Source organism: Rhamphochromis sp. 'chilingali' (genome assembly GCF_963969265.1).
Source record: "Rhamphochromis sp. 'chilingali' genome assembly, chromosome: 16".
Taxonomy (NCBI): domain Eukaryota; kingdom Metazoa; phylum Chordata; class Actinopteri; order Cichliformes; family Cichlidae; genus Rhamphochromis; species Rhamphochromis sp. 'chilingali'.
In genome coordinates this window covers 8,401,070-8,542,212 of record NC_137943.1, presented here as the reverse complement: position 1 = coordinate 8,542,212, position 141,143 = coordinate 8,401,070, and the positions used below count along the sequence as shown (strand labels likewise).

At 41.0% G+C, this 141,143-nt stretch overlaps 9 protein-coding genes and 1 pseudogene across 13 annotated transcripts; 2 read left to right on the top strand and 8 right to left on the bottom strand.

Moving 5' to 3' along the window:
- Positions 1-4,761: 4,761 nt before the first annotated feature.
- rpl37a (ribosomal protein L37a) lies at positions 4,762-7,193 on the bottom strand. Its single transcript, XM_080906607.1, has 4 exons — positions 7,037-7,193; positions 6,274-6,402; positions 6,014-6,096; positions 4,762-4,927 (listed from the first exon to the last, which is right to left on the bottom strand). Exons 1-4 carry the CDS (start codon positions 7,037-7,039, stop codon positions 4,864-4,866), a joined length of 279 nt encoding a protein of 92 aa, XP_080762733.1. The 5' UTR covers positions 7,040-7,193; the 3' UTR covers positions 4,762-4,863.
- A 116-nt stretch (positions 7,194-7,309) lies between these two features.
- cfap410 (cilia and flagella associated protein 410) lies at positions 7,310-10,531 on the top strand. 2 transcript variants are annotated; one of them, XM_080906606.1, is made up of 7 exons: positions 7,310-7,542; positions 7,675-7,693; positions 7,804-7,832; positions 7,942-8,171; positions 8,354-8,504; positions 8,604-8,700; positions 10,086-10,531. In XM_080906606.1, the coding sequence occupies exons 1-7, from the start codon at positions 7,466-7,468 to the stop codon at positions 10,248-10,250; spliced, it is 768 nt and encodes a 255-aa protein (XP_080762732.1). In that variant the 5' UTR covers positions 7,310-7,465; the 3' UTR covers positions 10,251-10,531. The 2 variants fall into 2 exon arrangements, with proteins under 2 accessions (XP_080762732.1, XP_080762731.1); XM_080906605.1 differs by having other exon boundaries at positions 7,786-7,832.
- Positions 10,521-16,388, bottom strand: orc2 (origin recognition complex, subunit 2). The gene is made up of 16 exons (XM_080906603.1): positions 16,241-16,388; positions 15,917-15,988; positions 15,666-15,824; positions 15,010-15,096; positions 14,798-14,887; positions 14,675-14,706; positions 14,522-14,579; positions 14,119-14,429; positions 13,919-14,028; positions 13,704-13,836; positions 13,518-13,614; positions 13,297-13,443; positions 13,048-13,219; positions 11,071-11,132; positions 10,878-10,996; positions 10,521-10,789 (listed from the first exon to the last, which is right to left on the bottom strand). Exons 2-16 carry the CDS (start codon positions 15,984-15,986, stop codon positions 10,706-10,708), a joined length of 1,731 nt encoding a protein of 576 aa, XP_080762729.1. The 5' UTR covers positions 15,987-15,988; positions 16,241-16,388; the 3' UTR covers positions 10,521-10,705.
- Positions 16,389-16,641: 253 nt separating this feature from the next.
- On the bottom strand, positions 16,642-20,591 carry LOC308412339 (D-serine dehydratase). Its single transcript, XM_080906604.1, has 10 exons — positions 20,519-20,591; positions 19,813-19,968; positions 19,585-19,714; positions 19,104-19,254; positions 18,818-18,998; positions 18,289-18,407; positions 17,681-17,807; positions 17,470-17,532; positions 17,267-17,372; positions 16,642-17,175 (listed from the first exon to the last, which is right to left on the bottom strand). Exons 2-10 carry the CDS (start codon positions 19,956-19,958, stop codon positions 17,086-17,088), a joined length of 1,113 nt encoding a protein of 370 aa, XP_080762730.1. The 5' UTR covers positions 19,959-19,968; positions 20,519-20,591; the 3' UTR covers positions 16,642-17,085.
- A 4,641-nt stretch (positions 20,592-25,232) lies between these two features.
- Positions 25,233-38,357, bottom strand: col6a2 (collagen, type VI, alpha 2). 3 transcript variants are annotated; one of them, XM_080862055.1, is made up of 32 exons: positions 38,141-38,354; positions 36,314-36,401; positions 36,078-36,178; positions 35,836-35,979; positions 34,805-35,167; positions 34,704-34,724; positions 34,544-34,609; positions 34,345-34,443; positions 34,224-34,250; positions 34,080-34,106; positions 33,942-33,986; positions 33,786-33,839; positions 33,644-33,706; positions 33,491-33,553; positions 33,335-33,388; positions 33,216-33,251; positions 33,060-33,122; positions 32,339-32,401; positions 32,160-32,222; positions 32,004-32,066; positions 31,868-31,918; positions 31,685-31,783; positions 31,544-31,606; positions 31,428-31,463; positions 31,294-31,339; positions 31,048-31,200; positions 30,864-30,958; positions 29,252-29,433; positions 28,978-29,156; positions 28,842-28,880; positions 26,624-26,955; positions 25,233-26,101 (listed from the first exon to the last, which is right to left on the bottom strand). In XM_080862055.1, exons 2-32 carry the CDS (start codon positions 36,387-36,389, stop codon positions 25,832-25,834), a joined length of 3,036 nt encoding a protein of 1,011 aa, XP_080718181.1. In that variant the 5' UTR covers positions 36,390-36,401; positions 38,141-38,354; the 3' UTR covers positions 25,233-25,831. The 3 variants fall into 3 exon arrangements, with proteins under 3 accessions (XP_080718181.1, XP_080718182.1, XP_080718183.1); XM_080862056.1 differs by lacking the exon at positions 38,141-38,354 and adding an exon at positions 36,975-37,028; XM_080862057.1 differs by lacking the exons at positions 25,233-26,101; positions 26,624-26,955 and adding an exon at positions 27,678-28,396 and having other exon boundaries at positions 38,141-38,357.
- Positions 38,358-48,067: 9,710 nt separating this feature from the next.
- On the bottom strand, positions 48,068-70,675 carry col6a1 (collagen, type VI, alpha 1). Its single transcript, XM_080862058.1, has 35 exons — positions 70,401-70,675; positions 69,691-69,820; positions 69,078-69,278; positions 68,825-68,984; positions 67,555-67,668; positions 67,398-67,418; positions 66,604-66,624; positions 66,472-66,516; positions 66,313-66,366; positions 66,166-66,210; positions 65,832-65,858; positions 65,706-65,732; positions 65,537-65,581; positions 65,394-65,447; positions 64,828-64,890; positions 64,684-64,746; positions 64,542-64,595; positions 64,415-64,450; positions 64,270-64,332; positions 63,926-63,988; positions 62,805-62,867; positions 61,810-61,872; positions 61,658-61,708; positions 61,535-61,570; positions 61,261-61,323; positions 58,169-58,234; positions 57,195-57,230; positions 56,801-56,837; positions 53,571-53,579; positions 53,344-53,477; positions 52,872-52,969; positions 51,902-52,088; positions 51,639-51,810; positions 51,355-51,384; positions 48,068-50,028 (listed from the first exon to the last, which is right to left on the bottom strand). Exons 1-35 carry the CDS (start codon positions 70,486-70,488, stop codon positions 49,424-49,426), a joined length of 3,024 nt encoding a protein of 1,007 aa, XP_080718184.1. The 5' UTR covers positions 70,489-70,675; the 3' UTR covers positions 48,068-49,423.
- Positions 70,676-72,550: 1,875 nt separating this feature from the next.
- LOC308383682 (uncharacterized protein) lies at positions 72,551-78,217 on the bottom strand. Its single transcript, XM_080861747.1, has 7 exons — positions 78,032-78,217; positions 77,035-77,237; positions 76,840-76,932; positions 76,553-76,648; positions 76,316-76,426; positions 76,108-76,237; positions 72,551-76,022 (listed from the first exon to the last, which is right to left on the bottom strand). The coding sequence occupies exons 1-7, from the start codon at positions 78,054-78,056 to the stop codon at positions 74,149-74,151; spliced, it is 2,532 nt and encodes an 843-aa protein (XP_080717873.1). The 5' UTR covers positions 78,057-78,217; the 3' UTR covers positions 72,551-74,148.
- Positions 78,218-80,459: 2,242 nt separating this feature from the next.
- LOC308383304 (uncharacterized protein) lies at positions 80,460-87,813 on the bottom strand. Its single transcript, XM_080861178.1, has 7 exons — positions 87,677-87,813; positions 84,771-84,982; positions 83,343-83,426; positions 83,164-83,256; positions 82,974-83,084; positions 82,733-82,865; positions 80,460-82,244 (listed from the first exon to the last, which is right to left on the bottom strand). Exons 1-7 carry the CDS (start codon positions 87,678-87,680, stop codon positions 80,866-80,868), a joined length of 2,016 nt encoding a protein of 671 aa, XP_080717304.1. The 5' UTR covers positions 87,681-87,813; the 3' UTR covers positions 80,460-80,865.
- A 3,812-nt stretch (positions 87,814-91,625) lies between these two features.
- On the bottom strand, positions 91,626-139,982 carry LOC308412680 (sodium channel protein type 2 subunit alpha-like). The gene is made up of 27 exons (XM_080907201.1): positions 139,652-139,982; positions 125,310-125,607; positions 123,694-123,811; positions 122,556-122,646; positions 120,285-120,413; positions 119,604-119,695; positions 119,230-119,472; positions 119,048-119,111; positions 112,247-112,388; positions 111,224-111,421; positions 110,942-111,130; positions 110,488-110,859; positions 110,244-110,391; positions 109,474-109,712; positions 108,570-108,743; positions 107,806-108,162; positions 104,476-104,886; positions 101,556-101,673; positions 101,288-101,442; positions 100,889-101,062; positions 99,103-99,225; positions 97,401-97,673; positions 97,072-97,125; positions 96,850-96,991; positions 96,505-96,605; positions 96,056-96,326; positions 91,626-95,038 (listed from the first exon to the last, which is right to left on the bottom strand). The coding sequence occupies exons 2-27, from the start codon at positions 125,565-125,567 to the stop codon at positions 93,810-93,812; spliced, it is 5,865 nt and encodes a 1,954-aa protein (XP_080763327.1). The 5' UTR covers positions 125,568-125,607; positions 139,652-139,982; the 3' UTR covers positions 91,626-93,809.
- On the top strand, positions 132,166-138,252 carry LOC308383616 (sterile alpha motif domain-containing protein 3-like; annotated as a pseudogene). Its single transcript has 10 exons — positions 132,166-132,321; positions 133,260-133,455; positions 133,625-133,783; positions 133,942-134,029; positions 134,225-134,380; positions 134,846-134,904; positions 136,336-136,482; positions 136,747-136,918; positions 137,043-137,122; positions 137,227-138,252. The product of its transcript is annotated as a sterile alpha motif domain-containing protein 3-like (transcript).
- Positions 139,983-141,143: the final 1,161 nt, after the last annotated feature.

Here is a 141,143-nt window from a genome sequence, read left to right as displayed (position 1 = left end):
CCATTTATAATAATGGGGATCACATTCTTTGGTTTCTCACGTGCAATTTACACAATTCACCAAGAACAGATGCAGGAAACCTTTGATACCACATGCTGTAACCTTCTATAATACAACATATCTGCCAGGCAGAGAATCCCTTTCCACATATTATCATTATTAGTACTAATGTCATTTCATATTCCTGTCAACTGCTGTAACAAAAGAAGTGCTAAATATGATATTAAGTATTTCCCATCTGTTTAATATATAATTAGACATCTTTTTAAGACTCTTTTATGAGATAATGAGTTCAAAACAGACGCGAAGAGGTTAAATAAAACAAATAAAAAATACAAGTGATATTGTTCTGTTTTACAGTTTTATTAAATTTTGTTCAAAGACTTACTGACAAGAGCATTGGAAAGAAAAACAATATGTACATTTCAGCAGCTGGAATGTTACAAATCTTTACCTCTGGACACTTGTAGTGCTATTAATTACATACAATTATGTGCAGATTCTCAATAATCAGTCACACACTACAAATACAGACTTTCTAACCAGGCCAGCACGGTGTGCTTAACAGTGTTTGTGGCTCAGAGTCCACAATGCTTTTTGGCGTGGGGATTTTGTGCTCTCGCCCGTCCCATGAGTGAATCAGAGTTTGCTTTTTGGGTCGACCAGTTCATTCAGAGCATCCAGGTTCTCCCCCTCTGGAGCTTCAGGCCATGCACTGTGGTCTGGAGACAAACACGAGAATTTAGCTCCTCGTACTAAATCTACTGTGAAGACTACAGTGCAGTTGTGTTAGAGAGCTATGTCTGTGAAGGTTCTCAGTCATCCAGGTCATCGTAGTCAAAGGAGCTTGCAAAGAAAAGCGTCTGGACTTCTTTAAGTTACTTGAAGACGTTTCACCTCTCATCCGAGAAGCTTCTTCAGTTCTAAGGTCAAATGGTGGAGAGTCCCAGATATAAACCTAGTGGGAGTAACCCCCCACAGAGGGACAAAAGGACCCCCTGATGATCCTCTAATCGCCTGAGCCAAGGTGTGAAAATGGGTGTGGGTCCCAATCAGCCAGAATTTCGGGTGTGTTCATTGTCAACATTGTCATCCCCTATGTAGCCGGTGTATCAGAGAAACTCAGGAGAGTTTTCTCCAAGCATGACATCCCAGTGCATTTCAGACCCAGCAACACGCTCAGACAAAAACTGGTTCACCCGAAAGACAAAACTCCAAAACACAAACTTAACAATGTGGTGTATGCTGTACAGTGCAGCGAGGAATACCCAGACCTCTACATTGGAGAGACCAAACAGCCACTTCACAAGCGCATGGCACAACATAGAAGAGCCACCTCCACAGGACAAGACTCAGCAGTCCATCTGCATCTTAAGGATAAAGGACACTCTTTCGAGGATGCCAGTGTTCACATAGAGGACAGAGAGGACAGATGGTTTGAAAGAGGAGTGAAAGAAGCCATCTATGTCCACTGTGAGTGACCATCTTTGAACAGAGGCGGGGGTTTACGACACCAACTCTCTGCCATCTATAATCCAGTTTTGAGATCCCTTCCCAGACGCCTTAACACCCACTCACATCCTGGGCCATCTGACCTCAGGAATTCGCATGATAAGGTGGGGCCAGGTTTCACAATGAACACACCCGAAACTCTGGCTGATTGGGACCCACGCCCAGTTTCCCACCTTGGCTCAGGCGATTAGAGGATCATCAGGGGGTCCTGTGTGGCTGTCGGGGAGGAGGAGACACACCACGCAGCAGGCAAATTAATTAATTTTTTTTTAAACTGTGTGACTTTGCAGATTTGTGTGTGAATAATGAGGGAAACTGTTCTTACGCCGCGTCTGGGAAGCCGTTCCACCTGTTGGCGATGATGCTGACGATGGCGCCTCCGTGCTCCTTCATCCATGCTTTGTAGACTGGAGGGGAGAACAATGACAGTCACGCTGAGAGACCAAACCACAAACACCAAAGCCTGTGTTGTTTCTGGGCCCCGCTGAGGAAAACCGAGGGAGCGTAGCACCAACAGCGCCCTCTTCTGGATCTCTTCCGGTAGCTTTTTGCTTTATCTCTGTAACCTTTGAAAATACTGCAGACCAAATACCACTTTCCTTCACTTCCATTGCGGAAGCTGCCCCATCCACATCCCACCTCACTACTGTGCATTGTTATTATCCTTTTTTTATTTTTTTGCTCTCTTCTACAGTGTGTATTTTGTCTCTGTCCCCCTCCCCTCACCTCCACAATCAGTCTCAGCAGATGGCTGCGCCTCCCTGAGCCTGGTTCTGCCAGAGGTTGCTTCCTGTTAAAAGGGAGTTCTTCCTTCCCACTGTTGTCACGTGCTTGCTCAGAGGGGGTCATCGGATTGCTGAGGATTTCTCTGTTATTCTCTCTGAAGTCCAGGGTCTTCATCCGACCCTGGACTTCAACAAGGGCCCCAGTCTATGAACTAGCCCCACAGCCCACAACATGTTGAAGTCTTCACCAAATTTGACAGTGGGTAGCAGGTGTTTTTCTTGGAATGTGGCGTTTCCTCTGCCATGTAAAGTGCTTTTTGTTATGACCAAAACACTCTATTATTTCATCAGTCCAAAGCTCTTTCTTCCTAAATGAATCTATCTTTTATTTTGACAGCAAATGCGCACCTCAGGACCATTTATGTACAGCCCTGGTTATAATTTCCTGTGCATTTCAAACCTTGTTCTTTCTGATTTATTTATTTTTAAATATTTAAAGTAACATGGCTGCTATGAGGCCAGCTAGGATCCCTGTGGACCTTGACCTACAAATGATCCAGGACGGATGGGATGAAGAGCCCATCAGCACTGACTCAGAATCTGACATCTAAGATATAGAGGACCCAGACTATTGCCCCCCCCCCACTGAACAAGGCCAGTCAGATACAGAGGAGTCCTCTGATGAGTCTTCTGAGGAGGAAATGGATATTGAGTCTAACAGAATGAGCCCCTCTTACTGCTCTAGCCACAATATTCTGAATTAGTCGGCCAGGGCTTGCACCTGGGTTTAGTACTTTCTCCCCAGTAAATGCATGGAAGATGTTCATGTCTGATAATTTAATAGAAGAGGTGCTGACATGCACAAACATAGAGGCACAAAGAGTAGCCACAGACAGGGGAAAAGAGTGGAAAGATGTAATCAAACATCCTGGCGTTCATTTGATTGACCATTCTTGCAGGAAGTGAGAAGAACTGGGATGTACCAGTCGGTGTGTTTTTTGGGAGTCCTCTGCATAACCCATTTACAAGGCCACTATGTCAATTCAAAGATTTAAAGATATTTGCCCTCTCTTGCACATTGATGACAAGAGGACCAGAGCCTACCGACTGAAAACAAACCACATGGCAGCTTTCTGCTACATATGGGGCGTGTTCCTGGTTAACTGCAGGCAGAATTTCATCCTCAGTGATTGTGTTACAGTGGATGAACAACTTGTGCCTTTCAGAGGGAAGACCCAGCTTCTGCAGTATATGCAGAGCAAGCATACAAAAGTGATACAAAAACTGCAATTTCTTAAAATTAATGAAAAAATAAATAAAAATGTCACAAACATGTTTTATGAGGAATACCTGGAATATGAAAATATTACAACTCTTCGTTTTAAAGATTTTGAAGAATAACAACCGAGTTTATAGCAAAATGCATTGTTTCTATTTGGGGTCATTTTTGACCCCACTCGTGGAAGAGTGTAGGTATTGGTAGGTTGTGCATCCAAAGGTTAAATACCTTTTCTTATGATTGGACACATCTGTATTTAAAGTTCAAGACTTAACAAGCTAATTTTGTTGTGTACCCAATTCTTTGCACAGCAGGTTTTTACATTAAATTTCATACAAGTAAATACTGCTTCACTAAAAATCTTTTTCTGGAAAACACAGCAGTACTCAGATATTCCTAGAAAATAAAAGACATACCACTGTCATCTTTTTTGGTGAAAACAGAGTGAATTATTATGATGCTGAGAGGGGTTACCAAATGTTTTCGTGTGAGTGTAAATGCTATTTAATTCATTTAAATAAATGTTTCTGAGCTCCATGGAACAGGTTGGATCAGTGTTAGATTTTAGTTTTTTCCCCTTCCAGCCCAAAAAGGTTAGATTATTTTGGTTTATATTTACTGTTCATCATCTTATCAACAAATTTGTGTATATTTTCAACCTAACCATTTGATTCATTAAAACTATTTTTTCCATTTTTCTCACCAAAATGGTCCTAATGCATGTCCCACAGCGATGGAGCAGTCAGCAATGTTGACTTGTTGCAATAAAGCTTAAACCAGTTTGGCTGGGCTCTTTCTGCGTGGAGTTCACAGGTTGCATGTTTTCTCTCACAGCACCAAGACATACAAGGTTAACTGATATCATTCTAAAGCAATTGTACAAGGATGGATAAATTGACATCCTGCCTAGTAATCAAAGGTGTACGGGTGTAACACATGTATTTGCAGCTGTTACAGATAGATTAGTTATAATTTCACATCAATGTTTCCTTTAACTTTGCAGAGATATTCCCACGTGATGCTTCACTGAAACCAAAATGTTACCCATAGATCTCAAAGACCCCCTGTGGTTTCTCATTTTACCCCCCACCCAAAAAGACCTGCTGTTTCAGAGGGTTTAGAGATAACCTGAACTCCACCGAAGTATCCTCAATGAAGGGCTACTGAAGAGTCTTCTTGCAGGTTACAACCCTCGCACTTTCTATTTTACAGCTGCACAGTAAACAAACGTACAAAGACACAAACTCCGCTCCAGACTGTTTTATTTTTGGATGTTGAGGACATGTCCAGCTCGGTTAAATGATAGAAAACAAAGTCCCAAATCCACCAGCTATCATGGTCGCTGGTTTACTGGTCCTTCAACTCCTTCAGCCTCCTGATAGCGGACTTGACTGTGACAGCAGATGTTGTGCTGCAAGAGAAGTTGGGGGGGTGCAAAGACAATTATTAGCTTCTACAAACACAACATTCTCAATGTTTTTGAAGGACGGACACGTTGCTCTGTAGTGAGAACCACTTTGGTTTTTGTGAACTCGCCAAGACCAAGAACATTCACTTTTCTTTGAAGCCTTTTAGCATCAGAGAAACAAGCATTTCCACTTAAGTTATTGGTTTGTTACTTATTAGACTGAATGCAGTGTTGCTGTAATTCATTTTTATTTTTTAAACTTGCTGCTATCTATCCAGCCTCTGCCTTTCCTACCTGCTGGTTTCTCTCCAGGTTACTACTGTGCCAGTTCTTGATATTAGTAAGCTCCTTCTCTAGAGAAAACCTTGGCCAACAGCCTGATGCACTCAAGCACAAAATTCTTGGACTCAAGTTGTTAACAAGTCTTCCTCCTGCTATCTGGAATCTAAGGAAACCATGTGGAGAACTGGTTCATGTGCCACAGTCGAGCAAAACACCTACCATCACCAGCAGCAGGCCAAGATACGTAGAGCTGGAGTATCAGAAGCTCACCGGAGAGGGAGCTGGTTATATAGCTACATCACATTTGTCATGCACCATATAAATGCAAACTGCATGTAAAAAAGTGTGTGCACAGCACAAAGCTGGACACATACCCTTTAAATGATCACTCAGGCTGAGTAGATTGAATTTCAAAGTTTAATTAGGTCTCTAAGATGACTGGATACTTTTTTCAAAGTAATGTAGTGAGTGATATGAATGTTCACTGAGTCAACTCTGGCTTATTTATTTTAGATGGACACAATTATTTACACCTGATGACCATTAAAGGCTTTAACACATCACACAGGTGTTCTGAGTGTGGAGGGGCACAATCAATGCAGGTGGAGGGTGAGCAGAAAACAAACAAAGAATCCTGCTTTCGCCGTGGGCACACTGTCACCCAAGTTAGAAAAACTTAATGATGAGAAGAAAAAAAAAAAAAAAGACAAACAGCTGAGGGAATTTTTGAACCCCTTTTCTAATCATAACTTCAGCGTCTGCAGCAGTCGAATGACAGAATTAGACCAAAGAGGGAAAGTAACCTACTTGTAAGTCCAGGCACCTCCAGCCACTGTCTTTCTACAGGACCCACAGTGCCAGATTCCAACAGCCCTCCTCTTCATCTTGGTCTGTAAATACAAATTTGCATAGTGAGAACACAAAAGTGGAAACTCAACTTATCTGGACACATCCTTGAGCACTACAATTATGTAATGTAAGCAGCGTAGTCTGCAGAAAGTATTTCTAACACTGACCAGGTCTTTGCTACTGTACATTATGTGGGTGGTCTCCACTGTTGTCCTTACCTTTCCGCAGAAAGAGCAGGTGTACTTAGCATGCTGGGAGATTTCAATTTTCTTCACCATCTTCCTCAGCGACGCGCCATAACGCGTGCCATATTTACCAACGATCCCCACCTTCTTGGTGCGCTTGGCCTGTGGATAACATGAACACACAGTGAGAAAATACAGTAACCATGGGATTTTGTGGTTTAAAACTACAAGCAAATGGCTTCAGCATTCTGCCGTTACTACTACAGGAAGAAGTGTCGGGAGAAGCGCCCAGGGTGGCCCCAGAAAGCGAAAAAAAAAAAACTACTTCTGACTATAATCCTGCAAAATCTGAGCAACAAGGGTGAAGAAGCTGCTGTGACCATTAGCCAGCCAACATAAGCTTCCTTTCAGCAGGTTAGCCAAAATGCTAACTAAAGTCAACTGAGCAGTTCTCGTTTAACTGTATCAAACGACCACTTTTTGGTGGGGCATTACACATTTCAGTTCGGACTTATTTAATTGTGGACGCTCAAAAGACCGGGACTTAAGGAGCTAGTGTCACTAGCCTGCCCGGTACTTGGAGCTCACACAGTTTAGCAATGGTGGCCGCCATTTCTGTCTCAATGGAGAATGAAAACATCGTTTTTACTGCTGATCCAATCCCAAAACGGACATAAATGAAGGCTAGGTATGGCAAAAAAGGTCAACACGAAACCTCCTAATAAGCGATTATATCATTTATAGCAGTGAAACTGTAAGATTGACAAGGATTAGGGTCGGAACAAGCTCTGCTCACCATCGTTTCAGTGGGAGACGTAGGTCCAAAGAGGGATTGCTTAACGCGCAGGCGCGATTTACTCAGTCCGTTCACGCTGCATTCTGGGACTTTGAGTTTTCGTAAAACGCAGACATTGTACAAAAACGTAAAAGTTCGCTTACGATAATATATATAAATATATTTTTTAGCTCTGGTATTATAGCTAAATTAGAATTTTTGATAAAACAGCGTAATCTACGGAAAACTATAAATAAAAGATATTAACCCGTTACCATGGACGCTTAAGCTGATATGCGCATGCGTATTAATGTGGCGTACGACAACATCCCTGCGGCTGCGAGTTGAAGTCTTTGGTCAATTAGCTTGTCACGATGTGGCTTTTGTTGTTTGTGAATATTTAGCCCATTGAAAATATTATTAATTTAAAAGGAAGTTAAATGTTTTGCTATGAAGCTAACACGGAAACTGGTTCTTGCTAAGGCGAAGGCCTCCGACTTGGAGAGCGTGAAAAAACTGAACTGCTGGTAAGTGCATCCATTTTGGCATACCAGTAATTTTGTTGCCCTTTTAATTACATAGTGATCATTGACGTGAACAGGTACCATTTGTGTTGTCTCCTATCTGTGGTAACGTTAGGTTACATCTTATTTTTGCAGGGGATGCAACTTGACTGATGTGAGTAGCAAACTTGGATGTCATGTTTACTCTGACAATTAATTTAGTGTTCATACTTAATGAAAGTTGCATGGATTCATGTGTCTTCTAAGATTTCTATCTTCGCTCAGATGCCAAACATTGAAGTGCTGACACTGAGGTAGGTCCCTTTGCCACACACATAAAATCATTTCACAGTCACAAATGCACAGACTCATTTGGGACGACCCAGTAACACCAGGCTATGATTCTCTTTCATCTGTCTGCAGTGTCAACAGCATCTTGTCTCTCTCTCCTCTGGCTGGCTGTCTGTCTCTGAGTGAACTCTACCTGAGAAGGAACATGATCCCCTCGCTCTCTGAGCTCTCTCACCTGAGACCGTTAACTCGTCTCAGAGTGCTCTGGCTAGCTGAGAACCCCTGCTGTGGAACCGATGCCACCCAGTATCGCCTCACAGTGCTTCGCTGCCTCCCTCGTCTCCAGAAACTCGATAACCAAGGTGACTGTGTGATGTTTTGGGGCCACACTACCGTCTGCTTACCTCGACTGTTTAAGCACTTTATTAGCAGCCACTCATCTTCCTCATGAAAAAGTTGAGGTTGAAAATCAGTGTCAGATCTAGGAAGTTGAATTGAAGTCTGACTCTTACTGTAGCTATTCTTCAATGTTTCCTGTGTACAGTAGTGACAGATGATGAAATTTCACTGGCTCTCATGGAAGGTGAAGAGGTCACAACACCCCCAGGTAGTATCCAGAACCAGCATACAACCAACGGACTTCAGGATGCAGAGACAGAGAACGACCCTCTAAACTACAACATGGAGGAGACAAAGTAGGTCTTGTGGCCTGAAACAACTTATAGTTTGCAGAAAATGCGAAAACTGAAGTAAAATTAACAGAAGAAAATATTTCTGTTAACTTTTGTTTCTAGCAAAATCAGAGAAGAGCTGGGAATGAAGCCACTTTCCAGAGACAAGTTCTCTTCCCTTTCCTCTCCATCAACCAGAGAAAGCAAAACAATCAAAAAGGTAGCTCCTCTCATCACCGTGTCCCTTAAAATTTTTGTGGGCCTGGACTCTACTAAAGTAGCTTTGTATGACTCACAGTTCAAACAAACGCTCCTCTGTCTTGGGCTGTAGCTTGGTGCCGCCTTTCAGTTCACAGAATGTCTGAAACGAGCTGCCTTGCCAGCTTTCTTTTGATTGGCCACCCCTCATGATCAAACGTTCAAGCATAGAAAGTATATAAAAGATGTGTGTAACCGCCTCAGTTGTTTTCGGGACTCTGTATTTTGGAGCCTCCACTTTAGCTCTATGGCGATCTAGACTTTTCCACCATTTGGTTGGCATTATCAGCTGATGCTAGCAGCAGCATTTATAAGCTGTACATGTGTATCTCACAAAAACACATAACAAAAAATGAGCATTCAGTAACAGACTAAGGAAACTGTGCAATTTACTGTGCTAGCTATATCTTCACAGCAGACCATATCATTTTTTCAGACAGTTTATTCAATTATGGCAACAACTGACCAATACAATAGAAATGTACAGTTTAGTGTCCCAAACTAGCAAAGTTGAAGTCTAACCAACCGAGTCCACGCCACTAACTTAAGGCCAAATGCAAATGGGTGAGTTACTGTTGGGTACTAGATTAGTCAATACTGCCATAACAGTACTACTGTGCCTTTTTTTTTTTTTTTTTTGGCCTTTGGAGCATATTACCCTCCTAAGACCTGAACTCTTCCACGGCATGCATTTTTAACTTCTCTTTGATATTTGGGCATATTGGGACACGATGAATATAAAAACAAAAAATTACCAGATTTTTATTTTTTGTTTCTAAGTGAAATGAGAGCCACATATGAGGATATTTAAAAATATACGTTTAAAATTGATAGAACAGTAGCAGTATAATGTCCTCGTAAGTGGATATCAGGCCCTTGTAGAGCAAAATTGAGTAGTTTGGTCTAAATAACCCAAAATGTGACGCCAGGTCCGAGGAGGTTAATGGTATTATCTAAGAAATAATGACCTGGTGCATAGTTGCATAGCACTAATTAGCAGTTATGTGTTTCTTTGTGGTGCACTCATACTGTTTATGGATCCAGTTTGCTAACCAAGCTTGGTAGCATTAGATGATAACTTGGCACTCCATCCTGTTAGTGGAATACTATCACTTAGAGTAGTATGAAGATGAGCTTTAAGGTTATAGGACTGCATGCCCTATGCAGATGATTACTTGAAACTGACCTTGCCTAATATTAGCATCCAGCACTGCAGGTGTGTATATAGGACAGATGATGTGGAAAAGCATAATAGAGCCAATAGATCTATTTATATTGTGAAATTCATTCAAACCTGGAATGTTTGGTTTGTAATCTGCCAGCTAACAATAAAACTTGTGTTTTCAGTCGCACGCTCTTGATGCCGTTTTGCTGCTGCTGAAAGATTTGGATGAAGAGGAGCTTCATGTTGTACACACCGCCACACAGAACAGACTTCAGATGTACACACTGGACTCAGAAAGGCTTACAAAGACACAGCAAACACAGAAAACTGCTGAAATCCAACATTGATACGTTTCACAGCATGCGCTCAGGGCTAACCCCATCCTTCCACATTTAACACTAAGCTCAGGTTCATAAAAGGTGCCCACTTTGTCCCATTAACATCTGCTTGCAATATGCATGGCATGACACTACTTCAGTTCCAGCTTTCACATGTGGACTCATCAGTTCCCCTGCTGTCTTTTTATAGCTGCATGCCTTATTGCTTTGTAAGAACAAAAGATTGTATGTTTTGCTAAATGTAAATCTATTTCTGTAAAGAAAATAAACAGCAATGCATTAACTTTAAATGTTTTTATTTACATAGATGTTGGCTGTATACGTGAATGTCAGAGGTGCAAAAAATACATTTAATCTATAATTTAAACTGTTCAGAACCCTGGGGCTCACATCTTATTCCAATGTAACTGTGCTGCTGCACATCTGCGGGAAGAGATGATTCATAAGTCTGAAGTCTCGTCCACTCAGTCACCCTCTTCGTTCTCCAGGAAATCCATCAGTGTGCTTGCATCCACAGCAACAATCAGGTACTCTACTCCATCTGCTCCCTGAAGCAAAGCAAATAAATGTGATAAGCCCCAGGTACTGCAGACACTTAATGAATGAGAGTTGGGGAATTGTAAAGTGGAAGTCCACCTTGCGTGTCCGTATCAGTTTGTGGTCTCTGAACTCTGTCAGCTGAGTCCTCAGCGTGAGGTCAGAGTTCACCAAGAATGCCTCTCGACATCGCTGGTAGAAATCCTGGAATGACAATCCTGCACAGAGGACAAACTGTGATTACAAACTGCGCTAGAAAACGGGGACATAAAAGCCGAATGTGAATGCGCACCTGCGTATGAAGGATTATCTTTGTTTTCCAGCTGGAACTTGACCAGCAGTTTAAAGATTCCTCTGCAAAAAGAAAAACAAGCAGTTGAGTTTTCCCCCCCCAACAGCTCTGTACATAATGAGAGAGGTCAGACTCAAACAGAATTTAGAACAGAAATCAGAAATGAGTGAATAAAGTGACAGCAAAGACAATGGTTGTCCAAAAGAAACAATATCATTCTCAACAACAAACAACCATATTCCCTATGAGTATATACACTTACTATTTTTCTTGGCTTCAGTGTCCTGGTAGAAAAACACTTGCTGTGTTTTCACTCTTGAAATAAAAGCTTCATAAACTCTTTGAAAAGCTACAAGTCTTGAAGCACTTCTCACAATAAGATTTGACTGTCGAGTCTGTACATGCAGTTTTTTGAAACTGATCTGGGCCCATCTAAGACCACAGGTGAAAACACCTGTTGACCTTCTGCAGTTTGCACACAGACCAAATCTGGGAGTGGATGAATAATTGCAATCATCTATATTTACTCCCAACTAGATAATAACAGCTGCGTGGTGAAGATAACCTTTCTTTGATTTCTCAAGTGCCTTTAATATGTTTCAGCCACTGCTACTCAGAGACAAGCTACAGGAAATGTCAGGAAACACCTTCATCTCATCCCAGCCTGTGAGGCTTTGGTTCAATTATCTTTGCAGAATTGTTGTAATTCAGCCAGGTAATTTCACAGCATCTGTATCGGATTCAGGTCAGTCTTCATTTTGTTTTTCTGAAGCCATTCAGATGTGGACTTGCTAGTGTGTTTTGGATCATTATCCTGCTGCAGATCCCAAGTGCTCTTCAGCTTGAGGTCATGAAAAGATGGCCGGACATTCTCCTTCAGTATGTTTTGGTACACAGCAGGATTTATGGTTCCATTTACCACAGCAAGTCTTTCAGGTCCCGAGGCAGCAAAACAGCCCCAGAGGATCACACTTCCACATGCATATTTTACTGTTGCTATGATTTTCCTTTTCTGATATGTTGTGTTACTTTTACACCAGATGTAATGGAACACACACCTTCCAAAAAAGTTAAACTTTTGTCTTTTCAGTCCACAGAGTATTTTTCCAAAAGTCTTGGGGATCATCTGGGAAAACTGAAACAAGCCTTTACGTTCCTTTTATTCAGCAGAGGTTTTCATCTTGGAGCTCTGCCATGCAGCCCATTTTTGCCCAGTCTCTTCCTTATGGTGGAGTCATGAACACTGACCTGAACTGAGGCAAGTGAGGCCTGCAGTTCTTTGGATGTTGTTCTGGGATCTTTTGTGACCTCTTGGATGCGGTGCTCTTGGGGTAATTTTGGTAGGCCGGCCACTCCTCGGAGGGTTCACCACTGTTCCATGTTTTTTTGCCATTTGTGGATAACAGCTCTCACTGTGGTTCGCTGGAGTCCCACAGGTCCCACCTCTTCCAGACTGAGAGATCTGAATTATTTCATTTCTCATTTGTTCCTGAATTTCCTTGGATTGTGGCGTGATGACTGGCTTTTGAGGATCTTCTAGTCTGCTCCACATTGTCAGGAAGGTCCTATTTAAGTGGGTTTGGATTTTTCCCCTTAATAAAGAAAACCTTGATTTTTAAAGTGCATTTTGTATTTACCCGTTTTATCTTTGTCTAATATTTAAATTTGTTTTATGATCTGAAAACTTTAAGTGGGACAAACATATAAATAGGAAATTAGGAAGAGGGCAAACACTTTTTACACCACTGTATTAGTGATGGGCAGGAGTGCAAAACACTATTGGATGACTTTGTGGAGTGGACTGGGAGGAATCACAAGGAAGCTAATATGCGAGCTAACATTTCTCATCTGATGTCATATTTAGATCCTAGTATTTCAATAACTCATTAGCACCTCATTAAGCTCCTCCCATGGCTCTCTCCTTGTTCATTTAGACAGAAGATTAAAAACAACTACCCAGTAGGTCTTTGGAGTTACCTTGCATTGGGCGTTAAGCTGCGAAGCACATGTGTGAGGGAGGACAGAGCCAGAGCGCCAGTCTGCTGCACCAGGAGGGAGTTTTCATAAGATGTCTCCTCCGAGTACTGCTGGAACGTCACACATTCCCACCACAGCCAGTTAAACTGGCTCTGCTTCAACTGGTCCCACACTGAAAACAAGCAGGATGTATTCAGGATAGATTTCAACAGAATTACCACCTCAGTGCAGACTATTATGAACACCCACCCAGTGGAGCATTGATGTGGTCTAAAGAAGCCACCATGTGCAAGTTTGGCAGGGATGCCAGCTGCCCCAGTGCACTCTGGGTCTTCTCTCCTCGCAGCGTGGGTCCGTCTATATTATGGATGAGCAGGTACACGTGCAGATCTGGGCCTGTGAGGACATCGGTGTAAAACATGCGGTACAACCACACATGCTTGGGATGCACAGGAGCTTGATGGGCTTACTGTCTTTTAAGGTCTGGGAGATAAACTGGATCTGGTCCGAGGGGGTTCGGAAAGTTCCCTGGTGATCCAGAACCTCACACGTCAGCGCGTTTAATATCTGTGAGAATTTAATTTTCATGATCAGGGATATTTATTTTATTATGCAATTTATGCAAAATATTTTCGTGTGTGTGTGTGTATACTGACTGATTTAAGAGTAATGGAAGGGAAAAATCCATTAACCACAAGGTGAATTTCTTGCGACAGATGAGACTCCCTGAAGTCTTCCAGCAGAGCTTTTTTGCTTCCCAGACCATAGACCAGCATGCTGAATCCCAGCCTACACACAGACCGGCACAGACACTTTGTACTGCTCTTAAAACACCAGAGAATGCACACAACTACGTTGCAACCTCACTTACTGTAACTGTAACATCCATTTGCTAAAGTGGATTCTGTGTTTGTCGTGCAGCTGCTGGATCTCTTTTGAGTAGCAGGATTGTTTTCCCTCCAGAAGTCGGACCAACGTTTCCTACAAAAACAAAAATAAAGATAAATTCACACTAAATCTATTAGGAAAGCAGCTCATTTACAATGTTTCAAAATGCAGTTAAAAACAAACCCTGTCAAGTTTAGGGGTGTTTAAACGCTCCAGAGTTCGGTCTGACGTCAACACTTTCGAGCTGCCGTGAGCTTCGAAGTACTCCTCAACCATACTGGGCTGGTTCTGAGGTTCAGGCGTGCTCTTGCTCTTCTTGGCAGGAGTCTTGTAGAGAGCTGCTGATAAACCTTTACTGGGTGTTCTCGGGGTGGTCACGTTCTCTTTATCCTCTTTCTTTCCTTTCTGCTCTTCCTCCAGCCCATCTTCATCCTCCTCCTCACCCGAGTCAGAGGGTGAAAGCTCGCTGTCGCTGTCTGACCGCAAGCTTGGAGCTAAAAAACAAACAAACAAAACAAAACATTTAGATTAGAGGAAAGGTGAAATTTCACTTAGAATGAATTGAATTATTCCCAGTCAGACTCACTTGCTATTCTCTTCCTGAGCCTGTGTGGTGTTGTAGAGACAAACTGGACCTTTTTGCTCTGCCATTAAGTAAAAATAAAATAAAATTCTTAAGTTGGCACCAGAGGTTGCTGGCTTTGGACTTTAAGAAGTTTAAAGGTTTCTATGGTCTCACCTTCTGTGGTGTTCTGCTTTCGCCTCTAAGGTCTGAAATAGAAGAAAAGAAAATACTTAACTGTGAGAAAATGAGCAGAAAGATGAATATACGGAAAAGATGATGAACGTTTATTGTACTCACTCCGCCCCGTTCGACTGGGGGTTGAGGGTTCAAAGTTTGGGGTCACGCTGAAGCTCACGCTTTTTCCAGGAGTCCGAGCCAGCTCACTTGCTGTTTATGAAAAGTGTGCAACACAAAATGAGCATATACGATGTCTAAAGAAAGAACTGGAAGGAGATGTATAATATGCAAATGTTTTCCGATCTATGTGAGAAGACAATGGAGGCTCTCACCGGTTTGGGCCATGCTGTGGCTGCGTTTGACTTTCTGAAAGGTAAAGATGGAGGATCCAGCCACTCTTGACAAGCCATCTTCATCTTCTGTAAATCCAAGAGAAAACTGGTCATTTTAAAATGAATTTAAAAAAGAAAGAAAGAAAAAGCCTCAGATATTTTTCATGCATTTATACGAAGCTAAAATTTCACAGTATTATGAATGTTCAAATTTCCCACCAAAAATTATATGTCTATATGCCAGTATTGATAAGCATATAATATGTCAATATCAGCGATATAGTCCATCTTACAAACACACTTAATGTGTGCAATGGAGTGAAACTGAGGTGTACAGAAAGTCTCCTGTCATAATCATAAGTACCTCTGTGACAGGAATATTTTTTACAAGGCTTTTGTAGGGATTTGAGCTAACTATATGCAGTCTCTGTCACTAAGTTGAATTTAAGCTGGTGAACCAGCACTTGCTAAATTCCACATTTGTACTTTGCCTGAAAATCAGCCAACGTCTGTCTGCATTTTTCCAAACGTATTTGGGTAAATCTACAAAGAGCAGTAAAGAGCTGAGTCAGCAGCATCGTCAGCTGATCACGGTCTGTCTGCAAAGAAAACAAACCTCCCGGTGAAGAAAGTCATTACCCCTGCTCAGCACTCACCTTCTGCGTTATCTGTTCCTAAAGCTTGGACATAATCCTGCTCATCGTGGACTCCATTTTCATCTCCATCATGTTCCGCATCCTCTCTGCATCCCCGTCGTCCAGCCGGGCTCTTAAACTTTACCATCTTCTGAACGGACCCGGCGATGCTCTGCGCACCTTATGGAGGTACGCACAGTACAGAAAGCAGAGTCAGAGAGACACAGAAGTGCTCGTAAACTAACATTTCTACAGTAGCAGAGCATCTATACCCTCCTGCTTGTCCACGATGTGCTCCAGGACATCGCCATCCCCGATGAACTTCACCTCCAGCACACTCATGACTAAAGATAACAACGACAACCAGCACGACTTTAGTTAGTTGCTCGTAACACTACAACATATAACTTGCTTTTCAGAGGTGTAGATGCTAACGCAGGTTTTCAGTCAGTGCGTTTCTATTCACGAACAGTGAAGGGCGGCCATTCTTCTCAAACAGCGAGAAGCAGCCCTGCTTCAACCAGCGGCCACACGCCGAAAGTCCAAATAAAAGTGGGAAATAAAAACAGAAACGCGTCTAAAGCGACACAACTTACTGTACAGCGTCAGTACCGCCACATGAAAATGTAAACACAACTTTCACACAGTGACAGCAAGGCAGTGTGCCGCTGGGACAAGTTTCCGCGCCATCCCGCTGAAGTTTTTAAACCACGTGACAAGTGAAAGGTCATTCAGTGGCCAACTGGAACGCTGCTTCCAGCTAAAACCACATTTCCCAAAATGCACTTCGAACATCAGCTCAGTCTGTGCGGCTAAAACCCTACAGGGGAAGGGTTTTTACCGACTGATTAATTATTATATTTTCAATAAGTAATGTAGGTTACTATTAATGCGAATGATGTATTTTCTGTAATATTAAAAAAAATAACATTTATCACCAAGATATTTTTTGCGTGTCCGTTCAAACGCTGGCACTTATTTATTCATAGATTACAGAAAAATAGAAGATTAAAGGGGACCAAGAAAATCTTTATTTTGATAGAAAAAATAAATCACAAAAGTTTGCAGTTGTATATAAAGGGTCATTCATAAACATTTATTAGCATTGGTATTAACAGCTGATAGCACAAGTGATATGACTTTCTATTAAGTCATCACTAGCTAGGTCTCCTTGCAGACAGTGAAAAACAGGTGCAGAACACAAAAATTAATTTTAAAGACATAACATTAGTGCAACATGGTTTCTGTTACAGTATGAAACTTCTGAAGCCCACAGTGAGAATATTTTCATTAATTATATGTTTTACCATCAAGATGGCACATCTCACTAACAAAGAAGGAATCGCTGTATGTGTTTCTAATGTGTAAATTATTTGGAATGAGTCTCTATATATCTCACTTGTCCCAAAGAGACAAGAAGGGGGAGACATCGTCCAGCTCTTCACCACCCGCGAGTGGGCGTCCACTTCCCTACCAGACGACCCTTGGAGTGTACATGGTACACAGGATGCATCACTGCTGTTGCACATGACTGCAGAAAAAAAGACATTGTCTGACAACAGGAAAATGTACAATAAAACTGATGTGTCAATAAGATGTACTATAAATCATTTAGTACTAACATGGTAGGGAATCAGTGTGAGCAGAGAGCCCAGGGGGTATTTGCTGTAGTCCAGTTGTCCTGAGATGGGCTCCACTCGTCCATGCTCCTGGGTCATAGACAACAACCTGGAGGGACACGGCAGTCACATTTAACATTGGTACTGAGAGTAAAAGAGAAAAAAGATACTAAAATAGACTGAGATTTTTTTCCCCAGAGCATTACTTGAGGTTTGGATGCCCCTCGATCACAGCGTATCCAGTGGGAAGTTTTCCAGCTCCGTCCAAACTGAGAGAGACAAGCAAGAGTAGGTGAAAGGTTAAGTTACATGGTTGTTCCAAAACAGAGCTTACACTGATGATAGCAGGGATGAGTAAAACAAAAAACAGAACTTAGGGGATAGGTATTAGCTCCCATTGAATGAAGTTGAACCCACCTGATTCCAGCCCATCCACAGTCAATCAGGAGCTGGTTCCTGTGTGGACAGTGACCAATGACTCTTGTGAGAACCCTCACAGCCACGTCCTCCATACAGCATGAGCCAATCATAGACTGCTGCACATCTGCATGCCACAAACATGCATTTAAAAGAAATTGTAATTTAAAGGCCCTTTTGAAAAATATATTTTAAGTGTGACATGTCTCCCGACTATTCCTCAGCTCAAAATACCAATAAGGTCATTTATCCTGCCATACCTATAGACTGTTTAATAAACCTCTGCTCCAAACAGGCCGTTTCAGCGCCTGTAGCTTTAAACATTGTCGGGTCCCGAAGTCAACTAGAAACATGTCGGGCAAGTAGACAAAACTACGAGGCAGCTATGTGTCATGACCTTAAGAGGACAGTACTGTCGGGGACTGTTTTTATAGGGCAAAGGGCTCTTTTGATTCTACGCTTCCCATCTGATGTGAAGTCAAAGGGCGTGGTCTTTGTCATGTTTACTGAGTCACGCTGGGAATATTGAATATACACAACAAATAACGAAAAAGTGGATTTTACACGTCACCTTTAAACTAGGAAACAGTGGGTCTATGTGTACACACCATAGAAGACGTAGTTTCCTGGGTGGACCTCGCTCAGCTGCGCCATGTCTTTGACTGGATGGCTACAGGAAGGGGTGGAGCCAATGCTGGACTTACAGGTGATGCCAACAGCCCTCAGTCTGACACAAAAAAAATCCCAAAACACACAAACAAAAAACCAGTTGAAAGTTAATGCAGAATTATTCTCCCAGATGGCTCCAAAAGAGAGTCAATCACACCCATGTGAAAATGCTCAAATTTAGAGCAGAAACATGTTTACAGTCTGGTGCAAAACATGGGATACATCATTTTTAGATATGATGTATGATTTTTTTGTTGCTTCTGGAAACAAAGCTGCATGACTCAATACAAGAAACCTGTGGGCTGTGAAACCAAAACAAAGATGTTAAAACAGCTTATAAAAACTAATTTTCAAGAGTATGAGCAACAGCTGTTATGTCGTGTGCGTTCTTAAATAGCCAGTGAGATAAAATTATTGATTAGAGCAGCTTTAATGAGTCAGTGTATTTTTTTTAAGCTTTCAGCTTACTTTTCCATGAACTGCAGAGTCAGTTTGGTGGTTTCCTGGGCAACAGCCTGTATTTGCTCAACTCCTGTGCAGTAATAGGTATTCCCACAGTGGGCGTACACTCCTGTAAGTTCCACACCCTCCGTCTTAGCGATGGCTTCAGCCAGTTTGAGCGCTCCTGGCTCCGAGTGCAGGACGCCAGCTATGACAAAGAGCCGACACATGATCAATCCTCGTGTTAACAGAGAAGTGAAGTGTAGCTCAGGCACTTATGATTAAATCTATCGTGGTTTCCCTGCACGTTTACCTCTCCCATTGCCACAGTCGAGTTTGAGCCAGGCGTGCCACTGCCGGCCATCTTTCAGGGGTCTTTTTCGGAGCTGCTCCAAAGCATCAGGATGGTCCAATAAAATCTGGAAGAGATCCAGTCTCTCTGACAGGGCTGCACAACGCTCTACCTAAAGACACACAGAGACATACATTAAAAATGGCACAGAGAGCACAGCTGGGACATTAAAAACTAACAAATATAAAAGTGATGAGAAATTATGTCAAAGTAATGGCATAGAACTGGAGCTATTTTACATGCAAGTGCTATGGCGATATACATGTATCATATATTTACATATATGTATTGTTTCTAGTGATAATATTACTAAATATGATTCATACATTTTCAGCAGGCTCAGTTATTAATAATCTATTTTTTCCATTTCTAATGTTTTACAGCTTTTATGATTTCACAGAATATAAAACAAGGACACATTTAAAGTGTGAGCTGAGAGAACCTTATCAAAGGGAATAGAGTAGGCATAGAGGATGTCATCATATCCATGGTCAGCATAGAAACAGGCCTCTGCCAGGGTGGAAACCACTATGCACCTCTGTGATCCACCCGTCATAATGTCAGCACACTCACTAGACACACACAGAGACCTCATCAGAATCCTGTATACGCAGCAAGTCTGTAAGCATGTGCTGTGTGCGTGTCTATGCATGAGCGTATGAATCCATACAGGGTTTTGTGGGTCTTCATGTGTGGACGAAGCTGGACTCCCAGTTTCTGGCAGCGCTCGATCATCCTCTGGGCATTCCTCTTCGCTTTGTCCACGTCCACCACAAAAGCAGGAGTACACAGGGCTGAGAGAGGATCTCCCTCCATACTGGCAGCACTGGAGTGCACACGCACGCACGCACGCACACACACACACACACACACACACACACACACACACACACAAAGCACTTCAGATATTTCCCATGCAATTAAATTCTATTGCATGATTGGCTCAACCAGCATATTTCAATAGTTATATTTATAAGTATCTGCTATACATGCACGAATCAGCAAGTAAACTTCATCACACTTGGGTGTAGTTTTGCAACGTCTCTGATTATGTAACGCAGCGCACTTTGAACTTTGACAACACTAACTTAAACTTAAACACTAACTTTACAAATGCACTGCAACTCATCAAATCGTATGTGATCCAATTCACTCTTTAAGCAGTTTTTTATTCCTCCTCTTTTTGGTACTATAAAGACCTTCCGATAATATTATCGTGCATCATAACGATAGATAAATTAAAATCATACTGCTTTCGAATCTGCATAATAGCGTTTGTGAAACAGTGAGGGAACCACCAGCACATTAACAAGCATCGGAAACAACAACAATAACAACAAAAAATGCAGAAAAATGCAGCACAAACCACAGCTTACCTTTTCAAAACAGCGAATTTGTTTTTTCTATGGAAGTTCCGATCACATTACTACGGTGTCCTCGAGGAGTCAAAAATAATGAAAAAAGTACAATCAGGGAGAACCTTTTGCAAATCATAAAATAAATCATAGAAAAAAAAAATCTAATATAGAAGCATAGTAGCATATAATACAGTAGCAGGAACAGAGCAGGAGGGAAATAGAGAGATAGCGAGCCAGGGACAACAACAAGAGACAACATCGTCACGTTAGAAAGGTATAGTCATCATCCACAACTATTTTCAGTTGCGGATGAAAAAGGATTCAGAAAGTTTATCCATGCAGTGAATCCCATGTTTGCGATTCCAAGCAGGAAAACACTCTCCCAAAAATCATCCCAGACCTATATGACAGAGAATGTGTATCTTCTTCTTGTTTTGCATATTTTAATTTATGTTTTATTGTGCTGTGGTTTGCAGTGTTTTGTGTTGTTTCACTTGAAAATTTGTTTAAAAGGAAAAAGCAGAACATTTAAAAGGTTAAAAGTTGAAATGTAATTTTTTTTTGTTGTATTTTATAATTTATTTATTAGATTTTATGTGGAGTGAATAAATAAAAGTATACTTACGGTGGCCCCTAGAGACAAAGCACTTACAAACTCCAAAACACAATGGAAATGCTCCAGGATCATAGTGGCTACACAAGACAGGAAGTACTAACGACCAGATTTGGTGTGGTAGTAACAGGTAAATGGACTTTTTTTTTTAAATCATTTGAATATATATGAGTGTTTGTGTATAAATACACAAACAATACACATATGTTTCAATTGTGTAATTTAAGGTAGCTCTGTTTTGAAAGTTCAGTTAATGCAAGCAATGTGTTTTGGAGTCTAAGGTCTGTTAATGGCTGCATCAAAGCATTTTTTTGTTTTTGATGCAAGCTACCCAGAGTCATGCGCCCAGCTTGGGAATTCCTTCACACTGTCATCTATCCCAGGAACAGATGAATCCCAGGAAATGAACCAAATATGATCAAATGAATGAGGGCTCATTTAGCTGTGATGGAAGTGTAAAATGTTGCTCATAAAGGTGCATGAAATGATCTTAGAGGGAGATTCCCTCTTGCCACTTTTCCAAAGTGTTGATGTATGAGATAGTCATCAATTCATCAGTTTTTTAAAGTTAAGATTTTTTAAAATGTGATTTAAACCCACACCAAATAGCTTTAAAATCCTTTGTTTAAAGTTAGAATGTGAAGCGACCCCCCCACCCCCCACCACTGCGTTGTTATCGGATTTCCATGATGGCTGGTGAGCTATGCTAATTTAAATGGCACACGGCTATCAGAATGGTCACGTGTCTGTCTTATTAACGAACATTACAGGTGATCACGCGCGGTGAGTTACAGCCAGCAAGGAGTCAGGCAGTTTTTGTGTGCATGTCTGTGCACGTGGACATTTTTATAGCTTTGTTTTGTCTTCACAGAGTCGTTTTCTCATTCATCCAGCGCACCACTCACCCTTTTTATTTATTTATTTATTTATTTATTTATTTATTTATTTATTTATTTATTCTTTAGCTTTTTTAAATGCTGATGGAAATAAAGCATTTGCCAGTTTCCCACAACTGCTTTTACTTTGAAAGCTGGGCCCAGAAGTATTATTTTATCCTGCAGTAATCCACAGGTCACATCGCTGCTTGGTGCCAGAATAATTATGCCGATGCACTAACCAAAAATGAAACTCAATGCTTTACAATCCCGTTGCCTCCAGATATGAAAACAGCCCTTTAGGGTTAAATATTCAAATCTCAGACACGGATTCCCTGTCAGAATAAATATTTCAAGCTTTCTGTTAACCTGTCACCAAATTTACATTTTGAACATTTGATTTTCAGTATGATTGTTCAAATCTATAGATTTTGCATCTCTATCATAGATAGCTTGGCCAATAAAGGCCTGAAACTGTTCCCCAAGTGACTCCCCCCCCCCCCCCCCCCCCCACAAAAAAAAACAACAACAACAACAAAAAAGCAGCACAGAGAAACCTGCAGCACTTTTGGCAGTAATAACTTGAAGCAATGATGTTCTGTATGATTTTATTGCTGTTTCACATCACTGTGGAGGAATTTTGGTCCACTCTTCTTTACAATGTTGCTTCAGTTTATTGAAGTTTGGGGGTATTTGTTTATGCACATCTCTCTTAAGGTCGCACCAACGGATTTCCATCAGGTTAAGGTCTGAACTTTGTCATTGCATTGAGCTTCTGGAATACTCTTCCCCTGTCAGTGAGGGAAAGTGCAAGTCTCCCTATCTTTAAGAGTCACTTAAAAGGGTGGCTGAGGCACACGCAAACATGTGATCATGTTTAATCATGCTTTATGTTGGACGTGAAAAAGAGTTAGTGTATTACAAAAAGGGAAACAACTATTAGTGTAATGGGTCAGTGCAATATCAGGACAGTCAGGGCATGTGTGGGGTTTGTGCAATATAACTGATGTGTTTCCGTTATTGTTATCTGTATTGTCCTCTGTTTTCCACTCTTCTTGTCATTGTTTGTTCTAATTTAATGTGATCACTGTTTTTGTCCTGTTATTGTTGTCTCTGTATGTTTTTACTAATTTGTGTGTAACACCAACCTGCCAGAGGGTCTGCAGATGGAAATTAGCCCAAGGCTATAATCTGTATTAAACTGATGAGAAGCTGTGTTCACCCCAGAAAGCTCCCAGAAATTTGGGCAAATGTCTGCTGTGAAATTTTTAGCCAAACCAAATTGCAGGTCAGTTTCAAGCTGAAAATTATGCAAGTAGTCCAAACCGTTCCTGAGATGCAGAAATGTTTTCACATACACAAAATTCAACGATTGTGCCTCCAAACAAATTACACTTACAAATGCTTGTACCACAAACGATGAAAACAGGAACTGCAAAGTTGAGACTGAAAAGTGTTACACTTAAAGTGATAATGTGACAGCTAGCCATTCAGCTGACTCATTGGTGACTGTAATAAATGCAGGTTTCATTATAGAAGAATATCGAGGAGAAGACAGATGGCAGGGAGTCAGAAACGGGGGATGAAAGTGCAAGATGTTGAGGACAACTTATGAGCCCAGGCGTCAGGTGTGAACAACAACAATAACTGGGCTGTATTTAGGTGTAGAGATCACATGACCATCAAAGAGCAGTGTAAGAATGGGAGAAGATTAACAGGGGAGCAGAAAAAGAGGTTTATGGACACAAACTGGGAGAGGTGGCACGCTCAGCACATTAGACATTTCTCAGGAGGGTTGAGGACCCTTTTGTGTGAGCGAGGCTTGGGTCCCAGGCGGGGCTCCTGGTTCTTCAGGGATGTGTCATCAGGAAATGAGGAAGGCGTGGGCTCAGGCTCTGAGGGTGCCGAGACAGCAGCGGCAGTGGCAGCGGTTGGCTCTTCCTTGGCTGGTGCATCGGCTAGGGGTGCTGTTTGTCTTTTGCCACAGGCTGGCTGGCTTTGGCTTCGTGAACTTGAGGAACTGAAACAAACACGCTGACACGTGATGTCAAATTGGACACAGCCATCGTGACCTCATCCCCTGGTTATTGCACTCTGTGTTGTGTGTAGTGTGACGGACACCACCATGTTGATTTTTTGGACCCAGAGGTGATCATAATTAGGTGGACCAACCAGCAACATATTTGGGCCTGCAGGCACTGCACCTGCCCAAAGTCAAGTCCAAGCCTACAAAAGATACAAAGTCCAAGCCTAAATGGAGAGACGCAGTTACTGTCCCTCCATTTAGGAGGGACAATCAGCCAAGTACTGATTGTAATGTGTGCTCATTGAGGATAATTCTATTGTCTTCTATTGGAATTACACCACTGCACCAAGGGTCATAGATGGGCTGCTAAAAAGTAGTCCTTTATGGGAGGGTTGCAACAGGATCGGCTTCTGATGTAAAAACTTTGAAAGCCCTTTGTAACTATAAGAAACAGCCCAAACTACATTATTGGTAAAAAGGCATTACACTGTTATTGTGACAGCCATTCTACTGTTACAGTTGCTAACCAAATGCAAATATGAAAAACAAAAGAAATGGAAGAAATAATTAAGCTACTCCTAAAAACTCTTATCATACATGGTCAGTCTATTTGCATCAAGTCAAGGCTCGGGAAAGCGAAACCATTCAATACCTTTCAAAAAGATCTGACTACCTCTACTAAAATGTAAACATTGTCCCAAAAGAATAAAAAATCTGATAATGTCCATACTTCTGCTAACCCTTCTTATACACCCCTCTCTTTGGTGTCTATAGGATATGGATGTAAATGTTGCTGGTGTGGTCTATACATTTAATTTTTTAAATCCACATGGTTGCTAGAGAAGCTGACCCTGTCTTTTAATGTCACCTGCTCTGGGTGAATGGGGGAAAAAATACAACCCGCTGTTAGTTACGGAGAGTTATGAGCATGAAAGCTTCCTGTTCTGCAGAGTGTCAGTCTGGCTAAGCAGTTTGTTTGTGAGTCAAAGCTGTCCTTCTTTTATACAGGCCTTTATAATTAAAATACATAAAGAAAAATACACAGCAAATGAGCAAAATATATTTTCCTTTACAATATAAAGAACTAGTTTATTGGTTTGAATCATTATCCAGCAGTTCCAGCAGGAGGCAAGCTGACTAACAGTTACTGCGTAAAACCGAGGAAAGTCACTGGTGTCAAAGAAATTACAAACAGGCTGGCAGACACAACAGACAGTGCTGGGATCATAATATCAGGCTTTATTTGGACGTCAGGTTTACAGATTTGGTTCATTTAGGCTTGCGTGTTAATCAGTGTGCAATTATCTACTGAATATGCGTTTGTGTGTGTAATTTGTGTTTGAAACATGTCTACATGTTTTTATGCCCTGATCAATCTACATTTACAGCATAACATGAAGTAAAAAACACATTCAATACCAAATAAAATGGCTTTGTCCTTGTTTTTCTACTTTAGCACCTTTTAAGTAAATACTGATAAAGTGGTACACATTCAGAAATCACGTACCTCTCCTTTGGGAGGTCTTTGGCTGAAAATATAGATTTGAGATTAAAAGAACAACTGATACAAATGATACTGCATGTCTTTGTGTGTGTGTGTGTGTGTGTGTGTGTGTGTGTCCTGCATAGACTGCTTTTGCTTTTGGTAAATTAATTTTCTCCCATAATGACAGGATATGTAGCCCCCTCAGTGCCTTCCATCCAGTAATGATAGTGACCACAGAGGTGTGGTCTGTGAGGGTGTGTTTACATGTACGCTGAAGGAGCTGGTCCTTCTTTCCTCCCATGAATTCTCGTTCTAGCTTTACAGTTCCTTTCTAGCATATCCAGCGGATGAAGCGCTCAAAGAAGGCCGGCTTGTTCAGCATGGCGTAATCGTCTCCCCTAAAGATGGCTGACGTGTCTCCGAGCGCCACCTTCTTTAGCACCTCCTCATCAGTGTCGCTTCCCATGGCGATCACCGTGGGAACGCCTTCCGCTCTCTTCATGGCGCTCACACCTTCATCCAGCTGCTCTCTGGCTGTGATGCCATCAGTGATGAACACGAAGGCCACCTCAGCGTTGCGGCGTGACAAGCGACTGTTGCCCTACAAACACAACATAAAACAAATAATAAAGTCGCGTATCATTTGAGCATTTTTTGCTCCATACTTGCGACATTAGTGATGCCAGAAGATTGTCAGTCAATCAGTGAAAACTCCAGGGAGTCAAAAAGACAACCACTAGGACTGCAAAAAAAAACAACACACCAAAATGCCAAAAACTGCAGTACCTCGTCTGGCCACATGAGGCAGGCTCTAAAAGTGAGTCAATCCCCACAGACTCCCTTGTTAAAATGCTGAGCTTTACAACAGAGTTAACAATGCTACAACTGAGTAAAAAACAGTTTTGATCTCTCAAGCTGACTTCACTGACTTCATCCTTCAAAGTCTCTGTGTTTAGGTTAATTTTTAAGTAACACAACAATTTAGACATTAAGCACCTTCAGCCATTTACAGTTAGAAGCGGGTGTTGGCTAGAACACAAGCTGCGTGTCACCTCAAACAGCTGGAGGGAGTGGTCTGGACTTCTCAAATTAAAAAAAAATAAGATGTGTATATTTGTTATACCTTAAACACCAGATTGTTGACAGCAGAGATGATAGCGCTGCCCAAAGCAGAGGAAGAATCCATGTAGGTGATGCCTGCTAGTGAATCGGAGATCACTGTGAGGTTATGCGTCAGTGCGAACTCCACCCTCTGCTCCGAGGGGCTGCCGTACTGTAACAAAGCCAGGCGGGAATTCCTATCGTCATTTTCGCCGGTAGCCAGGACGAGACGGCGAGCCACATTCTCAATGAACTCTTTGGCCCTGCGGTGGTTCTCCAGCCCCATCCTCTCAGAACCATCCAGGAGGAACACCATATCCACTGGCCGCTGAACACAAGCAGCCACAGCAGGCTCTGGAACAGACACACATACATACATAGCAGGGTGTTCGGTGAGCTACAGCTGGAAAACAGATGCTCAAGAGTCAAAGCCCGCAACAACAACAACAACAAAAATATATATACACATATTAACAACAACATGCTGTAATTCCATGCATGCCAGCTGCAGTCCGGCTCTTTCAGTATTTCTTTGAGTAGCCTTCCCAGATTCTGACCGGCCTTGTCAATAAAGCACTGTTTTAGTTTGCTCGTTGAGTTTATTCTCTTTAGACATTAAAATAAAAATAATATATGAATGTATCCCATTTTACAGGAAACAAAATGAACAACGTGAACAATGTTCACATCAGCAAGTTGCAGTCACAGAGCTAAAACAATAACATGACATTGGATTGAAGCCACTCTGTGGTCCTTTTCTTCAAGTCATCCTACTTTGCAAGCCAAGCCACATGCAAAAAAAATCCCCCCGAAAAACATGCACCAGTCAAGGGCACATCATACAATAGTTCCCTCACAGTCGGTGCCAATTCATTTAACCAAACATTAACATACACCATCCTCTGACTCACATACAGTATGCTGTGAATTGTGTAAAACCAGATATTTTCCACATGCAACAGCCTTTCACCGACGTGATTCATTCACAGGGGAAAAAAACATAAAGGCTGTAACCATGGATACGTGCAAAACAGCAAAAAAAAACCTGTCATCGGAGTGATTCACAGTGATAATGAGGCTCCATCAACTGTAACCGAATAACAAGAACGGCCCTGTAGACAAATCTGCCTCCAACAAATGCATGACATTCATTTTCCATTTCAATTGAAAATGTTTTGAAATACGTGATCTGTACATATTACTAACAGACATACTCAGGATTACTGTGCTATATCCATAAATGTTTATGTTTATATTTATATTCTGAGGCCAGAAGGGATCATGAATCCACATTTTGACTGAAGTCAATTCACACAAAGGGTTCTCTGAAAGCTTAGTAAAAGACCAGCTTCATATCATGCAGTTCAGCCCAGGTGTATATTTCATCTGCATAGTTTAAACAATAAAACAATGCCCACAGTTTGAATAAATTCTATTCTTTGTCCAGCAGTAAGCTTATTAGTCAATGGCATCCATAATGGCGAGGTAGCATGGTTAGCATATTAGCATTAGCAAAGTCCTATGGCTTTCGTTGGGTCCCCCATAATGTCCCCATAGACATATTTGAAGGAGTTGATAAACAGCTGGGTCCACTGCTGCCTGTCCGCTCCTTGGGCGAGTTTGGCTCTCTGGGCTGTGTACGCCATGGTCGCCACACCAATCCCATACTGTTGCTCGCTCAGGCCGTTCAGCAGGCTGGTCACACCCTCCAAAGAGGTGGGGACCAATGAGGGGCTGCCTTCCTCGGCTAGTGGCTTCCAAGGGGGTGGGGCTTGCCCCACAGAGATGCCCCCTCCTGCAACGAGTGGGCGGAATAACATTGTGGGCGTGGTCCCACAAACACGAGGCACCAACAGAGCCAACTGAGATGTCGGAGGTACACTGAGTTGCTTGAAAATTCTTAGATTGAGCCAAAAAATGTAATCGCACCAATACAAAGGAGGTGTAATGATCTCTACTGACCTACTGCTCGCACGGTTTAACAAATTGCAACCAAATCCTAATGCAGTCTAACGGGGCAGTATGCTTCAAAAAGAAGGCAAATCTATTGGTATTTAAGTTGTAAATGGCCACCACTGAAGTGAAATGCAGGGCGATTTGTATAAATAGGTAAAAGTACCTCGATGGAAGAACTTTCAATAAGGCAAAACAAAAAGTAACTTAATTTGAAGCGTAGTATAAATGTTACAGGAATAAGTGAAGCTACAACAGGACACTTAGACTTATACAAAAAATCCTACCTGATTTACAAGGCAGATCAGGGCACACGATGAAAGGATCTAAAACAAAGATAGCGAATATGTCAAACCATGAAGAACAAAACAAGATGGTTAGTCCACTACATGCTGCACAGAATGAATATTTCTGTGTATTTACCTGGGCAGAGCACGGTCTCGATCTTGTCAATGAACTCCTCTGCCACTAGGTCTGCAAAGCGTCTCATTCCCATTACTTTACCATCCCTCTGGCAGGCGATGCTCTTCAGACTCTCATTCTCCTCGATCTGCTCAAACATGTCTCCGATACCAATGGCGCTCACGTCAACGTTGGGATCTCTACTCACACGCATTGGTTCACACAAACACAATCGATGAGATAAAAATGATCCTTTTCACAAAAAATGAATCTCAAACCACAGCCCCAGTAGCACCTGCAGAGGTAGGTGAGCAGATTGTCGTCATCTCTGGGGTCAAAGCGTCCGTCGGTGATGACGACGACAGTGACGTTGGCTTTCGCTCTGCGGCTGTCCCTGATCAGGTTGTCGTAGGCGTACTTCAGAGCAGACGGCGTGAACGTACCTCCTGCGATCCACTCCAAACGCTTTACTGCATCCTGAGCGATGGAGACGACAGTATGAGAGTTTGCCGCGTATTATGTCACATCACCACCATTATTTTTACAAAGGCGCTTCATGTCTGACTACGGCCTTGTTCTATAAAAACAATTATGGTAATATGTGCTGAGGTGAAATTATAGGCTGTAATGACACCCAATGGTTTGTTGAATCCCTTTTTTTTGTCATTTACTGCCTTGGTTTTTTTGAAATGAAACAAGCAAAAGGATGGATGTCGGTAAGAAACTAAGCATTTTACCTTAATTATAGTTATAGAGGTTACAGTAGCTTGCAGATCAGAAAGGCACTATCCCTAAATTATACCCTGTTTTATTATCTTTTTCATTCTTAGTGGAACCATAAATTACAAAATGAACACTCTGTATTATTAAATAGGACTTAAAACTAGCACATGGGACCATGAATTTGACAGTGAAGTGATTTTCAAGGCTATGAGTCAATAGATAAGTGGATATATTTTCCCATAAACTTTCATAGAGACAGATTTGTTTTTGCAACCAGATGAGTCGCCCCTGTCTGGCCATTAGAAAGAATGCAGGTTTAAGGTACTGCTGTGTTGACATCACTGTTCAGATTCAGAAGTTATTTCCATTTTTTTCAGACACACCCTAATGTAATAAAATAGGATAAAGTTTGCACTGACCACATTCAAGTTCAAATTTAAACTTGTTTACCAAATGTAATCAGCAATTGTAACAAACAATATTTTGAGAGAAGCTGGATTACACTTCTTACATTCTTTCTAATGCCAAGCAGGGGGCAGATCGTCTAAGCCTCAATTGTGAAGAGGTCTGGGAAAATCACTCTGCTTTTTTAAAATTTGATTCATGATGTCTGGAAAACACTTTCTTAACTAGTTTAAAATCTCAGTGCTAAGTTTCAAATCTTCCATCCAACGTGTTGTTGGGTTTGTTGATTAAAGCTCTAATGAAAATGAAATAAATGAGGCATATCTCTGGGCGTGGTAGCCTTCTAACTTGCAAATTGCTTCAGTATTAACTTGAAATCCAAGATCTGAGTATGATCCATCCCTGGCCTGGGACATGTGCTTTTAAAAAACTGAAATAGCACTGGCTAAAATGTAAAACTGAAAGCTTTAAAATGAGAGCCCCCAAGTCAATGGGTGACATCACAGTGGCTGATCAACCTGTTATATGCAGTGTATCATCGTTTTTATTCTTTTCTGATTTGTTTATAATAAGAAAAACATCATATGTGGCCAGACACTTGCTTTATGATGGTGAATTCCATCTTCTGCAGCTCAGACACTACTAAGCAACGTACTGAGAGGAACATGTGCAGACTGATCAGCCTAGTTCATTAAAAAAAAACATCTGGTGTAAAGAACAATCTCCTCTCTACTCTAAAAATAAACTGACACATGTGTTTGTGTCCGTCTGTGTGAGACCTTGAAAGCAGCCAATGAATCAATCTTGGGGTCGTTGAGCCGGATGGCCTGGAAGGTTCCACTGTGACTGTACTGAACCACTCCCACCCTAGTGCCTGGAAACAAGCGTGGCTATCTTATTAACAGGTGTAATTGGGAGTTATCTTGTAAAAATGTGAACTTAAAGCCTGACAGCTGTATCTACCTGTGTCTGACAGAGGGTCTTTGGCAAATGATCCCAGTCTGCTGATGGTGTTGATGACAAAGTTCTTCTCCAGGGTGAAGTTGGTGAGACCCACGGACTCTGAGCTGTCGATAACAAACACGATGTCCAGCGGTCCGCAACGTTTCTCACAGTCTAGAGATGAAAACGCAGCACGCTGTGAAGGTCTGACAATCTGACAGAGCACTTTGATGTCATGAATGTTTAGAGAGAGGCAAACAAACTCACCACAGCAGCCACACGTCTCTCTGATGTAGTTCATGACGTCACATTCCTGCAGGAAAAGACAGGAAACATCATTAAATCATCATCATGTGTTTGTGCTGACATAATAAAAGTGTAGTTGGTTGCAATATTCTCACAGTGAGGCCGGGATCCCCCTCAGGGCCAGGATCTCCCTGCAAAAAGACAATGCGAAATATCACACTGCGAATGCAACTACATTATGGATCTGTCTGTTTGTTTTTTGTGTACTCACATCACGCCCAGCTTCTCCTTTTGGGCCTCTTGATCCAGGTTCACCCTGGGACCCTGGCTCGCCCTGTTGGAAGGAAATAAATCACACAGCTTTCCTTTGAGCGAAAGAGAAACTTCAAACTTCATCCGAGGTGCTACTTACTGGTTGTCCTGGAGTTCCTTTAAGTCCAGGTTCACCCTTTTGACCACAGTCACCTCTGGTGCCACGAGGTCCACGCTTACCCTTGTCTCCTCTGTCACCCTGCGTATTATCGGGGAAAATTTCATCACCTGGCCATGTCAGGCAGAAACTATAAGCAGTGTTAACGCATTGATTCTAAGTTACCGGTTCTCCTCTTGATCCCGTATAGCTAAAGCCAGCTCTTCCATTGTCTCCCTGAGTAGCGATAAAACAAAGAGTTAAAACAAGGAACTGCAGCTATGAAGACAGCTACCACAGAAACAAACGTGGAGAGTCTAACCTTTGGTCCGAGGTTTCCAGGCTCTCCTCTAGGTCCAGCATCACCAGGGTCACCTCTGCTGCCCTAAAATACAAGCAGAGTAAATGGAGAGTGGATTAACATATATGTCTTTAAGGGACTTTTAAATATAGTTCTCAAATGTGACTTTTAACCCACGGTTCTTCCTTTCTCTCCTGGTGGGCCTGCTGGTCCCCTAGGTCCTGGCAAGCCAACATCACCCTGTTCAGAACAAAGAAAAGTGCACATGTAACAAACTCAAGTAGATTAAAGAGCTCAAGACTGTATAGTGTTCAATGACAATGAATCAATGAATGTGACACCGCAGTTCATATTACCTTTGCCCCATCGCTTCCTGTTTCACCGGGAAGGCCCCTCTGGCCCTCAGGCCCACTTTCACCCTGAAACACAGTAAAAAACGCCCTTCAGCCTCCCAGTGGTGGAATAATAAAACCGATTTAAGAGACAAATCATTTGAGGATATGCGAATAATTCATCACGTAGGTGATGTAAAAGTTACAAAAGGTCCCAAAAGTTAGTGGGACCTCAGACGATAAGACCAACCACAGCGCTGTCCTGGATGATTTAGTAGATGTCAGTGTGACATGTAAAAAATATTTACAAAAAAGTCTTGTAAAAATCTTGGAGCCTTTACTGACTGATTGGACTGTCATTTCTGAGGAAACTCTTTTTTCTTAGTCTATCCTTTTCCTTGTTGGCGCAGGTCAGATGCTTATTTGTAAGCAAAAAAACCTCTCAGTTAAGTTGTTGACTGGTCTAAAAGGCTGATTGGTGAGCCACAGCTGAGGCCAGACAGTTCCAGCGGTCGGCTGCTTCGATCTTACTTTGACCACTCGCATCCTTTGCATACTGACTTTCAGTTTCTTCCTTCTTGATGAAGGCTGGCAGTGTTCAAAGTACAAAACAGCATTCATTTCTTTTGCTTATCTGTTGTTTTATGTTTTGCATGTGTATGTTGATGAGTTGCTCACCTACTGTAGACCAAACCACCTGAACCTGACATTTACGATTTGTGTCAGTGTGTACATAAAGACATACCTTCTCTCCCTTAGTGCCTGGAGGCCCTTGTGAACCCTTTGGACCATAGTCTCCTCTTCTACCCTACAAACAAAAAAAGGCATGGCAGCTGTGATGCCACATAAAGACAAAGCTCGCAGGAGAACGACTGTTGGCAAATGAAATAGGTGTTCTCACATTCTCGCCTCGAACACCCGGGACTCCAGAGGTTCCCTAAAAACACACAACACAGCAATCAGCGCCTTGAAGCAGGTGAATGAGTGTGACTTTGTTATTTATGTGGGGATGCATCTTACAGTGTTTCCTTTCGCTCCAGGAATACCAGGTGATCCAGGACTTCCCCTCTCTCCCTGCAGATGAAACACCAGAGTTTAGTCTATCACCTCCAACACTGATCATACTAATGTGACTTCCATGCTGCTATTCTGTCTGTTTGCTGGTACAGAATTTACCTTTGGTCCACCATCTCCGTCTGGGCCAGGCGGACCAGATCTTCCAGGGCGCCCAGGATCTCCCTAAAGACAATTAAGCAGACTTTCATCACCTCTTGAACAAATTATAGATTTTTTAATTTTATTATTTTTACAGCAGGAGCGACCATCTACCTTGTCTCCATCAGATCCGGGAGGACCACGTTCACCGACATCTCCAGGGTGACCGTCAGGACCCTGCAAACCATCAAAAAACAGACCATAAATAGATAGCATGTAATAATAGTTTTGAATAGTAATCAGTGACGTGACATACCCTGTCGCCTGGGTCTCCTTTGCAGCCTGGAGCGCCGATTCGCCCAATTTTACCCTAAAGACAACGACAAATACATCAGAAAAGCATCCCATGATCAAAAACTGGGAGCGTCATTTCAAAATAAGAGCATTTAAGGAAAGACTGCTTGAGTCCTACCTTCTGCCCATCTGTCCCGTTGCGTCCTGGGATGCCAGCCACACCCTAATGAGAACAAAGAGGAAACAGTTAGATGAGAAAAGCAAATCACCTTCCAGCATTAATGATTATTTAGAGATGACGTTAGATTAGACATACCTTTTTCCCCTGAGTTCCAATCTCTCCCTGTAGTCAGACAAAAGTCAGTAGTCATTTTATGTATAAGAAACACAGACGTTACTTTCATTCATTTTCAAACATCTCCATAGCCCATTCATAGTTGAAAAAATCCAAAAGCCACACCTTCTCGCCTTTTAGACCTGGTTCTCCCTACAAAGAAAACCATGTGTCATTATAAAGCCTAAATCAATGTTAAGAGTTGCACTGATGAAGATGATGGGTAGGCGAAAGTGTGGCTTCTTACTTTGATACCGGGCTGACCGATTGGACCTTCGATACCGGGGTCTCCTGGGCGACCTCTTTCTCCTTTTATTCCTGGCTCGCCATTGTCTCCTTTAGCTCCCTGCAGTCATCGAGTTCAGACGAGAAAACATTTGTGAGGATCAAAGTCACATAGGTGAAAGTGCTCTAAGCATGAGTGTTTGTGTGTGTGTTAAACTCACTTTTTGTCCCCTGTGGCCTTTTGGACCAGGAGGCCCTTTTGTCTCCAGACAGGACACATTGTAACACTGCGGTTCACAAGACACAAGGAGAGACAGTCAGTGAAGATAAAGGAAGGCAGCTCATAAACTGATCCTCTTCTGATTCTCAGGTGTGTCTTACCTCTACATATGCCAGATGTTTCTGTGAAGACAAAGGACACAAAACGTTAGCAGTAGCTGTCAGTAGCTGTGACTGTTTATGCGTGTGTGTTTGGAAGTTACCATTGTCTTGATGATTCGATCAATAGTTGGGGTATCTATCGTGACTCTGTTCTGGCTGAAGTTCACAGCTGCATATTCATTCCTGTAGAGGGACACTGGAGAGCTGGCGATGTCCCTCAGCCCAGTCTCCTCTATGTTATTCGATGCTGCCACAGCAAAGATATGGATGCCCTTGTCACGAGCCTCCTCTGCTGCCACCTTAATACCCCCACACGGGTTTCCAGTCACATGACCATCAGTGATGACAACAGCAAATCGGAGGGCCCTGGGGTATGAGGGTGAGCTCTGTATCTCCTTTGCCATTTCTCTGAGGGCACAATCGATGTAGGTCCCTTTACCCAAATACCTGATTCCCCTCACACCCTGGAAACATAGAAAATCAGAGGCGTTATCATGAAGGATGAGTTACAAAATTTGTGTTATTTTATGTTATTTACAGCAGAAACATTAAAGGAGAAGCCTGATAGGATGAGGCTTAAAACCTTCCTGTTTTAAATGTTTACAGTTAACGCTGGATCAGGTGACCGTGAATCCTTGCTTAGTTATGCTGCATTCGTCCGAGGCTGCTGGGGGCTTCCCATGATGCACTGAATGCTTCTTCTTCATTCACTTATTTTCCCTCACTATGTGTTTATACACCACTCTGCATTTAATCATTAGTTATTATTATTAGTCGACTCTCTTCCACAATGTGGTTTTTGTCTTGCCTACCTCCCCTCAGCCCCAGACAGGGAGGGCAGACGGCTGTGCTCCCCTGAGCCTGGTACTGCTGGAGATTTCTTCCTGTTAAAAGGGAGTTTTTCCTTCCCAGATGCTTTAGAATAATACAGATTCTCTGTATTATTGTAGGGTCTTTACCTTACAATATAAAGCCCAATGAGGTAACAGTTGTTTTGATTTGGTGCTAATACATAAAATGAACTTGAGCTGAATTGATCCATCTCTGTGCCAATTAGGCCAGCTGGCTATTGGACAAAAAGTGAACAGGTGTATTTGAAAGACTAAAGGTTTTTGAGATGTGCGTCACTCACTGTGATGAAATCATTCTTGGATGCAAACCGACTGAAAACACTTTGTGTCTGGGAGAAGTGCAGTCCACCGATTTTCCAGGTGATCCGCACGACACCCCTGAGCTCTTCATCATCCAAACGCTGTGCGAACTGCTCCGTGAATATCTACAGCATCAACAACATTACACAACACGGCTGTTACTTTTACTAAATCCAACAATAGGGATCGTTTTAAGCCACAGAGTTGTAAATAAATGAGCAACCTTGATACTCTCCACAAGTGCTCCAGGAGGCGGCTCCTGCAGGGCAATAGTCTCCGACGTGTCTATGGTGAAATACACGTCTATGGGACATTCGTTTTTTTCTAGAAGGGAAAAGATGAGAACACAAAAACACAAACTTAAACCTTCCTTCCTGTTACATCACAGAGTACTTGAATCAGACAAATGTTCCATGTTGTGTTAGTGAAACTGTGGCTGTTCAGTTTTGTCGTGCTCACTGCTGCAATCGGTTTTCTCGGCACGAGTCAGGGCTCCAAAGAGAAGAGCGAACAGGACGAACTCTAACCCCACCATCTTCTTCTTCTCCTGTCACGACACATTGAAACACACTTTTCAGTTATTGCAGTTGGGAAATGAATTCGGCAACTGCAGGATAAAACAGCAAAGAAAGGCAAAGACATGCATGATGAGATTATTAAGATGAAAAAAAGAAATGATGAGAGAATAGCCTTTAATATATAAAACATTATAAAAAACCCTGAAAATGCACGCTTCACTATATGAATTTTTTGTATCTAGAGTGCTTTTTTCCTGCTTAAAACTGAACTTATTTTTTTTTTTTTCATTTTCTTCATCTGACATCAGTGTCAAACAAACACATGCAGGGACTGTTGTACAGTGAACAAAATGGCTGCCGTGCAGTTATGTAAGAGGTTTGAAAGCATCACATGAGTCAAACTTGTTTTGTGTGTGTCCAAAGACAGAAAAGAAAAGAAAAGCTAAAAAATGTAATAACTGTATGACTGTATGACTGTGTCGCTGTAGAAACTTAACCCGCTGCTAAACTACAACCAGATTCCATCAAAGTTCAATGAGAACAACAAAACTTGTGCAGGAGTGAAGTAGTTCAGTTCAAGCTCAAAGCTACGAGGTATTGACCTGATTATATTCTCAAAACAAAAAGCATGAAACCTCAGCCGTGTTCCTGAACATCAGGGTCAGCCTATGGCTGCATCTGGAGACCAGAAAACAGGTTGTTGATTGGATAAAAAGAAAGGCACACATTTTTATCACAAACCAAATTCTTTCAAAGGTCTCACTCTACTGCCATCAACAGGATTTCTCCACTCTCACATAAAGCCAAAGCTGTCACAGCAAGGTTAACTCATTGAGGGCAGGCTCGGTGACCTTATTTGCATCACACACTTTACAGCTTTGACGGGACATGTCTCTGCCATTCAAAACAAATGTACAGAAACCAGTTGCACATTGGGCCTTGTGGGAGCTCTTATGATCTGGGCAGAAGCAAAATGAAAGAAGCTAAGAACTCTATTGCCCATCACTCCATTTAAACTAGGAACTCCAGCTAAAATAATGTCTACAAGAGCACAGTATGAAAAAACGCACACTAACGGCGCAAAACAGGAGAAAACAGCTTCCGTCTGAGAACAAAGAACTTTCAACACAATTTCCAATACTACATGTGTCATTCATATATGTCACTCTACACAGCTCAGCTGTTCTGCCGGTGGAGCTCGTATCTGTGAAACAAAATGATTTTTCCCCCACCAGCGCTGCTGAGTGAGTTTTCATACCGGCCTACATTTTATTTTAATGCTGGAATATCAGCCAGAACCTCGTCAGCGACGCGCTTTGCTGCGGGTCCCTCTAGCGGACAAAAGGCTATGAGCTGCGCAGGAGTCCTGCAGCTTCTGCAGATGTTCCTACTCCTCTTCCACTGCCCGGGCCACGAGCGAGTGGGAGCTCTCACAGCTTTAGAGCTCAGAGCGGGTGAATATCGTGCAAAAAACCCAAAGAAATATACAATCCACTCTCTGATATTTTTATTTGTTTGTTTAACGTTTGTGAGTTCTCAGAGAAGGTTGACGCTCTGAGAACTCACAAACTTCTCGCCTGAGAGCTAGAGTTCACACAACAGTTTTCGTCGGCTGAGAAAACACCGTCATTTCAGCTCATAGGACTAAATTACAAGACACAGAAGGAGAGAAGAGGGAGACAGGCAGGTTCACGAGAGAGACACGGGGGGAGAGAGCGAGAGCGAAACAGAGAAGCAAAAAGAGTCTGTGCGTAAAAGTGCAGCTTACCCAAACTCTATACAACTTCAGAACTTCGTCAGCAGCTTATCTTTTGATTATCTCCTCATCTCCACAGGGGGGGGGGAGCCGAGAGAACGAGTGATACAGGAAGAGAGAGTGGGAAATGACACCCTGGATGCGCGTTTGCTTCCCGCAGAAGAACCGTCCGTTCGTCCGCCTGTCCCGGTCCAACCCCAGCTACGAGCTCTTGAGCCCTCCTCCTCCTCCCAGCTCAGCTCAGTGCGCAACGCCGTCCGCTTGGAGGCGCCGTGGCTTCGCTGGAACCCGTGTGTGTGCGCGTGCGTGTACCAAGTGCCTGCCGTGCCAACAGGTGGTCGTTTGCCAGAAAGTGATCGCCAGTGTTTATATGTGCTCTTTAGTTCTAATGTATTTACTTATCCTGATATAAAGTCTGCAGTCAACGTGTATTTATGAAGAACTCATATATAAAATAAAGAAATGACCTGATATGGAAATATTCTTATGATTCTGCATTATCATACAAGCTCCGTGTTCTACATCTTTGGCCACTTAAACTAATTAAATTCTCTTTATAGAAGTGTGATGTTATATTTGGGCTGATCAATCTTCTGTCTTGTCATATGAATATTCTTCTGGCTCAAAATGACTTGATATCATTGATGAGAGATATATTTCTGATATGCTGTAAATGACTTGTTGGCCTATAATCTTATAGGCCAACAAGTCATTTACAGCATTCAATTTTTCCCCCCAAGCACCACTAATTTGGGATGCCAAGACTTGTTTCTGTCTTAAACGCCACAGTTTTTTTTTTTATCATTGCCATTCCACAGAACACATGGTGAAAACCTTAGGACACGCTGAGCTTTCAGGTCCTCGAGCTAAAGCATTTAGGAGGTATTCACAGTTGATCTCAGACATGTGGCAGGTCAGAATGAAATAAAACAGGATAAAGAGCGGACTCACCCCCCTCCATACTCCTAACCCACCGTCTTGCCTGTTCCTGGTGATATGCTTGCAATTAATAGGCCAAGCTCTGTAGTTTATACCTGGTGTAAACACAGGCAGCCTGTGCATGACTCTGCGCACATGTTTACATATTTTGAGGGACTTAAAGCGAACTATTTACCTACTTGTATGTGTTAACGTAGTGGGAGTTCTCCCCTTTTTTAGGGGATTTACCCTGTCTGTGCACATCTGCACAAACAGTTAGATTTATAGTGTGAATGGAAAGCATGTCTTAATTTATGTTATCATTGCAGATTATGCTGCTGGAGCTGCCTTTGCAGTGAAGACTAACACTGCCACTAATGTGTAATCCAGCGCAGAACACAGGAGGCGCACATGTTTACATATTTTGAGGGACTTAAAGCAAACTATTTACCTACTTGTATGTGTTAACGTAGTGGGAGTTCTCCCCTTTTTTAGGGGATTTACCCTGTCTGTGCACATCTGCACAAACAGTTAGATTTATAGTGTGAATGGAAAGCATGTGTAACCGAGGACAAGGGATGAGTAAACGGGGCAAAGAAATAATTGATCATTTATTTATTACATGAGTTAAACATACAAATTCCCAGTCGTTTCCAGACAGGACTTACAACACATCCTGCTGATATCCCAGCTGCACATGAGACTTACCACACAAACTGTGCAAAATAACACTACAACCCGTCACACCCCGCTTAGTGACACTGCAATCGTGGCACACACTGCAAACAATTCGGGTCTCAGCGCAGCTGGGAATCAGTGCTATGTATGGCCTGTGATCTGAGAGATAAAGGGAAGTGGCACAAACAATTAAAATAAAAAACAAAACAAAAGAGAGGTTAGTCCGCCCTTACAAAACTTACTCTCAATCAATAACCGCCTCTACGGCTGGACGGACTAACCAAAACAAAATTACAAATCAATCAAAAGAACAAAAAAAAAAGGACAGCAGAGACAGCACAGCTGAAAAACAAACAACATTATCAATTAAAATATTACCCAATAAAATAGCAATTTTATAAAACCATTCAAAATCATGAAACTAAAACAAACACTCAATATACCTACAATATTGATCAGTTTCCCTGCGCGCAGTCGATCTAGGGCTTGATCAATTCTTCTATTAAAATTCGTGGTCACACTAAAAAAGTCCAATGACACATTAAAAATAGGCACATGCAATAGCAAAAGATCCAAACAAAAATGGCAAAAGTCTCTTACCGACAGTATACCCACTCGCACCTGAGTGAATTAATTGCCTCTGGTTTTTTCCACAGAAGAGCGCTGACTTCACCCCACACACCCACTACCTTTTCACAGCTCTTCAGCCAATCACCTGGCAGAGAGCAACAAACTGCCAGGTGACACTTGTTACACATGTCTTAATTTATGTTATCATTGCAGATTATGCTGCTGGAGCTGCCTTTGCAGTGAAGACTAACACTGCCACTAATGTGTAATCCAGCGCAGAACACAGGAGGCAAATCAGGAACAGAGTTGTACATCCTTTACATGGCAGAGCCAACAATGTGGAAATGAAGCGGTCATGTGGATTAACTCATGTGGAAGGAAGATGCTGTAAAAAATAAAAATGAAAATCTGGAGTTTTATTTTGAAGCTGTACCAAGGATCAACATAAAATACCTTGTCAAGCTTTAGACGAAGCGACACGAATGAACACGTAACGAATCTGTGAAAGGACATTTTTGAAGACGTTGCTCTTAACTTTACCTCGCTTACAGAGGTGTCTGGAGGTGAGGCAGGAATCAGCATTCTGCCGTGTGGGAAGATGAGAAGAAGTGCTGAGACAGAAAAGAGAATGACGAGGAAGAGAAGGCCAGCTGCTGACCAGAGTTATTACTATGTGAAGCTCTTCTCTCTGGATGGGGAAGGGTTTTTCCTTAAAAAGAGAAGAGTGGAGCAATGTGTGTGTGTGTGTGTGTGATGGAGAGATGGGGGTGTTCTGGTCTCTCTTAAAACTGGGTGACTCATAGGATAGGAATGACCTTCCTCCCGAATAAGAGTAAACCAGTCTCTGCTTCTCTGTGTCTCTCTGACACACACACACACACATTAATTTTTGTCACATGGACTGAAAGAGAGTTCTGTAGAGGGATTACTGTAGAAGAAAAGTGTCTAGAAAACTATCATACTCAGACACTGCTGCAGCTTATTTTCTCACAGTTCCATGGAAAAGGTCACAAGGAACAATTTATTTGTGCCTGTTGCAAACAACTGCAAATGCACATGAAGGGCAACATGGGCAGGGGGGGGAATAAAAATGTTAAGAGCTGTGCAGTGAAAAAGCAGACAAACATTTTTGCTGTCTGTAATGAGCGCAGAACAAACTGAGTGCAGATATGGGTTATTTGATGTGCTTTAATCTCTGTGATGGTCACTGGGTGTGTGAATGTGAGCCATTCTTTCAAGAGGTTTTCCAGAGCAGTTCTTGATCTGTATATGTATATGTGAACAAATGCCAGGATATTACATATAAACATTACACAAGTTAACATTAACCCCCATTTTTTGCTTCTTTTGGCAGTCTCTCTCTTCATCCAGATGTGCTTTGTCTTTAGACAAAACAGCTGGTAGTTGTTACCTCTTTGCATCTCTCTCTCTCTCTCTCTCTCTCTCTCTCTCTCTCTCTCTCTCTCTCTCTCTCTCTCACACACACACACACACACACACACACACACACACACACACACACTTAAATTTCTTCTTCTCTGTTTTTTTCTTTTTTTCATTTCTTTCACCCTCTGAGGAGGTTTAATGCATAACCATTTCCAGAGTTCTAGAGAACTATAATAGACAAACACTTTTTTGCCGCTTTTTTGGACACATCTTGCAAAAACATTTTCTACACTTTCAGCGAATTTCCTTGGAAAAAGTCTGTACTGAGGTCTGAGGGCAGGACAGCACAGAAAGGTCCAGTCCCCTCAGAAAACAGAAGGAGCACGGGAAATTGCAGAAAAGCTGCAGAAGAGCCAACACAAGTTATGTGCTTGGCACCACTGTGCAAGTGCATAGCTGCATGCATGCAACAGATTTAAAAGGTGCATGCAAATGTAAATCATGCATGGCAACATGCAACTGGACACACCCATGCATATGCGCATAAAAGAACATGCACACTGGGGAAAGATCTGTGGAACAATCTGATAAGCGCCGTTCGGGCTCAGGTCATTTTGAAATTACTTGGACACAGGAAGTTATGTACCAAACAGTACAGAGATACACACACCCCGAACAGAAGTGAATGTCTGGTGCACACATAAATGCTGCACAGTCAAGATCTGAACAAAAAAATCAGGATCACTGGAGGGGAAAACAGCAGATTTAGTGAGGCAGTCTCAACGAATTTCTCCTGAATTCTGACTAAGGAGATTTAATTTAAAACATGTGTTTCGCATTGAGCAATAGAGAAGAAAATCAAACATTTGTGTCTGTGGATACAGAGTGATGAAGAGGCAAATATTTTAAATAAATCATGGACAGTTTTTGCTAAACGAATTCCTTCTCTTGTCCTTTTCTGCAAAGAGGTCAGCAGTCCTGTATCTTGTCTTGCTAGGGGCATTTCAACAGGCTGATACTTGCCGTCACAATGGGTAGCACTTTGGAAGCTGTACAAGACTACTGGCCTGTTACACTGAGAGATGGAACATTAAGCTGTCTTCAAATGGGAAATGGTGACGTTAGCACTTGGACATTTAGCAGTGTAAAACAGGCTGAAAAATTCTCCTCACTCTTTCCTGATTATCTATCAAAATTATTGTTTTATTTAAAAGAATATTAAATATTGTTGCAAAGAACAGGTAAAAAAAACCAAACATGTCTACAGCACAGCTAGCAACTCTTGGAGAATTTCCAGAGTTAATGGCAATGCTGCATGCTAATTTGCTAATCTCACAACCACACTTTTATCTAAGTAAAGTTTCACAATATATTTTTTTAGTTTTGTATGAAATGAAGATTAAACTCTTATGCATGAAATTTTTCATGTTCCACCAGGAAGAGGCCTTAGGACACACCGAGGAGATTACATCTCTCAGTTGGCCAGGGAATTCCTCAGTGTTCCCTCAGATAAGCTTGAGAAGGTGAATGGGGAAGGTCTGTACTTGTCTGCTTAGGCTTCTGCCCGGATAAGTGGATGAAAATAGATGGATAGGTAGATGGGTTTGTGTGGATGAAAATCCTTTGCACTCAGTAGTTACTGATACATAACCCATAGATATCACCAAATGCTGGTTCCTCCTTTGAGATGCTCTTCAAGGCCTTTACCATAGTCACCTTCAGTTGTTGTTTGTTTGTGAGTTTCTCTGCATTTGATAAGTGTATTTGGTAATACTGAAGCTTAAAGGAATTTGTTCAATTCTAAACTACCATTCGCTTTAATTTTCTGCCAAAATCTCTGGCGTCTGACGTCAGTTACGAGTCGCTTACCTTGTCCGTCACTTCCGTCACTTACCTGCTGACATACCCTGACACTTTGACACTCTTGTTTTTGTCTTTCTTTATTCTTTTCCCTTTTTCTCAGTACTCTCCAGACTCTTTTACATGTTTTCTGGCAAAATCAAATCTGGCCTACCTGTTTTCGAGTGAAGCCAGTAGTTTGCGTCTTGTTGCAAACCCTCTGTATTTCCATTCTTATTTTGTCTCATTTTCATTATTGATTGTATAAGATCTCTATCTCCTTGACAGCGTTGTACACTTGGTAGGATGTTATGAAGACATTTTTCTTAACCGTAGAAATAATTCTCTCAGTTGTCTGCAGTTTAGTTGTTTTCTGTCTTCCAGATGTTTTGGTGTTGCTGAGCTGACCAGTACGTTGCCTGTTGATTTTACCACTCCCAAATATTTTTGCTATCTCCCTGATACGTTTATGATGTTTTTTAAGCCCGATGATGGATTTGCCCGATGATGGATTTGCCCACTGATATCTCTTTGGCCATCATTGTTACTGAGAATGACATTAATCAGCTATCTGCTTAATTGCTTAATTTACAGTTTTTGCTCGTTGCTTGAACACTATAAACCCATGCTTAGACTAAAGTAACACAACTTGAAGCTTTTGTTACCATACCCCAAACACATGTACCCATACCTTAAACAAAAGTGCTGCTTTGCACTCTGGTTGCAATTATGCAACACACTTACTCCTTTATGCAACACACATGGTCCTGCATACTACACTCTATTTCATACATAAGACACTTTGTTCAAAAATGAAATTTCAGGGTGCCATTTGGAAAACACATGTATCCAAAATACAAAACACATCGGGTAATTGCAACCACTCAAATATACACCTGAAGGCACTTACTTGCAAAACTGAACACCAATTAGCCAGCCACAAAAAGCCCTCAGTTTAGCCAATTCAAGAACTTTGCAAGCATGGATGGAGGGAGAGCAAGAGGAAGAGGAGGAGGAGGTCAAAGAGGCCATGCACGGACCCATATTTCTGATGATATAAGAGCAACTTTGGTGGACCATGTCATCAACCACGGCCTGACTATGAGGGAAGCTGGGCAGAGAGTCCACCCACATCTAAGCCGCTTCACAGTGGCATCTGTAATAAGAAAATTCCGACTAGAAAACAGGTCTGTCTTCATCTCACTGCCTTCTACTCTACTCAGATGGTTTTCATAGTACTGTTCTACAGTTACCATATCAAGTGTACAGGGTATTGCAGGGTGCTAATGCTCCTTTTGCAGCCAAAGTGGTAGTTTCTGTGAAACATACCATGATTACTTATATTGAAGTACAGTGTTGTACAGTGGATGATACAGTATATACAGTGAAGTACTGTAAGAAAAATAAGCAAACCGATGACAATATGTGGTTGTATTTCTCTAGAATGACTCGAAGACCTTCTGGGGGAGGACGCCAACGCCTGTTCACACAACGGCAGGAACTTGCTGTTGTGGACCTAGTGAGGGCAGACAATGCCATCCGTCTCCACCAGCTACGACGGAAAATACTTGCAGACAGGCGAGTGTTCAGCAACATAGACCATGTGAGCATCACCACCATCAGACGCATCTTGGGTAAACACAGCATCACCATGAAGCAGCTCTACAGAGTCCCATTCGAGAGGAACAGTGACAGGGTCAAAGGACTTCGAGCTGAATATGTACGGGTACGTGTAACTGTCCCTTACATTTACAATAGAGTATTGGAGAAGTCCAGTAGCAGCTGAATATGTACCATATCAGTACCACATGGATCCATTCTGAGAGCTACACAGGTACCTGTGTGATGGGGTGAGGGTGCTGTATGTGTAGCACTGTAGTACAGTGATATGTTCCCCTTTTTTTCAGAGAATCTTGGCCATGGATGGAGCTGCACAGCCTCATGAATACATTTTCATTGATGAAGCTGGATTCGACCTGAGCAAAACAAGACGACGGGGTCGTAATGTAAATGGCCAAAGGGCAATTGTGCACCTCCCAGGGCAGCGCGGGGGAAACATCACATTATGTGCCGCCATATGCCTTCGAGGGCTTCTGCACCATCATGCAATACTAGGTCCATACAATAGCCAACACATACTCACATTTCTAGATGCTCTCCATGATATAGTTGTACAGAACAGACCAGATCAGCCCAGGTTTGTGGTGATATGGGATAATGTCAGTTTCCATCGGGCTGCTCTGGTCCAGGCCTGGTTCTCCAACCAAAGTCAACTTGAAGTGGTATACTTGCCCCCTTACTCACCATTTTTAAACCCTATAGAGGAATTTTTTTCGGCTTGGAGATGGCGTGTATATGACCGCCAACTACATGCCTGCATGCCTCTTCTGCAGGCAATGGAACAGGCCTGCGGCGACATTCAGGTGACAGCAATCCATGGATGGTTTTGACATGGAAGAGGATATTTTCCCCGGTGCCCAGCGGGAGAAGACATTGCTTGCGATGTTGATGAGGTCCTGTGGCCAGACCCCAACAGACGGCGGGATCCATGAGCCCAAGTATGCACAATTGTCATGATTTTTTGTTTACAGTATAGTGTTTTTTCTATTACTGTATTATGGGGTTTTTTTTGTTTTGGTTTTTTTTGCTTTATCTGAATTCATGGTACTGCAATGTACAATATTGAGTAGGTCTATTTGCTTTTTTGGTTGTTTGCAAATGTGTCTCCTGAAAATATGCCTTCTGAATGAACAATGGAAATCAAGGACTGCAGTGTTTTATGTAAAGAAGACTAGTGTGTTCCCCCTGATCTGTAAGTGTTTGCATATGATGCAAGTATGTGTCATTTTGTCAACAGAGTTACATTTTGACAAAGGAATGTTAGGTTTTGACAGCAGAGTTTAGGTTTTGGGAGTAGAGTTCCAATTTGGTGCAGCTGTGAATGGTATATTTCCCAGTGTTGTGTCATGTTTACTTGTGTTTAGGGTTTTGGCACAATGAGCAAAGTTTTGCAAAATGTGTTCAGGCAACGGGCAAAAACTGTATTATAACCAGGAATAACAAGGAAACAGGCCTCACCTGTTAGTGGGAAAGGGGAAGATTAAAAAGAGAAAAGAGAAATAAGAGCTAAATACAAACTCTCAGAAAGAGAAGACCGCAATTAAAGAGTAAAAAGAGAGGTACGAAAAAGACGTCTAGCAATCTGAGCTTAAAGCAGCATAGCTAAGGGAGGGTTAAAGGTCACCTGATCCAACCCTAACTGTATGTTTTTATAAAAAAAAGAAAAGAAAGAAAGCTCTAAGCCTAATCTTAAAAGTAGTGAGAATTAGGGTTAGTCTTCTGGATCCAAATTGGGAATTGGTTCCACAGGCCTGAAAGCTGCAGGCTCTGCCTCTCATTCTACTTTTAAATATGGCCTGTAACTGGTAATGGTATAGCGCTTTACTAGTCCATAAGGACCCCAAAGCGCTTTACACAGTCAGTCATCCACCCATTCATGCACACATTCACACACTGGTGATGGCAAGCTACATTGTAGCCACAGCCACCCTGGGGCGCACTGACAGAGGCGAGGCTGCCGGACACTGGCGCCACCGGCCACGATCACCCTCCATAGTAAATACCATAGTAACCACAAGTAAGCCAGCAGTCTGACAACAAAGTACTCAGTTAGGATAATAAGGCACTATGGCATCTTTAAGTTATGATGGGGCCTGATTATTCAAGACTTTGTATATGAGAAGGATTTTAAATTTGATTCCCTGATTTAGCAGGGAGCAAATGGTGAGAAACTAATATGGGAGAAATATGCATTTTGGATCAACAGAAGACTTTCCAGGGAACTTTGAAAACAGCCTGACAGTAATGAATCACAGTATTCCTGCCTATGAGTAACAAATAATGTGTATGTGTTAGTCCCCATAGGGAAATTACTCCTCTGCATTTAACCAATTCACCCAGTGAAGCAGTGGGCAGCCACCAATGCAGCGCCCGGGGAGCAGTGTGTAGGGACGGTACCTTGCTCAGGGGTACCTCAGGGTAGCCGTTCAGTGGAGTCAAAACCCCGACCTTCTGATCATGGGGCAACCACTCTACCTACCTGCCCCAAATGGACTAGCTTTTCAAAAATGACTCCAAAATTCCTCACACTGTTAGCAGACATCAGGGTAATGCCATCCAGAGTAGAAACCTGGTTAGAAACCACACTTTCTAAGATTTTTAGGGCTCAGGTACAATAACCTCAATTTGTTGGAGTCTAGGTGAAGAGAAATTCAGTCAGGAAATTCGGTCATTTGTGTACTGAAGACTTGTCTGTAGTTTAACTAATTGCTGGCTTCACAGATAAATATGATTGAGTATCATCTGCATAGCAATGTAAATGTATGCATTGTTTTATAACACTACCTGAGAGATGTAAAAATTCTTTTTTTCTCCTCAGTGTTTTAATCTGAACCAAAGAATTGTCAGTAGAGGTACATGAACATGTGTGAATGGATCTTTGTAAACTACCTTTGCGAGTGTGTGTGTACAGGACAAAAACAATCACACTTGGGTGCAGCAACCTTTATTGAAGGAGCTCTTATGAAACTACTGCGGCTGTGCATCCCCACGGTAAAAATATCTTCTTTAACAAAAAGGGTAGAGGCTAATACACTGAAACTAGTAGCACCACAGATAACAACAACAGCTCAGTGACTCTGAGCCAATGAAGATAACAACAACTTTGAACTTCCACTTAAGGTGATCTAAAAAGCTGTGTGTATTTTTCTGTGTGTGGGTAGGTGTGAGAAGTGCCATGTTTATTTTCAAGGTTTCCACCATGGCAGATTACAAGGTCACTGAACCAATGTATGCGTGTAAGCGTATGTGTGTGTGAAACTGAGGCTTTTCTGCTCCACAGACAATAAAGAACAGTTTTTTATCATTACTCTATTATTTGAACCAGCGACCATAGCACAGCTGTTTATGGACCAACGCCCCGAGGCTCTGTGTAAAACACACATTCACATGTAAATGATGTCCACACACTGAGAGGGTTCACACATACTCACAGACAGAACCACACAGGTAAGGTCGAGCTGTGGAGTTCTGGTGAAGCAGGCTTTCTACATAAGCCTATCTGATGTCACATCCTGTTTTGGTGATTTAATATAACTTTGACATAATGAACAGTGTGAGTTTTCTCCAATTGTGGACTAAGTTAACACTTAAAGATCATGGAGGTGGAGTTTAAAATAAATCAGTTCACAGCTGTGATTGGTCACTTCATTTTGCGTTACTGTCACACAACAGATCTGACACCACTTGAAAGAGTGGCTAGAGTTATAATGAAAATAAGAAAAAAGAATCCACATTAGACTCTAAACACAATCCTTGAAAGGGCAGGAGGTCCGGTCCTGGAGAGGCAAGTAAGTGCTGTTTCAAAGAGCCTTGTTTAAAGCTGAAGTCAGAGCTGACAGTGATACAGGGATACCTGAGTAGAAATCAGCCTAATGCAGATGAAAGCTAGAAATAGACACGTGCTAATACTGATGGCTCTCCAGGACCGGAGTTACCCATTTATTTGGCACTTTTTTACCCTGAACTTTACCTCCAAGGCAGAAATTTCTAAAAGTGGGAGGTTTAGGTCAAATACCTTCGTTTGGTTATGATCTCAGCGAAGGCACCGGGGTTTGTACACAGCCTAACATGGTCCGCCTTGGAGGATCAAGTTGGGGTAAAAAAAAAAAAAAGGTTTCTGGGTAATTTTTGAAGAAATTTACATTTTTTCTGCCACACAATCATTAGTCGTTTTGCGACTTTCTTTTCTTTTTTAAACACAGTGTACTGTAAATGAGTGAGACTGAATATTCATTGGACTAAAAATGTAAAGCGTATTAGTCCTGTTGTATGGTGTATCCCCATTCAGGGCATGGACACCCTGCGGGAGACGGTTTGGTAAAAGACCCCACGGAGCAGAGATGGGTAGTCTGGGAGACGGAACAGATGGCGCTGAGCGTATGTGATGTCGGCCAGCCGTCCTCTGCTCACCAGAGTGCGCAGGTTAGCCTCGCTGACCTGGGTGCCAGCTGAGATGACATAGAGCTCAATACCAGCATCCGCCACCTCGCGAACACGCTTCTCCAGGACAGGCTGGGTGACGCCCTGAGACCTGCCGTCAGAGAAGAGCACCAGCTTCTTACTGCCTGCTGATCCATCCCCGCGGGAGGCTAAAGTCCTGATTGCAAACTCCAAGGCCTGGGTCACGCTGGTGCCATCGTTTTGGAAGGTAGCTGCTTTAATTTCCTCAGACAACACCGTCAGATTGTGATTCAGCGGCGCGTCCAAGCGAGCATTCCGACTATACTGGCCCACACCCACTCTAATCTGGGCACCAAGCGATCTGTTTGCGTTCAGGAAGCGATCAGCCAAGTGTTGGGCAAAGGTTTTGCTTATTTCAAAGTTCTTCTGGCCTACGCTGGCCGAGCTGTCCATCATCACCAAAATATCGGTACTTTGAGGAAACTCGACTGCAATATAAGCAGAAATAATACACACAACACATCTGGTCAGAGATTTCCAGCACAGGAGAGAGAAACACAGCATTTATTTATGATGTCTTTAACATCCAGATTCTAATTTATTGTTGGTTTGGGGTTTTTTCGACTTTCGTTCACTGAATAACGTGACTGTGTTGAGATGTATTTTTTTCAAACAATCCTTAAAATAATATAGAAAAGGTGAGGCAGAGGCAGAAGTAACTAAAATTAAATTTTAGCCTAAAGCTTAGAGACAGAAACAGAAAAAGGGAATTCGTTCAGAGTTACCTCTAGCCACTAAGCACAAAACATAGAGGTAGGAGGGCTGACTCTGATCTGAACGTCAGAGCTCATGTGGGGTCTGTCACTGAGTCTCCTTCCTTCTGCTTTAAACTGTTCGACCTTTTCTAAGTCTGAGTAACACAAAGAAACTGATAACATGCTTTTATGCCAACAAAGCTGGATAATTGTAATGCCCTGCTAGCTGGTCGACTTAAAATGTGTTACATCAGCAGAAGTTAGATCATTTATTTGGAGATAAGAGAAAGATTATATTGATTCTGAAGTCTATACTGGCTGCCTGTCAGTAGTGAATTCAAAATCATTTTACTTGTTTTTAAACCACCTCGTGGCCTTATTCCAGTATCTATGTCTCACGTGCTGATGGCATATAAAGTATTTCAGGTCTTTTTCTTGTTCCAGTGTGGAGGAAGAAAATGTTTAGAGGCAGCCATGAGGTTTTACCCACATCGCTAAAACAGCAGCAGCACCCAAGAGCAACAGAAGGTTTTTGAAATCTCTAAAAAGAAATTTAAATCAAATCTTTTATGCTGAAAAGATTGGATTTGGGGTTTTCTTACATGTCCTACTGATGTCGCATATTTTTATTTGATTTTTTAAAATAACTTTCTATGTTTTTAACTATATCTTTAACTTTGTATTTTTGTTGCTATTTTATTTGTGATTATTTTTATTTTTACATTTTTAATGTAATATTTTAATATCTATTTTTAAATTGATTTAAGCTTTATTTGACTTACTCTTATCATACCTATAGGCCATTTCAAATTTAGATTTATTTCTTGTCTGCTGCATATTAATTTATTATATAATTTATTTGTTCCTCCTTATTATGTCTTTTTGACAGTTGTGAAGCACTTTGACCTGCACTAACCTGCATGAAAGGTGCTATAGAAAAATAGCTTTGAACAACTGATTTCTGAATGAGGGATGTAAGACATTGTCAAACCCAGTAAAATAGTACAAACATAATACAACCCAGTGTAACTGTGTATTGGAAAATAATATCAGACTTACTGGGACATCTGTAGTCTGGGCATTTCTTCTCTGTAACAGAAAGCACAAGATAAGTCAGTTTATTTCCAAATTACTGTTTCCAGCTGGTTAAATAACTGCAAGATCAGATACTGGCGTGTTGTTTTGTTACTACAAAGAAGTCTTTAATGTTTCTCTGTTACCGCAACTGACACAGACGCCTGGATATCGCTGTATATCGTGAATATGGTGTTGCTAAAACAACACTAATAACTAGATAAGGAGTGCATTCATAGGTTATTTAAATATGTGGAGCTGTGCTGTACCTTTACAGATTCTGTCTGTAAGGTTCTGCAGGAAGTTGTCGTCGAGAAGTTCAGCAAAGTTATCCAGCACGAAGGAAAAGCCTGGTTTGGGGTCGCTCTTACACACCACGTCGTCGAGCTGCTCTTGGTTGGGCTCACGGCCTGAGTAGTCCTTTACTCCTAAACCACCAACCTAGAGATGAAGCAGGGACCTTTTAGGGTTGCCTGTACAGGGATGTGATTCAACCTTCTACAGTGTGTGTTTCAAAGTGTGTCACACTTGCCTGGAGGCCTTTACCACAGAGTATGTTGAGGGGGGTCTTGTCTCTGTCGATATCAGAGCGTCCATCAGTGAGAACGAGAACGACTTTGTTCTCTTTCCTCATGACACTGATTGTGTTGCTCAAAGCAAAATCAAGGGCCTCGCCTGTGTACGTGGCCTCAGCTAGCCACTTCATGTCTCTCACTGCCCTACACACACACACACACACACACACACACACACACACACACACACACACACACACACAAAGAAAACGTGCTTAGCATTGAAACATAAGGCAAAATATACAACATGCTGTATTCAAAGGTTCTTTCATTTTATACATTTAAACAGTCATTTCTGTTTCCAGATAAGTAATTACCACTTAGAGTGTATTTAACTTAATAGCGACAGATCTATTTCTGATCAGATCTATAGTGCTGTTTTTTTAGGGTAGAAAAGTCCCTCATTGTCCATTATTGCCATTGTTTGTATTGAGAGCATCATAAAGGCATACAGGGGACGTTACTTTGGACTTCTGACCTGCTCGTCAAACTTTCTAATATTATCTTTAAAAACGCTTTAAAAACGACTTAAATATCCACTGCTTTTGTTTATATTGGCAGAATTTAGGGAATAATCCTGGTATATGGGGATTTGAAATATACTATTATAGTTTGCATCTATTTCTTTCAAGTTGACCCCAAAATGTCTTATAACTTTAAAGAAAATATTATCAAGAGAAAGAGAATGAGCGGCCTTGTTAGTTAGAAATCTAAGTTATACAGGAAACTCTCCATGTTCATGTCCGGTTATTGAAAAATCAATACCTATTATCTATTACCTGCTCCTGCATAATGTTTGTGTTATCAGCGTAAACATCTGCAATGCTACCCTTCTCTCATTTTTTACTGCACTGCAAAATTCTTAAAGTACATTTATAAAGAACAAAGAAAGCCAGAGACTCCTGCCGCACGCGTGTGTGAACTCACTGTTTGAATTCGGTGAGGCTTGAGGATAGTCTGACAGCTTCTTGGGCTCTTGATCCACTGTACTGGACAACACTCACTGTGGACTCGTCGACAGCAAACTGGAAAGAAAAAAACCCAAAGCACTGCATGGTGACTGTGTGTTTTGGTCTGTGTGTGTTTTCCTCTGTCAACATTTCTGTGTCCCACCCATCCTGACTAATTGCAACCAAACTGGGAGAGGAGAGTCACTGGAGAGACATAAAAGCATGTTCCAAACCCAAGAGAATATCTTTCATTCACACTTTTCTATTTTGAGGTTTGCTCTCGAGGCGAGCATTTCGTAACATCTCTGAAAAATAGCTTTAGCACCATTCTTGGAATGATTTTAAATAAACAACAAATCCCACAAAGGTCAAGCATGTGGCTGACAGATGGTGGTAGAGATTAGGAAAAAGGTGAAGAATATGAAATGCAATGCTGTTGAGGATGTTACCTTTACTTGCTGGTCTTTTATCAGCCTGTCAATGACTGTGATGATAAAGTCTTTGGCAAGAGCAAAGTTTGTAGAACCGATACTCTCTGAGCTGTCCACGATGAACGCCAGGTCCACTGGTGCACACTTACACTCTGGAGACACACACATGAATAATTTCATAAAGGCTAATCGTCAAAGTAGCTACAGACAGTGGAGAACAATATAGGCAATGACTCCAAACTCACCACAACAAGCTGGGGGTGATTAGAAGAGCATGGGGGAAAAAAACCACAAATCAAAGTTAATGAAATGCAGAAATAAATGTATCATGATACAATCTGCTTCGGTTTTCATTAGGGTTAGCCTAGCACTGAGCTAAAGAAGGCCAACTGTTTAAAGTGGCCCTATTATATCAATTTCCTGCACCATATTTGTATTTTAAGACTGTGTAAGCTTTGCTTTGGTTCAGTTTTAGCTGTTCTTTTCTTAAACTAAAAACTTGAAGCTCTCAAAATGCAATAAATGCCATCTTCTATTAAAGCACTAGCTTAAAATACCTGAAATACTCTGTGAAAAAAAGTGAAACAATCCTCAATGTTTACTCCATATTATGACCTAATGAAAGCTGCTGTTACTTTTTCTCTGGGCTGATGATCTAAACTCAAACGCTATCATTACAAGTTTCTGTGCCACACTGCTCTGCATCTGGCTTTCATTTCCAGTTGAAAGGAAACAAAGGAAGCGATATTAGCCTTAACATCTTTCCTGTTGTGAAGAAACGAGAAATGAGCAGGAAAATGCTTGTGGCACCTTCCCAAAGGACTGTGGCTGTGTTTTGAGCACTTCTCTTATGATACTTTTGCTGCATTGATGGGATGAATATACCAAATGGCGCAGCTGGTTATGAACAATGAATAAATCAAAAGGAATCAATGGTTTTGGACTTCAAGTCAACAATGGTAAATATAAAATCCTCTCATGCTAGGCACAAAACCGTCCAATACATCCAACACTTACAACCTCCAAAAGCAAACGTTTGGTCATGACCCTGTTCAAATAGGAAGATGACAACCTGCCAGTTCAATCAGCTCAGCAGTCCATAAGTGACCAGCAACCTCCAACTAAGACCAGTATGTCAGATGTCTGTCCATCATCCAGGTCATGGCAGCCTTAAGAGCTTGTCTTAACTTCTTTAGCTTGTCAAAACGTTTCACCTCTCATCATTCAACAGCACAACCCTCAGGTGTACACTTGTACTTAAAGGACAATGACAATGTTCATATTTTGGACCGAGTAGACAGATGGTTTGTAAAACCAGTAAAGGAGGCCACCTATGTCCATTGCTACATTGTAGCCACTGTCTTGAGATCCCTTCACTGTTGCTTCAACCCCCCACCTCACCTCAAGTGACATCAATAGGTCACATGACAGAGGAGGGCAGGGTCTCACAGTAGTTTCAGTCTTAAACACCGCTGATGGTATTAACCAATAGTCAGTAGCAGGTCAAGTAGCAGAACAACAGCTCTCAGGATCATTTCCAAAGGAGACAACACTCAGTAGACATTAAATACCTGAGACTCTCCACCTTTCGTTTTTAGTGATGAAGAAGCGTCTCTAAGTTCAGTTGTGTTCTTTTTTTCAAGCTCTTAAGAATATTTCAGATGCAGACCTATGATGGCCAGCAGATGTGCATAAACAGATGTTTGTGGACCATGTATAACTGTTTAAACACAAAGTTTATTTGGATTTTTTTTAAAAAGGAATGATGGTAGAGGACTATATTACATCAGTAGATGCTTATTTTGTTAAACACTGTTAGTGGAGCAACATCCATTCATTCATTTTCCAACACTTTTCAGGGTCTGGGACACAGGGTCAGCAGTCTAAGCAGAGATTTGGACTGCCTCATCTTTGCAGTAGCCTAAGCAATGATGCGGTGGCAGCACTCTGCACCACTCCTGATGCTACACCAATCCATCTGTCCATTTCCCTGAGATACCTGAGCAGCAACTCCTTTGTGACCTGGAATGAGCACTCTACTCTTTTCCAGCTGAGAACCATGGCCTCAGGCTTGGAAATGCTAATTCTCATTCCTGCTGTTTCACACTGGGCTATAAACTGCAAAAGCAGAGGAGATCCCGAGGCCACAAAACCAGAAACCCTTCTCTGCTTGACAATAACTAAAAATTGCCTATCCATAAAATTTATAACTAAAATCTGTGTGCAACCCTGCTGGTTCTTACCTTTGGCAGTGCAAACCAAGCTGTTACTAAGGTTGTATAGGCACAGAATGGCCCATGACAGCAGGGCAGACACTTCATACTACTAAAGCAATCCCAGAGGACACACTGAGGGATATCTTATTATTTTATTGTCTATAAAATACATGCAATATCCTTGAGAAGAAAAGGAGTTGGTCATATGTTCAACAACCAGGATGAAAATCAAATTGTTCCTCGTGGATCTGAGGGTCGACCAATGGACAGACTCTCCCAAAAGCACCCTAACAAAGAACATCCCAGAGAGCTGAGGTTTGCTGATTCTGCTAAAGTTGGACCACAACCTTGTTTTCCCTTCTTAAAAAGAAGAAACATCACCCCAGTTTGATAAACCAGAGGCACTATTGTTGAGTTCCATGCAGCTTTGCGTTGGTGTATCAACCTAGACAGCCCTCCAGTCGAGAAAGTTGCCCAGTCTACATGACACTGAACCCCACTGAAGTCTAGGTTCCTCAATTTTCTTTTTCAGTTTTTCACAAACCTACTTTTTCACAGTAGGTTTCTAAATTCCCCTCTGTATACCATCACCTTATCATGGTGGAGGGGATTAGATCCTATACTGGGATGGGTCTCTCAAGGAAAATTAGTGCTGGATATGGATGTCCAGTTTGACTAATACCCAGTATGGTTTCCTCCTCAGTTACAGTACAATCAGGTTCAAATTGAAAAGGATAAACAGAATAATTCCCTGTTTATCTTAATGTAAAGTCCAAGACTGTTTCAACTGTTCAACATCACTACCCAGACTGCACTGAGACTTTTTAAAAATCAGATTTAAATGGATGACGTTCGTTTTTAATCGAAGAGGCTATACATGTGTTTTTAGTTAGACTTTAAGCCATCCTTTTTTCTGACTGGGTGATCCTGACAACCAGAAGCTTCAAACAGCAGGTCTTCTGTTCTCTTAGTCAGAGCTCTTTGCCTGAGATGACCACATTAGGGAGATCCCCTGTTTATGACATCATACAAACCAAGACTGAAACTGACAATCTGAAGTCTTAACTTTTGGCTCACAGGGATTACTTGTACATATGCTGACCTCATTATCTGAAACATCTGCAATGTTTAACATTCGCACTCACCACTGTAACTGTAATATATACATACATATGAATGACAGAGAAAACTTTAACATAAAGAATTTAAATTCTGTGAGTGGGTGTTCAAGAAGGCAAACCGTTAAGTCTTGAACTTACAGCAGAGCTTCATAATGATATCCAGAATTTCACAATCCTGAAGAGAGAGGCAGAGGATACATTACAATATGGCCGCAGACCTACATCACATTACATAATATACAAACACGACACACAGCCAGCTCCCTGACTGCTTTTGAGCCGCTCCAAAGGAGAAGAAAATGAAAACATGACTACGTGATATTTTACTTAGAAGTCAGTGAGCGGCTATGGGGTTTTGTGTTCAGGAAATTGGTTGTGTGGCTTTGGACTGAACATACAGTATCAGTTGCAGATGCAAAACTTGCACAGCCTCAAGGGGGAATTAAGTGTGTTAGCACTCTGGTGCTACGGCTAAATTGAGGGCGAAGGCTCACATTAATTGGATTGCTTCAATTTTTATCTTGATACTCACATCGGCTCCTGGTGGTCCGGGAGGCCCTGGTGGTCCCTGAAAAGGAGATAGGGAGACTTGAGTGATTCGTCCTCCTGAAAAATGTCTATGTTTTTTTTGTTTTGTTTTTTCTTTTAAAAATCTGTCCAAAGGTCTATCTGGTCTGGCTTCAAGATGACAGAGGAAAGTTTTTGTGTTTTAGTTGGAATTAAAAAATATGGGGGGCTTCTTTGAAAAAGACGTTACTCCTCTGACTGTACGCAAGGTTCTCACCATGACTGAACCCACAATCCGCGCCCACACATTTCATGCTCGCCACTGTCGTTCTGCAAACATCTGAAACGTCCAAAAGTTCACTGCCACAGAATTTTGGGAGTCGTTTTTTTTTCTTCTCTCGACTGTAGGAAAACCATCTGTTATGTTTTAGCCGACATTAAAGCTCTGTTTAAGGGCACTCGTTTCTGCGTAAAAGACACCAGACTAGCACACACACATTACAGAATGAGAAAGACAGGAAAAGAGAGCGAGGGAGAGAGACAGCCGTTAATTGTAGAGAAGAACAGCACTCGGAGCACATGACGCAAACTTTTCAGTGGTTCCTCTCAGAGAGCGTGCGATCATTTAGATTAATGTCATATTTAGATTAAGCTTTGTTTATATTTTCACATGAAGCAACACCACAAAGTTTAAGGTTTAAGGAAACATAGGAATGATTGTTTTTCCATCTCTTAGCATGTGGTTTGGTGTTGTGGTGTCTGTCTGAAACATGGAAATGGACAGAGTTGAAAGCTGGCTGTGCTCTTGTTAGCTCACTTTCTTAAAGGCCTGCTAAGTCTGTATTTCTTTCCTATTAAGAAGAATTAATGTTTTAATGAATTAACTAATCAAGTGCACAAATAACATTAACAGAAAAAATATGTCAGCATTGCCCATGAATCTATGTTTTACACATTCATACACCACAAACATACGTGCACACTCCATGTCATTCTTACCGGCCTGCCCTCGGGCCCTCTGTGACCTTTGGCCCCTTTTGGTCCTAGAAGCCCTGGTTCGTTATTCTGTCAAAAAAGAGAAAATGAATGGAGATTAAAAGAAAGGGTCACACCTTTGGTTTGTTTTTCTCTTTTGAAATAAATGATTGTAAATCTTTTCAAATTACAGGATGAAAAGCTATTTAAAGAAACTAAGTTGATTTACACACTAATCACAATGAACGTGCAATGCTGTGTGGCAAAGCACTGCTAAACAATAACCACAGCTCATAGTTTTGTCTAAACTGGAAACAGCTGCAGTGGCACACACTTTTTAGATCCAGAGTCCAACTAAAACCTTCATACTGACTTACTGTATAAGTGATTACCTGACTGCAAAACAACCTGATTAGTGTGTGTGTGTTCATTTGTTTACTTTTTTTATGACTCTGTGCTTGACTATGGAAATAAGTAATAAATGTAAAACTTCAGAAGAGTTTTGTCTCCGAGTGTGGTAGTTCATATCATAAAAGTGGAGGAGAAGGAGAAAGTGGAGCACCGTCATTTATTTTTGTGTATACAAAGACAATGCATTCCTGCTTGCTCCACACACAGTTTCAGAAATTGTAAGCACGAGTTTGTTGCCTGATCTTGGAGAAATCCACTGAAGTGCTGTGCCATGTCTCATCATGGCCAGCTATCTAACTATGCAGCGGGCTAAAGGAGCCAAAGCCCCTGCAGCTGCTGCACCCTGACACACAGCTGATCGCTGTGAGAGCTACTGTAAACAAATTGATTTAGGACAATGATCACATCGTTGAATTTGAATGTTCCCACAGATACTTTTACACACTTAAAAATTTGAGAATGACGGCAGGCAGCTGAAATGAATTTCACAATAATCCAAAACTGAAAGCAGATACCAAAATAAAAGAAGATTTTAAAAAAAAATCTTTGAAACACACGAGAAGAGCAGAAACTGTTTTAAAGTGGGTGCTTGTGTGCTTTAAACGGCTCATTTTGGATAAAAGTGTATTTACTCTCTTTTTTTAAAACGACTTCATAAACAATGTGAATGAAAATATTACAGATCATTAATGGACAAATGTCTGTCCTAGAAACCTTCTGATTGGGAGTGACATGTAAGGCAGGAAGCAGTGTAAGCAAAAGGGACTAGCTCACAGTGTAAAGTCACAACCAGCAGATCTGCACTCCTGCAACACAACCATCTACCTACAGTGGACAGATACAGCGGAGACATGAGGGCTGTTGGGGAGACGGTACTGCCAACCATCTGGCTTTTTCACACACATGCCAACAGACGTGAGCCTTTAATAGGAACACACACGTGTGCACACACACGCACACACACACATATATCTCAACATACATGTGCACACAATGCATGTGACTCCAATTACTGCTCAACTTCAAATGCTAGGATGTAATGAACATGAACTACATCATCCATAGTTACACAAACAGCCAGACAAATCATAGGCTTGATTTTATGGCGTTATATTTAGCGATCACATCCAGATGCAACTGTTTGTCATACCTTTTGCAGGATATGATCTTAAAAGTATGTTAGCCACAACTTTAAATAGGTGGGAAAGCCACACGCCGTTCACAGCCTTCCACCATCCAACAAAAAGCTTTTTTGTGAACAGCTGAGAATGTGGAAACAAGAAAGTCACTGTCTAGGGAGAAAGACATAAGAAGAAAACAGAAATGCATGCATGCCTCTGAGAATGAGTGGAACATAATAACTTCTTTCTGTTCACTGAGATATACAAAAAATGGCATCTAATTATGTTAACTATGGTTTTTTTAGTCTACGATTTTGTCATGGACCGATACAGGGTGCGGTGTGGAAATTAAACCATTGTTAAATGGTACGTCATTTTGGTAACTAACTGGACTTGTTTTCCAAACCTAGATAAGAGAACAGTCACCACTGGACCACTGTCCAAATACAAGGCTGCAGGCAACAACAGGTTAGCTTAGCACCCATTCTGCTAAACTAATTCCTGTGTGTTCAAAGTGGTTTACAATGACAGCATGCACCCACTAGCACTTCTAAAAGCTCATATATATATATATCTTTTGTGCAGAATGCTGATTTATGTACCAGGTCAGCCCTTTTGGCATACCTCAAACAAGTATCATTGGGTTGAGTTAAGCTATAGTCTTCATGCTTTATGCTAAGCTAACCAGATAATTTGGGTTGCCTCATGTATTCATTTAACAGAATATGCCCATTACTCTGCTGTCAGAGTGAATGTATCATGTACATTACTGAAACATTACTACAGTACCAAACAAATTTTAGTAAAATATTGGGTGACTGGGTGAATTGTACGGCATCTTATCCTGCTCTGGCTGCAGTAACATAAAGCTTTGATGAGTGGTAAACTGATCTGGCACTGTAAATCCACAGCTCACAGAGTGTGACTGTTCTGCAGAAAAAGGTCAGGGTGCACCGATGTATGGATAGAAACTTTTAAGCCATGAAACTCGAACCCTGGAAGTGAAATTATTTAAATGTAAACACGGCCAAGTTGAACCAGGGGTTACAGAGGACGGGAATAAGCTCTCTCTCGCTCTCTCTCTCACACACACACACACACACACACACACACACACACACACACACACACACACACACACACACACACTCCAGAAAAAAAGTAATGCAGTCCCCTCATCGTCTCTGCTCACTTCCTGGTAGCCTTGACAACAACATATACACAGCTGCATCAGCTCAAAGCCCTCATCCCCAATGTGTTCAAAAGTACTTAAAGCATTTCCAGCTGCTGAACAGGAGGAAAGTGTGGGAGAAAGACAAAAAAACAAGAGCAGCAAAATACTTCTAGACTACAGAAGAAAAAAAAAATAATGAAAAGCAGAAAAGACAAAAAGTCACTTTGTAGTATGAGACGTGTTAAAAGACGGCAAATGAATAAGGAGATATGAAAATATATCTAAAATAGTAGCCGTGTGACTCATATCCTGTCAGCTCTCTGCGCCAAGAAAGGAAAGGAGGAAAGATAAAATGAGATCAAGAGCGAGTAGCAACTCAAAAAGGGAAAAGAAGTCAGAGTTGGACTTACATCGGGGCCTGGATCTCCGGGCTCGCCATCATCTCCTTTGGGTCCAGGCGTCCCCCTGCCACCCTGATAAATGCACAGCAGATATAAACAGTTACAGGGGAGCACTGGCAAAGACAGATGATTAAATGATAATGATGATAAAAGGGCTAACAAAGCCCATTAATTTTAGCTCAGTTAATCGCTGCCTCTAACAAACGTGCATCCCAACATCTGATCTCAAATTAAAAAAAGAGTGCCCTGATTGTCTATGTAAAAAAAAAAAAGAAGAGCCTACCGGCTCACCCGGGTCTCCACGGGGCCCAGGATAACCCTAAAAAATAAAACCACATAAGCATCAAAAATATACATAGTTACAGCGAGAAAGCTGCTCCACACTTGAGATGCCCTAACTACCTACCTGGAAACCATGACAACCTTCTGTGCCATTTCCTGGAGCACCATCCGCTCCCTGAAAATAAGAAAGAGAGACACTTACAGATCCATCTGCACACACACACGACCGGAGTTATGATCGATAGCACACATCTGTCTCCCCCCTTTCTCACTCACCCTCTCTCCCATAGGGCCTCTGTCTCCTGGAGCTCCTTTGATTCCTCTCGGCCCTCTGGGTCCCTGAGAGAAGAAAGGAATGATGAGATTAGAAACACATGAAATGCAACATGAAAACATTTGGATATTGCTGACAGATACTGAGTGTGTGTGTGTGTGTGTGTGTGTGTGTGTGTGTGTGTGTGTGTGTGTGTGTGTGTGTGTGTGTGTGTGTGTGTGCGTGTGTGTGTGTGTGTCTTTGAGTTAATGTGTGGACCAAGACTGTGAACCAGTTCTATTTCTTGAAATTTCCACCTGAAAAACACCTAAAAAAACTCTCCCTGATCACATCAGTGGGATCAGACGGAAGTTCAAATTCTAAATCAGAAAGTAAATAGCAGCCTCTCTCGTGATGATTCAGTAAATAATCATGTGATTCAGTGAGCTCTAAAACCAAATTTGATTAATCAGAAAAGAAACACAAACAAAAGTGCAGCATCTGTTTTACTGACAGTAATACTGAGCACTGATCCGTTTTAATAACAGACACGTCAGTCCCATATAAAGGCTTAACAGTAACTATTAGTATCTGCAATCTGTCAGAGATTCTGGCAAGCTGACTGCCTAGATTGTGTGATAACGAGCATCAAACCACCAACAGACATGACAAATGAAAACAAAGCTGACTCACAAAATTTTTATGGATTTAAAGCTACATCAGCGGGTTTGTAGCACTTTAGCCTTTGCTATCTGAAAACACAGAGTCAAATCTTTACTATTACTTTGTAAATGACATGAAAGTATGAGACAGTCTCTGTTTGCTTCTAACGTTCGTCAACTTTAAACAAAAAGGCAGACCAAAAAAGTCTCTCATGTAAAATTACAGTTTTAACTTTGGCAGATAAAGGGCAGTTCATTTAGGAGCCTCTCGCTCATGGAGGAACAACAAACTCCCAGAGTCTTCAAACACTCCTGCACTTTCATTATAACCTGTACATTTGTTTTGTTGGACTCACTTCTGATCCGGCTTGGCCTTCATCTCCTCTGTACCCGGGAGGCCCGGGCTTGCCAGCTTCACCCTGGAAAACAACAACATTAATGACAAACTGTTTAAACACTTTTACTGTACATAACAAAAAGGGGGATTTAAAAAAAAATAAAGTTTTAACAGCGTCACTATTTAACAACTACACTTCCCATGAGTCTTTGCCTGAGGAAAAGTTTCTCAATTTACTCAACTCTTCCCATCGCTGTGTCTATGTGAGCAGATAATCGCCCGGAGAGCAGTGAAAAAAGAAATTATGTTCTCTGCATTGTAACATTATTCAGTAGGATGTTGTGAAACAATTAAAAGTCACTGCTAAGATCTGGTAACATCTGGATCAATCTGAAATGCCGTATACGATATTTAGGTTTGGATTTAGGTTTTGGACTTTCAAGCAATAAGACAAACACACCACAGCACTTCTTTATATTCTAGTTAACACACAAAAAATACTGTTAAACACTCCTGTAGAGTAATGCTATGCCGTTATTCCGGTTGTCCGTTATTCCATGTTTTCCATACTAATCATTTCCTTAGTGTTCACTGACAAGGAAAGTAGCACAGTCAGAAGCACAAAAGAGCCATTGAACGCTCTGACATCACGGAGGTTGCCGCAGCTGATGCTTGTAACGTATTATTATTATTACACTGCCTGGTGCCTTATTAAGAAAAACCATGGTGAGGCTTTGGCTTGAGAGGACGGAGAGAAGAACTGAGTCAGAGGGGAAAGAGTGACTGTTGATGTTCCCAGGAAGAGGAGTAAAATGGAGAATAAGAGGAGGGGAGTTGGGGTTAAAGCAGGGAGGAGTGGGCAGCACTGCGGGGACACAGCCAGGTCTTACTTCTGGAAAACCTGGCCAGTTTATCCCCACTTAACATGAAATATGCACAACTGCTCACATGTGCGCATGCAGCCACTAACATGTTCCTACGAAAGGAAAAAAAGGATAATTCCAGAGAAAGAGCGAGTGGTTTATAGTTGGGGCTGTGCCGTGCTACACCACGCAGCATTGTAAGCAGGGCCGCTAACTGCTCGTGCCTGCTCGAATGCCTGCATGGTTGCTCATATTTGAGTGAGTGTTTCTGTCTTACGGGGGCGCCGTTGGGGCCAGTTGTGCCCTCCCTCCCTTGTTCTCCGCGGGGTCCTGGATCCCCCTGGCAAGGAAAAGAACAAATGTATAAATTAGACTAAAGGCATTCAAGACAGTAACAAAAGACAAGGAACGCAGACAGAGCCAGGCTTTAAAAAACAGTCAGCTCAGTGGGAGTACATGAGGAATTACACAAAAACTGTTCTATTAAGGTCAGTGTGGTTACAGTGGACTCACTATACTGTACACGTGCCAAACTGAATTTCCCATGAATTTCTGAGGAGAAAATGCTGAACTGGTGAAGGCCCGTGAGGGACTGGGGTTAAACCTTTTATCAGCACTTACCGGTTCTCCTCTTGGGCCTCGGTTTCCACGGGAACCTTGCTCCCCCTTCTCTCCAGGTAGCCCCTACGAGAGATTTTTGAGACGGTAACGTGCATTTTGGTAGCTGTCACACACAAAAACACCATTTTAAAGTTAATATATTTACTTTCTCGCCCGCAGGTCCATCATTCCCTGGTAATCCCTGAAATGCAAACATAGCAGAAACTTATAGAAGCTACAGTGAAAGTCATGAACTTCATTTTTTTTTGGTTTTATCCAGCTTTATCGCTTACATCTTCGCCGCGCTCTCCTTTGTCCCCGTCAGGACCACGAGGGCCTGGATCACCCTGTCACGACAAACATGGTTAATTCTGTATCAAAGTTCCTGCTTTGTCATCTCTCGTCGTTTCTGTGTTTCTCTGTACACTGACTCACCTTTGGGCCCAATGGTCCATAGTTTCCAGGTCGTCCTGGTTCGCCGTCCCTCCCGGGATCTCCCTGGAATGAGCACACAGCACCTTAATACAGGGCGTTAAAGGCCACACAAAATTCTAGCACCCAGAACTCCTTCTCTCTTACTTTTTCTCCTTTAATTCCATAAGAGCCAGGGTCTCCCTTTGGTCCATGCTCTCCCTGCGAGCCCTGGAAACACACAACACAGAGACAGTTTCAATGCATGATCAGAAGCAGCTGAGGTAACACTCCATCTTGGAGGCTGCCGTACTTGTAAGCTCATGTATATGTGTGTATGTTTATGTTCAGAAAAGAATGTAAACTAAGCCAAAGATTAAAGAGCACATGGTCTGGTCTGCTGGAGATACCAGGCAGAATTTGTGTTTGGACCAAATAAAAAGAAAGAGAGCGACATTCCTAGGCATGCACACAATAGCTAACGGCTAATCTATAAACAAAGACGCTGAAAACAGCATTGGCTTATCTGAGGGTGTGTTAAAGTGTTCAGGAGTGTAATTAAGACAAAACATAAACTCTGTTTGTCCCAATGTCGACACATCTGATTGCACATTTGCAACTTTTCTAATTAGTGTCATGGATCTCATGATTAGCTCCCATTTGCACTTGGCCATGAGTGTTAATGGTGCTCGATTAAAGGTCATAAAAGGTTCAATGTATATATTTAAACTCACGTCTTGTCCAGGAGAGCCTTTACAGCCAGCAAGTCCAGGGAAACCAGGTTCACCCTAAAGGGGAAAACACACAAAAACATCTAAAAAACGGATACATCTGAGAGGAGAAAGATGGACGCATCAGATGGCCGGACTTTACTCACCTTGCGTCCGTCGATTCCATCCTTTCCCCTTTGACCTTTGTCTCCCTGAGAAGATGGAACAGATGGAAAGAATAGAAAGAATTAAAGCGAGAGGAAACCATAAGATTCCAGGGCAACCGCCGGTACAACGGCCTCTCTCTCTGAAGACAAGAAGTCAATATTAGCTCACCTTGTAGCCTTTGTGTCCTCTGTCACCCTGCAGAAAACACACAAACACAGAGTCAGTCACTCGAGAATATTAAAGCACAGAACTGAATCTTACTAAAATATATATTTTGGGGGTATCTGACAGTACCTTCCCTCCTCTTGGGCCACGGTCTCCCTAGAAACAGAAACACATACGTCATTATTATTACACAGCATGGGGGATGAGGTGAATGATAAGGTGGGAAAACTGACTGGAGGTCAGCGGTCATGACTAGACAAACATACACATACTCAGTGTTACCAGACTGCCTCCTCTTGAGAAGTCAAACTTAATTTACTTGGAGCAGGATTAATATCCTTCTAGTTTACTTAATAGTGCAGAAAATTTAAAAAACAAATAAATACTTTGCTTCAAAATATCATGAAGGCTCCCTTAGATCCCAGCTCCAATCTATCAGCATGTTTTATTAAGTGCACTGTACCTTCATTCCACTGTAACCGACAGGACCAGGGTCGCCAATCCTGCCCTGTAAGAAAGAAATGGGATAAACGGACAGTTTTTTCAGCAGGTGCACCAAGTGTTGGATGCCACATACTTTTTATGCTTATTATTGGAGGAAGCCACCTACCACATCACCAACATCTCCCTTCTCTCCTGGCATCCCTGGTCTACCTATTTCTCCCTGTAGAGAGAAGGGGAGGATGGAGGTTAGTCAACAAGGTTTAAATGGGACGGTTGGAGATCTGTACATAACTACATCTCTCAATTTTCCCAACAGCTATCCCACCTTAGAGCCAGATTCTCCATCTGGTCCTTTGTCCCCTCCAGGAGCCTGTAGGCAAACAAAAGTTAGCTCCAAAAATATAGTCCAAAGAGAAATCACGCTTGTGACTTATAAAATAAAAAAGGTAGTACTTACAACGCAGTCAAACGAGCAACACTGGAAAAAAAGAACAAAAGATTTTAAAAAATGAAAAGTGTGTCTGTGCGTCTATGGCTGTACAGAAGATTGGATACTTAGTTTTGCTCAAATCTAAGTAAGACATGCTGTTAGGCGGGTGCGATCACACTGGAAATACAAAAAAACCATGTTTTCTGGTGTCACCTGAACCTCTCACATACACAGCGGTAAAAACAAAACAAGCTATTATAGTTTTAATAGTAATCGCAGTAATCTCAATTAGCTTTTGGATGTGGTGGCTGTAGCATCTAGTGTGTTCCCTCAGTGACCTCTCCTAGTTTCCTGTTTAGTGAAGTTGTTTAGTGAAGTTTACATCTCAGTGAAGATTCACTGAGATGTTCACTTGCCTCAAGGACCTTGAGGCAACTGTTGTAAATTGGTGCTGTATAAATAAAACTGAATTGAATTGAAATATGCAGCACAAAAAAAAAAAAAAAAAAAAAAAAAGAGTACAGCAGAGAACCCTGGTTTTTAAATACTGCATTTTGACTCAAAATGAATCAGCAGAGCTCATCAGATACAAATAAGATGTTAGGCTGTTTCTTTAAAAGCACAGTGCTTAATATTTACTCAGCCAAAAATATGTTTGAACAAACAAGAGCTGAACATTATTGGTGACATTTTTTTTTCTAGCCAGCCTTCTCAGCCCCAAACATGAGAAAACCCAGGCCGGCTTCTGCAGCAAAGCATGCAACAAGCAGTGAAGTTAACTTTATCTAAATAAAAATAAATAAATAAATAATTGGACATACCACATCCTTTGTTTCATTTGTCTGGAAAGAAGAGATAAACCAGGAGTTAGTTTGAAATCCAAATGTTTCAATGTTCAGAGACGAGAGAGAGAAGAGAAGAGAAGAGAAGAGAAGAGAAGAGAAGAGAAGAGAAGAGAAGAGAAGAGAAGAGACGTACGATCATGTTAATGATGGTTTCAATGGTTGCCATCTTGCTGGTTCTGAGGTCATCTGCAGCAGTGAAGTTCTGTCTGTAGTTGCGGTCTGTGGCAATGAGAGACAGCCTGGCTTCCTGTAAATCAAACACAAACATCTTTATCTACGATCTGGCCACACTAGTATCCGAATGATTAAGATTAACATCTGCCAACATGTTCTTCCTGACATTAGCCGGTAGAGGAAAATTGTGAAATCCACCACGCAGAGATTCCTGGCATAACATGGTATTAAGATTAATGATACTTGTTTTTAACTGACTGTGAACAGAACACATTAAAAAAAGCATTTTCAATACAGTGCATGCAGAGTTTAATCTGTATATCTGTTTAATCTAAAGAAGCCATGGTGGAATCAAAAACATTTGGAAAGATAATAATTTGTTTTTCCAGAATTCTATTTTCTTCAATTCACTGTCTCTTAAACTGTTTCACTGTGCTGTGGGGTTTACACTTGAGCTATGCTGGATTTGTCTTTAAAGCAGACCTTTTATGCTCTTTTTTTTTTTTTTTTTTTGCTCCACGTTTGCATGATTCACAGTCTAAACAAGCCTTGTTTATCTTTAATCGAGTCATCCTACAACCCATCAATTCAATGACCTGTCTGAAATTAAGCATCCCTCCCTCCTCCTTACTGCCTGTTTTCATCTTATTGGCTGGTGCTCAGAAACAGAAACAGGTGGGAGGAGCTTCTGTGCTTACAACCTGATATAGCCATATTAGAAGTTTCAGCTTTTACTGATATCCAGCAGAGCCTAGAGCTGCCTTAGCTAACACTCTGACCTCATTATCTGAACACTTGAGAAAAAGAGAAAAAGTGGACTACGCTCTTTAGCTTCATATGGCATCAGAAAGCTGAGTTGACCAGATCATCCAAAGAAAAACATCTTCTTAGTATGACATTTCTGTCTTAATGCATTTGCAAACAGGATTTGGTTTATAATCATAAGACTTATCCCTTATATTTCACAATTTAAAAAAACTAGAACAGATGTCTTCATCAGAGATCAAATAACCGTTATCATGTACACATGGCTATGTAAGTATAAACCTATGAAAATAAGACTGAAACTGATTTAAGTATCAAACTCTGAAATCAAAATTAACTTATAATAGCTAATTAGTGAAAATGACACGCCAAACCTTAACTCCCCCAAAATGTATTTGAGCAATGCACGGCTTCATTTGTGCAAAGTTTAATAAATGATCTGTATGTGTGTGTATGCGTTGTACCTCCTGGTCAGGTGAGATGGCGACAGCGAACACTTTGACCCCGTGTAGCTTGGCTTCGTTAGCAGCCTCCTGCACACCTCCACATGGCTCTTTGTAACCAGTAATAGGATGTCCATCAGTCACCACCACCAAATACTTGTTCTCATGGTAATGGGAACCCCTGCAAGCAGGTACACACGTATGCAAACACATTCAGAAATGTTGTCAGCGTCTTTATTATTTCAGGATGAAACTATGCGCGTGCTGTTATTACCCAATGAGCAGCTCAGCGAGGCCCCTCTTGATGGCACAGTCGGTGTACGTGCCCTTGCCGATGTACGCGATGTTGTCGATGGCTGTCTTCAGGGCATTGCGTTCGGTATTCAAGTCACTCAGCTCCTTCACCAGTTTGACTTCGTCACTGTAGTGCAGCGCTCCTGAGTTCCATGTCAGGATGCGGTCACACTGGTGGCGCCTGGATAAGCAATGGTATTAAAATCAAACATGGTACAGACAGGCAGGGGTGGACCAGAACTATGCAGATTCAATCACAGTCATAGTCAGAGGGCTTTCTTTAAGTTTTTCTTTTTCATTCTGCTTCACACTTTCATCCCATTATATTTCATATAAAAGTAATTGGCAGAGTTCTGTCATTTGATTAAAAAAATCTAAGCCCAGGTGTTTAAAAGTTACTCTATGTTACATTTCCCCAACTACAGCCACTGTAAGTAGTGGGTGTGGTGGGTAGGCCAAAAGGACTCTGCACCTGTAGCCACGCCCACAGTGTATCCGAGTATGCTGTACAGTGCTCCTTACTGGTACCTGAACACTTCCTCCAGAACTGAAGGTAATGTGTGTGTGTGTGTGTGTGTGTGTGTGTTTCTTACATGTCTTTGAGTTGATCTATGAAGTCCTTGGCGAAATTTTTGATCTGGTCAATATAATAGGAATCCGGTGTCCTTCTGAGGGCAACACTCTCAGATGTATCCAGGACGAAGAACAGGTCAACAGGACACTCTGTTCACAAAGCAGATAATCAATGACTGTGATCAGCAAATATAATCCCACGATTTAAAAAAAAAAATGAAGAAGAACGAAAAAATGATCCAACTAATGTGATTTCTAGCTGCTTAGATTTCTCTAAACGTGTTAACAATCAGCTTCAACACTGGTGAAACCAGCAGAAGTCATTACTTCAGCACCAGAGGCCTACAGCTCATTATAATGAGCAACATTAGATCATCTCATTGGCTGATCATGTCATACAGGTAGGAAACCTCAGCAGACTATCTGCATCTATAACATGGCTGTTTGCACAAACACCTGTCCTATGACTCCTGTCACCTCGGTGGGGGAGCCGGCCTGAGGTTCTCGGCTACTCTGACATCACATATCAGTCTGCTTTACAGCCAACACCTCACATGACCATTAGGTAAAACGATAGCGGACTAGGATTCTATCATCTTGGTTGTTAGTGCATCAAAATACAGCAAACAAACGACTTCATTGCATTCGACACAATAAACACACTTCAAGTGCAAAAGAATCGCACTAGAACATCTGCTTGGAAAGCACCAGATGTTTTCAGCAAACCTACCAGCAACTCTGCGCCGTTGGTCCTGCTGTAGTTGCGCTCCAGCCATGAAAACGCACAGCAGCGCGAGGAGACTTCTGAGAGTCTCCATGATTAAACTGTGAAAGAACAACTAAACCACGGCACCCAACCCCCGACAAAAAACAACTGCGGCCCCAAGCCCCACACCTCTAAACTGATTTCGTGAAGTTTTGGCGATCCAGAGGTCTGAGGTTTCTCCGAGGCGAAACCCAAGAGCGCGCAGAGGAGGACCAGAGCGCACGGTGAGGGGAGAGGAGGGGGGAGCAGGAGGAGGAGGAGGAGTTTGTAAAGCTTTCTCTAAGGAAGCTGATGAGAAGCAATGTACCAGAGCCCGCACGGACCAGCAGTTTACGCCAATTACCCAGATGTGCACGCTTCCTTAAAAGGGGCCAAACAATAAACTGGTGACTGTCAGCGAGACTTCAGCATTCACAGAGCTGATTCTTTTTATTTTGGCATAAAGAGAAAATGTGGAAACTGGACATTTAGTTTTTCAGTTTCACATCGTTTATAGAGAACGCCCCTTTAATGTTATTTGGTCACTACGCGGCTGCCCCTTCATCAAACTGCCTACATGTCACCCACAAAAATCAAGAAACGCAAACCAGAATAGATGAAGCTGAAATCACTTCATGTTGCTTAATGAAAACCATGTGGCGCACATCTTGGAAGCATTTTGAGCTCTATTCCTGCAGAAATCTGCGGAAGATGGGGTGGGGGTTGGTGGGTGGAGTTTTAACACATCTGGTTCATTTTAAAAGTCCAGACCAACCTGAACATAAAAGCAAGACGAGAAGGGCGTGGGAGCGCGCTGCGGTGGGATGGTGTCTCTATTGACCCTTTGGAAGCAGCGCCATCTAGCGCTGGTTGAGGGCTGACCTTGGAAGCTACTTTGGAAAGAGGGGGCGTTCATTTGGCAGGGTGTTGATGGGGGGGGGGGGGGGGGGGGGAGGTGGATGCTGCACAGTTGCTGCCGACATGTGTGTGTGTCTGTGTGTGAAGGCATCGAAGGTCTGGCCTGGACTCAGATTTTCCACTGAGATCACCGAGTTAGGGAGAGAAGGAGAGCAAAGAAGGGAGAGGAGGAGGGACTAGGAAGAGAGAGGGGGGGACACATCTGGTTATGATCTGTATTTATTAGCAGGCTCTCATTGTAAATCTGTAGGATTTTTGGCAGATGTGGTGCTCAGCATGAAGCGTGATGCATGCATTTCACAATACGTGCCTTCATCAGGAATACATTATTCCATAGTAAAACTCACAGGAATGCACAAACAGAGCTCTGCTTTAAGCTTTGTTTTTGTGAGTTACACAACCCCTTGGAATTTATGAATCTGACAAGTTGGACTGGAATCTGTTTCATTCACTAGAAGCAAAAGCTTAAGCTATACATGTGAAGAAACAGGAGACGAGAGGCTCGGGGTGCTTCCAGAGAAGACCAATGTTCACAGGAAATCAGTAGGATTTCTTAGTAAGCTAGAAGGAAGGCAGCCAACGCACCTCCAGCCAGAAGATGCTAACATCTTGCAACATTTAAATCATTACGACAGCCAACTTTGGTGGTTGCACCTCCCTGTGAATGGCAGAGAAATGGGTTTGTTTTGAGAGAGAGTAAAACTCAAAGGTTGCTATGGACGAGTGAGCATGGATGAGATGTAACTGGGATGGGGAGTAAGAAAAAAAACCTGAAGTTGAAAAAAGACAAACAGAGCTTCTTTTTTTCCCCAAAGGAAAAAAAATCCCATAAAACTCAGCACAGATGGAAGAAATTAATGGTAATGCGTCTCTTACATAATGACACATCATGTTTGCCTGAATTTCAAGTTAAAACACAAAACTGGGAACAAAGTGGTCCGAATCCAGCTGTTTTTTAGCTGGACGCAAAGTAGAGAATTGAATTTAAAAGCTAGATAAAAATGTGGTGATGCTTTTTATGCCGCCTTTAAACACTTCAGAAATGGCGGGACCCCAGTGAGGAAATGAGGAAACGAGAAGAAACTGTGCTTTAATCAAACTTCCAAGCTGTGCCAAAGAAAGCAGATAAAGGGGACATGGGCCACAGCTGCAAAGCTGTATTTGTTTTCCTGACAAATAAATAATTTGATGATAGACAGTCATTATATCAGCTCTGCTGGTTAACTAACACGCATCAGTGCATGGCAAACTGCTTAATAGTCACCTACTGCCATCTAGTGAAACTGAAGTCTAATACAGACACCTTTTGTTTTTCTGAGAAAGAAAAAAAACTTAACAGAGATAAGGAGTAACGAAGGGAATTTAATCTGAAATTCACAAACCTTTCAAACCACAGAGAGAATACAAAAGGTGAAAAAAACAAAACAACAAAAAGAAAATGGGCTTTTTAACTTTTACAAACTCACACTTATTTGTCATCCAGCATATTTACAGAGAACATTTTTTCCACCTCTGCAACTTTTACCTCCTTTTCCCAAACTATATCTTCATCCACTTCAGACATACAGCACATGCCCCCCCACCCCAATCATCTCAGTGACAAAATATTCTCTGAACTCCTTTTATCCGTCTCCCCTGATCCATGTGAAGCAGAGCTGGTGTTTGTGTAGACCAGATATAATGCTTAAATGCTCTGGCAGCACCTGAGGTGACACTTCACATGGCACATTCTTAGCTGACTCTTAACATTAGCCAAGAAAGCACTGACAATCCACACAGGACCCGACTCTGCTGCAGCTCTGTTCAGTATTTACTCTAGCTTTTACTGCAAACATTTACTAAACAAATGAGCCTTGCCTTCTGAAAATTACACCCCTCGCATGACAAACTGCAATCTCAAATAATCACATTTGCCCTTTCGGTCTCTGGCATTCCTTTTGACTGCTTCTTATTAGACAACCAATATATATATTAGACATTGTGGTTACTCATGACTTAGGAAAGAGAGGAGAAGCTTCTGTGTGATTACAATTGTAAAAAAAGGCCAATTTAAACCCAAACCGCGCTGCTTATTTTGAAACTGAACCAAGCCGTTTTGGGTCTGACACTAACCAAGGTTTTAAAAAAAATCATGAAACTAAGTTAACAAATACAAAGGGCCAACATGTGAGTCAAATTTCCTGGCTTAAAGTCTTGTGGCTCAGGCCCAGAAGAGGGATGTATGCCCCTGTGCTCTCAAATGTGCAACGTAGCAACAAATCTCTGCTGAACCCTTTATATCTATGCTTTGTCATCCAACTTAACTGTCAGCTTAGCTGCAGGGGGGATTGTGATGTTTAGGAGACAGCGTTGAATCTTATCATCATCAGAGCTGCAGTCTGCCCCGGTCAGTTAATCACGGTAACCTCATTATTTTCACAAGTGTGGTGATCGAGAGCTGGGTCTAACAACTGTCACAACCGACACTAAGAATCAGGATCAATAATCAGAAGTTCAGACAAATATTTATCTCTGTAACTATTAGGGAGGTCTGGAAAAAGTAAGTTCCAACTAACATCTCATTGCATTCACGCATGAGAAACTGATGCACAGAAGAAAAAACAAAACAAAACAAAACAACCAAAGCCAGATGGGAAAAGAGGGAAGAATTTGGTTGTGCTGGTTGGAACAATCTCGAACTAATGGATGAAGAACAGGAGCCGAATCTCCTCGCCTCACTTTCTACAACAGCCAATCGGCATCTTTCCCGTATTGCTTGGTTTAGTTGGTCCATTGAAAGTTTCTTAGATAATGTCAGTTTTCCTTCATGCCTGCTTCAGCTCATGTTTGAGTGGCTTTTCAGGTGCCTCCTCAGGTGGTTCAGACAGGTGTAAGTCTTGGGGCAGATCTGGCAGTGATACGGTCGCACCCCCGAGTGGTTCAGCATGTGCTGCTTCAACACGCTTCCGTCTGAGAAGGCCTTCCCACACTGGGAGCACACGTACGGCCGCTCCCCCGTGTGCACGCGCATGTGAACTGTGACTTTGTGCGCCATTGTGAAACCTTTGCCACAGACCGTGCACTTGAACGGCCTCTCTCCCGTGTGAGTGAGCCTGTGCGTGCGCATCGCCCCCATCTGGGAGAAAGCCTTCCCGCAGTCTGGGCAAACGTGCGGTTTCTCGCCTGTGTGAACCCTGGTGTGACTCCTCAGTCCTCCGGCCGTGGAGAAGCACTGCGAGCAGTGAGTGCACTGGTAGGGCCGCTCTCCCGTGTGAGTGCGCATGTGTTGCTTCAAATCATAGCGGTTTCTGAAGCCGCGGCCACACACCAGGCAGCTCTCCGGTCTGTCATCGTTGTGGCGGAGCTCGTGATTGGCCAGGCATTTTTCGGAGAGGAAACATTTGCCGCATTCCTGACACTGATACGGTTTCTCGTGGTCGACCCTCTGATGGTACTTGAGCTCGCTGATCCCAGGAAAGGTCTCGTTACAGTATCTACACCTGAAGCGATGGTTGGGGCTGTAGGGGAGCTGATGTTCACTCATCTGATGGTTCCTCAACAGATGAGCCATCTTGAAGGTCTTCCCGCAATGAGAGCATTCATATTTCGTCAGCAACTGGACACACTGGTGTCTGACGCGCTCGTGCATGGACCTGAACTGGCACCCACACTTGGTGCAAATGTGGGCGGCGTTTTTACACTTCCTCTTCCTGTGCCCTGACAGGTGAGCCTCGGTGCGGAAGGCTTTTCCACACTGAGAGCATTTGTAAGGCTTCACAGCTGTGTGGAATCTCTGGTGTTCAAGAAACTCAAAGCGATATTTGAAGCTCCTGCCACACAGCGGACAGTTATGGGTGACTCTTCCTCGCTGGTAGACTGCTTTGACGGACCTCTTCCTGGAGGAAAGAGACACTGATGTCCGATGACTCGAGCCACTTTTCCTGTGTTTATCTCCACTCATTAACTTGAGGGTGTCCATTTCACCAACCTCTTCATGCCTTTGTTGGTGTTTGTCCAGACTCTTTGAGGAGATGAAGCTCTTTCCACATTGCTTACACTGATAAGGCTTCTCATGATCAACTTGCTGATGGTACTTCAGGTCACCTATTCCTGAAAAACCAATCCCGCAGTGGCTACACTTGAAAAGGCGGCTTTGAACATGAGTTAGCAGATGTTCCTTCAGGCTGCTGGACTTTGGAAAACTCTTTCCACACTGCCCGCAGTCGTAGTTACGTCCTCGTTTCGGGCAGTGATGTCTGAATTTCTCCAGTGACGTTGGAAAACTGTTCCCGCATTTGATGCAAAGATATGCCGCATTTTTGCATTTCCGCAGCCTGTGTCCAGCAAGCAGAGTGGCTGTTCGGAAAGCCCTCCCGCACTCAGAGCAGTTGTAGGGCTGCAGCCCGCTGTGGACTCTCTGATGTTCAATGAGGACAGAGTGATGCTTGAAGCACTTGTCACACTCGGGGCATTTATGGATTCCTGACTGCTGTCTCCTGCGCGGAGACGAAGTAACATCGGCCCTTTTTGGAGATTCGGGAAAGTCAGCTGAGGTGGAAGGGTTTGTGGACAGCTCTTCGTCAAACATGACAATCTGAGGGACGTCATTATTTTCATCATCACAAGCACTCGGGTGGGAAGCGATGGCTACTTCCAGAGATGGAGGGAGAGACAGCGAGGGGATCAGAAGATCATCTGACTGAAATGGAGCTGCATGAAAAGAAACAGGAAACAAATATTAATATAGTCCCACATCTTGAACTAAAAGAAGATGCACTGACTAGTATATGCATACCAATGCTGCTCTTTGCTAATTTCCCGTGGCACTGTTTACTCTGGAGAAGAAATTTAAGGTCCTCTCCGTTGGACACGCACTGCATATACTCCTCTAGGACTGAAGGGGCAGCACTAATCCAGGATGCAGTCTGTGAGACACAGGCACAAAAAAAGCACATTTAAAAGCGCTCCTTTATTTTATCATCTTAAAAAGATCCTCTCTGTACCTGTTTGAAATCTGGTATTGGCAGCAGCTCCTCGAGTCTTGTGAAAAACTCACAAACTAGGGTCTCGAGCGCCGTATCAAAGTCAGGGCCGTACTCCACAGGAAACACATTCTGCCACATGGGAAAAAAAGAAAAAAAAAAAGATCTGTACTGTCAACATACAACCTCGTCCTTTTACACATGTTATTATAATCACATTTTTAAATGTGATTCAAACATTGTCAGTCCCAACTTTACCTTGAGAAAGTGTTCTCTGCCATCCGTGTCTTCAATGAGGCCTTGCACCAACTTCATAAAGTTTGCCTCTGGTGCTTCAATTACAGGATCATTGGTCTAGATAACCACAGGACAGGTCATAGGTCAACAGCTAATAATTATTTTCATTATTACTGTTGAATTACTTCTTTAAAAAAATCAATTTGTTTGAACAATCCTGAAAACAGTTATGTTTTCATCATTTTTTGATTTTTACAAATTAGCCATTTATATATTCCAAATTAAAATACGCTAACAGGCTCACCCACCTCCTCGATGCAGGAAGATTGGATTCGGTTAAGGTGGCTCTGAACCGCCTTGAGATCTTCAGGGTGTTCAGAACGCAGCAGTTCAAGAGTTGTCTAGAAGAAGCGTAGTTTATAATATTAACACGTGCCTCGCGTCCTCGTCTCATTTGAATAGCTCCTTTTACACACGTCATGCGATCCAGACATTTCACTTACCCTTGCTCTCAGACCCAGTGAGAGCAGCCTCCCTTCCCTCTTACTCATCAGTTCAGGAACTGCATCTGTTACCATGGACACAAACTCCTCCAGTTTCCCATAGTGCTTTATGTTCCGCTGGCGCACCACTTCCCACATCACAGCAGACATAAGGCGGAGTGGTGGGACCAGGAGAGCCAGCGAGGACAGGGGAACACTGAATTCTTTGGAGAGAAAACAGACTGGGTCAAACAGGCTGTCAGTCAGGTTAATTAAGAACCTGGTACCCCTCTGTGGACCCGAGTTTCCATGAGAATATTTAACTTTGAGGCAGAACAGAGATCCCCTTCGTTGTTTCAAAGGCTAGATTAAATGTTATTAATGTAAATAGTTGACCGTGCCTTAAATATGTCAATAGGAAGAAGGTAAATGAGTGGGAGATACTGTTTTTTGTACAATAAAACCACTTGTCAGCACCGTCTGTTCACCATCGCTACTGTCCATCCATGAGCTGCAGAAACACAAGACTACAGCCCGTCCTTAGCCTAAAGCACCAGGTTTGTGTGCATAAATAGGATAAAATTCAGTTGTTTTACACTAAATTAACCACAAAGACAAAGAGACGATGTGAGTTTATTACGGAGGCATGCGCAGGTTAGATGGGTAAACAGCTAGTGGTAGCTTAACGCTAGTTACTTTATTTAAAAGGAATCGCGTTATAAATGCCTGTTAATAGACCGATTTTTTAACCGCATTTGATACACTGAAGCAAGCCTTTTCATGCAAATAAAATGTTTGGAAACGCGGACAATCCCCACTGTTTCTTCCATATCTAGAGCATCAGCTAACTTGCTGGCTACAGGGCAAAACCCGGCTTAACGGGGAGCAAAACAATTCTTGTTCCAGAGATTAGTCGAGGCCTCCTCAGCTCCCAGTAATCCTTCTCTTTGGCTAGTCGGCTAACCACATAACAAGCGAAAATACAACATGTTGTTGCTCTCCACGAGGTAACACTTACCCATATCATTCATTGTGGAATTCATTAGCAACGGTGGAAGGAAAACGCAACATGAACAGCTAATTCGTTCATAATATCGGCTAGTGTAGTAGCTAACCGAATATACGGCTTCAGGCGCCAACTTCTTCCTGAAGCACGCTGTTCATATCGCGAGGAGCGCTGGGCCAGTAGGTTCATCAGGGAGGTTCGTTTTGTTTTACGGGGCAGCCCGTACACAACGAGTCCCATTTACTTTTGTAAACGCACCACGCCTCCGAAAAATCTAAATAATAAAGGGTAGCGTAAAGACCTGGCTCAACTGTATTTTATTACACAGTTCGTACACTGTTGTTATGCTCATATTTTAAGTTCGGAACAGACGTTACAACGTAAAGTGTAAAAAAAAGAATCAACAACTAAAAAAATAAAAAAAATACAGTAAACAAAGTAATAAAAAAACTACTGCCATTTCAGCTTTGGAATAAGAGTTAGAAACTTTTTACTTTCAACTAAACGTAATTTTTCATTTGTTTCGACGGTGTGACTTTATTATTTTAAACACAGAAACACATTAAACAAACCCACAGCAGGATGTTTAACCTCCTAAGACCCAAACTCTTTCATTACATGCATTTTTAATTTCTCTTTGCCATTTGGGCTGATGAATGTAAAAACAAAGAATTAGCAGTTTTGTTTGTTTTACCTTATTTTTGTTTCAGAGGAAAATAAGATCCACATATGAAGATGTTCTTTTTAAATTTAACCCTTGTGTGGTGTTCATATTTTTGTTACTCAGCCAGTGTTCATGGGTCTGGTGGACCCGCTAGAGTTTTGGCTTTCCAAATTAACACTATCAAACAATTTTATGTTAAATTACTCAACAGATGTTTACTTCATCCCAATTACAAGCCATATGAACAGTAAACATGGTTAATTTTTTCCCTTTACCTTTGTTAGATCACATTTATGAATTAATATGTCTCTTTTTTTTTTCTTTTTTTTTATAAAATGTTATAAAAAATAGATCAGTTATAATCAAGTGGAGTGAGTGGAAAGACAACACATTTACACGTGAAGCAATATGTTTCACAACTAAATGGGATCAGCTGTTCATCAATGGTGACATTAGGCCCAGGGTAAAAAACAGGGGGAGGTGGCGCACACACTTATCCCACACTGTCCTGATGGCAGCTAGCTTGTCTCTCTGCCGTCGAGCTGGTCTGTCATCTTGGTTATCAAAACGGATAATCCTGGAAATTTTGTGGAAGTTTTCCAGAGACATTGATGCATGGAAAGGTTCTTGCCGGTTTCTGCATCCCACAGGATTCTGTGGATTCCCCTTTGGACCTCAAAACTCCTGCAAGGATAAGAACCCCAAAGTAGGCCTGCAGATCAATTTGGTCCATCTCCTTCCACCTCTCTCCAAAAACACACGTCCTTCTAGATTACTGCAATCCAGAATAATTTTCTGGATGGAATCTGGGATGAAAAGCTCAAATGAAGACTTGATGTCCTGCACATGAGTACCTGTCAGCCGTGTTGGCCCTGGCTTATCACAGTAACAGCTCTGTAGGGTGGCTCATTTCTTGGGCAAGAAGACCATTCAATTTCACCAGTTATTGACATCCATATTTCTTCACTTGCTGTCTGGTGGGCTTGTTCTGGTCCTGGAGCTGGCTGCAGATGGGGTACTCGTCTTTGTTTGGTTACTAAATGGTGCTCAACCTCATCCTCTTCTTCAAAGTCACTGTCAAACTCTGAATTTTCAGAAATGTGAAATATTCTGAACCCTCTTTGTCAACATCATCCTCCGAAGCCCCTCTCTCTTCCAAAATCAATTGGATGGCCCTCGCAGCAGATAATCTTTTGCCATCTTGATCAGTTGTGATAAAGAACCACACTGGCAAATTCTTATTTATAGTATTATGCCCCTAATTTGCAGGAGGGACAGGGTATGAGAAAATAAAATTTGGATCCCTCAAGAAAGAGGGTAAAATGTGCAGGAATGTAAGAGCAGACGGTGTTGATAGTTGAATTTTCAACAATGTTGCAACTTTGTGCGGGAGCAGGAGGGGAAGAAAACACTATCAGCAGCACCAGAGAGGAGGAAGACAGAGTGTGGGAACACAGGACCTGCACTTTCAACACTTTTATTAGGCCTGGGTCCAGTGGACCCAAACACCTTGTATGTAATGTAAATGCGTGGGGGGAGGTACAGTATGAGGTCATTGAAAATTAGTTCGGATTTATGTTCTTCACAGAAAATAAGCCAAAGCCAATGAATTTCAGGTTGAAAAAATAATTAATTGTTTAATTTTTCTTTTGAGAAAAACTGAAAACGGGTCTCACAGACCCGAACACCATACAAGGGTTAAATAGAACAGTGACAGTATAAGGTCCTCATAAGTGGATATCAGGCTGTTGTAGAGCAACAAATAGGACAAATAGGTGGCAATTATCTAGTTTATTCTGTGTTTACAATATTGAACAGTGTCACTGGTAAATAATACTACTCCAGTCAGTGTTACCTCATAGAAGGAAAAATAATAATAATAATACAGGCACTAATAAACGCAGAAGGACACCGTTTTCTTGGATGACTTCAAAATCACATTTTAGGATATCAGAAAACAAATAAAACAAAAACAACACAACAAACAAAACATCTGTATGTCAGGACCAGAAGCTGCACTTGAGAGTGACATTTTAAATGGAGGATAAGGAAGGAGTCTCTAAAAGAAAAGAAGAAAAAGTCCAAATCCTATGATGCAGTGCATGAAGTCAGCAACAGTGTGTACAGTGTCACTGCACAAAGACCTCATCAATGGCAAAAGACCATTTGATAGTCAGTAGAATCAGAGGGTCTGAGACTGGACTACACTGTGAGATTTTAAGTGTCTTTTCAGGTGACTGAGGCACGTGTACGTTTTTGCACACAGCTGACAGGCGTAGGGCCGGACTCCTGCATGGTTCATTGTGTGTTTTTTCAGTTCGCTGCCACGTGAAAAGCCTTTCCCGCATTCAGAGCACTCGTAGGGGCGTTCCCCAGTGTGAACACGCATGTGGAGCGTCACTTTGCTCGCCCTGGTGAATCCTCTCCCGCACACCAAGCACTTGTATGGCTTTTCCCCCGTGTGGGTGCGCCTGTGTATCTGCAGCTCTCCGGCAGAAATGAAAGCCTTGCCACAGTCGGAGCACAGGTACGGTTTCTCTCCTGTGTGAATCCTTACGTGTACGTTCAAGTTTCCTGACACGGAGAAACGCTTCTCGCAGTAGGTGCACTGAAAGGGCCTCTCGCCTGTATGACTGCGCATGTGAAGGTTCAGATCATGCTTGCTCTTGAAGGCTTTGCCGCAGCGTGTGCAAATCTGTGTCCTCTGCTGTGTGTGGCGCAGCTGGTGAGCAGTCAAACACGCAGCCGAGCTGAAAAACTTCCCGCACTGCTGGCACTGATTGGACAGCTGAGGAGGATGGATCTTTTGATGTGATCTTAGCTCGCTTATACCCGGGTATACCTCCCCGCACTGTCTGCATGTGAAAATGCGGTTCTGGTTGTGAGTCAGCTTGTGCTTAGCCAGCAGGTACATTTTCTTAAAACTTTTCCCACAGTAAGGACAGTCAAACTTGTGGATGCTATGAACACACTGGTGTCTACATTTTTCCTGCATAGACTGAAAGCTTTTCCCGCATTTGATGCAAATGTACGCTGCTTTTCTGCACTGTGTCCGCCTGTGACTTGATAGATCAGAGCTCCGCCGAAAAGCTTTCCCACACTGAGAGCACTTGTAAGGGTTTTCTCCGGTGTGCAGCCGCTGATGCTCCAGGAGTTCATACTTGTAAATGAAGCACTTCCCACACTGAGTGCATTTCTGTGCAACTCTCTGTCTGAGAGGGCCGATCACAGAGCTGGATACCACATGACTCTCAGCAGATGAAGAGGGAGCTTGGCGAGTTGTTGTAGCTTGGTCACCACACTCCTCCACAACATGTGTGTCAGGAATGCTGTCGGTGTCTTTTCCTCCCGCCTCTTGTTCTGCGCTGTGAGACTCTTCCTCATGTGGCCATCTTGTATCCCACATGTCACCATCTCTGGGCTCTTGAAAGGCAGCTGCTTCAGACACTCTTTGGTTTTCGAAAGTTGGTGCATTTGATTCCACATCTTTGGCGCTGTTGTCTATCAGGGAGACGGGGAGCGACAACGAGGAAAAAAGCCGCTGCTCTGAGGGAGATGGCACTGTTTGAAAGAGGAATTAAGAATTCAAAAAGAAAAGGGTCAATAAAAATAACTGCATCCAATACCAATGCATTTTTATCTTTTTCAATTAACTGAAGGTATTTGGCTATAGAAATCCAAAACACAGCTCCCAATGTCAATCACAGGACCTACAATAGAAATACTGCATCTGACAAATACATAACTCTGATTAAGTGCACATATACACTTAAATTTTATTTATAGAGCCTCAGTTCAGCAACAGCAGTCATTTCAAGGCATCTTATACTGTATGTAGCACACATTATGAACCCATTACAGACTGTCAGGTAAAGAGCCTACAGAGTGAAGAGAATCCTAATGATCAGATCACTCTCTGTGTGCAAGCACTTGGAGATGCTGAGGAGGAAGAACCCTTTTAAACAGGAAAGACCCCCGGCTTAAGCATCATTAGTTTGACTATGGTTGCGGGGGGATGTGAATGAGAAAAGAAAGGCAGACAGACTCACCACTTGAATCTATCTTGGCCATTTCACTATTGCGAGGCCTGGTTCTGAGCAATACTTTGATGTCATCAGCTTCAGTTACACAGTGCATGTACTCCTCTACCTCAGCTGGTGTATCACTGATCCACAAAGCAGCCTTTATCAGATAAATAATATGATTTTAATGCACAGGCCTTAGACTGCTAATCTGTGAAAACGCCCTAAAAATAGTCATTTCTTACAGGTAAAGACTGTGGACCTCTACCTGTTTAAAGTCTGGTACTGGCAGCAGCTCTTCCAGTTTGGAGAAGAAGTCACAGAGAAGCTTTTCCAGTGCTGTGTCAAAGTCGGGCCCATACGCCACAGGAAACACATTCTATCAGGCGAAAAGTTATTATTAAACACCCTCACCTATTTATATTTAGACTAACTGTAAGACAAAAGCAGAGACACACTTTGAGGAAGTGTTCTCTCCCTTCTGAGTCGTCCAGGAGTCTCTGAACAAATGTGACAATGTTGGCTTCAAGAGGGTTACCTTCTGGATAGACCTGCAGAGTTAAATAAACAGTTAAAGTCAAGCAGAGCTTCTGAATCAGCCAATAACCAACATCCAGGAACGTTAAGCACTACACACCTGTCGTGAGCGAGTTTGCAGCAGGCAACCCAAGTGTGTTTTAATGCCTCCGAGATCCTCAGAGTTTAACATTTGCAATATCATCTGGAAGAGACGTTAAGGACAGACAAACAGTGAAAGATCAAATGTAAACAGTGAAATCTACCTGCTGCCTCTTTCTGTTCTACTTACAGAAAGACTTGCCTTTAACTACCTCTTGTTACGAACTTGCATGTTCATGTGTTTGTTTTGTGCAGGTGATGTATCTTTTTATGTTAATTCAGCTGTGCCAGAGCCCTGCTCCGATTGGTGTGTGGATACACTGCCCCGACGTGACTGGTTCCAGCTGGAGGACCCGCCCATTAAAAGAAGGCTGGAGTGTTATGGCGGGAGAGGTCCTCGCGTTTCATGACCCAGCAGTGTACCTGTGGCAGCTGCTGGCTGCAGTGCGGCTTAAAAGTTGTGGAAGTGGAGTGGGTAGGGGTGAGCTGCCGTTTCTTTTGATCACCCGTTTTCTCCTGTTTTGAATTAGTTAAGGAGCTCAGACTCTGTCTTTATTTTTGGACTTTGTTTTAGGAAGGTCAGGGGTGTGGGATTTGTGTAGATTTGTTTTTGTTTATTATTTTGGCCTTGGCTCACCCTGAAGTGTTGACACTCCCGTTTTGTTGTTCCTTTTTTTCCACTTTGTAAATAAATCACATTATAACGAACGGATTTGTTTCCTCTGGCTGCTTGGGTCTTGGTCTTGAGCGAGTGCCTCACTCATGTTACTGCCTGGCCCTAGACGGGTCGTAACACCTCTGTATCTACAAATGTGACACTAAAGATTTAAGAAAAAGTATTATGTATATTTGTTACTCATATCATCTTCAAGACAAAGTAAAGTTTTGGAGTTTGTGATCATCCATCCAACCATTCGCTTCCGCTTATCCTTTTCAGGGTCGCGGGGGGTGCTGGAGCCTATCCCAGCTGTCATAGGGCGAAAGGAGGGGTACACCCTGGACAGGTCGCCAGTCTGTCGCGGGGCTAACACATAGGGACAGACAAACATTCACCTAGTGGCAATTTGGATTAGCCAATTAACCTATCCCCACAAGCTGCATGTCTTTGGACGGTGGGAGGAAGCCGGAGTACCCGGAGGGAACCCACGCAAACACGGGGAGAACATGCAAACTCCACACAGAAAGACCCCGGCCTGATGGTGGAATTGAACTCAGGACCTTCTTGCTGTGAGGCAACAGTGCTAACCACTGTGCCACCAGTTTGTGATCAATGCAATGCTTTTATTTTGTTGTTAGATTAACAACTGCACGAGCCAACATAATCCTTACAAGTTTGTAAAATGAGAAATTCCACAGTCAGACAAATATGCAAATACCTAAGAAATTTTAACATGATAGAAATGTGACTAATACATGTGGAGACTGAATCCGCAGTATGTTTCCTTACCTTTGCCCTCAACCCCACAGTGAGCAGTGTCACCTGATGGCTTGTTAAGATGTCGGGAATGGCTTCAGATACCAAGGACACAAATTCCTCCACTTTCCCATATTGCTTGACGATTTTCAGATGAACCACCTTCCACATCACAGCCGACATCACCCGCAGTGGTGGAACCAAGAGCCTCAGCGATGATGGAGGCAAGGGCCCCTCTGTACGTGCTAGAACAGTACATTGATCCTTTCAATGAATCTGTAGAGACTCCTACAGCATCAATATTCTTCACACTTTGAACAGTTGGAATGAGAAAACTATTCATAAAAACACAGGTGTCGGTACATAAAAACTCAGTTTTCTTTAGGTTGTTTGTTCTTCTTAAAAGAAGAAAATATGGTGTCAGGTAGAAGTCAATGAAGCCACACGTGACAAAGATTTTAATAGGCTTCCATTAGTTGTGGGGAGAAAAAAAATGAAAACACCAAAGTATCACAATATTTTTGCGTGCCAGTACATACGCTGAGAGTACTATGAACATGTGAGCTAATCTTATGCACCACTATCCTGAGATATTAGCTGAGCAAACTTACATGAAATCGGCTCAACCATTAAAAAAAACATCCAATATTGGACACGTCTAGCTTAAGAAAGCTACCTCCTAATTTAGAGCAAGCTCAGTCCCAAATGTGCAAATAGGATACCATCCTCCATCTCTGCCTGCCTGCTGATTATACTGAATTTTTTCACATTCTGTGAATAATTGCAACTCATGGTGACTAAATGCTTGTTCAGAGCTTTAAGGTGTGGCACACTCATGACAGCATTTGATCGCAAGGCGATTGCACAGTTCTGATAGGACGCAACCTATCTGCAAACAGTTGCAGTCTGATTTGGACTGACAGCAATCACTCAGAGAGATTATTGGTTTCTAAATAATAAGTGTCAGATTGCCAACATGCTGCTATTAGTCTGAACTAGAGCTGGGCGATATATCGAGTTTTTAAAACATATCGATATATTTTTATACGAGATATAAGATGTGACAATATCCTTTATATCGATTTAGTCTATGTTACGTTATAATTATAGTTGTGGAGCCGCAAGTTTGCCTCTCTTTCGTCCACTTTTGTCTCTACGCAACGTTACTCGGCCTCGCCTCTCTCCTTCACTGAAGACAACTCCCCCTCCTCCCCCATCGCTTCATGTGCAGGCAGCGACAAGATGTTAACGGAGATTTGCCGTGTCCGAGTTACTGCGCATCGCCCCATGCGTGGGGCTGGACGGCGTCAACGTGTTAACGAGCTAACCATGCTAACGAGCTAACCGCGCTAACGAGCTAACAGCGCTAACCCTAAAATCCTTTCATTCTCTCAAAAGTTGACAGCGCGCCTTATGTATGAATTCTGGTTGTGCTTGATGGCCGCGAACCGATTTTATGTGGTACACGGCGCTCAGCAATCTGTCACAAATGTTTGAGTACGACTTTGGTCAGCTACGGAGCTGCACCGCTTGATAGATTGTCGGCACATTACGGCTACTGAGGAGCTTCGCGGAGTGATACGAACTGTGCTTCAACGTAATATTACCCTACTGTGTATAAGGACCATAAATGGCACCTGTAAGAGACGTGGTTATGAAGCGGATTTCAAACTCCAGGCTATCAGTCACACAGTAAAACTTGGGAACAGAGCAGCTGTGAAATCTGTCTGTCTTTGTTATTACGCTCAGCGTCTTTTAGTTTACATTTTGACTGCACAATTGTGAGCTCTTTGTTTAGCACAAAAACAACCTTGTTTTCTTTTATTTATGGAGCATTATTATTTAATGAATGCTCATAATTTAATTTTGAGTAAATTTTATGTACATCTGTGCTGTATGTTAATAAAAGTGCCTGTGTGACATCTGGGACACAGCTTTGACTAAGAACTCTCTTTTTGTTCTTACTTTATGGCTTAAAAAAAAATATTGAGATATATATCTTATATCGCCATCCAGCTAAAAAATATCGAGATATGAATTTTGGGTCATATCGCCCAGCCCTAGTCTGAACGAGCCTTTGTCAGTGAGCACAACTCAAGGGGACCCGAGTCCACTGGCTGTCCGCTGATTGTATTCTGGTTATATTCCTACAGAGCAGGACGGTTGCTGATCGCAAAGGAAACACTTAAATGTAAATTTCCGTCTATACAGTAAGCAACAGCTGTGATTTCCCCACAATTTATCACAGTTAATAGCTGTATTATCAGAAACTTAATTGCATGGAATTGTTTCAGGTTTTAGTGACAGTATTGGTACACTTGACAATCTTATTGTCATAAAAAAAAATGAAGTGAAATAAAATTTTCTCATTGGACAAAACAAATAATGACAAAGTTTAACTTTAAGAACATAATTGGCAGTTGAAAAAAAGATGATAAGTGACAATATATGTCATTGCAATACCCAGCATATTGCAAAAATGTCAAAAATCACAATAATATTGTTTTGTAAATTAAGTATCGGTAATACTGTATTGTGGGGTGTCCGGTAAGTCCCACCTCGAGCTTCTAGCTTGTGTTATCTTATTGATGTGTGATATGAATGTGTGCTTAGGATTGGTCCACCCTTTAATTTCTTATCTGTGTATGACACTACTACCTTTCTGTGTAATTAGGATCTCTCTTATGTGTTATCTTTCATGTGAACAAAATAAGACTGAAGGGGCACTGCCGAGCAAAAACAAACCAAAAAACTTTCATCGTCTGTGATTTATCGGCAGGAAATTTACTGAATATTTTTCAAAGTGCAGTATAATTTCTTCGACTTTTTTTTTTTCACAAGCTGTCGAAAATGAGTCAAAGAGAGGAAGTTAACGTTAGCGGAAAAGCTAACAACATCAAGACAAACAAAGACAACCGATAAAGAAAATTAACCTTTACCCATGTTGTTATCCTGAAGAGCTACAGCTGTTCAGCGGACACTGAGGAAGGCTCCCTCATAAAATAATCTTCCCGCTGGGGTAACGCTGACAACAAGCACTCGCTTCAACACACCTCACCGTTTCCAGTAGGCGGACAAACACAGCAGAGTAACTTCCGGACTCTTCTTCGTGGTGCATATGTTGGGTTGACAGCTCTACCGCCCTCTACTGTCTGCTGCAAACAGCTCAATAACAGCAATTACACGCAGTCAGAGACGTCTCTGCCAGTTTATTCAAGCTGTAAATGTAAATGAAAAAAACCCTCTCTGTTATACGTCTTTAGTGGTAGTTTATAGCCTAAATGACAGTAGTATGAAAATGATTAATATCATAACATTTGGATGAACAAAAAAAAATTATAAAGAGGAGGACGAGAAGATAAGCAGAAGCGATCAGAAGGCCATAGTAAATCACCAAACCTTTATCACATGTTCTCTAGTTTTTCATTAATACTGCATGTTGATGGGCCTTGTCTCCTTTCCAAACTAAATCTGCTCATCCTTCAGACTCATGTGTAGTTGCATGAACCCCCTGGTGGTGGCAGTGAAGGATATGAAACAGTCATGGCTCAGTAAGTATTTATCAGAGGCAGAGGATCCATGGGAGAAGTAATTAGATAGTGCCTCATCAGGCCATCTGGGCAGTATAAACCAACATGACTAAGTAAATACCCTGCAGCACATGTGGTGACTGACAGACGCAGTACCTAAAAAGGCTATTTCCGCTCTTTTCTGTTTTTGTTTTCTTTTGTTTGTTTGTGTTCTTTATGTGTCTCTCAGTCCTTTCAGTAAAGCCAGCCTTGGTTTTTACTTTGCTGTCACCCACAGCCACTCGGTCCAGGACTAAAAAGTTACAACAACATGCAAGCTAGCTATAACTTTGTATTCCAATATCAATAAAACTGGGTGATAAACTACTAAAATACACGTGTTGCAGTGTGGACATCAAGTAAGAAAATCTAACTCACTGTGAACAGATTTCAGGTAAGAGGATCTTTATCAAAAAACCTGACTGATTGAGTCCATAAAGTTTATTTTGTTTAGTTTTTTAAGGTACCCAAAGTCTGTAGGATCATTAAAGAAGGCTTTAAAATCAACTTCACATATAGAACAATTAGATCTATTTTCTTTTAGAAAGAAAGTAATTTAAAAAGAAAATTACCCATATTTAAAGTATTTGAGGCTTAACATGAAAATACCAAAAGCAGTATATAAACAATTTTAATTCCAGAGAAGTTGGAACAGAGATTTAAACTGTTTCATGAAAAATATTAGCTCAATTTCAATTTGAAGGCAGCAACAAGTTTTAAAAACGATGGGATGGGGGCAACAAAAAGGCTGGGAAAATAATTAGTATTACAAATACATCTGCAGTTGGCAGCATGTCAGTAACATGATTGGGTATAAAAAGAGCATCTCACATATAAAGATGGGCAGAGGTTCACCGGTCTGTAAAACACTGTGTTTACAAATGACACATGATACAAATCTGATTGTGTGTCATTTAAAATGAAATTTGCCAAAGTGGTCAGAAAAATCAGAGATTTTAATTCTTTTTGGTCCTTCAGACTAAAGAGGAGAGGGGCCATCCAGCTTATACTCAGTTCAAACGCCTCCATCTCTGATGGTGTAGATGTGATTAGGCAGCTTGCGCATCTGGAAATGCACCGTCAATGCTGAAAGGTGTATACGGGTTTTAGAGCAACCACGCAGACCACATCTTCTTCATTGAAGGCCTTGCATATTTCAGCAAGATGATGCTAAACTGGATACTGCATCTATTATAACAGCATAGCTTTGTAGTAGAAGAGTCCGGTTCTTTACACAAATGAACAACATTTGGAGCATCATGAAACAAATGCTATGACAAAACTGAGGACAAGAGTGGGAAACGTTTCTCTCCCACAAGCCCAGCAGTTGCTCTCTTCAGGTCTCAGATCTTTACAGACTGTTGTTAAAAGAGTGGATGTTACACAGTACTAAACATGGTCCTGTCCAGACTTTTGTTGAGCCTTTCACTTCCAAATAACCTTTTTTTTTCTTAAAATGGTGTATTTTCTTATGTAAACATTCATATTTTCTGTGCTCTACTGTGAATAAAATATGGGCTTATAAGATTTGGAAATCAATGTATTCTGTTTTACTTACATTTTACTGCACTGTCCCATTTTGGAGGGGGGGGGGGGGGGGGGGGGGGGGGGGGATTTGGATTGGATGTAGTTAACCACTGCAAAACTTTAGAAACTTCAGACTTTAGAAGGTCCATGCCAGGACAAAAGTGTCGACCACCTATTTAAGATCTTTTGAAGTGACATAACTTTTCACATAACTTTAAAAAGCTTTAAGCTCATATTCTTCTCAATTTTTTGCTCACAGTGTATCAATTTTTCCAACATAACGTTTTATTTTTAATGTTTTTCTTTCAATTTTTATCGCTTTTTTCATTTTTCTTTTCTTTTTTTTTTTTGGCAGAGACAGGCCATAAAAACCACAAAACCAAGAAGTCAGAGATTCATTAAAAACAGCTGAAGTGTAAATGTTTGTACTCCAAGAGTGGAGAACCAAGATTGACCTTAAAGACTGACGATGATGATGATGAGACACAACATGAGTCATGACCTTTTTAAAATTTATTGTTATATATATGTATGTATGAATATACTGGTGCCATATTCATCATATGTCCCTTGTATTAGGTGTTCACATCATATGCAGTCAGTGTTTCTAAAGCATTACGTTGTCGTTGCTTCTTTTTTATTTATTTATTCTTACTGTGGCTGTGCATTTTGTAATTACACATAGTGCCTTTTTAATCTTTTAAAAAATATTTTAGTTTCTCTCCGTGATGAAGCTTTAATCTCCGCCACATGTCCCAACGCTTAAAAAAAATCAGATCAATTACCAAGTCACATCCAGTCATGCCACATTTTTTTCCGGCCCTTCACGCATAAAAACCCAAATTCAATTTAAAGCGAGCATCTGTCTGTTACCACGGTTGAAGAGTATAGCGTGTGTATGGCGGACAGGTTAATGCATGTGTGCACGCAAGTGTGTAAGAGTGCGAAAGACAGGAAGAGAGAGAGGAAGACTGTGTGTGTGTTTGTGTGTCTGCGAGTGTGTAATTAAAACAAGTGAACCACCCCCCACCTTTTTTTCTTTTTTTTACACACAGATTATCCCTCCATCCCAGCTGGTCAGAGTTGGATTTGACCACCCGACAACGAGAGAGAGGAAATCTCTTTGGAGCTAAATCCAAATTGGCACCCTTGATTTTTTTTTTTTTTTAGCAAACTGAAAATGTTGGTGTGTTTAAACAATGAATTTGACACTAATATCTAAAACATATTAAGTAGAAAAACACACTGACGTCTCGAGGTATGAACACTGTAAAACTGGTTTTGTAGTTAGTTTTTGTGGCTCTTCAAAGTATTGCTAAATTTTTCGCATGTGTTATAAATCTCCCATCACTGTGTGATCACATCACATCACTGACACATGAGTCTGTGTCAGAATGAAAAAACTAAAATAAACTAAAAAAATAACAACAAGTGGAAATGATTAAGATCCCTCAGGCTGGTTGTTGAGGGGTTTTTGTGGTCATGTTGCTTTTGTGCTGGCATTATGAACAAATTTAAGCTGCAAAGGGCAATACGAGCACACTCACAAGGACAGCACAGTGATGCAAAGGTTTCTGCACATCTGTTTGGCTTTTTTTTTAAACACATGGACTCTGAGAGAGATTGAGCGAGAGAGAGATTTAATATCGCCCTGACTTGTAATGAGGTCAAATCAGTTAACTGGTTCCTCATGTGAAAATGAAGATGCTGGGATGCTGCTCGGTTCTGAGCGCAGCTTTAACTGTCCACTGTGTGGTCAGTGAAAATCCACAGGTCTGTAAAAGAGCTTTATTATCATTCAGTAAAACAATCGATAAAATGTTTAACCTAAGTGCATTACAGACAACCAGGTCCTCAAGGAAAGTCTTTTATATAAAAATGAAGATATTATATTTTTATAGTTTTAACATATCGTATAATGGCCACTATGAGAGTCACTGAAACGGTCTTTAAATATAAATATATCACAAAAAATATGTAAAAATTAGCTTTACACTCATCATACAGCCTAGAAGCTGTTTACGCGCTTAATTACAAAATGAGCTTTCAGTGCATGCATGCTCTTCAAACCCACATCAGTCAGATCAAATTAAACGGTCTAAAGAGATTCAGAGTGTGCGGACAATAATCAATATCAGGCACATGATTCAGGGATCATCAGTACACACAGCCCTTCTTAGTAACTGACACACAAGTTAAATGTGCAATGCAGTATACATGACAAAATAGCTGTAAAAGGTTTCATTGTAGTATATTTTTTTATAATGAATATGAAATACTGCTTGTTTTCTGTCATCTGAAAATGCATATATCACCTTCATTTAATCAATAATGATATTTTGTTGACAAAAAGTAGTAAAATGAATGTCATTTTATGGGTTTGGCTTGGCTATGTTTTTTCCTGCATTCTGGATGAGCAATTGCTAAAGTTGTAAGCTTTGGTTAAAACTGTAATACGGTAGTATGCATTAACATATTAAAACCTGAATTAGCACTTTAAAAGTGCCACAGTCAATTAAAACTAGAAACTTCAGCCTGCAGGCGAGACTGACTGCCATCAAAACATTTGGACATTTCTATCAAATTTGTATTTGTAGAAAATAACTTATTCAACAAATATATATTTTTAACTTCATGAAACTTTTAGCCAAATCTGTTTTTGATTGTATCGTCAGTTTGTTACTTAGGCGCATTCTTTAATACCTTTCTTTAATAATTTTTAATTTGCTGCATATATCTTGTATTTCTCAGTTTGAGAAACCAATTTCTTTTTTTGTCTGCTGTTCTCTCGGGGGGTTTGCTTGTCCATTTATCATGTAATCAGAGAGAAGCTTTTCACTGCAGGTGACAGTTCTTGGCCTTGAGGAGGGATGTGTTGCTTCAGACACAAATTTTACTTCACGAGGACTCCTGGTTTTAGCAATAAAAATTTATTAGTGTAAACTACTGTTGTAAATTCCTTGAAGTCATGATGTTGTTTCATTGGCATCTGTCATTGGATAGTTTTATTAATCTGCAAGTAAACACTCTCTAATCTAACTCTCTAATTCTGTAATGGCTCAGTCACACTAAAGTAAAAGTAGGATGGCAACCTCCTTGTGATTAGGAAAAATCAGTGATTGCATTTCATTTTTTTTGCTGTTGAAGACAGGTTGTAAGGAGTTGTGGTGGCCAGTTGCTTGCCCAGAGGGTGAAAGATTGTGACTGCACAGTTTGCCTGGTGGGCAGCAACCTGTCTCCAAAAAATTGTGGTTTAATTCAGACGGACTGCAGTCACTTTCAGACAGATTGTCGAAGGTTTGCAAATAAATGATTTATAAAGGCAGACAGACTGCAGCAATGTCGGCATCAGTCACACCCGACTTTTGTGTGAGCGCAACTCATCTGTGAGCAATCTCTTTGCTATGGGGACTTGACTCAAATGTTTGCCAACTGGTTGCAGCAAGTGCAGTGTTTAGTTGTCTTATAAAGTGGTGGATAAACAAATCCATTCAACGGAAGACCTTATTCTAAATCTGATTAATCTGCTTCTAACAACTTGGTGCCAGATATCACAAATGACCTTTGCAAGTCTTCTGGTTTCCTTACTTCAATGACTCAGAGTTGTATTTGCTGCACAGTGAGGACCAATACGATACAAGGGAGCTGGTTTTAATGTTGTGGCTTTGTCTTGATAGGTCTAGGTCGATATTAAAAAAGAGTGCGTGATTATGTCTGATGCCATATTGTGATATTTTTAAGATGACGTTTAACTTCAGAGCTGTCCATGGTACTCTTTTGAACGTTGTGGCATAACTGACATCTTCCATTAAGAAAATAGAGGCCGAGTTACCTAAAAACACTGCATATTCCCTCCATATCTGTTAAAATATAAAAGCTTTTTTTTTCTCTTAGACCGTGAGTAATTTCAATGCATATTCTCTGCTGTAAACAAAACAGACAAAAACAATACAATCACCCTCCGTTCAACTGACTCTCAAAGAAAAGTTTCCTCATAGTTTTCCCCAGGCTCCCTGAGTTCAGAGTCTCTGGATACTGATCGGGTCACCTCAGAGAGGCTCAGAGAGGCTGCCCTGGTCACACTATCATAAGATGGTGGGGAGGATGTTATAGTGTCGTCTGCTGTCTCTGCAGCCCCCACAGGCCCATAATGCTGGATCATGGTGGCTATCAGACCCTCCGTTTCTGGAGCATTCTCCACATCCACAACTGTCTCGTAGTTTATCTGTCTGTAGAGGTAGGACGCCTGCTTCATCTGCCGGCGCACAAGATGCCTCCTGTAACACCTCTGGATGACGATCGCAGACACCTCCTCGAGTTTGCGCCGCAGTGTGGAGGTGATGGGCTCGTGGGAAACTTTGGACGGGTTGGTCATCATGAACTTCTCCTCCATTTGCTGTTTCAGGGCATCCATTTCCCCCGACTCTCCCAGTACGCGCTTTGTGAAGGCAAACAAAATATCCAGGCAGTGGATTCTGTCCCCACTGACCATAGGGAGGTCCATGGAGATCAGGTGGATTTTGTTGGGCTTTGGGATACGCAACGGTTCCGACAGAGTGTCAGCAAAGTTCGACAGCATGGAGAACTCAATGAACTGCGTGGCCTCTGAGTCAAACTTCTCCCAAACCTCGTAAAACATTTCAAAGTCATCCTCGCTCAGGGGCTCTGTGCTCTCCTCTGTGGCAACACTGAAGTTCTCCAGAATGATAGCTATATACATATTTACCACAATGAGGAAAGAAATGATAATGTAACTGACAAAGAAAGCTATGCCCACCGAGGGGTTGCCGCAGTTTCCTCGGGTGTTGGTGCCTGTGTTGATGAAGTTGAGGTCACACTCATCTGGGGGGCTGGACATTATAGGGCTGAGCAGGTTGTCCCAGCCTGCCGAGGTGCTGATCTGGAAAAGGCAGATCATACTATTCCCAAAGGTCTCGAAGTTAAACATATCATCGATTCCATCTTGTTTCTTCACATAGGCAAAGTTTGCCATGCCAAAGATTGCATAGATGAACATGACAAGGAAAAGTAGGAGACCAATGTTGAACAGTGCTGGCATGGACATCATTAAGGCAAACAGTAAAGTCCTTATTCCTTTGGCTGCACGTATAAGTCGGAGTACACGTCCTATCCTTGCCAGTCTGATGACTCGAAACAGGGTCGGCGATACAAAGTATTTCTCAATAATGTCAGCAAGAACAATCCCTGAAATGAGAGCAGACAGGAAGTGATTTGTCTCATTGCACAATGACACACTCAAATTAACCTGCAGCACTGTAATTCATATACTGTTCAAAAAGCCCTTTTTAATCAGAGTATAACATCAAGTAAATTAAACTTGTGGGATATTGATGTGGTCAGCTGTAATTGCAGCAAAATGTGGTTCTACAAAGTATTTACTCAGGGGACTGAATAATTACGCACACCCCACTTTGCAGTTATTTATTTGTAAAAAATGTTTGGAATCATGTATGATTTTCGTTCCACTTCTCACGTGTACACCACTTTGTGTTGGTCTTTCATGTGGAATTTCAATAAAATTAATTCATGTTTGTGGCTGTAATGTGACAAAATGTGGAAAAGTTCAAGGGGGCCAAATACTTTTGCAAGCCACTGTATTATGCTAACCATAGCTCTGTGCCTAGCCACCGCGCAGCACATCATTATATACCAGCTAGTCCAACTTCAGTAACCCTACAAACGTCACTGCTGTTTAGTTTTCCATCTTCATTTATTTTGGAAGTGATAGCAGAGCTGTACATTTTAATTTTTTCAGAAATCCCTCAGTCACAACATGCTATATCATGTTTAGGTAGAAACTAGCAAGCTAACTCCCTGCTAACTTCTAACTCATTTCATAAATTCTGTTTTCATGGATGCCTGGATGTTAAACTCAATTGTTACTCCTGGTAGAACAGCCACACAGATCATTTTATTAAAGATGAAAGAATTTAGACAGTGTTTAACTTTCAGCGATGTTAAAGTGACTGTGGGACCTGAAGCAAAGTTTGGACCCGGAAATGACTAATGAGGTCAGACTTAAAGACTGGGTTGCTTAGATGTTGAAATAACAACAGGACAACAATGAGACAACCCCCAAAACAGGTATGTTTTTACAGGTGGACACTCACAATTTTCCCTCCTCATCTTTTCTGACTGGTTTTTTCACTAGCTTGGCATTTACAAAAATTGTAAACAAAAAGATTTTTTTTTACTTCTTACCGACAATAGAGAGAATTATCACCACGAAATCAAAAATGTTCCATGCAACGGTGAAGAAATAACAACGGAGGGCAAAGATCTTGATCAGGCATTCGGTGGTGAAGATCACAATAAAAACCAGGTTGATCTTGTTGAGGATGGACTCCATTCGCTCTGACTGCTCATTGGTTTCCACCATCATGGTCACCATGTTGACAATGATGAGCATCATGATCATAATGTCGAAGGCTTGCTTAGACACCAGATCAAAGAAGAAGGCTTGGATAATGTTCTAGGATCGGGAAAGAACAAGCAAGAATACAATTTAATTTATATAATCCTTAACAAGGTTTGCAAGGTTAATGATATCACTTCAAAAAAATACAAAATATTTTAAACAATATATAAAGTGTACAGGTAAAAATCTGTATCTTAAAAATGTGCTACATTTGCAATTTATATAGCTTTACCGTGGGTCTGGGTATTGGCTTTTGAGGTTTTTTAGTTCCTAACTTCTTCATAGCATTGTAGTACTTCTTCTGCTCTTCAGTCATGAAGATATCTTGTCCTCCTAAGTGGAAAAGAAAAATATCTCACGTTACTTTCTTTCCTAAAACAATGACAGAAGTTGTTTTCTTTTAAATGTTCAATCTGGGGGAATTAAAACCAAAAATCCTGCCACCTTATTCTTACTATAGAAAATTTTCCTTTGTACTTTTATTGGACTATTCATGCATTTATTTCTGCAGCTTCAAATAATAAGAACTGCACGCAAATATCAAGTGATCCCAGCCTGAAATCAGCGTTTTTAATACTCATCTTTCTTTTCTGCTGATTGAAATTGTCAATGATGACACCGATGAAGAGATTGAGGGTGAAGAAGGAGCCAAATATGATGAAGACTACAAAGTAGAGGTACATGTAGAGGTTGATTTCTTTTATCGGTTGTTCCTCCACCTAAAAACAAATGGGTTCATTAGTCAGTTAGTTAGTTAGAATTTTCATGGTATAGGTGTGGAAGAAAATAATATACTTACTCCTCTTGAATCAACAGCTGCATACATTATTTCCATCCATCCTTTAAATGTAGCCTGTAAATAAGAGAATATAGTACGATGTCATAGTCCAGGCGCTGCATTGTAATGTTATAGTAACAGCTGATTTCATTTTTAGAAAGAAAACAACAGTGAAATGTCTTTTATGATCTGCTGTAAATATTGCAACATGAGAGAGACTGATTTAAGTGTCTGGACAGAACAGGAGAGGAACAAAACAACAACATGAGTAGTGAACAAGTTCTCAAGGTGTTTATTAGCAAAAACAGGCTGGCATCATGTTTGACAGGTTAAAAATAAAATCAACTTACCACTTGCAAAAGAGAAAGGTAGCCAAGCCCCACATTGTCAAAGTTGACCTTGACTTTTGTCCAGTAGAACTGGGTGTCATTCATGGTGAGGCAGTCTGACTTGTTGTTGACCAAAGAGACACTGTGGATGAACCCCGTTCTGTTCACGCACTTTCCAAATTTGCCGGCGAACAGATTGACTCCCATGATGCTGAAGATCAGCCAGAAGATGAGACACACGAGCAGCACATTCATAATGGAGGGAATAGCTCCTATGAGGGCGTTCACCACGACCTGATGAGCAAACAAGAAATCAGGTCAGTCCCAGAGAAATAAAGTATATTCTATTGTTGTAAACAGCTTATCTTTGTGATCTCTGTAGTGCACACTAGTCTGGTAATCTTGTTTTCTACATATGCTATGATGTGATAGTTGAAGTTTAGTTTCCCAATTCTAACTTGAAGCCAACAGGACAATTTTTCACAGTGATTTACGTTATGACAATCCTTTGTATGATAATACATGTGCTGTATGTGCTGTGTGTTGATAATCAATTTCACTCTAAATCACATGTATGATTTTTGAAAGTACAGGAAAAGTCAGTGGGATACATAACAATGTGGCGATACTGTCATACAAATTCAGGGTATATGGACAGACACACACATTTATACACATGGCCACTTTATGAGCTACACCTTGCTAGTATTAGTGTGAGACCCCCTTTGTTTTCAGAGCCCAAATCAAAATCACTCAAATCATCTTCCCCCACATTCTGGTGCTTGCTTTGAACCTAAGCTGGCCCTTTTACCATGTCTCCATACCTAAATGAATTGGGTTGCTTCCATGTGATTAGGTGTTAGTAAGCAGGTAAAAAGATGTACCTAATAAAGTGGCAGTTAAATAAACGGAGTGGCTGTAGCTCAGTAGAGCAGGTCATCTACTGATCGGAAGGTTGGTGGTTCGATTCCTGGCTTCCCCTAGTCTGCATGCCAAATATCCTTGAGCAAGATACTAACCCCAAACCATTGGAGTATGAGTGTGTGTGAATGTTACTTAGAAAGCACCTAGAAAAATGTGCTTGTGCGAATGGGTGTGAATGGGTGAATGCACAAGTTGTGTAAAGCGCTTTGAGTGCTCAGAAGAGTAGAAAAGTGCTATATAAGAACCAGACCATTTACCATTTAAACTGTTTGCGAAAACTGCATTAAATCACAATCACTAAAATAAAAGTATAACAGCTACTGTTATAAAAGTATAACAGTACTATAAAGTTTACATTTAGTATGGCTCGGTTCAGCATGTACCCTATAAAACACATATACTGCTGGAAAATCTAGTTGTCAGAACTTTAGAGTAATTTACATTTTTTACAATAAGATTGGGAACTATACATGTTTGCACAAAGTTTAGGGCTAATCTAGCAAGAAGCTAAAGAACTGCTGTCTTTCGTTGGATAACTAAAGACTTTACATGTAACAAATCCCTGAAATACTACAACACATCCACAGTGACATCAGTTCCAAAGTTTTATCCACTCAGCAGCTGTTGAGACATTTCTACCTTGTAGAAAACTACTAATCAATTAAGCTGTTGTGGTAGTCCCAATGCTAAAGTTGCTTTATAACTAAGAGTTTATCCATAAGTGAAAGAATATTAATGAGATTAATCAGGATGTTAGTAGCCAACAGTGACAGCAAAGGACAGAAAACATATTTCTCACCCTCATGCCCTCAAATCTGGACAGAGCTCTGAGAGGTCTCAAAGCACGGAGGGTCCTCAGGGACTTGATGGCAGTAAAGTCAGAATATCCCAGTGAATTTGCTACCAGGCTTATCAAGGACACCTATGTGGAGTACAGAAAGGTGTATGAACTCTGAGAATCATAAAACAGACATCTGTGCTTAAACCTTTGAGAGGAAACAGCGAAAAGTACTGAAAAAAACAATATCAACTGGTCTTATCAGCACATTTGCCAAGAAAGTGAGTATATTTTTAGCGACTCTTATAAAGAATCAAAAAAACGGAGGAGAGTCGTAAGAGACACGTCAGAAACATTTAAAGAGCCATAGTCACATTTTTTGTGTGTATTTTGGGACATTCCACAGTTAGGAACACAAATATTGTATTTTTGAGGTTTAGATTTGATTTGGTTTTTGAATCATCGTTTCAGCAAATTTAGACTTCCACTCTATTCTACATCCAAAAGAGACAAAACAAAATGGTATTCCGCTGTTGAATGACCCTTGGATGACAGCTATGGATGAAAATGGCATGAAAGATATGTGAGAAAGTCGAGTCATGAAGGATGATGAAAAAACACAGACAAGTATGCACATATGGTAAAAACAGTATCCATGCATGCATACTCAGCTATATATGCATATAAATATGTATATATATCAAATAGAGTGAGTTTTATAAAGAAGTTTAATCTGTCTTTGCCAAATTTGTTTCCCATTTTGTTCCAAATTGATCCAATAAGTTCATTCAAAACAATTTAGGGCTAATAAGGTCCCAATGATCTGTATTTCTTTATAAAAGTCCTTTTAAAGATGCGTTTGGCCAATATATCTAAAGAAGATATTCAAAATCAATTTCAGGACTACAGAAGTCTTTGGCTCCACCACAATACAGACAAAAAAAAAATACAAAAATAAAGCAAAAGTAGGAAAGAAAAGTTTGCTAGGACTTCCTTTAAACATAAAAAACAGAGAACGCTCGGTACCTGAGTTACACCAAACAGGTCACACATGAATTCAGCTGGTGCAGTTCAAAAAGAAGACTTTACGTTCCACAGTAAACCAGATCTTCTGTAGATAAGCCTCAGATCACATGAAACTGCGTTTGGTTTTGATATAAAAGCCAAGGTCCTGTACCCAAGCGGTTCAAACGATGATTGCTGAGAGCGGTTTTTTAAATTATTCTTATTTTAAATCTCATTTTATATGAAAAGCATTTGTTTAGAAACAAGACGGTGGCTTTTGATATCGCAACAAAAAGCGCTTACGAGTGAAGAAACACAGAAGCATTTGTGATGCGGATGCAAGTTTCCAGTCCCAGACTCCATACTCCATACTCACCTGGGACCTGCTAACTACAACTTACCCTAACAATAGAGCGGTCTGTGGCAATCTGTGTAACAGCAGGTGAAATCAGAGGAAGTCAAGGGCTGCATGCCTCGGGCACTTTGAGTGACTAAACACTTACAGAACCGCATCCAGTTCCCCACAAATGTGTGGCAAAATCCTACTGGGGAACGGCCAAATCCTGACATGAGAGCAGCTGCAAAAATCTACAACGTATCTACTGTTTCAGTGTGAATTAGCACTTAGTTCTGCAGCGAACAGGTTCAGGTATTGAAAATGTTGTCTAGAGCTAATTCACGTGCTCTCCTGTGAAAAATCTGGCATCATTAGAGCTATAAATCCCACAAGTACGGCATACATTCAGCTACATCCTTTCACGTCATATGATTTGAAAACCAAAGCAGCAAAGCGTTAACTTACATCCACAATCAGAAAGTCGAGCCAGCACCAGTAGTTTGTAAAATACGTCTTGAAGCCGTATGCAATCCACTTGAGGAACATCTCCAGGACGAAGATGTAGGAGAAGACTTTGTCAGCGTACTCCAGCATCACCTTTATGACTTTTCTCTTTTCAATGTAAATGTCTTCAAATGCCTGCAGTATAAGAAAACGCAGCATTACATTTCCATTGCTCAGCATAAGAAAACCATCTGTGAGAAGTTTTTTTCTTTAAAACTACACAAAAGGCGCAATTTGGACATCAGCCAGCTCAACGTCTCATCAAATCTACTGCTGATACTGTTGGTCAATCCAGAGATTAATAATTAATATTGGTATTGGATCAATACTAATCTTTCTAATTAGATCTAGGACCCTTACCAGAGCCCCACTGCTGAGCAGGATCATGAAGATGATGAATGTCTCAAACCAGCTGTGCTCCACAATCTGGTAGCAGGTCTTCCTCAGCCTCCACCAGGCCTGTCCTAGTCCATGGCTGGTGTTGATGTTACAGCACTGGCAGTGTCTCATGCAGACTGATGACCGTGTCAAAAAACAAACCGGCATTTATCACAGCATGAAGGAAAAAAATAAACATTTTAAATGAATGCACGTTAGCAGATTTAGTGAGGTTGCTACTTTCGCTCACATTCAGGAAAGCATTCATCAGGCTCCATACTGTCTTCATCCAGCACTGACAAGTTATCCTCTTCCTCTCCGGGCTTCCTTAGATCCACTGTGCTGCCCTCTGACAGGCTGATCTTCTCCTACAAAATAAAGTCTGAGTGTTTACAATCACGTGCCCTCGTATGGAAACAGCCCTCAGCTCTTTGACATCTGCATGTGTAAATACAGAATATGAATCTATATTAAACTAGCAAACAGTGATTTGTTCTGGTTGTGTTCCCCAGCCTGTTGTGATACTGCTGATGCTGTTGTCATACATTCATGTCACACATTAAGAGTTTTTTTTTAAAGAAAAAGAAGTTGCAGCACATTTTCCTGCTCCACATGAGCCTGCGTGCATTCATCCCATCAGAGCCGGCGCACCTTGATGGACTTTCAATCTCCTGTGAGGCTTACTGCAATTTTGATGAGATTTTCACGTGTTGTAACAACAACATATTTCATATGATTTACAGGACAGAGGTGCAGCTTCAATCTCGTAAAATGATACGAAATTTAATCCAGCATTAAAGGGCATGCACGGGATCTGGAAACCAAATTACCAGCATTGCTCATCTTAGAGTTTAAAGACAGTGAGAAACATAATGGACTGATGGCACATCAGAAAGTAGTAATTGATCCCATTTAAGCAAAGGAGATTTATTTACACTCTAGAGAAGACTCAAATACTTAACTATAGGATTTCTTTTTAACAATATTCTTACATATAATATGTTTATCACTTTTGTGTGTGTTTAAAGCTCTGCATATGCAGAGCAGCTGCAGATGCCCAGTTAAGCTGATGGACGATTGGAGGTCCCCCCCGCCCCCATTTTTCATGATGCCTAGTTCTAGTGTGGTGTGCAGCAGCGCATGGGAGGGAAAGAGGAAGAGAGAGCACCAGACTGCAGGCTGCCCAGCTCAGCTGTGTCAGTTTAATCTGCTCTACAGCGCCTGGCTCCACATCTGGCCTGCTCCTGTTTTTCTGCCAGACAGGACAGGAACGACACATCCTCCGCCTCAACAAACGCCCGATCTGCAGGACAGTCTGACTCTAAAGCTTTCGAATGAACACAGTCAAATCCAAATCTATACAAAAACTGAGGAGTGCTATTGCACTCTCACTGTTGCGTTTTCATGCAAATTAAAGCAACTATACACACGGTGTTAGTTACTGTTGCTGAGTGCACGGTAAACTCATTTAATATGTACAGAAATGCAAACAAGAAACAAACTGTATCTCAGTCATTACAGCTTCGTCCAGTGTTGGTGTGTAAGTTAGCTGTCTAATGCCGGGCAAATAATACTAATGCACCTACGGATCAGGGGTGAGCTTTTCAAGCTGCGATGCCTGACCCGTCGAATGCTCGGTGTGCTTCCCTAAGATTCCCTAAGAGGCTTTCAGAAGTGTGCTAAAGACATATCTGTTTAGGCAGGCATTTCAGCAATGCACCGTCTGCTGTATACGTCCTGCGTTTCTAACACTGAAGTCTTGAACTGCTTTAATCCCAGATTCTTTTGTTCAGTTGTTCATGTTTTTATCATTTTGATTTCTATAAACGTGTTCTGCTTTCAATTGCAATTTTCTTTACTTTATATTTCAATGATTTCAATGATGTGTTCTTCCAATGTTTGTACTCTTAATAATCATATAATCTTACAGTACTCGCTAATGGGTGTAAAGAGTGCTGTGGACAAAAGTACAGGGAGACCTAAACATCAAACCTACAGGAGTTGCTCAGCCATCCAAACACATGAAGCTGCACACAGTTTTTGTGCTGATGGTAATGCCAGAAGAGGTTTTGAGTCAGAAGAGCATTGGTGACTTTTACTCACTATGCACCTTACCACTTGGCAACCTGATACTGTAACTTTAAGTGGGCTGTAACTCCATGGGTCATTGCTGTGGCTCCTAAAAGCTTTCCCTTTGTAATAATAGCACTTACAGTGGACCGTGGAATATCTAGAAGGGAAGAGATATCGAATGCTGACTTCTTGCTACAGTGACATCCTGTGACAGCGCCACCTTCAAATTCTGTGAGCACTTTGGAACGAGCCATTCTTTCACAAATGTTTGTAAAGGCTGACTGTGTGGCTAGGACGCTGATTTTCTACACGTGTCTCAATGGGACTGAAAATCTAAATTCAAAGGATAAGATGTGTGGCTTAAATAGTAATGGCCTCATTTTCCTGTTAGTTAGGGATAATCAACCCCTTTAACATGTGTGTACTAAATATAGCTTTAAGCATAGCTCGGCACACATTCAACCACATCTCATTAACATGTGTGTGGGTGTGCGGGACTCTATGACAGACTGATTCCATAGCATCATCATCATCATCAGAATTAGAAAACACAGATGTTACTAATAATATTTAGGCTACCAGCACAAAACATATATGCTTAAACATACACACATATGTTAAACAGTATAAGCTCTGTTTTAGCCACAGCTAGTTTGGAAAGTGTGCAGCCCTTCTGTGTCCAGTCATTAAACATGATAAACTAATCCCACCATTTTGATATCATGTTCATTCTCATACAGACCCTTTGTAAAAATTAAAAGCTTCTGAAAAATCTTTGAAAAAACTTCAATTATTCCAGCACATCTCAATTTAATAGGTAGATCAGACAATAATTTCAAAATCATAATTTGTTGTCAACGTGGACTTCTTGAGTTTATCTCAGCATATACAAACAGCAAAAAACCAAGTAATTACTCATTTATATAATAAGAAACACAAGCCAAACAAACAAGTTGAGTGTTTCAAATGACAAGATGAGATTTCATTCTTAGCGAAAAGTATGCCGATAAAATCACATTCTCTAAAGTATGTAAGTTCAGAGAGCATTAAAGCCTGAAGTTAAGCCCCAAACATGATTCTGGGCACGACATACTTACCAGTTTGTTTTCTTCATCCTCTGATGACTCTGAGATCTCCTCCTCCTCCAAAAACTCCACATCTGACTCCCCAGGCGCGATAGGAACAATGACAGTCAGGTTTGGGTTGGTCATGTAGCTGTCCTCCTCTGGTACGATGTACTTCTCTCCATAACGTCCAAAAATCCCCCCATTGCTCTCCATGTGATTTCCGACCGGCTTGAGGGCCTGACTGGTTTCCTTGGCTTTGTGTTTTCGACGCTTCAAGCTCCTGTTGCAGAGGTTGATGACGCTTGTGACAATCCAGGAAAAGCCGGAATGGATGCGAGCGATGGCAATCTGAATGTTATTCAAGTCCCCGTCTTCGTCTGGAGCAGAGAGATTGTCTGAGCTGAAGGAGCTCAGCAGCAGGGCCAGAAAGAGATTCAGCACCTGTTGTTGACATACCAAAAAATGTATGTTTACTTACATCTGAATGGATGAAACTATTAGACTTGCTTATAGCTATTTAGCCGTAACCACTTAAACCCTTAGCCCCTTTCTCTCTTTCTTTTTTGCATCTACAAATAAGAAACACATTTCAACCAAATTTGCTTATGCACAGAAATGCTACATCCCATTTCCACACAGCCTCTTTATTCAATATGCCACACTCCACAATAATAGGTGGTGGTGGGTAGTGTGTTAATATGGCCTGCAGCAGAGATCCTTGGTGTGAAAAGGGTTAACAAAGCAGGACATTGTATAGCCATATTATGCTTGTATCACCATCTGATGCGCAAAGCTCTGAATTGTTTAGTATGTATGTATGCTTTATCATTTGACATAATGCCGGACATGATGTCCCATATATTTTGTCAACATTGGCAAATCCCGCAAAGTTCTGCAACAATGATACGCTCAGGTACATATGGCTGATGTTTCAGGCCTCCTGAAGTCAAGGTTCAAAGCATCCAACTCCTAAGTAATCTGTCTGCTAGCTTAGAGAGCAGCAGCACGGGGCATAACACTGCACATATGTGTGTGTGTCTGTGTGTGCATTCCCTTCATGGGTGATGTGCACAGTTGGCAAGGATCATCTTTAGCCACTGAGCTACTCAGAGATGGGGAGCATGAGCAGATGATTAGTGATGAATGCCCTCCGACCTTCTCACCCCTAAGCATCCTGGATAATCCCACAGATAAACTGCTTTCCCACGATTCATGTGCACAGAGAGGTTCCTGTCCATTAAATTCCATAGGGAGCGCTGTTGTGATCTGATCTTTAGGCTAACAAGGCAATACAGTCAATGAAAGTGTCTCTATCCACTAATAGCATCTATGTGATACTTGAGAAACTGCTATGTACACCTAGAAATATCTAGTACCATTCTTTTGACTGGGTTTGAATTATGCAAATCTCTTGCTAATTTTTTGTCAAAAGAATTTAAACTTATCCTAACTACAAAAGTCGAGGGGAGCAAGTGAACAAGTAAATAAAACTAGATTTTTACTGGGTTAAAATAGTGCTATACTAAAATACAACTATTTCTGCATGTATTTCTATTACCAGGATCACCACTGGAACGACACCACATTCAAAGCAAAACAACGTTGACTATAAACAAATCCTGCAAATTCAGCGCGCTTTTGTATTCTTTAATATCAGCTCACAGGAAACGGCTGGCCATATGGGAGGAGCAGTGAATGTGGGTGGGCGTATACAATTAAAACTGAATTAACTGCTGTTTTTTTTAACAGCTGCATGTGTTGGCTTGCAAAATGAGTAAAAATCAAAACTTGGTGTTAAACGGGGTGAACGCTCTGCGGTGTTTGTGCAACACTTGGGTCCCCATTTCACCCGTAAGGCTTAGCTCATTAGTGGTGGATAAAAGGGCAGTAAAGCTGCTCCAGCACTGAGTTTGTCTCTTGTCGCTTCAGTTTGCACGGCAACATGTGTAGATAATACACATATGATGCAGCACAAATAACAGAGGGTTTTTAAGTTGAGGTGATGTGTAAAAATGCAAGTGAAAATAGAACGAAATGATCTGCACATCTCATAAATCTATAATCTATTAAATTTGGTAGAAACTCTGCTAAATCTAATCTGAAGCAAGACCATGACACTTTCATTTAATACAGCATGCTGAAGAGTTGCTCATTTACAGATATACAAACTAATACAGCTTGCAAATTTTAACATAATTAACTTGAAGGATGGTCCATTCACATAATACACAATCAGCAGTCCTCTCTTGTGCCACGTAATCCCAGATTACTTGTGACATCACCAAGTGGATTTGGTAGCATTGAAACGCTACTGCATCGCTCTTAGTCATCAAATACTGTTTAAAGGATAACTTTGCCTGTCACAACTTTGCCTGAACATCAAAAGCACTTCTTCTGTTAAAGACAAATGATACACTCATACCCTCCACATATCCTCCATTTTTTTAAATCTTTATTAAGGAGCAATGGATTCAATCATTTTGTAATGCTTACAAAAATCCATACTTCTATATGTTTAAATAGGCTGAGTAATTCCACGTACTGCCTGGACACCTTTTTTTAACAAGTCCGTTTTCAGAGTAGTTCAGCCACTGACCTAAACATTTAAGGTATGTTCAAAAATAACAAACTTTAATTTTCTCAGTCTCCCCTTCCAGGTAATTTCCCGGGGAAGTGCTGCTCCAGTTCCTGCACAGTTGGTAATTTAACTGCACAGTTGGAAGCAAATCTCAGGGTGGTGGGGAATGACTTGCTACCACATGGTGATGTGACAGTAATTTCCACACTGAAAGTTTGACTTTGGGGTCATTTCTGGTGAACAACCATGTTGCCTGTGCTCCTGACATGATGTGAGGATGCTCTCTGAGTCAGGTGGCTATGACTTTGAGATCACTGCTATGAGCAATGTGACGGTTGCGGCATGAAAGTTGGTCAGTTTGTGACAGAAGTTGATGTTTGCTCTCTATGCAAGCGCAGCTGATCAGAACAGGACTTCCAGTGAGAGCTTTCCAATGAAAGAACGTGAAGGAGGGATCAGATAGTTTAAATTAGGACTGGATTCATTTTCCAGCTTTTTGACTGCACCTCGTGCCTGATCCTGTAGTTGGCATTTGCAGCAGCAATGTGGTGCATGTAGGACTGAGGTAAATGTCACTCAGTGCAACACTGTGGTTGACTCATTTCTACTGTCTGAACTTTACAGCACAGAGGAACAGGGGAAAGGCCACACAGACACTTCTCAAAAGAAACTCTTGTTGAGTTTAATCTTTTTGTGAGCTTTGCCGGTACAAAAAATATAGACTATCACTCAACATAACCTTAAACAGGTTAGAGTTTAAATGCCAAGTCATAATAACTTACCACCAAGTTCCCTATGACCATGACCAACATGAAGACCAGGATGCAGAGGGGCTGGCCAGCCACTTCCATACAGTCCCACATGGTCTCGATCCACTCGCCGCACAAGACCCTGAACACAATCAGGAAGGAGTGGAAGAAGTCCTTCATGTGCCAGCGAGGCATCTGACAGTCAAAGGAGATCTTACAGACACAGTCCTGATAGTTCTTGCCGAATAGCTGCATTCCCACCACAGCGAAGATGAAAACAATGATGGCCAGCACCAGCGTCAGGTTTCCCAGGGCGCCCACCGAGTTGCCGATGATCTTGATGAGAGTGTTGAGAGTGGGCCAGGATTTTGCCAGCTTGAAGACTCGCAACTTATGATAAGAGAAATGTGAAGACAAATGATGCTGCATCTTCAGAATAGACTGACTATTACACTGTACAAGTTGCACAAGTTAACTAGACTTCAGAGTTAAAACCTTAAGAGACTTTTATGTTTTTAGATGTAGTCTGATTATTAGATATAATGTGCAACTCTGACAACTCTGTTCCTAGGTATCATCATTTTTTTAATGGACATATTATGCTTTGTCCATATTTTTATCTTAGACTTCACCCATCCGAGAACCCTTAGTTCATCAGCTGTCTGTTTCCCATTGCAAATAGTTGAATCTGCTCCCGTGTCTAGGTTTTGTCTTCTGTTCATCAGGAGCTGATCAATCAGAAATAATTAATCAATTTTCTTCAAAGTAACACAGAGAATGAACAAGATTTCCCTCACCAATCTGAAAGATCGCAGGACGGACAGTCCCTCCACATTGGAGAGGCCCAGCTCCATTAAACTGAGGCAAACAATGACGCCGTCAAAGATGTTCCAGCCCTGTTGGAAGTAGTAATAGGGGTCCATGGCAATCAGCTTCAGTACCATCTCAGCTGTAAATATACCAGTGAACACCTAGAAAAAAAACACAGAGTGACAAAAGGACATTTAGAGGTGAAAAATCCAGCAAAACACTAGGAATATTATATAGCTACAGCTTAATTAGTAGAGCATTCACTCTCTTTTAGATGAGTTGTTTCTCTTTTGTTGACCACAAATAAACAATTTTACACAACCGCCTTCAAAAGATGTGTAATTAGAATTTTATTAATGAGTGAACTAAAAACATTTCAGTGAAGGTTTCTGCACACAAACCTTAGTTCAACAGAAAATATAACAATGTATTTCAATGTGTTATTTCATTTTTGTTGTTGTTTTTAATTTATTCATATAAAGGTACATATAAAGTTATATAATTTTAAAATTACTTAATGTATTAATGTATTTATTTATTTACCAAATCTCTGTCAGAGTCTAAAATTCACCGGTAGGAAGAGATTTCAAAACAGAACAACAGGAAATCAATTCCACCTCTTGCTAAAAATACTCCATGTTATTAAAGATAATCGCAAATAGTCTAAAACAGAATCTTTGACAGCGGATCAGCATCACTATATTTGACCTCCTGTCCTGCACCTGCTTTGAAAATCAACCTGTCTGCAAACAGAGACGGATTATCTGAATGCCGGCCAGTTCAGTTTCCTCTCTGTTCCACTCTCCTCTCCTTATCTAGCACCCGACAGCACTTATAGAAAGTGTGTTAAAAGCTGGAAACATCCCTCTGGTATCTTTAAAACCCTCTTACCAGATTGCCCACTGAGAGCATGGTGTTGAACTCATCAGTCATGGGGTAGTGTTCAAGTGCCATGAAGAGGGTGTTCAGCACAATGCATATGGTGATACCAAGATCCAGGAAAGGATCCATCACCATTAGCTTCACATACTCCTTCAGCTTCAGCCACCAGGGGCAGCAGTCCCATATCAGATACTTCTTGGCATACGTGTACCAGCAGGGATGGCACTTTTGCCTCGACTCCTCCAGCTCTGCAGAGACACCACACGGAAATGATTTATATCTGCAGATAACTTGATCATTTTTGAACAGCTAAAACCTGAAACCAGCGGCGATTCTAGGGTCCTTCTGCTAGCAAAGTTAACTAAAGTTAAATGTTATTTGGGCAGGTGGAGGGTTGGTTGAGAAAACCAGTTCTAATTTCTTCTACTATGCCTTCATTATAACAGCTGAGCATAAATACAGAAATCAGGGGGAAAGCTGGTTTGGCTTTGTTTGGGAAGTAGCAAAATCCACCTACTGGGACCTTAAATATGTTAGGTATCATCTGCTTAATGACACAAAACAGTACTAAAGAAATAATGGGAGATATATGCATTTGTTACACTATTTTCTGATGTAATAACTTCCTGGATATGTTATTTAGCAACATGTAGAGGATCTAGTAACCTTCAGACAAGACCAGGCTAGCTGTTTCCAACCCTTTTGCTAAGCTAGCTTTATATATCCCCAAAAAGGGATGTAATTTCTGAACACTTCCTTAAACAGTGAAATGGACGCACCGTCCATGGCATCACTATAAAAGCTGACAGAGCTCAGGCCCCTTTTCCTGCGCACGGGGGATGGATCTGTCACTGTGGGGGAAGGTTGCAGGAGAGGCCTTGGAACTGTCTCCTCTGTGCTGGAGGGCTTCTGGCAAACAGAAAATATCTAAAAAACAAACAAACAAGGCTGTATTGTCATGTTCTTATAAACTCATATTTAAACTTTTCAGAACAGTCTCATAACAAAGGCTCCGTCACTCACTGTGTCTTCCCTGACTCTCTCCATGCTGTGAGCTGGCATGGACGTAGGGGTGAGCAGACCCATAGTCATGACTCCATTGTGGTCGAGGGAGATGTTCAGTCGACCGTTGACATTGAGGCTGGGGGTGAAGATTTGGGAGCAGTGGCTTCTCACGCTGCCCGTTCTCCTCTTCCATGGCGTCGCTGTCGAACTGGTGCGACTCCTGAAGACGTCTCCGTGAACGCTGTACTCGTCGTCCGCGAAGTCGGCCTCTGAGTTGTTGCGAACGCGGAAGGAGCTGAAGATGCTGTTCTGGCTTCCTCGTCTGGTGCTGAGCGGGTGAGAGGATAGCGTGGCCAGCAGAGGGTGGGCCGGCAGGGGGGACAGGGGAGGCTACAGAAATATGGAAGAACGCATTAGCTTCTGTGGTTTCAACCATTAACAACTCGACAGCGCGCTCCTTAAGGTTACATACCATTACTTCTTCCAGGGGCTCCATCTTCTGTTCTGCAGCTTCTTCTGCCGTTTCTTCGGACAGCGTTCTGTGAGATCTTCTTCTTCTGCTGCTGCTTCTTCGTATACTTCCTGTGTACTTCACACAGAATGGAGACAGCTCCGGGGACAACACTGAGTCTGTCTCCTGTGCTTGTCTTTTTGCTGCCAGCTTCACATGGGATGAAATTGTTTGAAAGAGTTACAGTTGTGTCTGTCTTCAGCTGAAGGCGCACATGAAAATATGACAATGCACCGCACTTACTCTTTGCTCTCTTCTCAGGTGTTCCATGGCCATCTGAAACTCTCTCTCCTTCTGCCAGGCCTCAGCGATGGTTGCCTGATTCTGCTCCTCGTAGGCCATGGCCACCACAGCCAGGATAAGGTTGACCAGGTAGAAAGAGCCCATGAAGATCACTAGAACAAAGAAGATCATGTAGGTCTTCCCAGCTGAGCGCAGAGTCTGTGGGAATCAAAGAAAGTAAAGGCAATAAAAGCAAATTCACCAGAGTCACTGGTTCAGCACTGTGTATAGTCATAAGGCAGATCATATGCTAAAGCTAAACAACACAGGTCAGTACAAAAAGGTTTCTGGCCACTTTGTGAAGTGACGTCTTATTCAATATCCGTTTAAGTATGTTAGTTGTGTTTCTCCACTATGTCACCCAGTTACTGATTCTTTGTGAAAGTGAAAACTACTTTGGCCCCAGAGAAGACCAGCAAATAGAAAAACGCTCCGAAAGCTCACAAAAAGACAACAGAAGTTGAATAAAGAACAAAGGACATGGGAAAAAAACTAAACAGAAGGAAAACAAAAGGAAGTAGAAAAGAACAAATCTGGGAGACAAAGTGATGAAACATCTGCTTAAGTAACAGAAACCAGAACATGTGAAAGACTGAAGTGAGGCAGAAGATGCAGGTAATCTGTGTTTTAATAGCAAGACACTGTAAATACATGTTTGCTCGTACATTTCAGCGTTAGCTCGTCACTTCCACAGCTGTTCTGTCCCCAAAAATGCTTCTGTTGTGTTTTCTAAGGGTCTTTTCTTTGTGAGCGTTTGAGTTGTTTTTCTGTTTCTATTGTGTTTTATTCAACTTCTATTGTTTTTTTTGTGAGCTTTGGTGACGTTTTTCTGTTTGTTGGTGTTTCCTTAAGTTGCAATGCGTTTGACCTCTTAGAGCCACTGCTGAAAACACTGAACCTATAAGAGGAAAATTGAACTTTTAAGTTGAAGGTTGTAACTACAGGATGCTGATAGATGAAAAAACCAAAAGTAGAAAATTGCACCTGGTGAAACAGTTTTTCCCAGTAGTCCTGCGTCATGAGACGGAAAAGTGCCAGGAAAGCCCAGCCGAAAGTGTCAAAGCTGGTGTAGCCATAGTTTGGATTCCTCCCTACTTTTAGGCAGTCAAATCCTTCTGGACACTTCCTGTAATGTGCAAATGATTGAGAGGTAGAAGATAAATGATTAGAGGCCAGGACTGATAAACAAAGGCCGAACACAGGAAATTAAAAGCAGCTGCGGAGAGATATAGCCGTGCCGGTGTGCGTGCTGCTTTCCCAGAGTTAAAAACATTCTACATGTGGCTCTGCGGCCTTTGACTTCACAGAGAAAACTGGGAGATGAGTCAGTAAGTACGTACTATCATCACCGTTATTTCAAAGAAGACGGCACTTGAAACCTGTTTCAGACAGGAGCACTAAAATGCACTGGAGCAAAAAGAGATTAGCCAGATGGATATCAAATTGCAGCAGGAAAAAAAAATCAGCTCGATTCCAGCGTCTCTGATCTTCATTGTCAACATAGTGGCATTACAGCAAATATTTAAGTCCAGCAGCTGAGAACAAGCTGGACTGCCATGTCAATCTCAGTGTGGAATAATTTCATAATGGCAGGCAAACAGCTGGGCGGAAGAGCGCTGCTGTGAGAACAGCTGTGGATCTCACCAACACGCCAGCTAAGCAGGAATGCTCACTAATATCCAGCAGCGAGGGCAGAGGATGCTGTGTGAGGCCAGCGACATCTTCCTGTCAGGCTGGCCCTCTGCTACATCACTCACACCAATCTGTTCACCTCTGTTAATCAATGCACATTTAGTTTATTTCATATCAACATTGTTGAGCAAAATTAGCAAAAATCTTTCTGTCAACTCGGCATCTAAACAAATGTTGTGATTTAAAAATTCGACTTTTGTCAAAAGGAAAACTTTATTTAAAAAAAAATGCACACTAACTGAAAACAGTATCATGCCTGTAAAAAATAACTGTCCTTTGTTTTAGTCTTTGTCAAGTTTGTCAGCTTAAAGAGGCTTTCAGAGCACGTGCTAATGGAGACTGTGATTTCTACAAGACTCCGAGTGTACTCCCAACTGTAAAGTTTATCCCGGAAATTTCCACCTTGTGTTTGCTTGAAGATGCCACATGCCATTGATTTTCTATTGTCTCTGGTCACAACTGCAAATCACTTCCTATGTGCACTATGTGGAGCTTCCTATACACTGCAGCTTAATGCGTCTTCAAGCAAACATGCCAAGTATACTGCTGAGTTCCTGTCAACTAAAGCTGCTTCCTGACAGGAAGTGATATACGGCAATGTCCAATGAAAGACCATGTTGGGTCTAAACTCAGAACAATTCACTTTAACAGACCATACAACCTCAATGACATTGAGCGACTAGCTGGTGATGCGACGAGGGCAGATCCGAGATAAACCACCAAGGAGAGTATAGGTTACTGATGATTGACATCCATGTAAAGCGGCCCTGGTGTGCTGGTGATTAATTCTTACGTCTGAGATCATTTTCAGCACAGTACTTATAACTTGACTTTGGAACATTTTATATACTTTACACATGAAATGACTAGTCTGGAAAATAAACTGCAGCTTAATTAAAAATGAAAATAATAATACAATGGTAAACAATGCATGGAAGGTGTCATATCACTAAGTTTAGCTAACAATATTTCCTGTAATCATCACTATTCCATGTTTTCATCGTGTCATTCTGCAATCAAGTCTGAGCAACTTTCTGTAGGTGCTCAGACTAGGTGCCTCTGTATGCAGTTTATAAATGAATAAACTGCACTCAATGATATGCTTGTTAATCCACTGTTGTCCATTAAACAGCTACAAAAATGTGAGAGTCCTTTCGTAGTTTTGTAATTGTGAACAAGGTGCCTGCAGAGTTCATGTCCCATTAGTCTCTATAGCAACTGCCCAATGGAGCAGCTGCTGATACACACAGATATAACTCAGCTGTGCATCACATCTAAGTATTCTGCAAGTTTGTTTTTTCATGCATTTTTACCACTTGCTATTACTACTATTACTATATATATCTGTTCTCAGGCTCTAGGAAGTTATTTTTATATGAATTCTCTACCATAGTACACTGAGCAAAAATTCCCTTTTATTTTTTTACTTTACTGTTTGGGGGCTTTTGCCTTGATTAGAAAGGAAAGCAGGGAATGAGTGAGTTGGGGAAGACAAAGGTAAAAGCACCTTGGGTCAGAGTTGAACCCGGGCAGCTGAATTTAGCCTTGGGGTATATGGTCAGCTGCTCAAACTATGAGGTAAAGCAGTACCCCCATTTCATTCTTTTAACCACACGTCATTAAGAACAAACCCATGGCGACAGTGGCGGTCTACCCCAACTTCCTCAAAGCCTCTTGAGGAAGTTGGGGTAAGAGCTAAAAAGGACAACACTTATTGATTTTTTAAGTTAATCCAAAGAGGAAACCCAGGGAGCTGAAAATGAAGCCACTGCTGAGTGATGCAATCTGCAGTTCCTCCAGTTGAAAAGGCCTTATGATTTTATTAACCTGTTGCTTACTGGAATTATAGGAAGCATGCAGCCAAAAATCTAAAAAGCGACATGTGAAAAGAAAGGCAAAATATGAATAATAATTGATTTTACAAGTCATCTTGTGCAATCATTGGAGCACAGCTAACACAGGGTCGGGTGTGTTAGACCTCTATTAAAGCCCTTTGCTCCATGTTTACAATGTTTGGTTTTTTTTAATATTATATATGTGAGGACAACATCAATTTCCTGCTGTTTGTATAACAGCAGGAAATAACATCTGTCGGTGGCAACAGTTTTTTTTCCTGGGTGGGGCTAAGGCGGTGAGTTTCCTGCCCGCATCGCTCCAGCTCAGGGCAAAAGTGGAAACTTTCAATACAATCAGTCATAATCCTTAATGCATAGTGGTTTTAAGATGTAAGGGGATAAGCACTTGCCTCGACTCTACAGTAGGCGTGATGGGGGCTATGCGCATGTGTGTGACTGTGTGTGTGTGTCATCATAACGTATCCAAAGCTTTAATTTGGAAATCTACTCAGGGATTACTTGTTGGAATACACTCAAAAGATTAAGCATCCTCTATGTTTTACGTCCTCCATCCTGATCTGCTTAATATCTTGCTCTCCTCCACAGCCAGCCTCAGAAAGTTCCATCTAAAAATGTTGCACAAGTTAAGAGGCCATCTCAGTTATCTGCCAGTAAAACCATAAGCTACCTTATGGTATCTTTAACCTGTCAAGCATGTCACGAATCTGTGCCACTCTTGCTTTAGCTGCAGTTTAGCTGGAGAGAAAGTTTTTTAAAAATGCAGTAAGTGCAACAAAATGCATTTTCTTGATGATGATGTAGCAATGTTAAAATAAAAGGGGACAAAGACGCCATTAAAAACAACAAAAAGGTTCAAACTCTGCTGTATCGATTGCAGCGCTCTGTTAGAGCTCCACAAATGGCAAAAACACAAAAAGCGGGCAACAAAAGAAAGTTCACATGTAGTGACTTGTAGGTGGGACAGCTGGGTAGGTCTCGCCTGATCTTACTGACCCACTATTTAAGTGAGTTTAGTGACATCATTTCCCCGTCCAAATCTTTTGCTCTGACTTCAACACAAATTACTGAATCAGACGGTACTTCTTGGGAGATTAAGGTCCTGTGCTTTTGGAGGAGAGGGATTAAAAACTAAAGGGTGGCTGGATTCTGTTGCCTCTAAAAATATGTGACTACACTCATAATAACTATAACTGGGAATGGGAAGGATTATAAGTTGCAAATTAAATATAAATATGTATTTTTTAATTGTTCTTTGAATTCTATATAAAAACTGGAGTTGTGGCAGCCAGATAGTGTTAGCTTATTCATACTGGCAGTTTTTGTCTTGACTTGATTGATTGATTTGATTTGATTTGATTTTATTGATTAGCATTCAAATATCTCAGTGAAGACAGAACAAAGATCTACCACAAAGCAAGAAAGCATGAGACAAGGCTAATCAAAAGGTATTGGCTGAAGCATTTGCTTATTACGCCTTTTTGCATGCAGCTCCTGTACACAGGGCTCAAAGCAAATAATAAAACAAAGCAAAAACAAAACAAACAAACAAACCAAGAAGAAGAAGAAGAAAAAAACTTTCCACCTTAGAGAAGTAACTACATCAAAGCAAAAGAATCAAGAGTTTTTTTTTTCTTCTTGATTATTCTAACAAAATATCTGCATGAATTAAATATATGCTAAAATGCTAGTTTTAGCCATGGGCGACCGTGGCTCAGGGGGTTGGGAATTGCATCTGTAACCGGACGGTCGCCGGTTCGATCCCTGGGCTCTCTGTCCTGGTCGTTGTGTCCCTGGGCAAGACACTTTACCCTACTTGCCTACTGGTGTTGGCCAGAGGGGCCAATGGTGCGATATGGCAGCCTTGCTTCTGTCAGTCTGCCCCAGGGCAGCTGTGGCTACAACTGTAGCTGCCTCCACCAGTGTGTGAATGAATAGTGGTATTGTAAAGCGCTTTGGGTGCCTTGAAAAGCGCTATATAAATCCAATCCATTATTATTATTAGTTATTAATGTCGGCTAAACATTAGGTCCTTATTCAAACATTAGCTGATCATTTATAGAAAACGTCAAACTCCTCAAACATTTTAACTCTAAATATTCTCTGCTTTTATTAAAATATATATTTTTTGTTTTTTAGTTCACTAGCCTGGTTAGCTGTAACAAACATTGTGCAAAGGGTTAGCTTTGAAGCAAGAGGAGCTATTTTTGGTGCGCCCTTTTTTCAAGAATAAAAAGTTGATTTACTTTATTCTTAATGACAGTGTTTGAACAATTTGAACTGGTATCAACAAAAAATTGATAACAGCCATTGTAACAAAATTTCTGGTTCTTTGAGGAAAAAAACTTCTGTCCACGCAAATGTCAAAAACAGCTATTTTTTGACACAGTGATTGTCTCCGGCCAAAAAGTAGCTTTTGGCCGGAGACAATCACTGAGCTTACATAATCCAACAGTACTATGCTGTAGAAGTGAAGTGACCACCAGTGACAACCAGAAGATTGCTTCGAGTATGTGACTAGCTGAGGGTCACAAAAGACCATTTAGATAAACTGTGGACAAATCTTTTTTTTTTTTATTTTAGAATCAAAGTAACTAAAACTTGGCTATAATCTTCTGATCATTAATCACTTTGGAAAACATGATCTGATAGGGTTAAGGCTGGAATGGACCGCTGGAGCCCCTGCTCAAAGCGTGTGTTATCTCCACTAGCAGCATTCTGTTGGATTCAATTGAGAATCCAGAGCGTCTCATAAGGAGGCGGAAGGGTACCTTTCGCCATACTATTAGACGCCTCGGGCCGGGACAAATCGTCGGTATGTTGGAAATGAGAATGCTCTGAATCTAAAACCTAAAGGGTCAGGAGAGAAAAGCATATAAGACATGATTTAAATAGGGAAATAGCATGAGGGCAAAGACCACTACATTGTGTAACATCACTCTCAGTGAGATGCACGTGGCTAAAGCTGCTTAAAAGAATACAACATATGAAACTATAACCCACAACAACATCCAAGGTTGACCAGCGATGTTTAAGCAGACAAATCAAGTTCAGGTTGGCCAAGTTTTTTCCCTTCATTGTATTACTCTGATTCCTCTTGATATAAAAGGAATCTGGCGTGCCTTCTACCGTAACATAAAGCTTCTGGTATGTTTAATTACAGAATCATATTCAACAATTTCTTCACCATAAAAGAGAAACATTGCAAATATGCTACATCATCTCCTGCTGTCTCTAGGTGCTTATCCCTGCTTCTCCAAAAAACATGACAAGCTAATGGTACATGAAGTAAATGCATGACATAAACCTATAAGGTTTCATATAGAACCACCTTTGTTTAACGTGCAAATAAATTGAAAACATCTGCATCAAACTTCCCTGCAGAGGCTTTAACATCATCACCATGTTTTATTTGCTATCATTCATTATCTTGTATTATTAACAAGAGCACCTAATGGAAGCCATTTGTTGGAGCTACAGGATTTCAGATTCACACAGATGGGTATTTAGTTCACTATAACCCCTGAACTGGGCCTGGCATTGGGCAGAGTCATCCTGTTGTGCTTGTTTCAAAAGCATTTGGATTTACAGGATTATTCAGTGCGTAGGCTGAGTAGCAATATTTGGATGGTTTCAGACTGTGCCTTTGACTGGGAACAAAGTCCATCACCCATTTCACCTATGCATTTACATCTATATTTACTTACATCTAAGGACCTTATATTTAGCATTGTTTTGACTTATTTTAGCTCAGCAAGCAGGTTCGTCAGAAGCACTAGTTAAAAGCTTCAGTACAGTCGAAATAAAAATATGATAACAAAATATCAATCCCAAAGTGTTCTAGTCTGCTCCAGTTACCCTAATCACAGCACAGAGCTTTTGAGATGATGAAATCTCCAAAGACCTCCCGCTCTCCAGCTGGCAATGCCATGTCTCTCTGTGAAGAGCTCCAGTGGAGCCGTGGTGATTATCCACGCCACATGTTGTCTTGTGCTCAGCTTCTCTCAGGCGAAACCTCTCCCTCCAATGGGATCAGTTACCTATATATTATACCTAAGTCACAGACTGAGAATCCTAAATGACAGGACATCATCTATCATTGAATCCTCCTTTTCTTGTGAGCCTTGAGCTACATGTAACTACACATATATATATATATATATATATATATATGATATTACATAAGAGCCAAACAGGTGAACAGATTAAGAAGCAGTAAGAAAAGTGAATGTTTACTTACCCCGCATCACTTCCATATCCACATATTAAGGCATCCTTTGCTCCTTCAACTTTGTAAAAATTATCTGAGGAAAAGCCAGTTAAACATACAAAAAGTTGTAATATGTAAAGTATTAAATATTACATTGTTAAGAGCACTGTACATCTGATGATCAATAGCAGGCTCTTCTATTTTTGGCTGACCTTCACTGCTGAGGAAGTCCTCCGTGGAGCTCCAGGTTCTGTTGTTGCAGATGAAGGATGTGTTGGGGCTAAACGAGGAGTTGACGCAGTGCGAGAGACTGCGGACGCACTTTTGTCGCAGTAACCCCATAAAAAGCTGCAGGCCGATGAGGGCAAACACGCTGAGACAGAACACGGTCAAGATCATCACGTCTGCCAGCTTCTTCACAGACTGGATCAGGGCACCAACGATGGTCTTTAGACCTTGTGTGTGTGTGTGGGGAGGAAACAATATGTATTGGTTGTATGACACCATTACAGAAACCTTTGTGAATAACATTTAGACATTTTAGAGAGAACTAAAAGGAATCAAAGAAACCTGATTGTTCTCTTACCTGGGATAACTGAGATGGTTTTCAGTGCTCGCAGTACTCGAAAGGTTCTCAAGGCAGAGACATTTCCAAGGTCTACAAATTCAGTCAAATATCTGGAAATTCATACAACAAGTGAAGAGAAATCACATCTTTGTCTGGAATGTAGTGTTACAAGTTTATATTACAGCTTTTCAGCTGGTCAATGTTAATCTGACATTTTGTCGTCTTTTAGCTCATATTTTGGTCTCCACCAACCTCAAACTATTTTGTGTTGAGCTGCTTAACATTCCACTAAGTTCAATAGCTAGTCACTAACTTAGTCTGCATGGAGTTAGGTGCTGGGGATGCACAGTGAGTACAGGCTACAACAAAACATTTTTGTTTAAAGTCTCCTGTTTTTGCCCTTTGCTCTCAAAAACAATGCTGCAAGGGCTCACATCTATTCATATGCATGTCATGTGCAGCTTCAAGGATGAGATCCAGTAGAAGTGTTTGTTTTTTTGTAACAAAGCAAATGTTGTGTTTCAAATCACCACGGAGAATTATTGCTTCACTAAGTGAGGGAGAGGATTTTTGTTTTTATCAGATGATTGCATTACATTTTTCTTAAAAACTGTTCCTCACAAGAGAATACAAACACAGATTCAGAGAATCAGAAGACAGTGATGATGTGTGCAATGGTGAAATGATATCTGTACTCACGCCATCATAATCACCGTGAAGTCCAGCCAGTTCCACGGATCTCTCAAAAATGTGAATGGCACTGTACAGAAACCTCTCGCTAATATCTTTATTGCTGACTCGAATGTGTAAATACCAGTGAAGGTATACCTGGAAAAGATCCATGGTAGGAGAACACAATGTAGCATTAGCACCAAGGACAACGTTACACTGAAACAAACTGGAGCTTTAAATACATCTCAACACTAAAACTATTTATAGTAAGATAACAATGAAGAGTTGTGTTTGAGATATGACGCAGCCTGCTGAAAGAGCTTGAAAAAGAAAAAAAATACTACTTGTTTAATATTTGTCACCATTTTTAAAAAATCTACCAAGATTTGAAATCTAACTATAACTAAAATCATGATAAAGTCCAAATCTTAAAACATATATAGACTGACAGATATAAAAAAAAAAGAAACTACATGTAGTGTGATGACAGCGTCACACAACTCATTTTCTCAGTTTGTGGTTTTTCAGAGTTTCGTGCTGTTTTACTGTATAAGTGGCACGGGCAGTTTATCTGCTGATGGTGCAATTGTACAATTGATTATCCTGTTTGGTGATCTGTTTTTGTAACTACATGGTCTTTATAGAGCATATATACACTCACTGACCACTTTACAAGATACCCTTTAACTTCAGAGCTGCCTTAATTCCTCATGATTCCTCAAATTCAACCAGCTGCTGGAAACATTCGTCAGAGATCCCGTTCCATCACATCCATAATTTGCTCTATTGGACTGAGGTCTGGTAATTGTGGAGCCCATTTGCACACAGTGAACTCACTTCCATGTTCAAGATTTCAGTTTGAGATGATCTGAACTTTGTGACATGTGGCTAGGAAGAGCCATCAGAAGATGGGTACAGTGTCTAAAAACTGAAAGCAGGCAAGATGAATCCATGCTTTCATGTTTTTTTACACCAGATTCTGACCCTACCATCCAAATTAAATGGAGACTCATCAGACCAGGTGACATTTTTCCATCCATCCATTCCACTTATGGATGGCGAGAGGCGGGATATACGGTCCAATCTTCCTTTTTGCAATTTTGTGAATTTAGTTTCATTCTCTTAGGTGAGAAGGTGTCGCCCCTGTGGTCTTCTGCTGGTGTAGGCTTCAAGGATTGTAATGCTGGGTGTTCAGACATGCTCTTCTGCCTTCTTCTAGTTGTAACAAGTGATTATTTGAGTTATTAGAGGTTCTCCTCTTACCTGGCGTTAACAAGGCATTTTCAAACATTGTGAACTGTCATTCACTGGATACTTTCTTTCTCAAACTGTTGTCTGTAAACCCCGGCAATGGTTGCGCAGAAAAATTTAGTGAAAATCCCGGTAGCTTCTGAAATACTCAGACCAGCCCATCTGACAACAACAATCACGCCACATTCAAAGTCTTTTAATTCACCTATTCTGATACTCGGTCCGAAATTCAACAGGGCAAACTGAACATGTCTACATAGCAGAATGCTCTGGGTTGCTGTCATGTGATTGGCTGATTAGACATTTGTATTAAAGAGCAGTTCACTAGCTGGACCCACGTCCTCATTTTAGGTTTGACAGCGTTTTAGTAGGTAAAGGTGAACGCTTGGACATGAATTGAGCTGCGGTTTGGGGAAAGCCTCGAAGGCAGATCCCCATGTACTAAATACAAGTGAAGAAGTTAAAGAATTGAAAACAAGGAGGGAGGGAGGGTGGGGCACGTAAACAAGAATGAACAGCTTGCAGAACTGGAGGAACCTATATAGTTGACAACCGGAAGGAGCGTGTTTGGAGGCGTGGTCCCGCTCCTGAAATTCCGATACATAATCTCCAATTAAACAGGTATACCTAATGAAGTGATCAGTCAGTGTATGTAAGACCAACAATGCGGGAGACTGATTAAGACAAATGGAAAAACTATTGCAAAAAACAAAACTGCTTTTCTTCCCACATTAACTAAAAATGAATTCCTGATGTTGCAAAAAGTAAAAAAGTCTCTGTGAATGTGGACAGCCTGTTGCATGCTTCACCACCTCTTTACAGCATGCACAACACATTATATTGCAAGATTCTTCTCTTGGTTCAACTTAACATGCAAATGTGGTGTTTTCAAGCATGGCGAATATATCACATGCATCATATACTTACATATGTCAATTGATTCTGCCAGTTGCCACTGACAAAGCAACAAACCCCAGCAAACTACACATTAGAACGTATGCAGACAATTTTGAATCAAGAAAACAACTTCAAGCTGCATTAACTTACTCCAGGTACTTGGTCCATGTTGGTGGATCAGACATGGCCATGAAGAAACAGTTGGTCAGGATAGTGAACATTATGAACAAGCTAAACAATGTGAAAAGAGAGTTAAGGAATGTGTACTGTAAGGTGACGATTTACAGTTACCCAATCAAATACGTTTTTCTGATAAGCAGACGATGTATTCAAATAAAACAACAAAGGTTTATTGTAATCCTGTGGAGTATATACACGAGGATGAACGGTCACTGTTTGTACCTACAGACTACAGTAAATGCAGATTATAAAAAACAATGTAAACAAATTCTATTTAATATCGACTCGGTAGAAAAACATAATCTCCCATATGGAGACATGGACTGAAATCCTAAAGGATCTACTGAATCTTTACAAATGATTGCAAAGATTAAAGTGCTTTAGCATAAAATGATAAGAAATTCACTGAAATGAACATTAAAGTTTTTCGCTATAATTTAAATTATCTGATTGATTATATTACATTATAAAATAAACCGATAGTTTGGGTATTGAGGGCTTTTAGCCTGCACTTCAGAACCGACTGCGGTAATCTGCATGTTTCAGAGAATCAGTAACAGAAGTGAAATCTATAACAGGGGAGAGTTGGAGGAAAATTTGGGAAAATTACAAATCATCTGTCTGACAACTAATAGTCAGCCATCACATGATGTGAAATCTCCTTGCTCTTATTTCATTTCAGAGATTAAAAGAGGGATATGAGGGGATTTAGTGTGCGATGCCAGAGAGAACCATCACAAAGATGTTTCAAAAATAGGACTGGAAAAATCCAATAGAAACCTACAGGGGGGAAATCAGTAAATATCACAAATTGGCTTATCTGTCAGCAGGAAGTGAAATCTGGACTTTTCATTGTAAAATATATAAATTACAGTAGGAACGGTTCAAACTAGTTTGTTCACGGCAGGACATCTGAGTCACAGTCTAATCCCCATGTTATCACATGTCAGGAAAATGACATTCATGTTTTTAGTTTAAAGAGAACACCCTTTTTTTAGTGGTTTAAAAAGTCCCTTTTCAAGTGTAGCAGGGGAAGAGGAACACATGAGCCTTCAACAGATAAATAAAAGCAGGAAGAGGCACATGCAGAGAACCCAAAAAGGATATGAATGAACTAAAATCTTTATGGCAATCGCTCTGATGAGGTGAAATGGAGTAAATATGTAAAGTGCAGATGTGGCGCTGAATCTGAAGATGGCCTTCCCTTTGTTAAGTACTATAAAGGTCTGCAAGGGGGGAGAAAAAAAAAGAAAAATATAACATTATTGACAGAAATCACATTTTTGAAAAGACATCACACCAAAAAAAGCATTTCTTAAAATGATTTTCACTTTGTGCACAACAACAACAGCAGGTCTGAGCAGCAGTTCAGCTGCTGTCTTTACCAAGCAGGGATAACAATATAGCTACCATCTGTGTTAATATTCACCGTGAGCACTTATGGCTCCAAGAGGTGAGCGAGCAATGAGTGCCCATCCACACTGTTAGTGAGGCCGGCTGAGATAATGGAGACAACTCCAATGGGAGCTGACCCTTTCCCCAACAGATGTGGCATTTATTTAAATATTTTTCCGTCTTTGGATAATCCTCCCATCCAGCAGTGCGCCACATGCCAAAACAAAGAGACCCTGAGAATGACTGCCACATCCTTTTTTTTTTTTCATCTCTCCATAAACGGCCCATTAACGGGCAGCAGCAAATCAAAACTTGCTAATCCTATTTCTGCATCCGCAAGAGATCTAAAGCGAAGCAGTCACAGAGGCCACGTCTCAGCTCGCTGCTCCAAATAGCCACTTGCTAAGTTCTGTGAAAATGCCAGTTTATTTGGAGGCTCGCTATCATATCGTGTTCAAATTCAGATGAACATTCATCAGCGAACATGGCAGAAACTATAGCAGCAAAATTCTGCATTAGTAACCACAAACACTTTCATTTTCAAGCCGATTATTAAGAAACGTGGTTAAATAACTTTAACATTGCCAGGGATTCGCCATGGTTACAATCTCTTTAACGGTTGCCAAGAAATTGCCTCTATGAAGGAAACCCCAGAAAATGGTCATTTTGTGTCAAGTATTTCTTTAACCAGTAAAAATTATATTGATTCAGTCTGTTAAAACAGGCTGAATTTTGTCTCCCACTACTCCCACTGTAAAAGTGTTGATGTGCTCATTTTAATTTAAATGGTACATAATCTTTGGCAGATTTATCAATACTGATCATTTTATTGCAAACATGAATAAGTTTCTGCCCATAATGTCTGTGATTGCTGGAACCAATATATCTGTGACATGTTTCTTTAAGCAAAAGACAGTTAGCTTTGTTAATACAAAAGAATTTAAAAGAACTGCTATCATCATCATACATTAGTTTGGGCATACAAACCACTCAAATAAGGGCACCTTTGCAATGATTCTCTTTCTGGAACTCTAGTAGAGATATGGAAAACCATTCATCCAAAAGACATTTCATTATTTGGTGTTTTGATGATGGCAGTGAAGAGAGCTAACACTGTAGTCTTAAAACTTCCACAGGTTTTTACGTAATCTGAGTTGAGATCAAGCTGTCAAGTCATAAAAATCATATAACTACAAAAAAACCCAAACAACTCCTATTGGGAGTAGTATCCTATTCATCCGAGCACAACGGTCATCACTCAGAACAAACTTGTGCTGATTCACAGTAACCCTTTCTTCCACAAGGGGACAAGCAAACCCAAACTCTTACCCTCTGGTTCTTGTAGTAAAATGGATCGATGTCTTCCAGCGGCACCCCAATAAGTTCTTGAGGGATTTCACCGAAGATGCGTGGCAGTTGCTTCCCTGCCTCCAGGTCGACCCTGGGTTTCGGTGGCTCTGTCTTCTTCTGAGCCCCCTTGGCATTCTTGGCCTGCTCCTCCGCAATCCGCTGCTCCAAGGCAGCCAAGGATTCGCGAGTGAACCGCCGCAAGCCATCAGGACCCGTTGGTAACAGCATGGTTGCCATCTTTTCATCCTGATTCTCCTGTACTAGAATTTACTTACAGCTACAGGGAGGGAAGTATAGATTGAACACAGAAAAACAGATTGAAGAAGGTGAGGATAAATACATTATATACTGCATGAATCAGATCATCTGCCTGTAGCTATCTGTACCAGTAGTTTGGTAAAACAAATTAAAAAATGTCTGAAAGCTGGATTGGAACTCATACTCAAACACTAAATGTAAATGTAAACAGTAAATGAACTGAATTGGTGTCAGAGAAGACTGTTTCTCTGTCACCTGATTATTATATTATACTGATTAGATTATAATACTATTCAAAATTCTGCATCTATCCATCTATCTTTCTTGTAGAACTGTGCTGTCCTTCGGGTGGCGCTGTCACTTGGTGTTCGCTCTCTCTGCGGTAAAGTATCACTTCCTCTTCCTGTTCCAACACACAGGGGTGTTTTTGAGTAGTTTATCTGCATAGCAATTTAATTAAAAACTTTTAGATAACTTCTGTTTTCACAGTATAATCTTCACGTGCTTCATCCAAAGAACACTCTGCTCACACTACTGTTTGAAAAACTAGTTCATGCATTCTAGACTTCTAGGCTGGACTACTGTAACTAATTATTATCAGGACGTCCTAAAAACTCCCTGAAAAGCCTTCAGCTAATCCAAAATGCTGCAGTAAGGGTACTGACAGGGACTAGAAAGAGAGAGTATATTTCTCCTGTTTTGGCTTCCCTTTATTGGCTTCCTGTTAAATCCAGAATTGAATTCAAAATCCTGCTCCTCACATACAAGGTCTTAAATAATCAGGCCCCATCTTATCTTAATGACCTTGTAGTACCGTATCACCCCATTTGAGCACTTTGCTCTCACACTGCAGGCCTACTTGTTGTTCCTAGAGTATTTAAAAAGTAGAATGGGAGGCAGAGCCTTCTGTTTTCAGGCCCCTCTTCTGTGGAATCAGCTTCCAGTTTGGATTCGGGAGACAGACACTATCTCTACTTTCAAGATTAGGCTTAAAACTTTCCTTTTTGCTAAAGCATATAGTTAGGGCTGGACCAGGTGTCCCTGAATCCTCCCTTAGTTATGCTGTATTGGTCATAAGCTGCTGGGGGACTCCCATGATGCATTGAGTTTTTCCTTTTCAGTCACCCTTTTCACTCAGTATGTGTAAATAAACATCTCTGCATTGAACCGTGTTTGTTATTAATCTCCAGCTGTCTTCCACAGCATGTCTTTATCCTGTCTTCCTCCTCTCACCCCACCGGTCCCAGCAGACGACCCCGTCCTTCCCTCAGCCTGGTACTGCCGGAGGTTTCTTCCTGTTAAAAGGGATTTTTTCCTTCCCACTGTCACCAAAGTGCTTGCTCATAGGGGTTCATTTGATTGTGGGGTTTTTCTCTGAATCTATTATTGTAGGATCTACTGTACAATATAAAGCGCCTTGAGGTAACTGTTGTTGTGATTTGGCGATATATAAATAAAATTGAATTGAATATAGAAATAATTAAAGATATATTTTTTTTAATCACAAAACCCATTTTATTTGTATCTAGAAAGACATATACAGCTATAACTTAAAAAACAAAACATTGCCTATTTTTAACTCTAAAAAAGGCTAACAGCATTGTTGTACAATTTTGGCAGAAGAAAGCAAAAACTAGACTTTGCAGATAGATATTAAAGCACTGAGTGGCTATTGTGTCAGATCTCTTCTACAGCTTGGTGTGCTCTCTCCCATAATGCCCAGAAATCTGTTACTGACTGAATTTGAACATGTTTGACTCTCTGTGCCAGCATTCAAAATCTGAATCCAGTCTGAGGCACATTTGCTGTATGATTAAGTTTAACAGCCAGTCCAAAAACTCTGTCCTATATTTTTGAACTAATTACCAGTTGTCTGTGCAATGCACTTATAACATAGCTATATGTAAAAGATGGACACAGGCAACATGAAGTTACATATTAATTTTTTAAGCCCTGTTTTCCCATTTTGAAGAGTCAAGATTAGCATTTATCTGTGCGCCATGTTAGCTGGAGCTAGAAGTGAGCATATCTGGACAAAAGTGTAGCTGTAAGTTATTAGCTAAGCCTGGGTAGCGAGGATGAATCCATCAAGTGCATGGGCCCACTGCACAGATCAGGCAGATATCTTTAAATTAGAACTATATAACTAGATAATAAAATACTAGAATTTCACTCACCACAACTTTAGCACAGGCCTCTGGATGGACTGTTGGTACAATTAACCACACAACAGGCTGCATATTTTGTTGGATAAAACTACAACTACTGATTATTCTAGTTAGCAGATGTGAATCCTAGCAAAGAGCTATTATCAAAACCTGCATGTGCACTCACTTCTCTGTCAAAACTGCCGGACTACTAAATTAAGCTAAATGAAGTTTAAAAAGGCAAGTCATTAAAAAGTTCTATCACTGTAAGGTTGTCATGAAAGGGAAAGGGACCAAAAACATTACCATGGGAGGTTTTCAACACTTCTGACTTGGCTTCCAGTCATGGAGGCTGTTCCTTGACTAATACAGCTGCTAAGCAACCTGCTAACACATGGTTAACACAGCAAAGTGTTACTTAAAAACATCTTCGAGAACACTAAAATACTCAAACTGAGGCTTCAAAACAAATCATGTCATGGTGCCTGTGTCCAGCTTTCCTAGACAATTTATCATTTGTTTTTGTGTGGCATCCTGTTCGTCTTTCACTGCAATTCGACTGCACAACTTAACCGATAATGCTTGAACAACCACTACATCCCATTCCCCATTAGATCATTTAATTACCAGTATTGTACTACTGGTCGAACTACAATACACACTCAGTTACTCCTAGTTTTGTTTAGGCTAGCAGCCCTGCTTTGGGGTCTAAAGAAGAAGAAGAAAAAACCCCAAAAATCACAATGAAATATTTTGGGCACCCATCTTGATATGAGGTTTGTAGCATTTATGAAGGAGACAGATATGCCACTGAAGCCCTCACACGGTTCATTTCAAACATTGCATAACAGGATGAAGACTTCAGTCAAACATGGGATTAGCTCTTATTGTTTTGATGGTAAGACTGTGCTAAAGGAGGTTAAGAGACATGATCTAAATTGTCGACTGTTACCACAAACCACCAGCTTTCTGTTTCTCAGTCAGACTAAGGCAGACATAGTTCTAAATCAGAGGGATTAGGAATCAGGATTAGGATGGCGATCATTTGCTGACTGCAACAGGTGACAGCAAGAAGAGAAAATGCAAAGCTATCAGTACATTTACACATATTTAGCACACGTTGTTGTCACTACAGCATCACAAATGCCAAAATGAGCTCCTGAGGCTTAATTTAAACTGTATGCTTCTAAGTTTTCAAAATATTTAAAGCTCAGGGCAGAAATTATATAGGGTACAAGAGAAACAGCCTGCAATAATAAAATCCTAAGCGTAAGTTGTCATTCTGTTGCCACTAAAACTGAAAACAAGAACTAGCTTCATAATTGCTATCACCAAATGTGACATCAAACTCCTTGTTTGGACTCCAGGTCTCAACCAACTCTAAAAATATATCTGGTATTTTCACCACATTCTCATGCATCAATAGTTAATGACTACCAAGAAAATATGAATATTTTTTCTCTTTCAGTCTACAGTGAGATCATTTAAAAATCAACTAAATCTGCATTCGGACATTGAGGGCACGGTGGTGGTGCTTCTCAAACAAGCAAAGCAAGCAAGCTCATCTATCACACAGGGTTGTTTTCTATTTGCCACGTTTGCTTGGAAACAAGTTTGAAAGCCAGAAACTGTGAAATGTATTAACCACAGAAGCAGAACAAGTAAAGTCGACACTGGGATGAAAATGTCTGTTCACCATGAGCTTCTTCTTCCACATTATAAACAATTTGGATTTGAGAAATGCTCATTTGATCCGTGCTATAGCTTACTTGGACTCTGCCATATATTATATAACTACAGTGTAATATTATTTACACTGTAAGTACTTCCTCCACTCTGTAAAACTTCATTAGACTAAAAAAAAAGATTTGTATAACAACTGTTGTTAATTTTAGTCTTTCCCTTTGACAAATCAGAGAATAACAGGTTATTTTGACTCGAGAATTACAGATAAAGGCGGAACAGCTTGAAATCCTGCTCACCTCAAACCCACAGTCTAGAAGAGTACATCCGCTTTGTTCTGATTGGCATAAGCATTAAGACAGGTTGCAGGTCATCGGTACTACACCGTTATTTTTACCAGAGAAGTAAATATAGCTTAAACAGCTCGAAATCCTACTTGTGGATGTTTACAAGCCCGAAAGCAGCACATCTGCTTTGTTCTTAATGGCAAATGTCGTTCCCATGGGATAAGCATTAAGACAGTTTTCAGGTCATCTGATCAGAGATAAAAACCAAAGTCTACTCGTAAATAAAGATAAATACTAAAGACCCTATCGAAAACTCACTGCTACATGTTATCCATGACAGAGTCTGCTATATTAATAACTCAAAAAGCTTTCCAACAGGAGGATTACATTTCGATGCCCTCCTTTTGAAAGAGAAATACCATTGTATCCTTTTCCTATTGACTAAGCTCTGCGAGTTTTGCATCTACTCCTGTCCTGAAATGCATTGATCCCTTCACACGTCCAGCCAGACGCTAGTTATCTGCTTTCACTTGATCTGCTTATTTGGCCCAGGTTTATCTCAGATCAGCTTGTCTCATACACAGAATCCAGTGCTCTCCCATTTACTGTCAAAATAAAGAGGTTAAGGCCCATTTACGACATCATAAAGCAGATAAAAGGTTCAAAGCAATGATATTTCTGTCATGAGGCGACGGGACAGGATGTGACGAATCTTTCAGCGAAACACAGCCCCCAACATTCAGTCTATAAATCAAATGAATGAATGATACAAATTTAATGTGAATATTATTAAATGCACAGAGAGGACAACTGCCAGCATGCACAGTTTCACTTTGCATGCCAGCTTACTCATAGGAGGAAGTGGTTGTAAAGTATTTCACTCATTTTAGTTTGAATAAAATTTAATTCCCATAACAGCCAGATGTGCTGTGGTCATCAGCAGTGCAAATAATTAAGATAATTAGATTGAAAGCAGAGCAGAGCTGCACACTGGCAGTTTTCACATGCAAATGCACGCACATGCACGAACACATGCATTGTGACATGGATTCTCACATCAGCTAACGCCAGAATTTAGCTTCGTACAGCTATGCATTGAAAAAAATGGTTAAAGTAAAGACTCACAGTTCAATAACTGCATGAAGTCTGATGTGTTTTGATGTAAATTAATATGGAACATTATGATAGGACAGTGACAGAACAGTTTGGGCAGTTTTGAGGTTCAATGCATGCGTACAAACCAACCTGATAATTCAAAGGTAACAAAACATGTTTTTAAAGCACCTGTTGACTTTATGAGAGTCTGATTCTAATGCTGAACTTACACTGAGGCATAAATCCAAACTTTCAGCTCTGTTAAGTATATAAACGGCTTTACTGACAATATTCTGTCCCTGCGACGACAATAACTGCAAAAAGAACCCTAAGCTTCAGCAACACTGTAACAAAGTCTGTGTCTGTTACCAGATGTTTATATAAAGTCTTCTGTGACTCTCACGTGTGTCACGGTTTACCAGTTATAATCATCGAATGGTAACTCCTGTTTTTATGCCTCTCAGGGCATCTGTGGATTATTACAAATCGTCTCCTCCTGTTTGGTCCCTAAAGTGCTCATAATTAACTAATTTTTCTCTCATTAAAAGTGAAACATTTTAGAACATATAAAATAGTTAAACATATAAAATGTAGGCTTTTGGAATGTGTGGCTTACCTAAAATAAATGGAAAATACTGTCTTATTCTATAGTTCAAAACAAGTAAGCTGTGAATTTTCTCACAGCTTACTTGGTAATTGTAACTATATTCGAATTGTTCAGTTTCAGGTTTTTATGGCACAATCTCTAAGTTGCTTAGACCACACAGTCAGAAATAGGGGTACGGAAGGGGTACATTACTGTGCCCCAAGGTACAAAAATGACATTAATACAGTCTAAGGACAAATATTGGACCTCGGGGTAACTATCTGTACCTTTTTTAGCGTCTGAAAGGTACATACATGTTCCTTAATTGTGAAAAGTACTTATTTGTACCCATTCTTTCAAAAGATAAAGTACAGGTTGATTAAGCTCTTTTTGATTAGAGGTTTTTTTTTTTTTATTCTTTTTGACAGTAATTTATTTGCAACTGTATTGATATAAGCATATATTTTAGTGTTTTTATTTTTTATTATTTTCATTGCTGTTGCTGTTTTTGTATTCCCTGAACCCCCCCCCCCCCCCCCCCCTTATTTTTAAGCTGCTTTAAGAACAATGAATTTATTTGAAAGAAAAAAAAGTAAAAATGCATTTAAAAATTTTTTTAAGAGAGTGTTTTTTTTTTTTAAGTATAACTATTTGGATGAATTGCAAAAAAGCACCCTTATTGAACTCGGAGTGCGAGTTGAGCCCATCCTCACAACATCAAACAAAAAGTAGAAGAAGAAACTCAACGAATAGCTGGTGGATTCTAGAATTTTCTGTAAATGCAGCAGGTGCCATTTTGTTTTATCAACGGAGGGAGATGGATTACGAACTTGCAAGTCCTGGTGTGCTCTGTTCACTTTCAACCGAGGAACTCTTAACAAAAATACAAGAGTGGGGCTTAGATGTCACCGAAGCTGAAGCTCAGCATTTCAGAGGTAAGTTTTATTTTAAGAAAAATGTAGCGTAATTACTAATTATTGGTTTAGCCTAGCTTAACGTATATTAGCAATTTAGCTAGTTTCGGCACTCTCTTAGCTCAAATTATGTCTTTTTACAAACGTTTTTACAAACGTTTCATGTGTAAAGTTGAGGTCACAGTTCTGAAAAATGTGTACACATAGTATTTGTATAAGTTTGAACTTATATATGTGGTTTGGCCACAGTCTATGGGTTCGGTAACCCCTGCGCAGCGGAACGGCGCGAAATTTGATTCCCTGGTAGCTGAATGCAGTTTACCGTTAGTGTATTAATGGTTTAATAAAATCACGTTTTTACATCCATTCCAAGGCCATCAACACACATGGGCGGCTGAATATAACGTCTAAAGGAAATATCTTAACACCGCACTTCTTTAAAATATAACAAGGGTGTCGCAGCTGGGGTTTGATAGTCGCGTTTTAAGCAATGTGGGAACTTTTTCAGCATGTAATCTGAGCTTGTAATACGGTCCTGCGGGTGTTATCGCTATAAGTAATCGGTCTGAAAGAACAGACGGCAGAAACTGTCGGAAATCTGGAGAAAGGAGTCACCTTAGTAGTGAATATTAACAAATTACAGCATTCTAGTCTTTTTTTTTTCTTCCAAACTTGAAAGGGCACAAAAGCATGCTCAGACTCTGCTCTCCTGTGTCCAGTAGTCCCAAACAAACATCTAAATTTAAAAATGAAAACTTTGCATATCAAGAGGATTCACTCTAAAGATTTGCTTTATTTTATTTAATTTACTGATTTTTTTAAATGAATATTTCTTTGAACTGAAAGAAGTTGTACAAAAGGTTTTAATGTGTGTGATATACGGTTTTTACCCATGTAAAAATGTGGTGATAAATATTCTTACATGGAATTTAGAGTTTGTACTACCATTTATCTTGCAGACAATGAGGTTGATGGTGACACAGTTGACTGCGGTCTTACTGAGACTATGGTTGCATACCTTTTCCAAGGATCCTTCAAAAAGCAGGTTAAATTCAACCAATTTGTGTCAAGGATGAAGGAATCTTCAGTGACACTGACTCTACAGACTGTCTCTCCAGAAGACTGGCAACCATCTACTTTGTCAACTTCAATAAGGTATTTTCTTATTTATAATGAAGTTAGTATGTCTGAAACATACATGTTGGCTGTTATGCACTTTTAGGATTTAGTTAATATGATCATTGTTTCTACCATATGTATTGTTACTGTAGTGTTTTATACTTCAATTCATGCAATAAAAACAAACGCTTAACTGTTTTCACAGCAATGAAAATACTTTGAGACTACCAGCGTCTTTTGAAATTCCAAGATTTCCCAAAAATCTCCAACTAAAACTGGACAACAAAGAACCGTGCCATAAAAATCCAAGGGACAGACACACAATAATCAGAGTTCTATATGAAGCTGTGGCACAGTATACTATGTAAGTTAATCAGGGTAATGTTAGCTTGTTGCTTTAGAAAAAGCTGAATCTGTCATATTGAAAATAAACGCTACATTACTAAGAAACAATAACTGATACTTGATAAAGTTTGTTTGTCAGCAGTTGCTCTAACACTTATGTTTCTTCTGATATTACAGGTAACCCACAAATTCTGAATATGTGCAAGCTGTGAAGACGCTGGTAATGAAGTATCCTTTCCTCAAGGATCGTGAGGGAAATGGTTATGTAAGTTAAATTTAAAATTTGCATAAGGTTCCTTCAAGATTACAAAGTAAAAGTGAAGCTTTTTTCAATCTTGTTTTGTTAGTAAGACAATCTGTAGCCTCTCAGTAGGTTTGTATGAAGTATGTTTACTGATTCTTTGTTGGGTGTATTTTGTGTAGATTGTTTTTACAGTAACTTATGTTTCTGTTCAACAAGCACACATGGCATATGTCTTTGAGACGTAAATTCAAATCAGAGCGGGCACCACTAGTCGACAGTGAGGCAGTGAGGCGTTGTAAGGAGAAGTTTGGTTCTACGAGGAGAGGGCAGCCTAATAAATGTCAATGAACAAGTCAGAGAAATGTTTGTCAGGTTGGTGTGAGGGACATCTTGAGCTATAAAATGTTCTTGCCTCTGTTATTACATCTAAAACTAAGGATTAGGGATGCAACTGTACCCCTTTTTTTTCAAACCGAAACAATACCAATACTTGGATTAGAGCACTTGCTCATACAAAGTGCCAGTGCTAATACTTCTACCTCACAAAATATTATTAATTAGAAGGCGCTAAAAGAGGGTGAACTAGATTTTTAAAAAAAACAAAAAACATTTTAAATATGACTCCAAAACTAAAATTTCAAGTTAACAATTAAGATTTTATGTGAAATTATTTCAGACTTTCCATATTTTAAATATTGGTTCATGGTATCGGTTAACTTTAACCGATACGAGTTCTTTGTGATGCACAGATCGTGTCAGCTCTAATTGTATATTTAGTCTTATGTTGGGTTTCTAATCTGTTTTGACTTTCTCTTCTCACTCTTGCTTTCTTTCAAGGGACCATGCGTCCAAGGAGAGGATTTATTATCCATAGACGCCCACTTAAAGGTCTTACAGTGCCAATTAGAGCAGGGCGATATGGCCAAAAATATTTATCACGATATATATTTGAAAATTTGCGATAACGATATAACTGACGATATAATTGATGCGAGACAAAATACAACTCCACAACATTACTAGCGCAAAAAGACAACCTTCCATTTATTTTCACGTAAACAAGAAGCTGGTTTTTATGTACATTAAAGCTTTATAAAAATGTAACAGTGCAAATGCAAATTCCTTGCTGAAAGTTTAACCCAAAGGCATTTCCAGTAGAAATGGGCTGACATATCCTGAGCATAACCATGTATAATATCCACTGAAGTTAAAAAGAGGTGCTTTGCAACATTAAACTGCAGTGTGCAGTACGCATTTTTCGGACCATAAGGTACACGGGATTATAAGGCACATTAAGCGAAACAAAGCAGTCAGATAAATCAAACTTTATTAAACTCATTCTTCTTGCTTCCTCCACTTCTGTACCATTGATTCATTAATGTTGAATTCTCTGGCAGCTGAGCTATTCCCATGTTGTTGCAGTATATTAATGACTAACCTCGTATTGTGGATGGATTATCTCAGTTGTTCTCCTGACTGAAGTTTGGTCCGTTTACAGCATCCTGCCATGCGATTGCATTTGTCTCTAACCATGAGGAACCTTCACGTTAACTTTTATAAGTGGAAAAGTGTTAGTGTTCGTCCTCCAGCTTCACTGTTTATGTTATGCTAACATAGCTGTGTCGCTAGCGATCACGTAGCACATCATTATATACCAGCTAGCCCAACTTCAGTAACCCTACAAACGTCACTGCTGTTTAGTTTCCTGTCTTCATTTATGTTGGAAGTGATAGCAGAGCTGTACGTTTGAATTTTTTCAGAAATCTCTGTCAGAACATGCTATATCATGTTTAGGTAACTAGCGAAACTAGCGAGCTAACTTCCGCTAGCTTCCTGCTAACTTCTAACTCCGTTAAATGTAATAACTTTTGTTTTCATGGATGCCTGGAAGTTAAACTTTATAGTTACACCTGGTAAAGCAGCAATGCTGATCGTTTTATTAAAGATCAAAGAATTTAGACAGTTTTCAACTCTCAGTGATGCTGCAGTGTTGTTTGACCTGAAGTCAAATATACGGAGTTTGGGACCCAGATTACTCCCAGATTTAAGAGCATCTTAGTCCGACAAACACGACAATAACAACGGCCGCTTGCATGTTCTGCAAAAAAATGTGCTTTGTTGTGTATCTGACGGACAAACACCAAACCAGTTCCACATCACGGAAGTTGCACCATTTTTACAAACCAACAATCGGCCATGTGCGTATGAAAACAAAGGCACTGCGCATGCGCGTTTTACTCCCATTCTATCGCGATATTTCATTTTCCTATCGTTGCCTAACATTATACCGGTATTACCGTGAACAGTATAATATGGCCCAGCCCTAGTGCCAATATCAGAAGATGCAACCAGATACGATGGTGGTTCATAACCGTGTGCAGCAAACGTTTGCTTGGCGGCAGAAAGAAATTGCAAATGGTATGCCTGTGGAGGATGTGTTGAAGAAGTACCCCTTCTTAGGGATGCCTACTGGTGTAAGTCAGAAAGCTGGATTGAACTTGGAAATAGCTGTCACATTTAACATGTTTATAGTAGTAAATTTTATTTGCCCTTGACCTTGTTTTCTTCATCTGTCCCTCTTTCCTTTTTTCGTATGTTCATGTAACTTCTTACAGTATTGTTGTTAAATTCTATAAAAAAAATAATTATGCAGCACCATACATAATTAATATCAACTTTAGATTATTTCATTTTCATACACTGTTATTTTGTACTGAAAATGAATTTTTTACTTGTAGCTGTGCAACGAACTCGGGTGGATCCAACCAACAACGGGTAATGTAAGCCAGCGATTTCGTGAAGGGCTCTCATGTGTTGCAGCAAAGGTGATTGACCTTACACAAGGGAAAACCCCACTCTACCAGCTCTACCTTGATGCAAGAGAGGAGGCTCTCACTGATGACCTACCGGGTATTTGCTTTTTTTTTTTTTTTTTTTTAACTTCAAGGCTTCCATTTTATATAATTTTTATAGGTAACTGGAAATGCCAGATAAAATGCATGGGTGATCTTGTGTTTTGTTGTTCTTTTGGCAGATCTTGACACAAGGGCTGCACTTTTATTCCTGCCATACGTCTTCAAGGAGAAACTGGATCTCTTTGTCATACTTGGAGAGGTGTGTGTATTAAAATATTTAGTCTATATAAAAGGAAAACAAATGTATCTTTTGTTAAGAGACTAATATATTGCTTTCCTCTACCTTCTCTTTTGACTTCAAAGGTTCATCCTAAAACCCCCTATCCAACTGTTCAGCTACTTCATGAAGACTGGAAACCAGTGTTCTCCAGAAGCGCTCCAAATATTGTGAAGTTGGATGGCAGTGAAGTGTGCAGAAGCTCGTGTATTTTTGAAGGAATCATCTCTTCTTTCTGCTTGTATTTTGTCTTCAACCTTGCTTATCCAAAACATCTGAAGAACACCCTGATTTTTCTCCAAAAGTACATTGTGAAAATAGATGAGGGTGAGGATCGGCCTCTGCCAATCACAGTCACCAGACAAATAAATCTTCTGTATTGACCACCATGCCTCAGCCATATCAGTGCTCCAAATGTGGCAGAAGAACCTTTAGTTTGACAAAGCTTATTCAGCACATAGGACTTATTCATTCCCATGATGCCAATTTTGATATAACCTGTGGACTCAGTGACTGCTGTTCTTCCTTCAAAAAATATGAATCTTTCAGACGACATGTGTATAGGAAACACAGAGAACAGGTGTTGTGTTAATATTGACACAATGTGGGTCTTTTGTGGAAAAATTCTCATTCCTCTGTTATATGACAACCATTTTCATTCATACAGTGTTAGAGTTGATAGTGAATGGACGTTGCTAAAACCTGGACAGGAAATTGATGTTGCAGCTTATGACACATACTCTGTTGATAACAGTTTGTATGTAACAGTTAAGCAATGTATTTAAGAAGGTAATAAATGTGACAAGTATTTTTGACTTTGTATCTTCAATTTTTCAAATCTTGAGAGGAAAAATATAGGAAATCTGTGTGTAGATACTGAACCTTTAGAAAGACATTTTTGTACTCCTTTTAAGGGTTCTTTTTTGTACTTTATACTAAGGGTACAATTTTGCCCTTTAAAGTACAGGTTTGACGTGTAAAAGGTACAAATTACAAGGGTACAAATCAGTACCCACAGTTTAGGGTACAGAACGGTACCTTAGAGGGTACCACCCCAGTGACAAGCCATTGTACCCCTATAGGTACCTTTCTGTACTTTAATTTCTGAGTGTGCAGTGAAGAACTATTATTATGCGACAAATGTATTTAAATACATTTTGTTGCTCTGTAATCCAGCCATTGTTTGTGATCTTAGATTGTAGCTCACACTTTTGTCTAGTTGACAGATTTCCATATAAACCTTCTATATATGCCTTAACCAAGCCTCTTTTTTTTTTTTTTTGCCTTCTTCCATTTTCTGAGTTCAGTTTTTAAAACCTTGAACCTGAACAGTAGAGTATGAATCACTACACTATAGTCCACAGCACAGTGTATTAGCTCTGTGGTCTTAAATAGTCAATAGATGATTTTTCAGATTCTTTCAGATTCTAACTTGTAGTCTTCAGCTCTTTAACCTATACGAATGGAGTAACATGACTATTAGACATGGCATAGTTCCTTATAGAGCCACAGAAGACTATTGTCCCCCCCCCCATCTTTTATGGGACTACAGTAGGACTTTGTACTGCTGCTATCTATTCCATCATCTTTTATTTTAAGATTGTTTTAACAGGTAAGAAAGTTGTTATCAGGCGTTAGCTCTCACTATCTGGTTGTTAACTCATTTCTAACTTAAGACTGCTTTCTTTGGATTTACTTTTTTTTTTTTAAATAATGCTGTATTTTGCAATCGAAATATTAAAAACTACACTAAAAACATTATTAAAAAGTTTAGAAATGAGTCCAACTTTTTTCAAATTTTTCTGGGGGGTCTAGTGTAACTGGGCCTTCTGTGTGTTCTTCATCACCATGTTATGTGTCCTTCTCCCCCTCAGAGCTTCATACTGTGATCTGAGGTGCACAGCCTGAACTGATGACCTACTTCTTTGGCAGAAACCTTTCAATGTAATTGCAAAAGATAGCTTAAACGCCAAGCATACAGAAAGTACACACATATAAAAATATAGACAGTGGTAAAATGATCCACTCATGAAACCAGTAGCTGATAATGAACTGAATCCCAGTTGCCAGTGTTCAGATATTACTTAAAAAAAAAAAACACCCAAAATATGAATATTACAACTTATCAAAAGTTACATGAGTCACATTAAACATGAAGATTGTTGAGCTTTTTTTTTTTTTTTTTTAAAGTGGTTTGTGATGTCATGAATGACATGTGTAATAATCATTACATTAAGTGTCTTTTCACTTCATATGGAGATAAGAAGCCAAAGGAAACATTGACCTCGTTAAAGTGAATTTCCACATGTAGCTTAACCCTAAAGCTTTTTGAAACTGAACACTTATTTTTGATGAAGTAATGAGCGCTTCTCCGTTAACATACGGCCCTTATGCGAATACAATAAAAAATGAAAAACAAAAGGAGAGAACAAACAGCCAACAAGTCGTGCCAATCATTTTCTGCTATATGTTTTTGCAGCCACATGAGGATTCCGTGCAGAATATACTTACATGTGAAACTGTGAGTTTTACAGCATCGTTTCCAGAATGAAGTTCTTCGGGTTTTAGAAGAAGAAACAACCAAAGCTTCCGTGCAAAATCCATGTTTTCTTTTCAAGGCTCACTTCGCCTCATCGTGGATCCAAACTCAAGCCCACGGGGGAAAAAGTGTCATCAGAATCCAGAGAAAAACGGTCAAAACTGACTTCTTGGTAAGCGCCAGAGGTCTGCAGTCACCCTAGTTTGGACATTTTGAAAGCTGTCACAGGTGCGGTGTAAGTAAAACTTCGTCCTCTTGCCTTCCATTCGTGAGGCCCGTCGGTTTTCATCCCATGAAGGAAAAGTCTCCGGCTGCCGAGCGTGGAGGATGCTGCGCTGTCTCGATTTGCCCTTGAGCAGGAGAGCAGTGAGGGTGGGGGAAGGGGGGGGTGTTGCTGGGCCACAGAGGATTACTGCGCCATAGGCGTCCCATGGCGCTCTCAGGCATAATGTGCGCTGTGCTTTTGCCACATCACCAAGTATGCCTTAGTCCAAGGACTATGAAGAAACTCAAAGTTTATTTCTGTAAAAAGTGTGTGTGGGAAACGCCCAGTCTCCTACCAGAGAAGCCAACATTTCACGTGCCTCACCTTTCACACGGGGGTTTTGAACACTTGAAACACTTTTGTTTGGTTTAATGGTCAACCAGAGGCATGCACACCCGTGAAGAACAGCCAGAGCCCGAGTTCACAGCATGCACCCTACAGTGAGCTGATTTGGTTTGGATTCAAAACCTGATTCGCATGAGTGAATCCTTAAAAAGACGTGATTTCACACCACCGGTCCTCAGACTTTTATTCTGTCTTTCCGGGAGGTTTGGACTTCGTGTGCAGCTCATGATAGTGTATTACCCCCTCTAGTGTTCGGTAATAGACTTTCTTTTTTGTATGGAGCAGGAAGAATTCTTATTTTCAGAACATTGCGCAGATTGATAGACCCAAATACTGTCTCATCAGGATTCATACATCACATTTTGTGCATTAAGGTATAGAGGAAGGCGGGACATATTTTAAGCTTATTTCTAAGTCATTCTAATAAAAGATAAAAAGCCTGGTAAATAGTTTACCCAGATAATGTGAACATTGGACGATTGGACAGTCTTGTGTTAATCCTCCTCTGCGACCATATAAACAGATGTTTATATTTGCATATTATATAATAATACAGCCATAACGATTACCCAGCGTGCATCATGGTAAACTGCGCGGAAGTATCAATCACTGTGCCATACAGGTACTCGGATCGATATAAATATTGATAGTTTCAATACCAAAGCTGGTATTGATATTGGCTCGAGACGGTTAGAGTCAATACTTTCTTTCTTTCCCCTATGTACCCCACTGAATTATTTCATGAACAATTATAGCTATATCAAACACGCACTATGAAAAATGTCTCTGCACCTTTTTTGTGTTGACTGTCACATCTGTTTTAATTATGGTAGCACATAGAACAATATAAGTTG

Coding starts and splice junctions, on each gene's coding strand:
- rpl37a (XM_080906607.1), bottom strand. Junction 6,097..6,273: donor CCTGCTCTTTCTGCGGAAAG/GTAAGGACAACA, acceptor TTGTATTTACAG/ACCAAGATGAAGAGGAGGGC. Junction 4,928..6,013: donor GGAGGTGCCTGGACTTACAA/GTAGGTTACTTT, acceptor CTTCTCTTGCAG/CACAACATCTGCTGTCACAG.
- cfap410 (XM_080906605.1), top strand. CDS start 7,466: ATGAAGCTAACACGGAAACTGGTTCTTGCTAAGGCGAAGGCCTCCGAC. Junction 8,172..8,353: donor CCAGAAACTCGATAACCAAG/GTGACTGTGTGA, acceptor TCCTGTGTACAG/TAGTGACAGATGATGAAATT. Junction 8,701..10,085: donor AAAGCAAAACAATCAAAAAG/GTAGCTCCTCTC, acceptor TTGTGTTTTCAG/TCGCACGCTCTTGATGCCGT.
- orc2 (XM_080906603.1), bottom strand. CDS start 15,986: ATGAGTGTGCTGGAGGTGAAGTTCATCGGGGATGGCGATGTCCTGGAG. Junction 15,825..15,916: donor CATCGTGGACAAGCAGGAGG/GTATAGATGCTC, acceptor TACCTCCATAAG/GTGCGCAGAGCATCGCCGGG. Junction 10,997..11,070: donor AGATAATCCTTCATACGCAG/GTGCGCATTCAC, acceptor TCCTCTGTGCAG/GATTGTCATTCCAGGATTTC.
- LOC308412339 (XM_080906604.1), bottom strand. CDS start 19,958: ATGGAGGGAGATCCTCTCTCAGCCCTGTGTACTCCTGCTTTTGTGGTG. Junction 18,999..19,103: donor CGACTGTGGCAATGGGAGAG/GTAAACGTGCAG, acceptor TCTTTGTCATAG/CTGGCGTCCTGCACTCGGAG. Junction 17,533..17,680: donor TGTGGATGGGCTGGAATCAG/GTGGGTTCAACT, acceptor TGTCTCTCTCAG/TTTGGACGGAGCTGGAAAAC.
- col6a2 (XM_080862055.1), bottom strand. CDS start 36,389: ATGGTGGGGTTAGAGTTCGTCCTGTTCGCTCTTCTCTTTGGAGCCCTG. Junction 35,168..35,835: donor CCAAGAATGATTTCATCACA/GTGAGTGACGCA, acceptor CTATGTTTCCAG/GGTGTGAGGGGAATCAGGTA. Junction 34,444..34,543: donor AAGGCCACAGGGGACAAAAA/GTGAGTTTAACA, acceptor CGATGACTGCAG/GGAGCTAAAGGAGACAATGG.
- col6a1 (XM_080862058.1), bottom strand. CDS start 70,488: ATGGAGACTCTCAGAAGTCTCCTCGCGCTGCTGTGCGTTTTCATGGCT. Junction 64,596..64,683: donor ATGGACCATTGGGCCCAAAG/GTGAGTCAGTGT, acceptor TTGTCGTGACAG/GGTGATCCAGGCCCTCGTGG. Junction 58,235..61,260: donor CCGGAGATCCAGGCCCCGAT/GTAAGTCCAACT, acceptor CTTTTTTGACAG/AATAACGAACCAGGGCTTCT.
- LOC308383682 (XM_080861747.1), bottom strand. CDS start 78,056: ATGAATTCCACAATGAATGATATGG. Junction 76,427..76,552: donor GCAGAGAACACTTTCTCAAG/GTAAAGTTGGGA, acceptor CCCATGTGGCAG/AATGTGTTTCCTGTGGAGTA. Junction 76,023..76,107: donor ATTAGCAAAGAGCAGCATTG/GTATGCATATAC, acceptor CTTTTCATGCAG/CTCCATTTCAGTCAGATGAT.
- LOC308383304 (XM_080861178.1), bottom strand. Junction 83,257..83,342: donor TGCAAACTCGCTCACGACAG/GTGTGTAGTGCT, acceptor TTAACTCTGCAG/GTCTATCCAGAAGGTAACCC. Junction 82,866..82,973: donor CAGTACCAGACTTTAAACAG/GTAGAGGTCCAC, acceptor TATCTGATAAAG/GCTGCTTTGTGGATCAGTGA.
- LOC308412680 (XM_080907201.1), bottom strand. CDS start 125,567: ATGGCAACCATGCTGTTACCAACGGGTCCTGATGGCTTGCGGCGGTTC. Junction 122,647..123,693: donor CATAAAGATTTTAGTTCATT/CATATCCTTTTT, acceptor ACTCTCTTTTCA/CATTGTTTAGCTTGTTCATA. Junction 97,674..99,102: donor CCAGATTTGAGGGCATGAGG/GTGAGAAATATG, acceptor TTTGCTCATCAG/GTCGTGGTGAACGCCCTCAT.